Consider the following 124,945-nt stretch of genomic DNA (forward strand, 5'->3'; position numbering starts at 1 on the left):
TTTTTTACTATGGATTTAATTTGTTGATATTCTAAAAATCTTGTCTTGTTGATCCCATATTGTGCAACTAGTCTGTCAAATGGAATAAATTCTGTTCCCTCTAATATATGTTCTAAGTATTTAATTCCTTTACAACTCCATTCTGGGAAATTAATCATATTATTGTTTTGTAATATGTCAGGGTTATTCCAGATAGGTGTACATTTGCATGGGATTAATGAAGACTCCGTTATTTTTAGAAACTCCCACCATGCTGTCAGAGAGAAGCTGATGTTGATACTTTTAAAGCATTCATGTCTTTTGATGTTTGAGCTAATAAATGGTAGGTCTGAAATCTCTAGATCCTTGCATAGTGCCTGTTCAACATCTAGCCAGGGCTCAACTAAGAAGGTATGTTTTAACCATTCTGAGATGAACTGAAGCCTGTTGGCTAAGAAGTATTGGTGAAAATTAGGCAGGTCTAATCCTCCTCTATCCTTGGTTCTTTGTAGCGTTTTTAAGCTGATACGCGGGGGTTTATCTTTCCAAAGGAATTTGGAAATATATGAATCCAGAGATCTGAACCAATCTTGTGATGGTTTGTTAGGGATCATCAAAAATAAGTAATTTATTTTTGGCAAGATCATCATTTTTATAGTGGCGACCCTTCCCATGAGTGATATGGGTAAAGATTTCCATCTAGTCAGATCGCCTTCTACTTTCTTTAGAAGTGGGATGTGGTTTAATTTAGTTAAGTCTGAAAGCTTAGGAGAAACATTAATACCTAAATATTTAATATTTCCGGATTGCAGTGGGGCAGAGGAAGAATTATGGAAGGAGCAGTTAATGGGGAGAACTGTAGATTTTGGCCAGTTAATTGAATAATCTGAAACTCTTGAAAACCAGTTTATTAGAGTAATTACCTCAGAGAGGTTGGTTTGTGTGTTTTGCAGAAAAAGCAACACATCATCCGCATAGAGACTGATTTTATGTTCTATGTTCTTACATTTTATGCCCTTAATTGTTGTCTAAATGCTGCTGCTAGAGGTTCGATAAAAATTGCAAAAAGTGAAGGGGAGAGTGGGCATCCCTGTCTGGTGCCCCTCAGGAGATAGAAGCTGGAGGATGTCTGGTCATTTGTTCTGATACGAGCTGTTGGGGAATTGTATAATATTCTTATCCAGTTTATGAAAGAGTTTCCAAAACCAAATTTGTGTAAAGTTGCGAATAAAAATTTCCAGTTAACTCTGTCAAATGCTTTTTCTGCATCTAGAGATAATATTATGGTTTCGATGTTTTTATCGTATGAGTAGTCTATTAAATTAAGTAATCTACGAGTGTTTGTTGAGGAGTGCCGACCTTTTATGAAACCAGTTTGGTCAGGATGAATTAAGAGGGGGGTCATTTTCTCTAATCTCTTTGAGAGAGCTTTGCAGATTATTTTAAGGTCTACATTTAAAAGAGAAATTGGACGATAGCTTGAGGGAAATAAAGGGTCTTTGCCTGGTTTTAGCAGGAGACTAATGTTGGCAGAATTCATATTTGGTGGTAGTCTGCCATTTTCCTCGATTTCCTGCAAAATGCCGTGGAATACTGGTGCCAAAATTATCCAGAATTCTTTGTAGAATTCTGCAGGGAAGCCGTCTGGACCTGGAGCCTTATTATTGGGCATACTTATCAGGGCTTCCTGGAGTTCACTTGGCGTCAGTGGCGAATCCAGTTCCATTGCTTGACTATCTAGTAATTTTGGAAGAGTTACGTTGTCAAGAAACAGATCAATTTCATTTTTAGATGGGTTTATTTGTGGTGAGTATAAAGTTTCATAGAAATCCCTAAAAATGTTGTTTATTCTTCCAGGGTCATATATTGTGTTCCCCGATAAATCTTTAGCAGCACATATAGTTGTTTTTTCTTTATTTATTTTTAACTGGTTAGCTAGAAATCGACCTGATTTGTTACTGTGTTCAAAATTCTGCAAGTGAAGTCTTTGTACAAGGAATTGTGTTTTTTTTATTAATAGTTTCATTTAATTCTAGTTTTGTTTTGCATATTTTGTTCAATGTTTCCTGATCTTGGTCGCACGCGTAGGCTTCTTCTAGTGATTTGATGTTTTTTTCTAATTCCTGAATATTTTTGTTTTCTTTTTATGTGATGAGAAAGAAATTATTTTACCTCTCATCACAGCTTTCCCTGCCTCCCATAGAACAGAAGCAGATATTCCGGGAGTGTCATTAAAGTCTAAATATGAAGTCCATTCCTTTTTAAAATATTTAATAAAGTCTTCATCTTTAAGCAGTGATGTATTAAATCTCCAGTTTTTTCTTGGCGTAGTATTATTCTTGTGCATTAGTGTTAAAGATACAGGAGCATGATCGCTGACAGCTATAGGATGAATCTCAGTGTCTGAAATGTCACTCAGCAGTGAGCTGCTGACCAAAAAATAATCCAAACGAGAGTAAGAGTGATGAACATGCGAGAAAAAAGTATATTCCTTACTGGTGGGGTGAAGAGAGCGCCATGCATCGCGAAGGCCAAAGTCGCTCATATACTGTTTGATTATATTTTTGGACTGCCAATTACGCTGAGTTCCTGTTGTGTTGAGCCTATCCATGTCTTCATTTAGTCCAAGGTTGAGGTCACCGCCAAGAATGAGTGTGCAATCAAGGTGTTCAGAGAGTGCACTAAAAAATCCGTGGAAGAATGAGGGTTCATCAACATTTGGACCATATATACTTACAATCAGTGTTGGTCAAGTTACTTGAAAAAAGTAATCAGTAATTAATTACTGATTACTCCCCCCAAAAAGTAATCCCGTTACTTTACTGATTACTTATTTTCAAAAGTAATTAATTACTTAGTTACTTAGTTACTTAGTTACTTTTTAAAAACACGATTTACAACCTGAAGAGGTGATAAAGTGATAGATCTTTCAGCCCAATTCTACTTTTTCTACATAATCCATCATACAAAATGTAATCAAATGGAAAAGTCTCTTTTTTTAACTTGTTTTATCAGTTTTAATCTTTTAACTTTATGCATCAAGCAAAACATTTAATTATATGCAACATTCTCTGACTTGAATAAATTAGTTTAACATTTAAACCTATTTTCTACACATTCCAGCACATAAAATAAAATATTTTTTGTGTTTTCACTCACTCTTTCAAACAGATGCAACAGCAGAAAATAAATAAAGTCAAAGACTCAGCGGTCCTTTTGCTCTATTTTCACCTGTAAAGCAGGAGCAGGGTAGGCGGAGGGTTACCCTGGTGTAGGTGTGCTGCGGTCAGTTGAAGAATCCGCGCGAGTGTCTCTGTGAGTTTCCCATCACGTCGTAGCTACTCGGTGCTTGCTCGGAAGTTTAGGGGTTTTTTTCGCTGTAAAAAGAAGTTTTCTTCCCACGCACGATGGACGCTAATGTTTTTGTCACTTTTTATGGAATCAAACTCAAAGTAAGGTCAGTACTTCCACACTTTAAACGCTGCACGCTCATACTCTCTCCCGCACTCGATATATGATCCATTGTTGATCTGCACACAGCTGCTGTCACCAACGTCGCACTTGCTTACGTCACTGTCATGAGACATTCTCGCAAAAAAAAATCACGGTTTTAGTAACGCAGTAACGCAGCGTTCCTACGGGAAAGTAACGGTAATCTAATTACCGATTTTGCAATAGTAATCCCTTACTTTACTCGTTACTTGAAAAAAGTAATCAGATTACAGTAACGCGTTACTTGTAACGCGTTACTGCCCATCTCTGCTTACAATACATAGTTTTTTGTTCAATATTGATAGTTTAGTAATTAGAAATCTACCCTCTGGATCTATAACTGTATCGAGTACTGTAAAATTAACATTTTTATGTATTAAAATTGCTACTCCCCATTGTCTAGAATTATAACAGGCTGCAAACACGTTAGGAAACTCAGGTGTTTTAAGTTCGTTTAAACCTGTGACAGGTCTGTGAGTTTCTTGTAATAAAACAACATCTGCCTGTAGTTTTTTAAGCTGGTTAAATATCTTTAACCTCTTTCCTCTGGTGCCAGCTCCATTTACATTCCATGTGACAAACCTCAGCATGCCCATAATTGTGTGTGTATGTCTAATGAAGTATGCTGGGTGTTTCGTTTAGACAGGTGGAGAGAATGTGGAAACATCCCTTGTTTGTAAATAGAAAGAGAAAAACAAGTGTGGTGAGAGGCTCCATAAGTCTGACTATGTGTGTGAATATTCACTAATATGAACAAGCGTGGCTTGCTTATGTGTCCTGCAAGTCTGTGCGTGCTGTGAGGCTGTTGTGAATGTGCTGCCGTTGAGCGGATGTGTTTGCGTGATCGCGGTGTGAAAATATGGAGAAATAGAGGGTGTTGTTTGTAGGTGAGTGGGGAAGTGGGTGACCACAGCAGTGAAAGACAAGAGAAAGAAAGAAACCACATGAACTGTGAGCGACAACAAAAAAAAAGAAACGAAACGGAAACGTTCCAATTAAAGTAATGACGGAGGGTGACGGTGTTATATCTGCTATGACATCCTACTGATATTACTAGGTTAAACCCATGTTAAAAGAGAAAGTGTGAATGAATAAGAAAAGAGTGTAGCGGGTTCTTATCTGGAGTGCAGTCAGTATAACCACGGTGTGGTGCCGGGGTTGCGGTAGACCTGTCCGTCCACGTAGAGCCAGTCCACAGCGATGACAGCACGGGAGCCTTTCTGGATGAAGCTACGTCGAACTGGGAACAGGACCTTGCGTCGTTCCAGGATCTCTTTGGGGAACTGGTCGTTCACGCTGAAGTCCGTTCCTTTCAGCTCTCTGCCGCGACTCTTCACCTGTTCCTTCTGTTTGAATTGACCGAATTTGGCCACAATAGGCCGTGGTCTCCCGGTCCGCGACCGCACACCCCCCAAGCAATGTACTCTATCGAAGTTGATGTTCTTTACGGTGTCCTCCGGCAGCTTCAGGTGGATTTTAATGAAGTTTTTCACCGTTGCCTCTGCGTCCTCTCCGGCAGATTCTGGAATACCAGAAAACACAAGATTATCTCATGATACGGGCTTGTAGATCGATAACGGACTCTTTTATTTGTTTATTTTCAATGTTTAGCTGGGTCACGTTATCGGTAAGAGATTTGACCGACTCCCGTAGCGTGGCATTTTCAGCGGCAAGCGTTTCCACCTGCTGCTGGCTGAATTCCAGGGATTCTCTCAGAGATTTAAATTCCCGGTGTAAAATCTCCACCAGGGACAGCCTCGCATCGAAACTGGACAATCGCTTGTCGATTGACTCCAGGATGTCTGCGATGTCTTTGCCGGCAGGCGATGTTGTACCGGGGGAGTCTGCCGGGCGACATCTCTTCGATGACGGCGTCTCAATTTTGGCCGGGGAAGATGCACTCTGGGCCTTATTCATTACTAAATCTTGAAAACAGCGGTCGATGTAATCTTGGAGAGCGTCTAAACTCTCCCCGTTGTCCTCCAGGGTGTTAGAGATGATAAAACAGATGTTGTTAGTTATATGACAATTGATTAGTATATTTGGTAATACTGAAGCTTGAAAAACCTTTGTTAAACTCTATGCTACCATTTGCTTTTTTTCCGCCAAAATCTCCGGCGTCTGACGTCACCTACAACATGGGTCGCTTACCTTGTCCGTCACTTCCGTCACTTACCCTTACCTTACCCATACTTGAATAAATTCTTTACAAATCCTACCATGTGGATTCATGGATTTTTTTTTTTCACATTCTGTCTCTCACAGTTGAAGTGTACCTCTGGTGCAAATTACTGACCTCTGTCATCATTTTAAGTGGGGGAACTTGCACAATCGGTGGCTGACTAAATACTTTTTTGCCCCACTGTATCTGCATTGACTATTTACTGAATGTACAAGACTTTTAAAAGTGATTTAATGTTTCTTAGCTTCAAATCTGTTTGCTGTAATTTTCAAGTTGGTTGCCCATCTTTCCTAATTTTCAATTTTTATGGAATTAGTCACTTAGCTGGCTTCATTTTAACAAATACTTTTTTCTGTTATGAAGGTTTGATGATTCATTTTCTTATAAAATCTTTTTTTAGGCTCCAGACAGGTTTTGTAGCAGCAGGGAAAAAGGGGCCCTTTGAACTGAAAAGGATGCTGACCCCTGACTTAAGCCACCAGGTCAACACCAAACAAATACAGAAAAATGGAACGGTTACTTTCAAGGCTACGGGTGAAGGTGACTGGGTGTGTAAAAGCAAATATACATCAGACTGACAAAGAAAAGAGTGTTAAAAGATTTTTAATTTAGAACTTTAACTTTAACACACAGTAGCCACGTTGAACACATGTAACTGTAATGAACCAAATAAAACAGAAAAATGCAGGCAGCACTCATTATACTGTGTATAACACAGTATGGGGTTTTTTCTTTTCAGATGCTCCTGTCACTCCATTTCCCAGGTCATCATAGCACTCCCACACACATGGAGCTCTCCTGCAGTATGCAGTGTAATGCCCCAAACCACCACCTTTCCATGGAAAGCATTAATGCCCTCAAAGTGAACCACTTTCCTCGGAGAACCAGGTTGGAGGGAAATTCATTCAGTGGAAATTCTGTTTGGTTTGCAAGGTCAGTATCAATCCACACGATATCTCCAATGTTGTAGCTGTGAGTAACTGTCCCTGCACAGAGCTCATTTCCTGTGGTGCTGTCTTCTGTTTGGCCTCCAGAGATGGACTGGAGAGTGGCCACAGGCAGGTAGACTCAGGTAGGCCAAGTCCTGCTTCCACAGCAGTGCCAGGATGAGCCATAGCAGATTCTTTGAGGACAGAGATGGCAGGAGGAACAAATGGCACTTCCCTTGTCATCCCTTTGCTGAGGTAGCAGTGCTGTGAAGAGCAGTGTTTGGTAAAATAAACACTTGAGATGTTCCTCATTGTCTTAGCAATTACAGCGGAGATATCGCACTGAGCATCGGTTTGGATTGCAGCAGACCTCAACGAGACAGCTTCAAACATTACACTAAGCAGCTCTGCCCTCCTCCTGTAGATTTTTATGATTTTTCCTATAATGGTGGGCCGGTCTCTAGTCAAAATGCTCAGGCTGATTCTTTGTCCCAGTCCAGCCCTGTATGGAGCTCATCTGCAGTCTGGTGTTACCTACATCTTCCTATTCAGAAGGCAGAATTTCCGAGTTCGGAGTGCAATCAAAGCACCACGACTGCAGTTTTTGTGTTGGATGTAAAAGGCGCACATGACGCTGTGACGTAGGCTAGAATCATGGCGGCGGTCAACGACGGTCCAGGCGTGGGATTTCTCTCGTGGAAATGTGCAAATTATCTTTTCCTTTCTATTGGTAGGTGGCACAGTGCACTGTGGCAGGATAGTGCTAACATGTAAGCAAGCTAGAAGACTGCAAAGTAATGGAAGCAACATATTAACAAGAGAATTCTAAATAAAACCAAAGTTACTTTGCCTAGTAACTAGTTACATTGAAAGTAACGAGTAACTTGAATTAACTGAGTTACTTTTGATAGAAGTAACTAGTAATGTAACTAAGTTACTATTTTAAAGTAACTTACCCAACACTGGCAGAGATGCAATGGGGTCCTTATCTCTTCCAAGTCTTTTCTCTCTTGTTTGGCTTTTTGCAGAGTGGCCAAATTTGGAAGGTGGCTTGGCTCAGGATCCCCATCAAATCTGCTGGCTTCGCTGAGCTCCATGCAGCCGGTCCCATTCTGCCCTCACGCAGCTCTTTAGCGATCTGTTCACGCAGGTTTCCAGACATGAACCGCTTGGAGTGGCCAGTGTGCAGAGAGATCTGTATTTCTCATGAAACACTGGGGCACCATTGGACTATTAATTGCTGTCTGTCTGTCACATGACATTTCTAACTGGCCACGACACTCCTTACAGTCGTCTCCAATGTCCAGAGAATTGACCTTGGACCTTTGCTCTTTGGAACACAAGTGTACATGTATGTTTGATCTTCTTCCATATAAGATCGTTGATGATATGAGTCCAAGTGCCAGGCTTCAAAATTGTGTATTCCCTTTTTTGAGAAGGAGAAAACTTGTCATTGTATTCAACCTTTTCAGGAATAAATTTAACCCAGTCCTCAAAAGGGACGTCTAGTTCAAAAGCTTGACAGTTTTCTTGTCCAGGAGAAATGCAATGTGAATCTAATTCTCCTTCACTATTACTTTCCTGATTACTTTCCTGATCACTGATTTCCAAAGCTGACCAGATGTTGTGTCTATTTAGCTTCACAAAAGTGTACAGGGCCTTTGCTGACATCATGTCTTCTAGCTGCTGACTCAGCTCTTTCCAGACTGGTGCAGCTGGAGGGGCTATTTTGCCATTTTGGACTATGGCCTCTTTTGAATTGCAAAGAATTGAAAAAGTGGAAACCTTGTCTACAGATGGCTTTTGAGGCATCTAAATAAAAGAAAAAAACACTATGATTATGATGGAGCAAAACGTGATTTCTGACCTATATATTCAGCCAGGAGTAACCCCTCCCCCAAGTTCCCCACCAATCTACACTTTCATATTTTGTTGAATTCTTGCTTTTAAGATGGAGCTATTGAATTTATGAGTTTTATTGACTTGAGTGTTTAATCCATTAACATGTACTGTACAGCACTTTAGTCCAGTGTACTGAATGTTTTTAAAGCGCTTTAAAAACATTTTTTTAAGTTTTCTTGGATTTGCAAATTTGTAATTGCTGTATTTTTGAAAATGTTTAACATTGAAAAAAAATCCCTTTGATCCAGACAGTTAGCTGTGTCATGTAACTAAAACCTCAGTATTTTAAATGTAAGCTCACCTTGTTCAGAAATCAGATGAACGCTGTTCTAAGAATCCTTCAGACACAGTAGTGCCAAATAATACTTTTTTCTGCCAAAAAATGTGTATTTGATGCAAAAGACTGCTAGCTTGTTCTTTTCTCAAAGCGTGTTCATGGGAGTGTAAAATGTTCAAATGTAGTTTTCAATAAAGTTTTTTTAATCCACTCTAAAAAAAATAAATCCTCAAGCATGTGCATCGTAGTTTTATGAACGAAAAGTGATCGAAGTAAAGAAACAAACTACACTCATTACAAATTTAGCTGATTACATACAATAAGATTTTTTTTAACAGAACTTTATTGAACAAATGAACACACAAAGTGAAAGGTCATTTGGAAGAAGATATCTACCCCGTGATAACAGGGTTCTTGCTGATCGGCGTTGGCTTAGCCCTGGTTTATCGGAGAAATAAGAGAGTGGAACCGGCTGTTCAAACCCCCCCAAGGCTGCCCGCTGGAATCGAAATGGAACGAGGCGCAACCTCTCACAACGAACGTAATATGGTCAACACCTTGGAGACGCTTGCATCGGCTGTGAAGACTCAAAACAACACCATTGAGCGTATGAGGGGAAACATCAGAGCGAGGCCTGCTCAGAATGAGACCCTTGAGCGACAGTTGGAAAACATCGCGGAACGGATCACTGCAGTTGTGAGGTCTCAGAATCAAAAGACTGACAACACCTTGGAACAGACGTTTGATACCATCATGGGGAGGCTCGCGACTCTCCAACTGGAGATCGAGAGGCCAGTGTCAGACTGTTAAAGACCAGCCTGAAAATTCTCCTGGGCTGCTCGCATGGAAATTAACAAAATCAACATGAACATTGCGGATCCCCATAACGGCGCCAGCTGCAGGCCCAAGGCTGGAGCCGAACAATCACTCCCTGATAACGACTGTGTTATGACTGTCCTTCCCATCCCATGCAAGGCCACCTGGGTTGGCTGGAAGACTGTTTACTTAGCCTGATAGGGCGAAGGACACTGTCTCAGCTGAACTATGGACACGCACGCACATACATATACACTGATGTGCACACACTGATCCCCCCTCCCTTTCCAAAGGCCTTCGATGCTTGTCCCCTCCCAGGGAAGATAGCAGTCAACTGGACCAGCGCAGACATGCTGCAGGACCGGATGCGCTGTTTACACCGGCTCTCTCTCACCCTTTACCCGCCCCTGTTGCTTGTCTTGTGTTTCTATGGTGTATTGATAGTCATGTGCTTTTGTGCTGAGGTGTTTTTTGTTTTATCAAACTGTTCTCCCACTAGGAGCTCAGTCTGAGTGGAGTTTTTTTTCTCCTCCTCTTACCTCATGTTATGTATTTTCGTTGTTTTTTCCTATCAGCCTACCTTTCTGACATGTCTGCCCGATGTGATGTTTGTGTAAAGTTGGTCAGAAGGTTCCTTTGTAAGTGCGCATGCGCCATTAGCGTGCTGCCTGCTGTAACCCTAATTTCCTTCGGGATTAATAAAGTGTTCTGATTCTGATTCTGATTCTGAAAAAGACATTTTTCAGCAGTAACACCATAACAGAATATCTCAGAAACCGTAGCAGCACAAACGCTAATTTTACCTGCACAAACCTGCACAAACGTAGCACTAAAAAAGTCGACCATTTTGGTCTGTTATGGAGCAGTCTGGGAGGATGGTGACCTTTGAACGACCTATATAATAAAGTTTAATATCTCAGAAACCGTAGCAGCACAAATGCTAATTTTACCTGCACAAACCTGCACAAACCTGCACAAATGTAGCACTAACCGCTCCGCCTATTTGCCTTTACTTTTTAAGTGGGTGGGGGGTCAGCTTCACTCTGCTCAGCGAGCTGTCGGCTTTCAGCCCCGACCGTGTTCGTGCCGTCGGTGAGAAAGTCACATCTCGCTGATTCTGATGTTTTGGCGGGTCTGAGCTTTGTGTTTACGTCTTTTGTGTTCCTGCTCTCATTTACTGTTTTAGCTGTTTGGTGGTTGTTGAAATTTTGTGAGGTTTAACCTGAGATTCTGGCATTTCGGGCAAAATAAATGTGTATTTAAAAATTCAGGATTTTAATAATTCGATATCACGTTATCCAAGCTAGAATCGATTTTAATGGATAAATCGATAATCAAGACCCACCCCTGGTGCTAACCACTTTACTGCTGTGCTGCCCAACTATTACTAGCACCAATTTCCCAGTCTCCTTGACTTTAGCAGTACCCTGAATTAACAACAAGTTGTTAAGGAAAATCTTGATTAAAAATGCAACCACCAGGCGAGCGTGTCTTTTGAAGTGAGGTTTATTAAAAAAGAAAAGAAAAACACTGCAGTGGAGAAAATGTTCAGGTTGATGGGTCTGTCTAGCACAGGCCCACCGCTGGAACGAGACAATTTAACTACACAGCAAAAGCATTGAACACCAAGTAGGCAAAGTCCTTTGTGTTACTCATGCATGAGGGAGACCGGACCGGAGCCAGATGTCATTGCGCCCACTTGACCTCCGTCGGACTCTCAGCCAGGTTCCCTGTAGCACTCCTTTTATTGTAGTTACATGAATATGCATGGATTCATTAACATGACGTTTCACATAGGTATACATGCGGACAAAGAATACCTTATCTGTGTGTGTGTGTGTGTGTGTGTGTGTGTGTGTGTGTGTGTGTGTGTGTGTGGGGTCAAGATGTGACCCTGTGAAGACTCCCCAAAGCTGGTGCCAGGAGTCCAGCGGTCCATCTAAGCAAAAGGCTCGTATACTTAACCAGATACAGAGTAGGTGTCCTCCTATACCATGAATCAGTAAGTGGAGATATGACCGCTCTCATGACCTTAAGGTGTGTGTGCATGCCAGAGCACTCTGGAAGGCACACAGAGTCTTTACGGTCTGCTAAGGATCAAACCTCTATCATTATGCAATCTTTTATAAAACTCTAAGCACATATGAGTAGATATTTCTAAGCATAAATGACAATCCATTATACAAACCTGACACAGGTCAAACAGCAAACAATTTCTGAAGAAGGACACCGCCCTGAACCATTTTATACCTCCCAGAACACAAACAAAGAACATTCCACAGCACATCATACATCTCTATACCTTCAGTCCAGCTCATCCTTGCGCCTCTCCCACTCTACTCTAAGAAAGGTTATGACCACCCGTCACCTCCCTAAGAGCAGGATGCTCTGGAGATCTTCAAGTTTACAATGCACCCTCTGTGAGGTGCAATAAAACCTGAGGCCCACTTGTGAGAACATTCCACATGTATGTATACAAAGAGGTGTCAGGAGTGATTTTGCTATACTAAAGTGATATGATTAAAATATGTGATCAATACATAAAATAAAGAAATTTCCAGCACAATGCCCACCCTTTGTGATAACAACCCCATTAAATCACATTAAAACAAACTGTTCCTAACTGCTGTATGTAACATCAACATCACTGCACACTCAAAAGAGATTTTACAATGTGCATCATTCTACAGTGTCAGTCTCAGACAATTCCATATCTTAATTTTCATCCTCACTCTCACTCATCACTGTCCCTATTTTCAGTCTGCAACAGGGGTAACTGACATTTAGGAGACTCATCTTCTCTGGTCAGTGCAGTCATGATCAACCTGTTCACTAGGGTGCGAAGGCATGGTATGAAACAACAGCCACAGCATGTAAGTATGGCAACAAATGTGGCCATGGACATCAACAAAGACACCACTATGGCTTTATATTTACCAAAATGATTAGTGAACCAATCATCCAAGGGATTATTTATGCCATAATCATCTGTATTTGGGTGGACAGCGTTCTCAACCCTTCCAGTGCCCTGGCTACAGAGCCATCCTGAGCCGTGTTATTAGGTATAAAAACACAGAGGATCCGCCATGGCACAAACACCCCCCCCCCCCCCCCCCCCCCTCTCAGCCAAAAGCTCCCCCACAAAAGTAGCAGCGGTCACGGTCGCGGCCATCTCTCCACATCCTCCTCTGCGCCTCCTTCTTTCTCCATTCCCCTGCTGGCCTGCACCCCCACTTGCTACAGTAGTGTTAGTGCTGCATTGTGCAAGTCAGTGCTTTGCTTCTCTTCCTTAGCTGTTTTCTTCACTATCATGCCCATCACCTCGGCTCATCCTCTCCCCCCACATAGGATCACTTGACCTCGGCTTCTATGTCAGGTCTCAGTCCTTTGAAAATGCGTCCGCGGGCTTCATATTTACCGCAACTGCCCTGCGAACCTCCGAGCCCGTAGGTCTGTACTCCTGGCAGAAAATGAGCAACTGCTCTCCAAACTTTGCACCGGAAACAGTCGGGTCTGGCAGGAGAGAGGTGGCCTCTTTCACATCTGAAGCCGTCCATGGTCTGTGTACCAAAATGGGCCCAGCTGGCCCCGACACTTCAACCATTGGCATTTTTGGGGGGGTTCGCTCTTTCTTCTCCCTGGTTCTCAGAAAATAGTTTATTCAAAAAATCTGATGAGTTGGAATATTGATGTTATTATTAGCTAAAGCTTTCAGACCAGTGTATTGGTCCTTTAACTGATTGTTAATCATTACAGTGAGCTGATAAAGAATGTGTCCATGACCCTGCCATAAGAAAGACACTGGGCAACAATGGCCTACATGCTTCAAAGATGGAACCACTGCGGAGCAAAAGGAACATGAAGGCTCGTCTCAGTTTTACCAGAAAACATCTTGATGATCTCCAAGACTTTTGGAAAAACACTCTGGTGTAAAAGCAACACAGCATTTCAGAAGAGGAACATCACACCACAGTAACATATGTTGGTGTTAGTGTGATGGTCTGGGATTGTTTTGCTGAAAACCAAAATATAGACTTTGGAGTGGCCTAGTCAAAGTCCTGACACGACCGATTGAGATGCTGTGGCACGACCTTTAAAGGTGGTTTGTGCTCAAAAACCCTCCAATGTGGCTGGGTTACAACACTTCAAAGTTTAGTGGGTCAAAGTTCCTCCACGGTGCTGTAAAGACTCATTGTCACTGTTATTGCAAATGCTTGATTGCAGTTCTTGCTGCTTAGGGTGACACAGCCAGTTTTAAGGGGCAAAGACTTTTTCTTACCGCTGTATAAAAGACACACTGAAAGTAATCATGGTCACCGTGCTTTGTTCCTGGACTTACTGGACCCAGTTTATTTTCTGTTTCTGTTTTCTTGTGTACTTCACTACCCCTCTGCAGGTCTCCTCCTGAATACACTGACTCATGGACTTTTCTGTCAAGGTGTCTACTGATGATTGGCTGCTACACAATATCACACAGTTTGAAAGCCCTGGGTTCATCACTCCAGTCCTGTCCTCAGCTGTGAGACCCTATTGGCCTAAACTGTAATCATGATGTACATGCACCACTAATAGTGTAGTTCTTATGACTGAAAGGCACAGAGAAAATTAGTATGATGGTGCACTGCAGATCCCAAGACCTCTGTGTGTTAATAAACCAAATGTTATTGATGGGAACTTCTTAAAGTATTGTTTACATATTTAAAGATTCAGTTTGCAGTTTGACGGACATTTGACTAACAGGTATAATGCACAGATGGTAACCACACAATAGATATACACACAGGAGGGAGACTGAACCTAATCAACATGACAAAACAGGGGGAGCGCAAAACTGAACACACTGACATCAGACACCTTCAAAGTAAAACAGGAAATGCACAGACTGGACTCAGAGACACGGTACACAGAGAGAACAGAGGGAGCACAGAACCCAAACCCTAATAACTAAAAATACACTAGAACACAAGATCATAATAATAATAAACACAAAACATTGGGTCAGATGACCCAGGACCATGACACACTGCATGTGCACTGCTGAGAGTAGTAGTGATCTCTGTGCATGCAGCTACAAAACCTGAAACTCAGTTCAGTTCTGGTCCCTAAATGGTCCTCCCTGTTTTCTCTCGCTGTCTCTGAGGAAACCTCTGGCTCTGAGACCCAGGACCATCCCACTCATTCCAAATGAATGAACCCTCCAGCTATATCCCACAACCACAATACCACGTGTTCTTAAGCATTATTTGACCACTAAGCCTCACATTTGCAGTCATTTAAATATTGTCCACCCAAGACTCTGTGCTGTGAAAGGGAAGCTCTTACAAATTCATAAGCAATAAGGCCACTAAAACACCTGATGCGCCCACACCTTTAGTCACAAAGCTGAAGCTGTGCCTCTGCGTTAAATCCCTCATTTAACGCCAACAGAGGGTTTTCTTTTTCTGGTGGGGTCTCTTCTCACTGTTTCAGCTGCCAAGTGCTGGCATCAAGAACAGCTGGTGTCAGACATTCACCACGGTGAAAGGTCACCACTTCCTTGTCTTGAAAATGTCGGAGGAGGAGGACGGTAAGTGACGGAAGTGACGAGTAAGGTAAGCGACCCATGTTGTAGGTGACGTCAGACGCCGGAGAATTGGCGGAAAAAAAGCAAATGGTAGCATAGAGTTTAACAAAGGTTTTTCAAGCTTCAGTATTACCAAATATACTAATCAATTGTCATATAACTAACAACATCTGTTTTATCATCTCTAACACCCTGGAGGACAACGGGGAGAGTTTAGACGCTCTCCAAGATTACATCGACCGCTGTTTTCAAGATTTAGTAATGAAGAAGGCCCAGAGTGCATCCTCCCCGGCCAAAATTGAGACGCCGTCATCGAAGAGATGTCGCCCGGCAGACTCCCCTGGTACAACATCGCCTGCCGGCAAAGACATCGCAGACATCCTGGAGTCAATCAACAAGCGATTGTCCAGTTTCGATGCGAGGCTGTCCCTGGTGGAGATTTTACACCGGGAATTTAAATCTCTGAGAGAATCCCTGGAATTCAGCCAGCAGCAGGTGGAAACGCTTGCCGCTGAAAATGCCACGCTACGGGAGTCGGTCAAATCTCTCACCGATAACGTGACCCAGCTAAACATTGAAAATAAACAAATAAAAGAGTCCGTTATCGATCTACAAGCCCGTATCATGAGATAATCTTGTGTTTTCTGGTATTCCAGAATCTGCCGGAGAGGACGCAGAGGCAACGGTGAAAAACTTCATCAAAATCCACCTGAAGCTGCCGGAGGACACCGTAAAGAACATCGACTTTGATAGAGTACATTGCTTGGGGGGCGCGCGGTCGCGGACCAGGAGACCACGGCCTATTGTGGCCAAATTCAGTCAATTCAAACAGAAGGAACAGGTGAAGAGTCGCGGCAGAGAGCTGAAAGGAACGGACTTCAGCGTGAACGACCAGTTCCCCAAAGAGATCCTGGAACGACGCAAGGTCCTGTTCCCAGTTCGACGTAGCTTCATCCAGAAAGGCTCCCGTGCTGTCATCGCCGTGGACCGGCTCTACGTGGACGGACAGCTGTACCGCGACCCCGGCACCACACCGTGGTTATACTGACTGCACTCCAGATAAGAACCCGCTACACTCTTTTCTTATTCATTCACACTCTCTCCTTTAACATGGGTTTAACCTAGTAATATCAATATGATGTCATAGCAGATATAACACCGTCACCCTCCGTCATTACTTTAATTGGAACGTTTCCGTTTCGTTTCTTTTTTTTTGTTGTCGCTCACAGTTCATGTGGTTTCTTTCTTTCTCTTGTCTTTCACTGCTGTGGTCACCTACTTCCCCACTCACCTACAAACAACACCCTCTATTTCTCCATATTTTCACAACACGATCACGCAAACACATCAGCTCAACGGCAGCACATTCACAACAGCCTCACAGCACGCACAGACTTGCAGGACACATAAGCAAGCCACGCTTGTTCATATTAGTGAATATTCACACACATAGTCAGACTTATGGAGCCTCTCACCACACTTCTTTTTCTCTTTCTATTTACAAACAAGGGATGTTTCCACATTCTCTCCACCCGTCTAAACGAAACACCCAGCGTACATCATTAGACATACACACACAATTATGGGCATGCTGAGGTTTGTAACATGGAATGTAAATGGAGCTGGCACCAGAGGAAAGAGGTTAAAGATATTTAACCAGCTTAAAAAACTACAGGCAGATGTTGTTTTATTACAAGAAACTCACAGACCTGTCACAGGTTTAAACGAACTTAAAACACCTGAGTTTCCTAACGTGTTTGCAGCCTGTTATAATTCTAGACAACGGGGAGTAGCAATTTTAATACATAAAAATGTTAATTTTACAGTACTCGATACAGTTATAGATCCAGAGGGTAGATTTCTAATTATTAAACTATCAATATTGAACAAAAAACTATGTATTGTAAGTATATATGGTCCAAATGTTGATGAACCCTCATTCTTCCACGGTTTTTTTAGTGCACTCTCTGAACACCTTGATTGCACACTCATTCTTGGCGGTGACTTCAACCTTGGAGTAAATGAAGACATGGATAGGCTCAACACAACAGGAACTCAGCGCAATTGGCAATCCACAAATATAATCAAACAGTATATGAGCGACTTTGGTCTTTGCGATGCATGGCGCTCCCTTCACCCCAACAGTAAGGAATATACTTTTTTCTCGCATGTTCATCACTCTTACTCTCGTCTGGATTATTTTTTGGTCAGCAGCTCACTGCTGAGTGACATTTCAGACACTGAGATTCATCCTATAGCTGTCAGCGATCATGCTCCTGTATCTTTAACACTAATGCACAAGAATAATACTACGCCAAGTAAAAACTGGAGATTTAATACATCACTGCTTAAAGATGAAGACTTTATTAAATATTTTAAAAAGGAATGGACTTCATATTTAGACTTTAATGACACTCCCGGAATATCTGCTTCTGTTCTATGGGAGGCAGGGAAAGCTGTGATGAGAGGTAAAATAATTTCTTTCTCATCACATAAAAAGAAAAAAGAAACAAAAATATTCAGGAATTAGAAAAAACCATCAAATCACTAGAAGAAGCCTACGCGTGCGACCAAGATCAGGAAACATTGAACAAAATACGCAAAACAAAACTAGAATTAAATGAAACTATTAATAAAAAAAACACAATTCCTTGTACAAAGACTTCGCTTGCAGAATTTTGAACACAGTAACAAATCAGGTCAATTTCTAGCTAACCAGTTAAAAATAAATAAAGAAAAAACAACTATATGTGCTGCTAAAGATTTATCGGGGAACACAATATATGACCCTGGAAGAATAAACAACATTTTTAGGGATTTCTATGAAACTTTATACTCACCACAAATAAACCCATTTAAAAATGAAATTGATCTGTTTCTTGACAACGTAACTCTTCCAAAATTACTAGATCGTCAAGCAATGGAACTGGATTCGCCACTGACGCCAAGTGAACTCCAGGAAGCTCTGATAAGTATGCCCAATAATAAGGCTCCAGGTCCAGACGGCTTCCCTGCAGAATTCTACAAAGAATTCTGGATAATTTTGGCACCAGTATTCCACGGCATTTTGCAGGAAATCGAGGAAGATGGCAGACTACCACCAAATATGAATTCTGCCAACATTAGTCTCCTGCTAAAACCAGGCAAAGACCCTTTATTTCCCTCAAGCTATCGTCCAATTTCTCTTTTAAATGTAGACCTTAAAATAATCTGCAAAGATCTCTCAAAGAGATTAGAGAAAATAACCCCCCTCTGACCAAACTGGTTTCATAAAAGGTAGGCACTCCTCAACAAACACTCGTAGATTACTTAATTTAATAGACTACTCATACGATAAAAACATCGAAACCATAATATTATCTCTAGATGCAGAAAAAGCATTTGACAGAGTTAACTGGAAATTTTTATTCACAACTTTACACAAATTTGGTTTTGGAAACTCTTTCATAAACTGGATAAGAATATTATACAATTCCCCAACAGCTCGTATCAGAACAAATGACCAGACATCCTCCAGCTTCTGTCTCCTGAGGGGCACCAGACAGGGATGCCCACTCTCCCCTTCACTGTTTGCAATTTTTATCGAACCTCTAGCAGCAGCATTTAGACAGGCTACAACAATTAAGGGCATAAAATGTAAGAACATAGAACATAAAATCAGTCTCTATGCGGATGATGTGTTGCTTTTTCTGCAAAACACACAAACCAACCTCTCTGAGGTAATTACTCTAATAAACTGGTTTTCAAGAGTTTCAGATTATTCAATTAACTGGCCAAAATCTACAGTTCTCCCCATTAACTGCTCCTTCCATAATTCTTCCTCTGCCCCACTGCAATCCGGAAATATTAAATATTTAGGTATTAATGTTTCTCCTAAGCTTTCAGACTTAACTAAATTAAACCACATCCCACTTCTAAAGATAGTAGAAGGCGATCTGACTAGATGGAAATCTTTACCCATATCACTCATGGGAAGGGTCGCCACTATAAAAATGATGATCTTGCCAAAAATAAATTACTTATTTTTGATGATCCCTAACAAACCATCACAAGATTGGTTCAGATCTCTGGATTCATATATTTCCAAATTCCTTTGGAAAGATAAACCCCCGCGTATTAGCTTAAAAACGCTACAAAGAACCAAGGATAGAGGAGGATTAGATCTGCCTAATTTTCACCAATACTTCTTAGCCAACAGGCTTCAGTTCATCTCAGAATGGTCAAAACATACCTTCTTAGTTGAGCCCTGGCTAGATGTTGAACAGGCACTATGCAAGGATCTAGAGATTTCAGACCTACCATTTATTAGCTCAAACATCAAAAGACATGAATGCTTTAAAAGTATCAACATCAGCTTCTCTCTGACAGCATGGTGGGAGTTTCTAAAAATAACGGAGTCTTCATTAATCCCATGCAAACGTACACCTATCTGGAATAACCCTGACATATTACAAAACAATAATATGATTAATTTCCCAGAATGGAGTTGTAAAGGAATTAAATACTTAGAACATATATTAGAGGGAACAGAATTTATTCCATTTGACAGACTAGTTGCACAATATGGGATCAACAAGACAAGGTTTTTAGAATATCAACAAATTAAATCCATAGTAAAAAAGAAATTTAACCTCAGTCAAGTTGAATTACAAACACCACTAAGTGCGGCACATTTCCTTACTCTTAAATCCCCCAAATTATTATCTAAAATATACAGAACACTTTCTAAATTAGATGAATCAATATCCCTTCCTATTGCAAAGTGGGAAGCAGATCTATCAGTCAACCTAGACCAAAACTTCTGGTCTCAGGTATGCTTAAAAACCTTTAAATTAATTAAAAATCCCAGTCTGCAATTAATACAATACAAAATACTACATAGAGTGCACTATACAGGTCATCGGATGTTCAAGATGGGCTTTACATCTTCCAACAACTGCTCACACTGTCAAGGCAATACACCAGACAATTATATCCACGCTCTTTGGTTCTGTCCACTAGTTCAGAAGTTTTGGCGCGAGATATGTGAAGACTTATCAAAGTGTCTGAAATGTAACATTCCAACTTCCCCCTTAGTGTGTTTACTGGGCAGCTTAGATAATGTCACTTCAGAAAAGAATATAGCCCATATGGTTTTCACTGCCCTATGCATAGCCAAGAAAACTGTCCTCATGAACTGGAAAAATAAAAATAATCTTAATTCTAACCAATATAGAAATTATCTATTAGATTACATTAGTCTTGATACAGCCTCTGCCACCACATCAGATCAATTGCTCTGGGCTCCTTTGATCAGCTCCATCACCTAGTGGGGGTGGGGGGTCATAGTTTGGTCCCGCCTTCACTGTTGTGATTGGTGTGGGGGTAGGGACAGGCTTAGGGCGTCGGGGGGTTCCCCGGAGGCGTCTTCCTTGGGGGGCTAAACCCGGGGTAGCGGTCATGTCCGGTTGGGGGCTCTGTTGGCTCTCAAGTGACTGTTTCCTCGTGGCTGCGTGCAGCGGGGCTAGGGGAGGGTCTGTGCTGACGGACGTGGGTTACTGACCTGGTAGCCTGTCTGCCCCTGGGTGGGTCCGGGATGGGCATGAGGTTCTGGGGGCGCTCCGTCTCTGGGCTGGGGCCCTGGCCGGGCCTCGGGGCCTTGGGTCCTGGTTTGTGTGTTGCTGGGGTTGTGGGCGGGTGGGTGCATGGGGGCCCATCCCTGGCGCAGGGTGCCGCCGGTGCGTCGAGCCACCTGGGGGGCTCTTCAACTGGTGGGGGAGATTGTCACACCTAGCAGGAGCTTTCCTCTCCCCAGGAACTCTCTGCAGGAGGGGGAGATACAGGAGAGGTGGAGGAAGATCTCAGCCTGGGCGTCTGTTGTCTCATGTAGTCTGGAAGATGAGTGGATGGTGGGGTGGGTGCAGTTTTCTCTGTGGTGGGGTTGGGTGGACTGTCCCGGGCTCTGTGGGGCCGGGGGGCGCTGCTGTGCTGGGCCCCGGTCTGGATGGGCCTGGGCCCCCTTTCCCTGGCGGGTCGCGGAGTATGGGAGTGCCTACTGGGGTCAGCGGGGGAGCTGGCCCCAGGGAGGGGTCACCTGCCCCTCGCTTCCTTCCCTCCCCATCTCCAGCTGCCTGCTGGAGCGGGGGGGGCTAGGAGGAGTTGGCCGTCCGACTGCGGTCTGGAGTGTGGGGCCTCCCTGCTGCTGCGGAGTCGGGGCGGTCTGCCTCTCCCCACCGCAGGGAAAAGGGTAACACCACCTGGGTCTGGGTGCAGTTCCCCCCTCCAGGGGCAAGGGTACCTAGACCCGGTTTGTAGAGTACGCTTGGGGAGTGTGATCGTGTGTACAGCGTCTCTCTATGTCTGTCTCCACGTTGGTTGAGTGTGGAGTGAGTGCATATGAGAGCATGAGGGTGGGAATGGATGTTTGTGTCTGTGTGTGCCTGTATGTCTGTGTCTATATGTCAGGTTGGGTGTCAGGCGCCACCTCTCTGGGGACATCTCAGGCCCTCCAAGGTTTGGAGGCCTATCTCCACCCACCACCACTTCCCCTGCCAGTGGCGGACTCCCTCAGGTGTCGGTGCGTTGGTGGTTCTTTGTGTCTGGGGGTGGGCGTCTAGGTACACACCGGCTCACTCCTTGGCGGCCGCTTATCGGGGCCTGGAGCCTGGGGCTCGCTCGGGCCACTTCGGAGGTGGGGTGCCCCCGGCCTCTCGGCCTGGGGCTCGGTCACTCAGGCACGGCTGGCTGCCGGCGGAGCTCACGGGCGCGTCACTGCAACTCCCCCTGGCTTCTGCTCCGCGGCTGCTGAGTGAGCCCTCATCTGGGACTCTCCTCAGCTCTTTCTGGGACAGTGGCGCGGCTGCCCCTCTGTTAGTCTTCCTTGGTCTCTTGTGTTCTGAGGGCCTCTGGATGTCTGGAGTTTTGATCTCCTCCATACCTGCTTCATGCCCTGGAGGACGGGGCTGTGGCTCCCCACACTCCCTAGCAGATCGTTACATGGAGAAACCTTTGGAATGCAAGCATGCTGATCCACACAGGTATGCACACAGGTGTACACACGGGTGTTCACAGACACAGACTACAGCTTTCTTGGCTGCTGCCTCAAAGCACATTGTGCGCTGTCTATCTTGCGTGCTGCACAATATCGTTTAATATTTAGTATCTACTGATATCTACTGCTAGCTAGTTTATTGTGATGGTGCCGTTTTTTTTATTATGTTGCTCTTTGTTGTTTGCTTTCTCTTCTGTTTTTTTTCTCCATACGGGTGACCCAGGAGTTTTGTTTTGTTTTTTTTGTTTGTTTTTTTGTTTTTTTTGTTTGTTTTTTTCTCTCTTCCCCCCCTTCTCACCGTCTCTTCTCCCCTTTGGTTTTCTTTCTCTCCCTCTCTTTCTTTCATTCTTTCTCCCTGTCCTATCCCCCAGTCATGTCTGTCCTGTTTGTAGGAACTGAAAATAAAATAAATACATAATTATAATAAAGGTCAATCAAATGGACCAATATGGCAAGGCCCTGATGATCCACTTGGTAAAATAAATCCGCTTGGCATCTTTCTTGGCCTTAAGACAACAATTCTGACGGCTAAAGATCCAAACGGGACACAAAAAAAAAAAAAAAAGAAAATGTCGGTGTTGACGTGCAACGTTCCCTCTAAGCTGCGCGCGTGCACAATTGTGCACTGCTAGCACGGTCTCTCTGATGCAGAACAGCTGATTGTTCTGTAAATAGTTTGAAATGCTGATTTAAAAACGCCTTGGCTGCATTTTTAGGTAAACAGCTGCAAAAAACTTTGTTGTTTGCATAACTCAGTTACTTTTTTGAAGAAGTAAGTATATAATTAACTGCCCAACACTGGTCATTATTTACTGTACTTGCAGACAGAGTTACAGACTCTCTCCCAGACCACAGACTCATAATACAGTCAGAGCTTTATATATATATAAAAGAAAAGAAAGTTGTGTTTTCAAAATTGGAGTTGAAGTTATTTTTCCTTCCAATAGTGTTAACATGCTGCACAGGTCATGAACAAGATTTTTTTAATTTTCATTGTAAGTGGGCAAAAGCAGGTAATTAAGAGTCGTCTAACATAAATGTAAACGCTGTAATTTGATTATTTTAATAAACATGTAATTTGGATGGATTGGATGCTGGCGTGACCACAGTGCGCACGTCTGCTGTTGCTCACAGTGATCCAAGGGACGCTCAGGAGGTTTGTGTGTTCGCTCAGACACATGAAACATTAGAGGGAACATTGTTGGCGTCCCAGCAGTTATCCCACCTGGAGGCCACTTTGGACCTTTCCTGTTTGGAAGATTGGAAGAACACTTACCGGCACTCTTTGAACTGCTTCAGTTCCCACCTGTCCACTCACTACCTCCTCCACCTGCCAGCAGTCTGCCCCCCCCCCCCCCCCCCCACACACACACACACATGAGACGCCTGCAGGCAAGATAGTTTTAAAGTGAACTGACAGATTTTCAGTGTTTAAGATTTTTAGTCAAAACCTAGAAATTGGTCCATAATGAGCACAAGTGCAGTGACACAGCTCTGCAACACCACAAATCATCAGTGAGGTAGTGTCGGTGATCCACAGCGTGGAAGGATCTCTCAAGACAACAGTTAATGAGACTCATGCCTGGATCGTACAGTATATAGTATTGTCTTTAACAAATATCTAGCAATGCAGTACACTAAGACAAAAAACAAATAATGCAGTTACTGTGGAACTTCAATATGCGGATGAGTTAGGATTCAATTCAATTTTATTTATATAGCGCCAAATCACAACAAAAGTCGCCTCAAGGCGCTTCATAGATACAGAGAAAAACCCAACAATCATGCGACAGTGGGAAGGAAAAACTCCATTTTATCAGGAAGAAACCTCCAACAGAACCAGGCTCAGGCAGGGGCGGGGCCATCTGCTGTGATTGGTTGGGGTGAGAGAAGGAAGACAGGATAAAGACATGCTGTGGAAGAGAGACAGAGGTTAATAACAGATATGATTCAATGCAGAGAGGTCTGTTAATACATAGTTAGTGAGAAAGGTGACTGGAAAGGAAAAACTCAATGCATCATGGGAATCCCCCGGCAGCCTACGTCTATTGCAGCATAACTAAGGGAGGATTCAGGGTCACCTGGTCCAGCCCTAACTATATGCTTTAGCAAAAAGGAAAGTTTGAAGCCTAATCTTAAAAGTAGAGATAGTGTCTGTCTCCTGAATCCAAACTGGAAGCTGGTTCCACAGAAGAGGGGCCTGAAAACTGAAGGCTCTGCCTCCCATTCTACTTTTAAATACTCTAGGAACAACAAGTAGGCCTGCAGAGCGAGAGCAAAGTGCTCTAATAGGGTGATATGGTACTACAAGGTCATTAAGATAAGATGGGGCCTGATTATTTAAGACCTTGTATGTGAGGAGCAGGATTTTGAATTCTGGATTTAACAGGAAGCCAAAACAGGAGAAATCTGCTCTCTCTTTCTAGTCCCTGTCAGGACTCTTGCTGCAGCATGTTGGATCAGCTGAAGGCTTTTCAGGGAGTTTTTTAGACTTCCTGATAATAATGAATTACAGTCGTCCAGCCTGGAAGTAATAAATGCATGAACTAGTTTCTCAGCGTCACTCTGAGACAGGATATTTCTAACTTTAGAGATGTTGCACAAATGGAAGAACGCAGTCTTACATATTTGTTTAATATGTGCGTTGAAGGACATGTCCTGGTCAAACATGACTCCAAGGTTCCTCACAGCGTTACTGGAGGCCAAGGTAATGCCATCCAGAGTAAGAATCTGCTTAGATACCATATTTCTAAGATTTTCAGGGCCGAGTACAATAACCTCAGTTTGATCTGAATTAAGAAGCAGAAAGTTAGCGGCCATCCAGGTCTTTATGTCTTTAAGACATTCCTGCAGTTTAACTCATTGGTGTGTGTTATCTGGCTTCATGGACAGATAGAGCTGGGTGTCATCGGCATAGCAGTGTAAATGTATGCTATGTCTTCTAATGATGCTGCCTAAGGGAAGCATGTATAATGTAAACAGAATTGGTCCTAGCACTGATAAATATTGTTTTGTGTTCTTCTTTACAGCACAGACTTCAGGCTTCCGTGGATGAAGAGTTTAACGCGGCACCCCTCTAGATGAATTCTGCCTACACATCCAATTTATTTATTAACTCTGTGAAAGTGGAAGATTTCACCACAGAATAAGAGAGAGAGAGAGAGGGCAACTATCACACAGGAAAGAATGAAAAGAGCTGAAAGCACCACATTAGATCTGATGAGGTTGGTCACAGGAGACTTTATATGCTCTTTAATTCAGTCTGATTGTGTTCCCACTGTGGTCAAATACACATCGTGGTCAAACGTTTCCAACTACTCATCATGGTGATGAATGTCATGTAATCGACTCTGCGTACTTTTCTTTTTTGAGGTGAAATAATTGTCCAGCATACACCTTTAGTGAGTGAAAAACGAGAGTTTGAGTTTAGTTTGGATTTCCTGTAACACTCACTGGGTCACATGTTTATATACAGGCTCAAAAATACAATATTTAGCAAAATGTCTCCGCAGGCTTGGAAAGTGGAAATCTTTGGTTGGTAAAGATGATGTTAAAGATGTAGGTTGTCACCTCAGCGGTGGTCCTGAGAGCCTTTTACTGTAATCATATGGGTCATTAATGGACATGAGCCAAGGCATTATTACAGTCACAGGAGCCAGGGTATGACTGGGGGTTGAAATCCCTGCATTTTAGGCCACTGATAGCTGTTGTCGTGAGCCACCCCCTCTGTTCAGTGAAGCTCTTCCAGTTTCTCTTCTTTTCTTTAAGTGTATACGTCCTGGAGAGCTGGCACTCTCTTTAGGTTGTGCCATGCATCCATGGAGAGGCTCTCCGAGGACCCAGGAGACAAAGGAAAAGTTTCAAAACGCCCACAGGAACACAGAGAAAGAGCTAAACTGGGTCGACTATAACCAGGGACACAAAAAACTGTCACTGGGCTGAGTTATACTACCCTTTGAATCAATAATAACAGCATCAGCAGTTACAGCCCTGCCCCGGCTTGTGCTCCGCAGCCTGTGGCAGACTGCTGGTGTGTCCTCAAGTTGCAGATCCAAGCAAACCTCTTCCCACACTGGTTGCAGCTGAAGGGTTTCTCCCCCGTGTGAACCCTTTGGTGCTTTTTCAGGTTTCCAGCCTCAGAGAAGTGCTTCCCACAAGTGTCACAGCGGAAAGGCTTCTCGCCTGTGTGCACTCTCTTGTGGACCTCTAGATTGGACAGGCCAGAGAAAGCTTTTCCGCAGGCTCCACATACGTAACTCTTCCTGCGGCGCTCTGTGGGCAAAGTGCATGCGGCACGATTTTTATTAAGGTTAGTGAGGAGAGTTGTCCGATGCTGTGGGGCGATGGCCACCTCAGTGCTGGCCAGCGGTGCTACAGCTCCCCGGACTGATAGAGAGGACTGTGGAGCCCCAGCTGTCTTGGTTTTACCTGTTTTACTAACAGCACCTGTGCTGGAGGACGGTGTGATTCGTGAGGGAGGGACGGTGCTTTCCTGTTGAGAGTAAGTGTTGCCATTTTGAAGCTGCTGCACTTGAGCCTGTGCTGGTGTTCTCCTCCAGGAAGGCTGGGAAGATCCTGGATCCTGCATTCTCAAAGACGTGGGTGCAGAGGTCCCTGAGGAACCAGAGAAAACAAGGAATCAGCTGTCACTAAACTCGGAGCCAGGCAGTTATATGTGATGGTTGCTTTTCCAAGATGAGCGCTATTAATTCTCTATAGGCTCGTCTTGTTCGTGTATTTACTCATTTCTCTTAATGGTATTTCTGTGTAATACAAGTAAATATAAATATATATTAAAAATAAAAGCACCAATGGCTGCACCAGTAAAAACATACAAGGAAAAACAACAAATTCATACGGCAGAAACACGCAAATCAACAACGAGAGCAGCTAAAACAAGTGTGCGCACGCACACAAAGGTTGTTGATCCCTCAGTTTGAACTTCATGTTGCGACTAAACGGCTGTCCATCCTCTCCTCCTCCATCACCGTGTGGTACGCTGGAGCCACTATCAGGGACAAACAGAGACTGCAGCGTGTTGTGCGCTCTGCTGAGAAGGTGATTGGCTGCAGACTCCCATCTCTGCAGGACCTGTACACCTCCAGGACACTGGGGCGTGCAGCTCGGATCTCAGCTGACCCTTCTCACCCTGGACACAGTCTGTTTGACCTGCTCCCCTCAGGCAGGAGGCTCCGGTCCATTCGCACCAGAACCTCTCGCCACAAGAACAGTTTCTTCCCCTCTGCCGTCGGACACACGAACAATAACCGTATGACTGTTCCCATCCCTAACACATGACCCTACGCTGTGTCACTGCATCATTCCATGTTTGGCACTGATCACCACCTGCACTCATGTATATATCTATCTACTGTTTATTTAAGCATTATCTGACAGTATGTTTGCACTAAGTACCGCAGCAATTTTCCTAATGTTGTAAACCTGCTCAACATTTGGCAATAAAACCCTTTCTGACTCTGATTTGTTAAACTCAGCGTCCTACTCACTGCACTCACTCTGCTGGTCCACAGACTGTGACATTAGCATCTTCAGACCCTAAAGCATGCAATAGTACAATAGAGACTTTTCATCACCAGTATCTTTTTGTCAGGCTTCAGCAATAACAGCTGCCACAATGACCTCAGTGTGTAAAGGAAAGCTTAACTAACAATAATAATAATACATTTTATTTGAAAGCGCCTTTCAGAACACTCAAGGACACTGCACACAGCAGAATAACAAAAGCAACATAAAAGCCAGCAGTTTACACAATCATAAAAGCATAAGACATAAAACAAATTTAAAATAGCAGAGTGGAGAGGTTATGTGGGATAAGCTGTTTTGAACGAGTTTTGAGTTGGGACCTAAAGAGAGAGAAGGAGGTGATATTTCTTAAATCAGGAGGTCAGGAATTCCAGAGTGGAGCAGCTGAAAGCTCTGCTCCCCATGGTGGCAAAACAGGGGGAGGGGACGGAGAGAGAAAGAGAAGAAGAAGATCTGAGACACCGAGATGGGGCGGTGATCTGAACCAGATGAGGAGAGATGATGAATAGTCTTAAATGTGTACAAGAGTATTTTGAAATTGATGCAATATTTGACCAGGAGCCAGTGAAGCTGCTGCAGGACAGGAGTGATGTGGTGGACAGAAGAGGTCCTGGTGATGATACGGGCAGCAGAGTTCTGGACGCGTTGAAGCTTGTGGACGGATTTCTGAGTAAGACCATAAAGAAGTGAATTACAGTAATCGATCCTGGAAGTAACAAGGCTGTGGACAAGAATGGCAGCGGCATGTGGGGTGAGAAAAGGACGGAGACAAATAATGTTGCGCAATTGAAAATATGCAGACCAAGTGACGTTATTAATGTGTGAATCGAAAAGTACTGTCGAGGATGAGACCCAAGCTTTTCACAGAGGAAGAAACGAAGACCGGCGAGTTATTGATAGTAACAGAGAAACTGTTGGTTCTGGATAATGTAGATTTAGAGCCGACCAAGAGGAGCTCGGATTTGTTACTGTTGAGTTTAAGAAAATAAGAAGAGAACCATGAATTTAGTTCAGCTAAGCAGAGGGTGAGGGAGGATGGGGGAAGAGCAGCATCAGGTTTAGTGGACAGATACAGCTGGGTGTCATCGGCATAACAGTGAAACTGGATATTATATTTATGTCCAAGTGGAAGAAGGTAGATAATGAAAAGAAGGGGCACCAGGACAGATCCCTGGGGCACGCCAGTGGTCAGAGGAAAGGGCTGAGAACTGAAGGATTTGAGTTGAATGAACTGAGTGTGATCAGACAGGTATGATTTAAACCAGGCTAGTGGAGTATGGGAGAGACCGATGGAGGCTAACCTACTGAGAAGTATAGAGTGAGAAATAGTGTCGAAAGCAGTGCTCAGATCGAGGAGAATAAGAATGGAAAGTAAACCAGAGTCAGCTGCCATAAGAAGATCATTGGTTATTTTTATAAGTGCTCTTTCAGTGCTGCGGGACTGGAACTGTTCATACAGATTATTATTAGTTAAATGTGAGTGCAGTTGTATGGCTCAAGAATGAGTCCAGCACACAATCACCCGTCTGCTGTCGACCTGTCTGCTATCACTTTGATGACCACTCCGACGTGGCACCAGTGGAAGCTTTGACAGCACACACTACTGGTTTTAAGTACGTTGATGGAACATCAATAAAGTGATCCAAATATCTGAAGGTGTACACAGGCAGGGCAAAACAACAGCATTAAGAGGCCGTACTGAGGAAAGCAGACAAAGTGTTACCCTGTGATGCAGACAGCCGGCCTGCAGAGGAGAAACTCTGCCCTCCGCTCGGCTTCAACGCCGAGGACGTCGAGGTCTGTGGTGGATCGAGCACTTGCCAAGGCTGTCGACGAGTGTCTATGATAACAACTCTATCCTGGTCACGTTCAGTTGACTTGTTAGGAACAAATGCACATGAAGAGCCACCAGGAGCTGACACAGGGTCACTATCAGGGGCCCAGCGGGTGAAGAAGGTTTCCAGTTCAAAGAGAGAGTAGTCACAGCTCGTGGGGTTGTTGCTGCATCGCTGCTGCTGCTGCTGCTGCTGCTGCTTGGTTGGGTTGGCTGGCATGTTGGTGTCTGGTACCCTCAGCTGGGCCGCCACAATGCTGCTGATATCTTCTGATTCTGCAGGGGTCCTTTGAGGTACTGCAACCTGGAAGGAGAGCAGAAGAAGGACCAAGCTTCATGACACAGGCTTACAGGACTGGGTTGAAAGTTTGAAACTAACAGAAGTTTGCTCATCCTTTTCTTAAGAGAATGTACAGAGAATTATAGTTTCTGTACAAATGTAACAGAAAATGTAACAGAAGCCACAAACTAATCTGTGTACGTGCTCCACTAACAGAAGAGCTGCCACAACAGTCACAGTGTGGTTACTTTAGTAGTCAGAAGGTATAGGCTGAGTCGCGTGTCCTCTAATTAGAGCGAAAGTGCCGTCTGTGTATGATGACGATGCCACAGACAGCACAACACTTTTATTTTTCACTCAGTGTTACACTGGACTGCTTTGGTTAGAGAAAAAAAGATGAGGTCATGAAGATCCCTACAGGAAAATTCATTTCTATATCTATATCATAAACCATAACGCAGTGACAGCGGAGTCCAGCTATCAGCCAGCTCTGTGGTCAATGGTACACTGACCAGAGGATTAAGCTGGAATGTTTCTGATGGGGGAGATGTTGGAGCACCTAGAGCATAGGGAGCCCTGCCCTGGTCCAGGTTGGAACCAAGGACCTGGTAGACGTTTCTTCCTCAGACAAAGGGAGATTCTCAGACATAGACTTCAGGAAAATGTAGCTGCTTCTTCCTTTTAAAAGGAGTCAGGGGGTTTTGCCATTTGATTACAATGAGACCTGGAAACTTTCCATTACAGGTCCTGGTGGGAAATATCTAGAAAATACTGCAATTCAATTTAACTTGTGTTTACGATAACATGGCACTAGTTCAGCACTTTAACAGTGCTAAATTTATTGAAAATTGCTGCACCTATTTCGATTTTCCCAGTTTAGCACAGTTTGTACAAGTCTGATGATGCTGAAGTATTTAGTACAATATTTGGTATGAGCACATTTATGTTCCTCTTTTTCTGTCATTTCTATAAGTAGTCTTTAGGAAAAGTTCTCCAGGCTTCTTGAAGGACATCCACAGCTCTTCTTTGGATGTTTCTGCCTTTTGTTCTGTAAAAGACTATCCCAAACTGCTTCAGTGATGTTGAGGTCTGGGCTATGGGGAGGTCCATCCACGACTGACAGCGTTGTGTTTTTCTATCCAGATATGCTTTTACTTCACATATTTGGGATCACTGCCATGCTGAAAAATGAAGCTACTGTCCATCAGATGCTCTTCAGATGCAACTGCATGGTTGGTCTGAATTTTATGGTACTTTTCTGTCTTTATAATTACACCAATTTGACAAGATCCCAACACCAGTGGTTGAAATGTAGCCATACCACGCCAGAAGCCCTACCGTGTTTTACAGATGGCTGTAGACCCTCACTGTTGTACCTCTGTCCTGACCTGCTCCATAGTGACATCCATTTGATCTTAGAGGTTTAAGTAGCATGTAAAAGTCATCACTTCATCAGACCTGTTTGACTGATTTTCAGTCCAGTTCCTGTTTAATGTTCACACTTGATCCTTTTCTCTGGCTTCTTTACAGCCACTGAAACCTTTTCTGGTGAGGCTTTAGTGACCAGTCATTGGTCAGGTGCAGGTCCAGATGCATCTCTCAGGTCCCATGTCTTACTGACATGGCTTTCAGATACTGTTGATCTGCTGCAGTTTTTTAGGTTTGGAACTTCCTCTCTCGTCATCCACACTTTGCAAAATTACTGGCTAAAAGATCTTTGAGAATTTTCTTGACACAACAAAAATATATTACGCCTGTGAAACTGTCATCTTTGACATTTGTTTGGTTTTAGTGACAGCCTCCCTTTACAATTGGTTGACTACTGTGTGTAGATGTAACCCTGGTTCATGCCTGAATGATTCACAGGTCAGAGTTCAGTCGCATAACAAACACAGATGAAAGCTGTCCTGTACAGGACAGGACCAAAGATGACTGAAAACTGCAAAATCCATTTACTTTTGGAGTTCAGAGTATTGCAGTGTTTTGAGTAAACTAGTATGTTTGCATGCAGTTCTGTTTGTTTGACTGTAGGTCACTGTAAACCATCTGAACCAACTACAGCACACAGAACAGGGGCTGAAGGTTTATGGTGAGGGTGATATTTCTGTCTGTGTCCAAACACAAACAAGTCAAGATATGGTTGATTATAAAAACCACAGTTTTTAGATTTCCTTTACTGGTTTACAGTGTAAATCATTGATACGTGTGGGTGGAGGCACACCGAAGCCTGAACAAGTGAGAAGGGTTGTGTCAGGAAGGTCATCCAGCTTAAAACCTTCACCACATCAAACATGAAGACGGAGATGAAAGTGTGAAGACAGGCAGCAAGTCAGAGGGAACAGCAGGAGTGTGGAGGTGTGAGGTCTATGAGTATAAAGGGAGAGACGGCCTGAACTGTGGTACTGTGTGTGGGAGGAGCTACAGGTGGGCTTGAGCTGGGGGTGGGATTACATCAGGGACCTGCAGCGCTGATGGACAGGCTGATGAGGTCAGGCAGGAGTCTCTGTGGACTGTGATGTTTGCAGATGAGGGAGCGGGTGGAGGAGAGCCTGGAGAGTAGAGGAATGAAAGTCAGCAGAAACGTGTGTGAATGAGACCAGAGGAAAGGTGAACATGTAAGGAGCAGAGACAGTGAAGGAGGATGAGTTTAAATACCTGGGACCATCCAGAGAGAGCTGCAGGCAGGGTGGAGTGGGTGGAGAAGAGTGTCAGAAGGATAGCTGCGAGAGTGAACGGGAAGGTTTTAGAAGATGGCAGTGAGAGCTGCTGTGATGTATGATGTGGAGACGGTGGCACTGACACAAAGACAGGACGCAGAGCTGAAGATGCTCAGGTGTTCACTGCGAGTGAGCGGGATGGACAGGACTAGAGGCTGGGATGGTTCGCACATGTGCAGAGCAGGGAGGGTGGATGTACTGGACATAGGATGATGAAGATGGAGCGGGAAAGAGGAAGACCTCAGAGGAGGTTCATGGATGTAGTGAAGGAGGAGATGCAGGGCGATGCTGGGATAGGGTGAGGCTGATGATGCTGTGAAGACATCAGCGATGTGTTTGCAGAGGGTGGTTACTGGGACTATAATTAACTGGGCAACAGTGCCAATCCCCAAGAACCATTACAGCCTCTGCTCCATGCTTAGAACAGGGGAGATTTTGTGTGTCCACCTTATTTCTGCCTCACAAAGACATGACGGCTTCAATCAAACATCACATTTGGAGTCATCATAATTATCGATTTCAACTTGTCCAGTACGTTGTTCTCTCCATTTCTCACCATCAGTACTGGTTTCCTTGAAGCACTTCCACTATGAAGGCCTGACTCACAGTGTTTTCCCATCAGATGTTACTGGAACACCACCGAGTCCTTGGTTCAGGTATGTGGATGACACCTGGGTGAAAATCAGATCTCAGAATCCCAGGTTCTAGTTCGATGTTTCAGGTAGTGTGTAATGTTTAGCTTACCCCAGTTTAGGTGTTTGTTAGTTTCTCTCTCTTTGCTTTTGTTTGTACTTTTGCTCAGCCAAATAACGGCTTGTGTTTCGTTCACCACCTCACTCTGCCTCCATCATGTTTTTGGGTCTCACTCCACGCCGTCTGCTTCACCTTCAGACGTGACAACCTGGGCCTCACAGAGTTTCTGTCTGATTTTTCAAAGTTTTTATCTGATTTAGTGCTCAGCTCAGATAAAATAATTATTGTGGGTGATTTTAACATCCATGTAGATGCTAAAAATGACAGCCTCAACATGGCATTTAATCTGTTATTAGTAGGGGCGGGTTAAAAAATCGATTTTAGTTTGAATAAAGCGACATCAATTCAATAAATCCTGAACCGATTTTTAAATATAAATGTATTTTTCCAGAAATGCCAGAATCTCAGCTTAAAGCTCACAAAACTATTTGAACAACCGCCGAACAGCTAAAACAGGAAATGAGAGCAGGTACATGGATTTCATTCACCGTGGATCGTTCACCCGGCAGCACGTACACGGACAAGCTGTCAGGGCTGAAAATTTCACAGATTCTGATGCTGCAGGTTGAGTAACTCCGACTAAAACTGACTGAACCCGCAGCAAAAGGAGATCCAAACTACACTTCATGTTTGATAAGCATCGTCATCTCTGACCTTTGCTGTTTTGCTTCCACCACGATAAAATCACACTTCCTGCACAGCTCTCTCTGTACTTCAAGAACAGTTTCCCGCCTCAGATCTGTTTCTGCATTACTCTCTGCTTATTAGGCATCAGCCTACAGTTCTATTCAGTGCTGTTGGCACCTGTTTTTTTCTCAACAATGACATCTGACAACAAAACCTCATTTCTGCAGTTTAAGATTGAAGAAATAGAAACTTTACACTCAGCTGTGTCTGTAATCAAACCTCTATAACTTTGCTCTGCTTCACTTCAGCAGCATCAGGTGATGTTTATACAGAGATGGGCAGTAACGCGTTACTGTAATCCGATTACTTTTTTCAAGTAACGAGTAAAGTAAGGGATTACTATTGCAAAAACGGTAATTAGATTACCGTTACTTTCCCGTAGGAACGCTGCATTACTGCGTTACTAAAACCGTGATTTTTTTGCGAGAATGTCTCATGACAGTGACGTAAGCGAGTGCGCCGTTCGTGACAACAGCTGTGTGCAGATCAACAGTGGATCATATATCGAGTGCGGGAGAGAGTATGAGCGTGCAGCGTTTAAAGTGTGGAAGTACTGACCTTACTTTGAGTTTGATTCCATAAAAAGTGACAAAAACATTAGTGTCCATCGTGCGTGGGAAGAAAACTTCTTTTTACAGTGAAAAACCCCTAAACTTCAAAGCAAGCACCGAGTAGCTACGACGTAATGGGAAACTCACAGAGAAACTCGCGGATTCTTCCACTGACCGCGGCACACCTACACCAGGGTAAACCTCCGCCTACCCCACTCCTGCTTTACAGGTGAAAATAGAGCAACAGGACCGCTGAGTCTTTGACTTTATTTATTTTCTGCTGTGTTTTACTTGCATCTATTTGAAAGACTGAGTGTAAACACACAAAATATTTTATTTTATGTGCTGGAATGTGTAGAAAATAGGTTTAAATGTTAAACTAATTTCTTCCAGTCAGAGAGTGTTGCATATAATTAAATTTTTGCTTGATGCATAAAGTTAAAAGATTAAAACTAATAAAACAAGTTTTAAAAAGAGACATTTCCATTTGATTACATTTTGTATGATGGATTATGCAGAAAAAGTAGAATTGGGCTGAAAGATCTATCGCTTTATCACCTATTCAGGTTGTAAATTGTGTTTTTAAAAAGTAACTAAGTAACTAAGTAATTAATTACTTTTGAAAATAAGTAATCAGTAAAGTAATGGGATAACTTTTTGGGGGAAGTAATCTGTAATTAGTTACTGATTACTTTTTTCAAGTAACTTGACCAACACTGTGTTTATATGTTGATTGATGGTTTTCTTTAGTTTTTGATCTACTGCAGAATATTTTTAAGGTTATCTGCTATAAAAGCCAGGCCAGGAAAATCTCCTTCATGTTTTATCCTCAGTTACTTTGACACAAAGACATCTGCTGTGATGTTCACACCTCTGAAGTCTCACAGCGTCAGCTTTGTTTTTATACATAGATACAAAAATATGAACATGTACTGATAAATGATCAGAATTATAATATTTCTCACTGTCTGAGTGAAAATATTTATTAGACTCAATTGGCTTCTGTCAAACTGTAAAAGAACCCACCCACCACTTTAATCACACTCTAGATCTTGTTTTAACATATGGCATAGAAACTGAACATTTAACAGTGTTTCCTGAAAACCCTCTGCTGTCTGATCATTTCCTGATAACATTTACATTTACAATAATTGATTACACAGCGGTGGAGAGTAGACTTTATCACAGTAGATGTCTTTCTGAAAGCATCTTCAATGCCCTGTACCAACATAGAGCAGAGCAGCTATCTGAACGCTACTCCAACAGAGATTTATAAGAAAGCCCTCCGCAAAGCCAGAACATCTTACTATTCATCACTGATTGAAGAAAATAAGAACAACCCCAGGTTTCTCTTCAGCTCTGTAGCCAGGCTGACAAACAGTCAGAGCTCTGTTGAGCCAACCATCCCTTTAACGTTAACTAGTAATGACTTCATGAACTTCACAAATAAAAGTCTAGGAAGAAGTCCACAAGAACTTCTTCCTAGAGTATTTAAAAGTAGAATGGGAGGCAGAGCCTTCAGTTTTCAGGCCCCTCTTCTGTGGAACCAGCTTCCAGTTTGGATTCAGGAGACAGACACTATCTCTACTTTCAAGATTAGGCTTCAAACTTTCCTTTTTGCTAAAGCATATAGTTAGGGCTGGACCAGGTGACCCTGAATCCTCCCTTAGTTATGCTGCAATAGACGTAGGCCGCCGGGGATTCCCATGATGCATTGAGTTTTTCCTTTCCAGTCACCTTTCTCACTCACTATGTATTAACAGACCTCTCTGCATTGAATCATATCTGTTATTAATCTCTGTCTCTCTTCCACAGCATGTCTTTATCCCGTCTTCCTTCTCTCACCCCAAACGGTGGCAGCAGATGGCCCCGCCCCTCCCTGAGCCTGGTTCTGCCGGAGGTTTCTTCTTCTTCTTCTTGTTGGGTTTTTCTCTGTATGTGTTACTGTAGGGTCTACCTTACAATATGAAGCGCCTTGAGGCGACTGTTGTTGTCATTTGCCACTATATAAATAAAATTGAATTGAATTAAATTTTAATCATTAGAGAAAAAATGACCAATAATCATCCCACAGATGTAATATTATCTAGAGCTACTCTTAGTACCATTGATGTTAAGTTACTCTTTTTCTCCAATTGATCTTTCTGAGTTAACTTCAATAATTACTTCCTCCAAACCTTCAACGTGTCTTTTAGACCCCATTCCTACAAAACTGCTCAAAGAAGTCCTGCCATTAATTAATGCTTCGATCTTAAATATGATCAACCTATCTCTAATGATCGGCTATGTACCACAGGCCTTCAAGCTAGCTGTAGTTAAACCTTTACTCAAAAAGCATCTCTAGACCCAGCAGTCTTAGCTAGTTATAGGCCAATCTCCAACCTTCCTTTCATATCGAACATCCTTGAAAGAGTAGTTGTCAAACAGCTAACAGATCATCTGCAGAGGAATGGCTTATTTGAAGAGTTTCAGTCAGGTTTCAGAGCTCATCACAGCACAGAAACAGCTTTAGTGAAGGTTACAAATGATCTTCTTATGGCCTCTGACAGTGGACTCATCTCTGTGCTTGTCCTGCTAGACCTCAGTGCAGCGTTCGATACTGTTGATCATAATATCCTATTAGAGCGATTAGAACATGCTGTAGGTATTACAGGTACTGCACTGCAGTGGTTTGTATCATATCTATCTAATAGACTCCAGTTTGTGCATGTAAATGGAGAGTCCTCTTCACACACTGAGGTTAATTATGGAGTTCCACAGGGTTCAGTGCTAGGACCAATTCTGTTTACATTATACATGCTTCCCTTAGGCAGCATCATTAGAAGACATAGTATACATTTACACTGCTATGCAGATGACACCCAGCTCTATCTGTCCATGAAGCCAGATAACACACACCAATGAGTTAACCCTTTAAGCGCCATCATAGAACCAAGAGCCAGAGCTTATCTTTATATTTTTACATGCTGTAGTGCCATTTTTAGGAGTATTTCAAGTTGCTATACATCAGTACAAGGCCATTTACACCATGATAAGGGAAAGACCATCTCTGAATTGAGGAGGGGGCCTAATTGGGTACATCTGTCACCATCTTACAATGCTGTGATTGCAGCCATTCCCCAACTCTCTGTGGATGGTACTCATGGTTATTGATCAGTGGTTGTTGATCAATGGTCATGACAATTTGCATATTAATGAAGGAACTGACCTCCCAGCCCATTGTTCCTTCAGTCAGATGTATGTGTGGTGTGTTAACATGAGTGCAGCATTTCACTGTATATGTTATTTGTAGCTGGAGTGTGTGTGTGTGTGTGTGGTGGGGAGCAGAGTTGGGGTGTTCATGTTAAGATGGTTTTGAACCTTTGTATCTGTAAGAGAAATATATTCAGAGCTCTGGAAAACGACTCGAGTCTGTTGTGGTTGTTTTTTTCCATCATCTGGTCCTCTTCATGTTAACCACCAACCGCGACACCTATGAAACTACGTGTAATCTAACATAAATTAATGGGTATGTGCAATGTTATAGCTCAAAGTTGAATGTTTTCTAAGCAGAGAGCAGTAGAAACGGGAGAACTGCCAGGTTATTGCACACCACTGGAAACCAGTAAGGCTGCAGTTTGTGTCCATGTTTGTCCAGACTTTTGTAAAAGTAAAGACTAAATGAATTTACGAGGTTCAATTTTATTTTATTTAAATGGTGTCAAATGACAACAACAGTCACCTCCAAGTGGCAGAAAGATTAAGGTCAACAATTTAATATAAGACCAAATGTGAAATAGGATTATGATGCAGACAAACAGCCAGAAAAGTTCAGTTATTACTTTTAAACATAAGATACACATTTGACAGAATTAGTGTATGAATTTTTGTGCTTGCAAAAATCTGTGTTGTCAGATCACAGTGACCTTGACCTCTGACCACCAGTCCCAGTAAACATGTGTGCCAATCTTCAAGAAATACTCACAAGGGCTTCCTAAGAGTTTGTATTCATGACACCAGAATGGGCTAACAATCTATTACATGGATAAAACACACATACATAAAATAAAGATTTCTGCTTTTATTTTGAAATTGTAAATGTTGAACAGTGGCTCACTTATCACTCCGGTCTAAAGCACACACATTTTCTAATGACCAAAAGGCTTCAGTTAAAAAATGAATCAAAAACTTTCAGTCAAATGTTCTCATGGTGAGCTTTAGAGCTGTGAGAATGAACACTTACTGCTTTCACTTCCTGTCAACAGTATGGAATAGATTTGACTGGAACTGCCCTTGGGCACACACAGCAACACTTAGCATGACTTTACACAACATGAGTTACATAAAAAACTGGATCTGCATCTTTAGAGGCCTAATAACCTGCTAGCATGCTAAAGCTGAAACAAAACAAGTGTTGTGTTTTCAAAAGGTGAAGCTAATATACTCAAGGTAAACGTCTGACTTTGGAGACCACAGGCCAAACCAAGCAAAGCAATGCTAAACCCCAACAAATGCCCTTACTGAGTGTCTCACTTAAATGCAATATATTATTTAGGATGTCTGTAGCTCAGGAGGTAGAGCAGGACACAATCATGTGAAGGCTGCTCCAGTCTACGTGCTTTGGACAGGACTAACCCAACTTGCTCTCTGATGCATCCCTTGGAGTGAATGTTTGACAGAAAGCACTTAAGCATAGAAAAAGTAGAAGTGCTTTGAATAGAGAATCACTACCTAAGAACGAGTCAATTTACACCACTAACAGCCAGGGTACACGCTACATTTCCTGAAGCCTATTTTAACCTCAGGGCACCATCCATCCATCCACTTCCACTTATCCTTTCCAGGGTCGTGGTGTGTGCTGGAGCCTATCCCAGCTGTCATAGGGCGAGAGGCGGGGTACACCCTGGACAGGTCGCCAGTCTGTCGCAGGGCCAACACACAGAGACAGACAACCATTCGCACTCACATTCACGCACAGATTCACACCTATGGGCAATTTAGATTAATCAATTAACCTATCCCCACTAATCACACCAGGACACGATTTTTAAAATAAGGCTACCGTATTTTCTGCACTATAAGGCGCACTTAAAATCCTTTAATTTTCTCAAAACTCGACAGCGCGACTTATAATCTGGTGCGCCTTATGTATGAATTCTGGTTGTGCTTACTGACCTGATCCGACTTTATGTGCTACACGGCGCTGGAAAATCTGTCAAAAGTGTTTTAGTACGACGTTGGTAAGCTACGAAGGCGCACCGCTTGGAGCATTACGGCTACCGTAGTCAGGAGCCTCGCAGAGTAATCTGGGTCCTAAACTCCGTCCACTTCAGGTCCCAAAGTCAAACGAACACTGCGGCATCACTGAGAGTTAAAAACTGTCTAAATTCTTTCATCTGTAATAAAATCATCAGCTTTGTTGCTTTACCAGGTGCAACAATTAAGTTTAACATCCTGGCATCCATGAAAACAGAATTTATTAAAATTTAATGAAGCTAGAAGTTAGCAGGAAGTTAGCTCGCTAGCTTCCACCTAAACATGACATACCATGTTCTGACTGAGAGATTTCTGAAACAAATTCAAACGTACAGCTCTGCTATCACTTCCAACATAAATGAGGACAGAAAACTAAACAGCAGTGATGTTTGTAGGGTTACTGAAGTTGGGCTAGCTGGTATATAATGATGTGCTACGTGATTGCTAGCAACACAGCTATGTTAGCATAGCATAAACAGTGAAGCTGGAGGATGAATGTTAACTTTTTTCCACTCGATAAAAGTTAATGTGAGGGTTCCTGATAGTTAGAGACAAATGCAGTCGCATGGCAGGATGCTGTAAAAGGACCAAACTTCAGCCAGGAGAACAACTGAGATAATCCATCCACAATACGAGGTTAGTCATTCATATACTGCAACAACATGGGAATAGAGCAGCTGTGATTGAATACAGCATTAATGAATCAATGGTACGGACGTCGAAGAAGCAAGAAGAATGAGTATATAATTATTATAATATAATCCAGTGCGCCTAATGGTCTGAAAAATACAGTACTCATTAACAGTGTGTTAGCCCTTTCATCTAAGATGTTCCTGACTGTATGGCCATGTTTTGTGGATGGTGTCTCTTTAGGTGTTTTTTCAGGTTGCTGGGGTCAGAAAACTTTTCGGGGCAGAGCGAGCACTGGTACGGTCGCTCCCCTGTGTGGATGTTCCTGTGGATCTTCAAATTCCACAACTGGGAGAATTTTTTACCACAGATGGTGCAGCCATATGGCTTTTCTCCAGTATGGGTTCTCATATGAGATTCCAAATTTGCTGGAGCAGGAAACCTTTTCCCACAGAAACTACAGACACAATCCCTCTTCGTGGGATTTTTTGGGCCCTGACTTGGACCTGGGTGCAGATACTGTTGAGACCCCTGGACTGACAGGTGTCCTGCTTGCGTCTGACTTGACACCTGACTTTGGCTGGACTCATCTGACAGATCAATAACAGGAAGCTTCTGCTCAAAGGGATAAGTGGGCAACTTTCTAGAATTCTCAGCGGCTGATCCCCTCTCTGTTGCGTTCTCAGCAGCCGATCCCCTCCCAGAGCTGCCAGGCTCTCCTCCAGTGAGTGTGCCAGGCAAGTATGAGAGTGGAGCGAAGTGTGAGGACAGCCCTGGAAGGCTCTCACTGTAACCGCCCCCCCTATTAGTCCACAGCGAAGAATGGCCACAGCTGACCTCTGAGAAGCCCCGCCCAGAGTCCTGCAGGTCGGACAGCCGATTGGTGGACATCTGTGTGGTTTCATCAAAGGACAGCACTCCTCTGCAGTCGTCTGTACTGGACTCCACCAACCCTGGACACAGACAGATTCAGAGTCAAGTTCTCACCCAGCTAGGGTTAAATGGACTCAACATTCTCACAGGGTTTTCTGGAGCGAGAATCCTTGATGTAGGGCAAAACATCAGATGATGCAATATGATGACTGACGACTCAGTTCTATTTTATTTATATAGCACCAAATGACAGCAACAGTAGCCCTCGAGGGGACACGTTTGATGTCATCAGGCTGCTGTAGTCGGAGTCAGAACACTTCCTAAACTGATCTACAGTTCACAGTGAACGGGTCTGCTCACCCTCCTGTATGCTGAGGCACGGCCGGTTCCGAGGTCTCGTCATTGGCTCCACCTCCTCCACCTTCACCAGCACCACATCTGGCTCCTCATCCTTCTGCCCACACAAAGAAAACATAGGAACTGTCTGATGCAATACACAACACGATACCAGTGAAAACTGTGAAAAAAGAATACGAACTCAAGTATAGTGAAGTTTATTTAGACATCAAAGTCACAAAGTACTGTACAATCACTCCAAAACAATTAATAGCAATACAGAACCATGAAAAAAGCCCCGCCCCTCCCTGAGCCTGGTTCTGCTGGAGGTTTCTTCCTGTTAAAAGGGAGTTTTTCCTTCCCACTGTTGCCAAAGTGCTTGCTCATAGGGGGTCATATGATTGTTGGGTTTTTCTCTGTATGTATTATTGTAGGGTCGACCTTACAGTATAAAGCACCTTGAGGCGACTGTTGTTGTGATTTGGCGCTGTGTAAATAAAACTGAATTGAATAACAAACCAAAGGACGTCAGCAGAAAGCCGGATTACACAGAAAAGTTTTGAACTGTGTTTTGAAAGACTCCACAGAGTTGACTGAACAGAGCCGGGAACAGACTCAAGCGCTCTGTGCCGCCCAGTCTTCAGTCTTATACGAGCAAAAACTATTAGGTTTTGAGCTTGTGAGCAAAGACCGCAGACAGCAAGTATTTTGGAGCTTGTCTGTATGTAAGTGTGAGAATTTGAAAATCTAAAATCAACTGAAAGCCCCTGAAAATTAATAAAAGGGTAATGTGAACTTGCTAGGTGCAGCATGTTGTATGACTGGGAGGCATGAATGAGACGATACACATATCCTGGTAAAAAGCATTACAGTGGTCTAGGCACGCTGACGCATGAACGGTTTCCTCTGGTTCAGAGCACAACACTACAGCTCACAGTTTAGAGTAGAAAAGAAACAGGAGCGTGACATCGACCCTATACATGTGAGCCAACGTTCAGAATTAAACATGACATCAAGATTAGGAAAACGGGTCTTCACAGAGGAGCTGATTCTTGAATACATATCAGCAGGAGCTATAATGTAGCCTCAGTCTTGTTGGAACTAAAGATAATATACATATTTATTATTGGAGAGGCGGTCACAATTCTGGGATAAACAGTGAACTAGTGTGGACAGCCTATCCAGCTGCTGAGGCTCAAACATTTGTCTGCGCCACAGAAACAAGAAACACTAGAAAAGGACGTTAAAGGAAAACAACAATGGCCCCACACTGAACCTTTTGAGCCCCACAGCTTAGAGATGCAGTATAAAAGGAGAACTTGCTCACCCAAATACAATGTCCTTCCAGATAAATAAGAAGAAAACCAGTCTAGTGCTGAGCTGGAGATACCAGCCAAAACACTGAGCCTATTAAATATTATGGTAACAGAATCAAACGCAGCGCGGAGGTCAAGAAATATGAGTAAACAACAATTTACTGGTTTCCACCTTGGTCAAAACCGGACTAGCTCGTTATCCTCTTCAGGTTATTTAAGGGAGTTTGTCCAATCAGTCTGCAGGTGTTCGGTGGGAGAGACATTCAGTCACGTCCCTCAGGGGATCCTGTGGGCGGGGCTTCAGGAGTATGTGGTCTGGTCCATTTAGTCCCTCAGAACTGCAGTGACAGCTTGGTCCATACTGCCTGCCTGAGCCGTCCCTGTTGGAAGGTATATTTTTTGGTGGTCCCAAGAGGTCATGTGGTGGCTTTAGCTCAGGAAGTAGAGCAGGTCATTCTCCTCCTCTACTGCCGAATTGGGCAGGATACTAACTTGCTCTTCAGCGTAATTGTTAGATACAAAGCACTTAAGTATAGTAAAAATGCTTGAATGAATGGATGCTGTGTAAAAATCTTTGAGTGCTCAGCGTAGAGAAGCACTAGAGTAGAGCTGTGACTTCCTGCAACCTCTCTCAGGTGGCTTGGGAGCACCTCTGGATGGCCAGGGAGCAGGAGATCTGGGTTTTCTGCTTGACTGCCACCCCCACGAGTTGTTAGAAAATGGATGAATGGACAAATGTGATTTCTGTGTTATTATCACTGATTTGAAGTAACCTCTGCAGTAGGGGTGGGTTTTGATTATCGATTTATCAATTAAAATCGATTCTGGCTTGGATAATGTGATATCGATTCATTAAAATCCTGAATCGATTTTTAAATGTAAATTTATTTTGCCCGAAACGCCAGAATCTCAGGTTAAACCTCACAAAATTCCAACAACCACCAAACAGCTCAAACAGTAAATGAGAGCAGGAACACGGATTCTGCACAAAGACGTAAACACAAAGCTCGACCCGCCGACGGATCAGGATCAGTGAGATGTCGCCTTTCTCACCGACGGCACGGACACGGTCGGGGCTGAAAGCCGACAGCTCGCTGAGTCTGATGTGTCGGCGGGTCGAGCTTTGTGTTCACGTCGTTTTTGCGCTGATTCTGAAGCTGTTAGTTTTATCGCTCTCCAAACAATATTGACCGAACCAGCAGCAAAAGAAGATCCAAACTACGCTTCACATAAACATCGTCATGAATTCACTCTGACTTTTGCTGTTTTGCTTCCACCATGATGCACAGCTCTCTCTCTCTCTCTCTCCAACAACAGTTTCCCGTCTAAAAATCTGTTTTCTGCATTATTCGCTTGCTTGTTACGCACAAGTCTACCGTTGTTTACAGCCTGTCGGACGCTGTTTTTTTCCTTTTACTTACTTCCGAAAAGAAAACCTAATTTCTGCCGTTCAATACTGAACAAATTTAAACTTTTTAAAATTATGCAAAACTGCAAAACTCTCAGCTGTGTCTGTAAAACTGCTGTAAGTTTGCTCTGTTTCACTTCAGCAGCATCAGGTAATGTTCATGTGTTGATTCATGGTCTTCTTTCATTTTTGATCTACTGCAGAATATTTTTATAAAATCCAGGGCAGGAAATTCTCCTTCATGTTTTTCTGTGTTTTATCTTCAGCTACTTTGACACAAAGGCCTCTGCTGTGACGCTCACACCTTTGATAAAGTCTCACAAGTGTCAGCTTTCTTTTTATAGATATAAAAATATGGAAATGTACTGATGCATGATCTGACTTATAATATTTCTGACTGTCTGAGGCAAAATTTCCCCGACTCAAATCGAATGGAATCGTGGATCGAATCGATTCTAGAAATCAGTGACGATACCCAGCCTAGTATGCAGTACAACAGCCGAGGACGCCTTCATGCAGGTGTCAAGGGTTACATCTGAAGCTTTATTTATCATTTATCAGCTGTAATGTTTCTGCAGGGTCTGAAAACAAATAACCCACGCATTTGAGGTAAAAGACAACATTTTATTCCTTAATGAAATGATGCATGCAGAAAGTGGAAACCTACCAAAATGAGCAATGCTCTGACGCTAACATGAGCTACAAACAAATGTAGACTCGGTAACTAAAATACTTTGCAATTCAAACAAAGCCATTTCAGATCAATTCCAACCCAACAGCGTGTGACAAACATCACTGTTACTAACTGCTAGGTTAGCAGTGTTCATGCTTAGCACAGTCTCCCTCCCAAAGGTTAAAACAGCCAGTCTGTAAATGTGACTGGACACATTTTAAGGTAACAGCTGATGTAAACGTGCTTTTGTGGGCCACAAACCTTTGACAGCAGGTCACTACGTGCACTGACGGCAGCACGGTTTCAGGTCTCGTCACACATCGTATTCCTCTGTGCCACAGTGAGGGCGAGTCACGTCGTTGCACTGGCTGACGCGCTCGTTCACTACCGAGAGCGCGCTGCAGTTTGTCCCCTGGTACAGTAGTGATACACACATTAATCTGCTGTCTGCACATCTCACTGATCAAACTAATGCAGCTTCATCCACAGCAGCACAGGTAAAGGTAGCACAGTGCTGAGCCTTTGAACAACATGTGCTCTTAACCCGGGTGTAGGGCTGTGCGATATGACCAAAATCCCAAATCACAACCATATATATCACAAAATAGTGAATTTGCTGTAAATTCTGTGAATCTCGGCCGACTCGACCTGCGTGAAGTGTTTTCAGCTGGGCGTCGTGTACCTGCAGTCGAGTGTTTAGACCGATGCATTAAACAGCCTGCAGAGTGTAGAGAGTCTAAGGTTTATTTGGAGCACCTGACGGCTCTTTTTGCTTCTCGTCCGTAAACTCTCTCCGTACTCTGTCAGGGGATTCTTGTGTAGGTGTTACGGCCCTGGCCATAATGTGTCGTGGTGGCTGTTTTTCGTTCTGCCTGTCTGTGTCTTTAAAAGTCTCTGCAGGTCCCTGATTGGAGAAGCTGACGGCTGCTGATTGGTCCCCTGATCATGTGGCTGCTTTGAAAATCTGTCACCAGCAGCTGACAGCAGCCAGTGTTGCCAACTTCGTCGCTATATTTAGCGAGTTTTCAGACCCCTTAGCGACATTTTTTCTAAAAAGCGACTAGCGACAAATCTGGCGACTTTTTCTGGTGTTACTGGAGACTTATTTATGACGACTTTTTGACGTGAAAGCGCGGATCGCTCTTTTTCTCAACAAGCAGCGGTGCTGCCGTGGACACCTCACCCGTGCCAAAGCGCTCACGGGCGGACGATAGTCCTCCCCAGCTGCTATCAGGGCAGGAGACGTTCACACCTGTGCATCCAAACGGCAAATGAATCGCGTATGAGCGAAGCCGCTGCTCTGCACTGACTGTAACGCAGTCACTTCTTCTTTTACTCTTTTACTCTTATGCTGTTTTGTGGATCACAAGGTTTAAAACTACTTATAAACACACACACAAAGTAACTCCACCAGAGCGCCTGTTTCGGGTCACTTTTGCCGGTCCAAGCCCGGGTAAAGGAGCAGGGTTGGAATTGTGACATTAAAAAACAATAACTTGTAAAAGAAATTTAATTCGTAGTTCTAAATAAATTCTAAATGCATTTAGGACGTTTTTTACTCACTTTATGTCTCTTCCACGATGTTATTTCTCTCTCCAACAGCATAGGTTACAATTACATTAGCATGACCAATTATGCAGATTAGGCGATGACGTCATTTGGCGACTTCTAGCGACTTTTAGGACAGCCAATAGCGATTTTCCTTACTGAGGAGTTGGCAACACTGACAGCAGCAGCAGACCCATGCTTGGCCTCCAGACCCTGTGTTACTCGCGTGTGTGCTCCTGAGGATTGCTGAGCTTCTGTATGTAGTGTGTAGTTTAGAGTCACGTGTAAATAGTCACTGAAGCTGAAGGGTGAGCTGCCTTGTTATTTTCTGTATTATTTTCTCCTGTTTATTCAGTTGGGGCATTTGTCTTTGGTTTGTTCTTTTTATCACGTAGGGTTCAGGTAGCATCCCCTTGACTGGTTTTGTTTGTTATTTTGGCCTTTGTTCAGCCCGGAGTCACGCTTCAGTTTAGGCACAATAAACCACTTTCACATCTAAATCGGCTGTGGTGTGGTTTTGGGGACCAGGGCGGGGTCACTCTTCTTTCAGCTTATGCTTCGTTCCTGTACCCCTCGACAGGGGTGTAACAGTAGGTGGTAGAAGAGGTTTGTCATGTTTGAGTCTGAGACCAGTTTGCACCATGATTGTTCTGGTCCGTGTCAGACTCTTCATAACCAAACCACGTCCGTGCTACAGAGGTGGCCCCTCGGTTACCAATAAGGTCCTCGATTTGTTTGGACTGGTCCTTCTGTTTGTCATCATTTCAGTTTATTTTGAAAAATCTCAACAGGATCTTAAGCTTTATTGTGAAAGGTTTATGTGGAAAATAAACAAGAGGACGGCGGAGCCTCATGCTGGGTTTACCGTCGTTGTTGCTAACGACAACATGTAAAAACAGGCGCTTGTCCGTCCGTAGTGTGGTTATATTAAATATAAGAGAAACAGAGAACGTTAAGAAATGAATGTAGCCACTACAGCGACCATCAGGACCATGATATTGCTGTAAACACTTTATTGTGTGACACCATGAAACAAACGACAGCGTAAAATGAAACGACGTTTTTATATCGCCATCAGAGACATAGCGTCCTGTCTTACAGCCCTGCCTGGGTGCTGATTTTGGTTCTACGACTGGAGATGTAACTTCAACCTTTTCTATTCAGCCTCCTGAAAATGTTTCAAGCATCTTTTTGTAAACTACGATTTGTTTTATCATAAAGTTATTATTTTAGACGCCATGAAACAAAATGCTATGTTGACGTGTTTTTTTACAAATCATACATCTATAACACCACAGCGTCTGGCTTACAGACGACGCCTGCACGGGGGCATACACAAACCAGCAGAGCGAGAACCAGGACACTGGACCTGACCAATCAGAGGAGGCCTGGCTGCCTGCTTTTACAGAAACACACACAGATGTGGAAGCAAACAGAGCTTCACTCTGCTTTACAGCTCTGCTGTAACGGCTAGCTGACACACTGCCCTGATTCCAATGTTGAGTATCATGTGGGAGGAGTGTAAATTTCACTCGTGTAAAAACAACGACTGTAGTCGCCACAGATTTACTTTCCATTCTGTCCAGCACAAAGCGGCCTTCCAGTGTCTCTGCACCTTTCACACAAATGCAGCTCATTTACCCTCCCAGGTCTCTGCGTTGTAAACGTCAGCGTGGCTCTTTTGTTGGTGTGTTTTCAGGTTTCTTATCCAGGCAAATCCCCTGCCACACACCCCACAGGTGTACGGTTTCTCCCCAGTGTGGACTCTCTGGTGTTTTCTCAGGTTCCCGGCCTCTGAGAACATCTTCCCGCATGTGGAGCAGCTGAAAGGCTTCTCCCCTGTGTGGACACGCTGGTGTATCTCCACTTTCTTGGGCCGGTTAAAAGCTTTGCCGCAGTAGCTGCAGGCAAACAGTCTTTCCCTGCCAGTGCGCGGGAACGCTTTGCTGCCGTCAGTGAAGGGCCGGGGCAAGGAAAACACGTTGTCATAGCGATTCCAGCCATTAACACCGGAAGAAGTTGACGGCAAATCGACGGCCGCCATCGAGTACGAACACGACGGACTCGTTCCTTCCACGTCAACATTTGAGGGCTCGTCAAAAAACTCCCCGACCAACGAGTGACCGGTTTTATCGATGTCACACAAGACGTCAAACTTTGAGTCGCTGCTGCCATCGTCGACGTACCGGTGTGGGATCGCCACTTCCTGCAGCGAGTCTCTGCCTTCAACAGAAGTAGTGAGTTCACACTTAAGAGGAGAGGAGCCACTGACCTCCACTCCCCTGCTGCCGGTAAGCTTCGTCCTGCACGCCTGGCTCTGCGACTGGGATCGAGTAGACACGGACTGGGCGTCCTGGTCCTCGGGGCCAGGCATCTGACCTTCAGCTCCATGAGGGACACACTCCATCAGCCCTTCAAACACAGAAAGAAAACTCAGTTTACCATTACACTCAATTAGTAGAGCACTATTCTATAATGCTAACTGCTATTTAAGTACTGGCTGTAACACGTGTGGATACGCAGCTCTGCACACTCTCAGGGAAAACAGGGAGACGACTTTCAGAGTCACAGATGTAGAACGAGGCACAACAACGTTTCTCCAAAGTCTCTAACAGATACCGTTGGCTGCTGCCGTCACAGAGTCGCCACGGAAGCTTTCTGTCGGATGGCCTTCCTCACCGGGCCAAAGAAAGAACCAGCAATCATTCCCTTTGTGAGTGACTCCATTAACCACCACACTGTGAAACCTCCTCTGAGGTCTCTAATATGTTAAATAGATTCTTGTATGAAAATATTTTAGCAGATCTGCACAGAGTCTGACTGGCAGCATATTGATTGTTGGGCGGTCACACCGCCCATCGTTACTGAAGCAGCGTGGGCTCAAACCTGACAGAGGAGCCTGGAGAACTGAAGACCACATCGATATCTGAGCTTACAGCCTAAGACCAGAAACTACTGCTGTTTGAGCTCTCTGCAGTTTCACAACACGACACATCAAATCTCAGAAATAAGAGACGACTTTCTTACCACGACGGTCTAAGCAGGATATAAAATATGCAAGGAAATGTCCACCGACTCTCACATGTGAACTTTACCTGCCCCTGCTCATCATCACACTCGGTGTGGGAGGAGTCACAGCTGTTATGAAGCAACATGGCTGTAACAGCGTGTCCTGTTTGGCTTTGCATTGTTTTAATGTTTTTAATATACGAGCTGTTCTACAGTGTTTTAACTCTTTCATGGTCAAACATGTTTCATATCCAAACAAACAGCTTTAGAGGATATGAAACCCTGCTGTGCTCTGTTCTACCTGCAGCACTCATGTCCTGAAATATGTGAACCTCTCTGTTGTAGAAATTATAAAAACTCCTCAATGCATTGTTTTTGCTTGGATGCATTTGATGCAGAGCGCAGCTTGTAAGCACGCTGCTTAGAGCTGCAGTTTACATTTGTGCCTAAAAGCAGACCTGCTGTAGGAGCGTACAACAACACGCAACCGCACAGCAAACCTGAGAGCAGCCACACGCTCGCTCTGTGTGAGGCTAACACACACACTCTGATCTGATGCAGCAGATCTGAGCTTTTTGTTCCTCCTCTTCATGTAAAACTCCTCCAGGAGGACAGAGCACCGTCTTCATGTCCGAGTTTAGGCTGTACGAGTACAGTCAGAGCTACAAATGTGTACGATGTGAGCCTACCTACTCTACAAATGTAAAGCTTTGCCTTCTGAGGACTTGAGTGCTTCAATCCAAACACAAATGGGACCAAGAAACTATTTTACTGACACCTACATCCTAACCTGAATACTGTCTGTGCACACCAGCGTCTAAACCTACAGGTCACACCTGTCACTCACTAACACACTTATTTACTCATTTAGGACGTTTTCTTTAAAAAGTATCATTTTAATGACACATAAAAGGGTTCAGTTGTACAGATGTTGTACAGATGTTGCATCCAGTTAAACGACAGTAGTGATTTGTTCACCATGACAGACCTGTGTGCCGTCTCTTTGGATGGGTTAGTATTGTTATTATCTGATCACGGTCACTCTGAGTGCTCTCCCAGTGGGAATCCCCACACGCTCAGCTGTGTGTCTGTGTTGGGACCACTCATGCTTTATGTCCACGGTCAACTTCAGAATTACCAACTAACCTAACATGCATGTGTGTGGACTGTGGGAGGAGCAAACCCACAGAAAAAAGCCGAGCCTTGTTCCTCTGAGGCGACGCCTCCAACCACGTGCATGTGCGGTTTAAACTACGACCGATTTGATCGAAGGTGTTAAGATTTTTAAACTGCAGCACGGCATGTTGCGTGGAAATGTCCCAGTGTCAGTACTCGTCCACTCAGCAGCCTTAGTGTTTCTGTCTGTACTCACCATCATCTCCTATAAGTGACGTACTCTGCTCCGCTTCATCTCGAGACGTGGCTGCCTGCACCTTCTCCTCTTTCACCAGCACTGCCTCCGGCTCCACCAGCTCCACATCTGGAGACTGCACAGCAACACGGAATCGTCTCTCAGTCAGCCAATAGCAGCTTCACACAGCAGCGTGCACATACGCTAACCTGTGATGATGTGCCTACCTTACTGTGCATGCTTTCAGACAGGATCAGTTCACCGGTTGCGTCTCCGCTGGGCCACAGAAGCACCTCCCTCTGCTGGTCAAACACGTCACCTACACGACAGAAAAGCAGCTGTCTTCAAATGCCGATGTTATTCTCATGTTTGGCTCACATATTACACTATTGGAAGTGAACGCTAACACGGCTCTGTGTCAGTGTAAATAGATCCCGCCCCTCCGTCCCTATAGGGCAGTAATGGCAGAGCCCACCTGTTTATTTTAACCGTGATGTGGGTGTGACGGTGTGTTTGACAGGCACAAGTTACTTATTTTACTGTGTTCAGCTGTATCAGCATTTTACCACAGAAACTTTATTTTATTCAATATTTCAATGTTACAGTTGAAGTATTTTGAGAACATGCATCCATAATATTCATCTTCCTGTTTCCCCATCATCCCTGTTATTAACCTCTGTCTCTCTTCCACAGCATGTCTTTATCCTGTTGCAGCAGATGGCCCCGCCCTCCCTGAGCCTGGTTCTGCTGGAGGTTTCTTCCTGTTAAAAAGGAGTTTTTCCTTCCCACTGTCGCCAAAGTGCTGCTCATAGGGGGTCATATGATTGTTGGGTTTTCTCTGCATCTACTGTACAATATAAAGCACCTTGAGGCGACTGTTGTTGTGATTTGGCGCTGTGTAAATAAAACTGAATTAGAAAACAAACAAAAAAAAGAGTCTTATCATGTAATACTATGTTTTTTTGCTAAACATTTGTTTCAGTTTGATTTTGTCTAAAATGTGATGTGTACATTGCTGGGGATTTTTGTGCACGTGCCATGCATTCACACTCAAACATCAGCTGGCGTTCTGCATAAATCACGTGTTTGATTATTCCTGCCATTTAAACTTTGTACACTTCCTGATCCAAGTGAAAGTGTTGAGCTGTTCCTCTCCATCTCAAACACACTTTCAGATGCTAACCTGCAGCACGGCCAACACTATGTGATTAATAAAGTGTCACATTGTGATATAATGGCATTTACATTCTCTAATGCACAGAACGATGACACAAACGCGTCAGCCTCAGAGGCAGATTTATTTCAAAGGATCTACGTCAACGTTCTCCTGACGGCACTTCGCATGACACGCACAACCGTGGAAACAACAAAGCCCTGTTTAACCACCTGAGGCAAAAAGACAGCGTGGAGTGCAGGCTATGAAGCTGGAGATACTAGCAGCCACTAATGTGCCACCCAAATGTAAATAAAGGACTCCACCGAGCGTCACTCGAGCGACGTGGTTACTCAAGTGTTTTGCCAAGTATTTGATTCAAATGGTGGGAACCAGAGACTTTAAACAGCTGGTTAGAAAGCTTAAAAAGGTTACATCATGGTTGGTTTATGTTGAGCAGTCATTTTATAGAGCAACAAAATCTGACTAACTGATAGCTCATGGAGAAGGGCTGGGATTCAGTTTGCACTTCTTCCACATCGATTTCAAACTGGATCAGGACGGGGGCAGAGATATACATCGTTTACGTGATCAAAACAGCAACCAAGCGAGCAACCCAGGTAGAATCGGAGCGGTCAGCCTCCGTTTCTACCTGAATCACTTTGAAGTCTCTGTGCTGGTTTCCATCTTTGCTCTGTGCTCAGACCTAAACACTAAGACAAAGATCACATGTGTGTCCTCATTAGGACAGAGGTTCGTGTTGGTGTCACTTGGGACCAAAGCTCTGTGTAGCACCAACAGATTACAACACACATCTATGCCAGGCACTGCAGGGGGACACTAGAGTCCTCTGCTGTCATATCCATGTAACGAGGGCTGGCCAAATGACCGTCTGTGTGACCATGTTCTCGTCTCCTCTGCTGTTTGTAGTCTCTTCCCACCTGCACCTCTTTTTCAACTGATTCAGGGCTCTAGAGTGCGACCAAATTTCTCAAACAAAAAATCCTAGGTCACACAGGTGAGACCAGCCAGTCCCCACAACACTGAAAGTCTCCATGCGGTCAACAACAGACACACATTATGCCCATATCATGGTCTAACCAATCAAAGATAGTCTCTGATTGGCCATGGTCCAGATATTCCTGTAGGCCTATGTGTGTGCGTACGTTTGAAAGTGCAGGCGGATACAGGGAGGTGAGCAGCCTCGGCCTGACAGCAGCAGATGTAGCTGTGGGTAATGAGAAAAGATGAAAAGAAGAAAAAGGCCAAATCACAGGAGTTGGCCATCTGAGGGCCATGTGACTGCAATGGAGGACAGTCCATAAGATATCAAGCTGTGCCGACACCGAGATGTTCAGTTTGAAGCCCGTGAGACACTTTGAGGTCCTTTTAGATTTTCTTTTCATTGAATGTCTTGAGATGTTTTGAGGTTAAATTTCAGCTCAGTGAAGCGCTTTAAGCACTTTGTCAGTAACTTGTGTTTCTTGTAGAACTGAGCTCCAAATAAAGAACTTAATCATTTACAAATCAATATTGTCTGTAAGTCAACATGTAAAACTGCGGTGTTAAGTGATGCAGTTGCACCTATCTTCTGTCCTGGTGCAGCTAAGAAAAACCGTTAGGCCTTAGTCAGAGCCCTGTGACGTGTCTGAAATCACAGCGCAGGGTGACAAACATGAACCAAGATCGCGAACGGGAGGCTCATTGTCACAAGGTACAAATAAGCTGAAAACAGCCGATCAGAAAAGAAGATGGGGTTATATGTAAATGCAGATTTGATGTAGGAGGCTTCTACATGTGCTCTGTAATGTACCGGTATAACAGCTGATGGGCGGAGACGTTCATTTCATCGAGTCTCGATGAAGAGGTTTCTGAGTTTGCATGAATGAACCAGAGATGCTCGTGTGTCCACTTTGTGCCCTCTCTGCACACCGGAAAAACGAGCTAGGCACACTGTAGCCCCGGCTCTATCCAGGGCCCAGACTTTTTACAACATAATAAACGTGTGAGTGAAGAAAGCCTGATGTGGTTTCAGACTGGACTCTTCTTACTGCTCGGATTATTCGTGCTGACCGTACCGGCGGGGGTGGAGGGCTCTCGGGGCCTGTCGCTGCCGTTTATCTGCACCCTCGGCCGGCTGCTGTTCAGGGCACTCTCCCGGAGCCTTCTCTCGGCATTTCCCCGGGCCATCTTCAGCTCCAGCAGGTGTAGTTTCCTCTTCAGGGCCTTGTTCTCTCTCTGGCACTGAGACATCTGCAACCTCACCACCGCGTAGTCGTCGTCAACCAGCTTACAGATTTCCGCCACCGCTGCGTTTGCTAGGACCTCCATGATGGAGGCCAGCTGGGTCTGGAAGGCCAGGCGGTTGGACATGGCTGTTAGCCGCTGGCTGCTCGGTCTTTGCTCTTTCACTGCTCGAGTAGGACTAAGAAACTACTGGAGGTCGTTCACAGCATTGCAGCACAGCTAGCAGGTAAACACTAGCACCTCACCGCTAAAGTGCATCTCCTGTTTGACGGCGGCTCACAGCCAGTTTGCCGTAACAGCGCCACCCTCTGTTCCGGAGGATGTAATGCTGCTCGTAGCTCGGTGGCACTAAAGCTCCAACTTGTTCAGATGTGTGTTTGTCACCAGATCACCTGATTTAGCTACGACTCTGAATTTGTCTAATTCTGTAACAGCGGCTAAAATAACAGAGAAACATCAGACTGTGGCTGGATAACAATATCTTTTATAATCTCAGGTATGAGTGTACTGTATGACACAACTTCATTTCATCTGGCTGTGCTGATAGTTTTAAAAACAACTTGTCCAGCCACACATAAAGATACAGCAGCAACCTTCCTGTTAGTAAGTGATCTCTGCCTCCTGAGCTACAGCCACACCTACTGCTAAGCACAACACCTTCTGCTGTCATGTTTTTATCTATTAAATTATAAAAAATAATGATAACTGGGTGTGTATGCAAATGTAATCATTACAATTGTGGAACACTGAGACACGCACAAAGATCTAACTGCTGTCGTCTCGTACATAAAGCAGAATGTCTCCACAGGTAAACGGTGGTTCGGGTCAAGTCAGTGTAGCCACCTCTGAAGTGACAGCTCTGGAACATACAAATGACAAAGTGACAGCACACAGCAGAAATGATGAGCACAGCATGGCGAGGTTCACTGCAAACCTCCTACATATTTAATGACATCAACACTGAAACATGTCATGAAAGAATACTCGAAGGCAAAGTATTTGTTTTAGCTGCTACAGCCGATTACAGTCAGACACCAACACACACTAACACGACTCTGATATATATGTTTCACTTTACATCTTTTTACAGTCCTGTGATGTGTTGAAATGTGGACAATGAATGTCTGACATTAAAAGATTCATCTTCAGGCCTGGACCTGGAAAAAGCTTCTCCAGTCAGGCTCTGCATCCAAAAATAATAATAACAATAATCCAAATGTAATGCCCTCTCTTCACAACAGCTTATTACATTTCCATCAATTCAATATGAATGTGAAGTGCACACACATAAATGTAGTCAGCACAACGAGGAGGTGCGAGCTTGGGCAACAAGATGTGTTTCAACAAAGTGCCAACACGTCAGAGTCACTGCACAGGTCTGAGAAGGCCACTCGTCCACGATACTGTCATGATGACGCTGATACAGAGAGCATGGAATCAAACCGCGACTCCAGTTTTTCCCTTCTAACAAAGGGGAACCTTTAAAGTGCTTCAACGGAAGAGTCTGGAATTTTTTTACAACAACATTACTCAGTTTGTTATAGCTTTTGTAATCGTGCAGCAACATGGACTCCTAGCCGCTGCACAGCTGTGGTATCCTAGCCTTCCTGCAGCAGCCCGCCCCTCGCAGCTCCTCCCATCAAACCAGGACACGCGTCTTCTTCATATCAGCTAAAATAAGATGAAACCCACTGTCCCGCTACAACGTGCCTTCTATGTCCACTTTTCCTTTCGACTGTTCACCTTATCCGGGCCATAAAGACCTCTGATTGGAACTCTGGACTTTGGAAAGCAGAGCCCAGAAAAGGACCGTCAAAGAGATCGAGGCGATTATCCCAAGAGGACTGAGGAAAGCTGCAGCCCATCCACGGGACGAGAGTCAGCGCCGTGAATGCTGCCAGTCCTGACTCTGTGAATCGCACTCGTGGTCAGCGATCAATGTTCATGACAATTTGCATATTAATGTTTATGAAACGGAGCTAGTGGTGCTCGTGTCAGCTGTGCCGTGTGCACGGTGGGAAAGCTGCAGCCTGACCCGGATGGGCCGTGAAACGTTTCTCCCAAACAAAGCGCAGCATCCACACAAACACAGACAACGTTCTGGGATTTCCCTTCTTGGTTCTTGAGACATAACTAAGGTACTGTTACTGTGCCACATGTAGCACACTCTCTGTGTGCAGGATTGACTAATGTTCATTATGTTAATAATACATTCAAACATGAATTTGGCATATTGAGAGTCCCATTAATGACCGATGTTCTGATGTTAGACTAAAGAAAGTGCTCTGTGTTTGCAAACTTTATCAACCAATATTTAATGGATGGAATAAAGTCCACTCTTCTAAATAGAGCGATCACCTTCAACAGATGTGCAGATGCTGTTTGCCATCACTGCTTTATGTACATAGCACCAGGTAACAACAGTTAGGTGGAGAGTCTGCGCAGCAAAAGTCAGACTTTCTGTTGTCATTGCTACTTACAGCTGCTGACAGCATGAAATACAACATGCTGGAATCAGCAGCCGTGTCGCTGCCACTACACTGCACTGTCAGCTTCCAGCTTCATCTAGTCATGAACACCGATGTTTGATAAAAGCATGAGCCAAACTGGTACACAGTCATGCTCCTTGGGCCACAAGATTAAAATAGAGGTTCTGCCCTTTTATTTGCTCTCGACATCGCGGTTTTATTAAGGAGGGGTTTTCGTCACAGCTCACTCGAACGAGTTCTCAGAGTTTATTGTTAGACTCAGAGTTTAGTCTCAGAGTTTAGTCTCAGTTTAGTCTCAGAGTTTAGTCTCAGAGTCTAGTCTCAGAGTTTAGTCTCAGTTTAGTCTCAGAGTCTAGTCTCAGAGTCTAGTCTCAGAGTCTAGTCTCAGAGTTTAGTCTCAGTTTAGTCTCAGAGTTTAGTCTCAGAGTCTAGTCTCAGAGTTTAGTCTCAGTTTAGTCTCAGAGTCTAGTCTCAGAGTCTAGTCTCAGAGTCTAGTCTCAGTTTAGTCTCAGAGTCTAGTCTCAGTTTAGTCTGTTTAGTCTCAGAGTCTAGTCTCAGTTTAGTCTCAGAGTCTAGTCTCAGAGTTTAGTCTCAGTTTAGTCTCAGAGTCTAGTCTCAGAGTCTAGTCTCAGAGTCTAGTCTCAGAGTCTAGTCTCAGAGTCTAGTCTCAGAGTTTAGTCTCAGTTTAGTCTCAGAGTCTAGTCTCAGAGTCTAGTCTCAGAGTCTAGTCTCAGAGTTTAGTCTCAGAGTCTAGTCTCAGTTTAGTCTCAGAGTCTAGTCTCAGAGTTTAGTCTCAGTTTAGTCTCAGAGTCTAGTCTCAGAGTCTAGTCTCAGAGTCTAGTCTCAGTTTAGTCTCAGAGTTTAGTCTCAGAGTCTAGTCTCAGAGTCTAGTCTCAGAGTTTAGTCTCAGAGTCTAGTCTCAGAGTCTAGTCTCAGAGTCTAGTCTCAGAGTCTAGTCTCAGAGTTTAGTCTCAGAGTTTAGTCTCAGAGTCTAGTCTCAGAGTCTAGTCTCAGAGTTTAGTCTCAGAGTCTAGTCTCAGAGTCTAGTCTCAGAGTCTAGTCTCAGAGTTTAGTCTCAGTCTAGTCTCAGAGTTTAGTCTCAGAGTCTAGTCTCAGTTTAGTCTCAGAGTTTAGTCTCAGAGTTTAGTCTCAGTCTAGTCTCAGAGTCTAGTCTCAGAGTTTAGTCTCAGAGTTTAGTCTCAGAGTCTAGTCTCAGTCTAGTCTCAGAGTTTAGTCTCAGAGTTTAGTCTCAGTCTAGTCTCAGAGTTTAGTCTCAGAGTTTAGTCTCAGAGTTTAGTCTCAGTCTAGTCTCAGAGTTTAGTCTCAGTCTAGTCTCAGAGTTTAGTCTCAGAGTTTAGTCTCAGAGTTTAGTCTCAGAGTTTAGTCTCAGTTTAGTCTCAGAGTCTATCACAAACTCACCTGTGTGACCATGTCTCACTGTCAAACCACCAATATGAAGACAGTGTGGGGTAGACCAACCGAAGAACTGATTTAGGACAAACATTTACAAACATTTACTCTGAACGTCATCATGACATCACCTCATCTACGCTCAAGCTACCATCTTTAAATGTTCACCATTCAGAGTCCAGAGTGTATCAGATGTTGCTACAGCATTCATGCTACAGGCCACACTGAGACTGTTGCCGGTGTCTGCGGACGCTACACATCTGGCTGAAGGACTGGCCGCAGCGCGAGCAGCTGTAGGGTTTCTCCTGTGTGTGAACTGTACGGTGCCTCTTCAGATGGCTCGATGAGATGAAACTCTTCCCGCACAGCGTGCATCGATAACGCCTCTCACCGGTGTGGATGAGGAGGTGAACCCGCAGGTTGTTGGGCTGGGCAAAACCCTTCCCACAGTGAGGGCAAGTGTAAGGTCTTTCCCCGGTGTGCACCCGCTGGTGCAACTCCAGGCCGGCCGTGCTGGGGAACACACGTCCGCACACAGCGCACGCCACCGGCTCTTTTGCGGCGGCGGTGCTGCTCCTGTAAGGCCGCCTCTGGCTGCTGGCAGTGCCAGTGGGAGCTGTCGGAGGAGGGGGAGGGGGCGGAGGTGGAGGTGGAGGGGGTGCAGCTACTACGGCGGCGGCAGCAGCAGCCATGTCGAAGGAGGCAGCAAAAGCAGCCATCTCGTGAGCGCCGCCTGTAAAGAGCATAGTCGGGGGGCCGTCGAGACTTTCTCCCCCTCCCTGTGAGGGGAAGGAGGCAGAAGGGTGCCCGCTGTCCGTGTTCCCCAAACCCAGCTGTGCTACTGCATAGGCTGCTCCCAGATGGCTGACACGCTCCTGCATCCAGGCCAGATCCAGGCCCAGGCTGTTGAGGCGGTCGCAGCTCGACTCATCAGAGGCTATAGTGGCCGACAGCTGAGAGGGATGAAGGTCATCTTCTGTGAGCTCATCTGTCTGGACCTCTGGCTTCAGAGCCATATCAGGTAGGCTCCCCGAAGGGTCCCTGCGAGCCGCTTCGGAGGCATGGACCCCCTCAGTGTTGCCTACGGGCTTAGCAGCCTTACGTTTTGCTCGAGGCCTGCAGGTCAGGTCCATCGTGGCATCAGCAGGAGAGGAGGACAGCTGTGATGTGGAGGATGTGAGGCTGCTGACGCTGGTGTCGAGGACAGTGTCAGCAGGGGGGCTTTCCTCGCTGGGCTCCAAAGCTGTAGAAGGACAGACAGTAACACTGAAACCATGTGAGCAGCCAACAAAACACTGATGTAACTGTGTGGGGGCCACACTCACCTGCAGAGAGGCCACACTCCGCCCTTATGTTAACCTCCACCTTCACGTCCAAGTTGCAGTCATCTCTCTCCTCTTTTTCCTGCTTCACCAGTGTCAACATCTTGGCTTCCTCCTGCTGAGAAAAGACAAACGAGTCTCACAGTTTCAGCTACTGCATCAATCATTTCTGTCCCACACAGCAGCCAAGACGCTGCGGACGCTGAAGGAAGACATTCAAGACTTTTTGCATCCAAAATAGAAATAACTGCACGTGTGCACACTGTGAGTGGAACCAGCTTCCAGTTTGGATTCAGGAGACAGACACTATCTCTACTTTCAAGATTAGGCTTCAAACTTTCCTTTTTGCTAAAGCATATAGTTAGGGCTGGACCAGGTGACCCTGAATCCTCCCTTAGTTATGCTGCAATAGACGTAGGCTGCCGGGGATTCCCATGATGCACTGGGTGTTTCTTCTTCACTCACTATGTGTTAACAGACCTCTCTGCACTGAATCCTTAGTTGTTATCCATCTCTGTCTCTCTTCCACAGCATGTCTTTATCCTGTCTTCCTCCACTCACCCCTAACTGGTCTCAGGTGGCGGCTCCACCCTGAGCCTGGTTCTGCTGGAGGTTTCTTCCTGTTAAAAGGGAGTTTTTCCTTCCCACTGTCGCCAAAGTGCTTGCTCATTGTTGTGATTTCTCTGTGTCATTGTAGAGTCGACCTCACAGTATAAAGCACCTTGAGGTGACTGTTGCTGTGATTTGGAGCTGTATAAATAAAGCAGAATTTGAACCCAAACCATGAGCTTTTTCTAATTCAGTTTATGTTGTATTCCTAACTCCAACTGTTCCTTTTTAGGGCCTAAACCAATAGAACCCTTTAAAGATCCTGAACCTAACAAAGTAATGTTTTTAGAGTGAATAACATATGAAACATATGTTAGAGGGTGGACTCAGACACATCTGAGTCTAACCTTAGGATGTGGACCTTTTCTTTGTCACACGGTCACAGATCAACACTGACGAAAATAATGTTGGATTCTTGTATTAACAAAAACAGATTGATCTTGGATTAGAGGTTCACAAAGTGCAGAGAGCTGAGGTTATATAACGTGCTAGCCTAGTGCACGATTCATCTTTACCTTTGAAACTGGATGAAAGGGTTTGCCTTCAGAAAGAGCCAGAGGAGGGGGTGCCAGGGGCTGATGGTCATCAGGTCCTGAAAAATAACACAGGACATTGAACATGTGCTCCCCCACGTGTTTCAGCTGTGTGTCACGCAGCCACATTATCAGACAGACACGCCACGCATCCCCACGTCTGATGTCTGTGATCTGCCGTCATATTTGACGCACGGCGAGCTGTACCGTGTGGCAGCAGAAACTCGGCACACCTGGCAGTGTTTCCACTCTTCTCCAGTTTTGCTGCGCCTGTGTGAGCAGTGGCTTCCTGTTCTTCTGCTGCTGTAGCACATCTGTTCGATGTGCTGTGCACTCAGCCCCGCTCTTCTGCATACCTCGGTTGTAACGAGCTCTGATTTGCTCTAACATCAACTACACCTTTTCACCCGGAGAACTCACTGGATATTCTGCCTTTTGCTGAACTCCACAGGTGGCTGTGCAGGAAGAGCCCAGCAGATCAGCAGGTGCATGTTACACCAATCAGCATTTGAGGACACCTGAATCAGGTTTGCTGGGACAAAACATGCGAGCCATCTTTTACCATGCTCTTCATGGGAGACAGGACGAATTTCTCCGACTAGCACACGGGGCTGGATGCAGCAGTATAATCATTACTGAGCTCACAGCTGGATGGGTGGATGTGCAGGGTGTCCCGCTCCCCTACCTTTGGGCGGCCTAAAATGAGCCGTGTGATGCTCCTCGCGCTGACTCCGTCTCCTCATCCTCCTCTCACAGCTCCGCATCTTCACGTCCATGTCTCGCAGCCTCTGCCGCAGGGCTCGGTTCTCCTTCTCGCTCTTCTCCCGCTCCTGCTCCATCTGAGAGCGCAGCGCCGCGTAACCGTCGTCCACCAGTTTGCAAATTTCGGCTACCGCCGAGTTGGCCAGCATCTCTATGATGGAGGCGATCTGCGCTTGGAAGCCGACGCAGTCCGCCATCGTGGCCCGCGCTGTCGGAGTGCACGGACAGATGCGCGCGGCAGACGCTGCGGTGCACGGGCGTCAGGAGATCCGCGCACTGATGTGTGGCCGAAGACATGCACAGGCTCCCCGTCGGCCTCCTGGGCGCTGTCAGGTGGGAGTCGCCTGCTGATGACGTCAGTTTGTTGTTTAGTATCATGTCGCAGGCTGCCGCCCCACATGTGACAGCATCAGGTCACAAAAATAACCACCTGTGTGTGTGTGTGTGTGTGTGTGTGTGTGTGTTAAAGACACAGACCTTAATCATCAGGCGTTCTGAGGTCTAAATCCTGACAGGAAGTGTTACCATGGCACTCCTGTGCAAGATGCAGGTGCGTGTGTGCTGTGGAGGGGCTGTGATGGCTCATCACACACACGCGGGTCACCTCTGCAGCGTCTCATGCTGCTACACAAGTCTGCCATCTGTAATCCAGTTTGAGATCCTTCCCAGACGCCTTAACGCCCACTCACCTCATGGGCCATCTAACCTCAGGAAATCACATGATAGGGCGGTGCCAGGTTTCACAGTGGGTTCACCTGAAACCTTGGCTGTATCCCAATTCAGGGTCTGCAGCCTTAAAGCTGCATTTTAAGGCCGATTATATGGGCTCAAAATGTGGTCATAACAAGGGCGTAGATTGTCATGGGCGGAAGGGACACGTCCCCACCAATAATTTGATCTCTTCGAGTAAAGAAAAACAAACCCGATTTAAAAAAAAAACGATCTGTCAGCGTCTCATTCACCCAGCGGTGCAGAAAGAGTTAAATCACCTCTACTGGAGTCCTACGTCATGTGACAAATATGGCCAATGTGATTGGCTGAGCCTTTCAGGGAGCTCTGTTCAGTTTCAGCAGCGGCAAACCTGCGCTGCGAGGAGGAGGAGAGGAGGACGGCAGCAAAGAGGAAGAACCTGGATATAAGAAAGTGTTTTTCAAAGAAACCTGTGAGTCACTTAAAGCCAAGTTCACTCATAAAATGTGTCACAATAACGTTACAGGCTATGCCAGGCTTTGGCCCACATCAGTCTAAAACTGTACGTAACCATGAATAACGTGTTGCCATGTCCACCAGGAGAGACCGGACAGTATAGATGTAAAACCAATATGCCAGCAGTTTATCTCAGTTAGTGAGAGGAGCAGGCCTGTGTTTGGCTGCTTCACATAGTGGACATTGAGTTGTTGTGTGGGGCATGTAGTCCATGTCTGTTGCTGTAACAGTAGCTCATGTTTAGAATAAAAGATCGCAGCTCACTGAGTTAATCGGGGCAATAGTGCCTCAAACGTTGCATCATTTTGCTGAGAGATCTGTTACTTTGTGGTCATCTTAGACGAGTAGTTTTATGGACAAAAACCAGCAGGTCACTCAGTGTTCCCTTAGTGCTAATGTATCAGAGATGTTGGTGTACTATAACTGAAGTAATGTTGTTAAGTCCTTAAAGTCATATTCTTTTATTGTCATGACTGTATTTGAAGCTATTTTTATTTTTGTATGATACCTGATTTATATGGAATATGGCTGAAGTAAACTAAAGCCTGAAATACTCAGTCATTTGTTTAATAGTACTTTAACATTATATAATTCACATATAAAACTATGAATTGTAATTTTAAATGGTTTAAAAGCACGTAGAATAGCATATGTAGGCAAGTATATTTCTCCTTTTTTGTTAATCAAGAAGGAAAAACAAAAAACAAAAACAGGGCAGGGTTCGGTGGTTGAATCATCCGTCCCCACCAATGCCCAAACCAAATCTACGCTCTTGGGTCATAAATATTTTGTACATGTAAATCAGGATTTGTATGTGTAAAAAGAATCTGTGTGTGGACTTAGCCAAAAAACCCTGCAAGTTACAAGTACGAATTTTAACCCTATTTTTCTTCCTTTCATCTGATTGGTCAATGTCATGTCAATCACAAATGTAACAATCCAATCAGAGAACAGATGGGTTTGGCTGTCGAGGGGCGCTTTTTTTGAACTGCAGGTCTTTGAAAGGAATAAATGCCCCTTTACATGCCAACCCAGCGTTTTCCTTCATCACCACCAATGACTGTAATAAAGATGGATGACGTGACAGCGTCCCAAAAATGAAGCCAAAACGTCTCTATCGCCCCCTGGTGTCTGTCTGCAGTATAGGTCATAAACCCCGCCTCCTCTATGTTAGCGGATGGGACTGTGGTCAGACTAAAATAAATTAATTCTCCTAAGAAAAATTTTTTCCAAAGATTCTTTCTTTTGTTATCAATAGTTCTCATCACGCTGATTGATGTCCAATGAGTCTCCTCTCCCATAAGTTTGATTCTAATTCCTACCGCGGTGATGTTAAATTGGGGTGAAACGTTATCATAGCAGCTTTGACTGGCAGCTGCAGAAGTGGAGGTGGAGCGGCCGAAGAGTAAACTGTTAAAAGTAAGTACTGAATATTATGTCACTTATTTATGTGCAAATGTTTAATAATGAGGAACATTAAAACATTCCTGTTGGCCACATGTCGGCAAAGTTATGTGACATTAGCAATGTTTGTACTTTCAGCGTTAACTTGGTTTTAAAGCCTTTAAAATATAATACAATAGTCGACCTTAATCTTACAGAGAATGTGATGATTTTGTGGATAATTAAAGTCAGTCATATATCCACAAACACAACCAGCTGAAAGTCAGTGATGCTGCTCGGTTTGCAGTCCTGAACATCACGGCACAAGCAGGATTCACTGCACTGTTAATGTGAGCTGTGTTATATTGCTGCCTCTGTTCGGTGGTGTCGAGCCAAACGCACTTTAACGTGTGTTTGAACGAGCTGACGGTTCACTCGTTAAGCTGAAAGAAAGATGCTTTAATCACAGCAGTCACACATGTGTCCACTGCACCATCTGGAACTCTTCTTGTTTACACTCGTAATAACACAAACACTAAATCCTCCTGTTTGTAGCAGTGTGTACACCTGAGACTGTCACCTGTCTGTCTGTCCTGCTCTCTCTCTCTGTTTCTTTCTCTCTGATTGTGGAATAAAAGTATGAACATGTGTTTATAAATTCAAATTCAAATTTTATTTGTCACGTACACAGTCATACACAGTACGATATGTAGTGAAATGCTTGGACAACTGCTCGTGACCTAAAGAGAACAAAAAAGGAAAAGGCTATGAATAAGATAGGAAATAAATATGAAAAATTAAAAAGGGTAAATTTAACTGGGAAGGAATAAAATATAAATTAAGGTTAAAAATGAAATAACTGTACAACACAAATTAGAATGAAGGGTAAATTTAACTGGGAAGAATAAGATAAAATATATAAATTAAAGTTGAAAATAAAATAACTGTACAACAAAATACACAATATAGAACTATATAAGAATGTATGAAGAAATATAAATATAAATAAATATATACACAATAACAGCAGCTGTACAAGTATTAACCGGAAATGAAGAATATAGTGACCAGTGTTGTGCAAAACCAAAGTCCAGAAAGTCCAGTGTGTGTGTAAGAACCATATGTGTGGGTCAGGACTGTGTGGTGGTGTGATTGAGAGACCGTATCCCCTGCAGGAAGAAGCTCCTCCTCAGTCTCTCTGTGTTGGTCTTCAGGGAGCGGAATCGCTTTCCTGACCTCAACAGAGAGAACAGTCTGTTGTTGGGATGGCTGAGGTCCTTCACCATCTTCCTGGCCTTGGTCCAGCACCGCCTGCTGTAGATTGAGTGCAGGTCAGGGAGCTCGGAGCGGATGGTGCGCTCAGCTGACCGCACAACCCTCTGTAGAGCTCGTCTGTCCTGCATGGTGCTGTTCCCGAACCAGGTTAAGATGTTTCCCGTCAGGATGCTCTCGATGGTGCAGGAGTAAAAGTTCCTGAGCACCTTGGAGGGCAGTTGGAAGTCTCTCAAGCGTCTGAGGTGGTAGAGACGCTGTCGGGCCTTTTTCACCACGGTGTTGATGTGACAGGACCATGACAGGTCCTGCGTGATGTGAACTCCGAGGTATTTGAAGCTGTCCACTCTCTCCACTGGGCACTCGTTGATGACGGGGGTCTGGTAGTTCCTCTCCTGCTTAGTGCTGAAGTCCACTATCAGCTCCTTTGTCTTACTGACGTTTAGAAGGAGGTTGTTCCTCTGGCACCAGTTCTCCAGATTCCTAATCTCCTTCAGGTAGGCAATGATGAAGAACAATGATGGACTCCTTGAAGCAAGTTACACTTGTGTTTGAATCCTGCAGCTTATCACACATTTGATTTCCATGTGTGACGACTGCAAGTGTCCAGAGTGAGGACAGACTGAGGGACCCACTGCTGCACATCATCTGTGAGGCTTTGCAGCCCTGATGATCCACCAGGACAAACTCAGCAGTGTGTGAGGAAGAGGAGGAGGAAGAGCCAGCAGCAGCTGACAGATGGAGAGAATAGACAGACTGTTCCCTGTTTGTGAAGGACTGCTAGTATAGAGCGTTATTACATTTATTGCTAATGCAGTCATATGGCACACTGACTTTTGAGGAAAGTTTAGATGCACTCATCATCAGAAAGGTTGCCGACCCCTGCTCTGGGGTGAACTGCAGCTCCATGACCTGGAAGACTTGCTGTAATCGATGAAACCATGAATTCTGCTCTCTACCAGAAAGTCCTGAGGTAGAAAGTCTGACCATCATTCACAGAGTCACCTTTGAACGTGTCAGGAAAACTAAATGAAGGCTGTTTTCTGTCACAGTGGCCGGGTCACCCCGGAGTGTATTAGGAACACCTGGTGATGACGATCTGAAGGCTACACCCTGTCAGTAAATAGCCCATTGGTGTTGAGTCACATACTGGTTCACACACAGTCCACACACTACATCGGTGAAAGACTGGTGCAAAGACAGCTGCACTGCAAAAGAAGCATTATCGCTCCGAACACACCAAGCGAGAGCCAGACCCCTGCTCCTGACTGCTGCTCGGACTCGATAAGTTGTCCATCTGCTGCATCTGCGACCACGATGGCCATGTTAGCTGGACCTGGGAGTCCACTGTTTCTATGGCAACAGGAGAGGCGTTGAACCCCACACCTCCGGCTGATGATGTCAGCACTCAGCTCTGCTGAGAGGCGCTCCCTCGTCTCCACCTCCTACCCACGACCCACCACGTCTGTCAGCCCCACGTGGCAGCAAGCCGACTGCACCGCCGTCAAGCTTCGCAGCAGAGCTCCACTCTGAGCCATCTTGGAACCTGGTGGAAAACCAGAGGCTGGCTTTGAACTGATTTGGTTGACTGATGCAATTTTGAGTTTAGAACAGGATGCTGCTCCGTAAGGCAAGGCAAGTTTATTTGTATAGCACAATTCAACAACAAGGTGATTCAAAGTGCTTTACAGAGACATTAGAAACAAGAACAAATAAAAAGCATGATTTAAAATTGATTAAAACAAGCAAACAAACTAACTAACTAATTAACAAACAAACAAACAAACAACAGTATATAAAATCAAAACAGATAAAATCAGAACAGTAGATAAAATCAGTAGTTAAATGTAAGTTTTGAAATTTAAGCTTAAAGTGTGGATTTGGTGCTTTATTCAAATGCAGCTGAGAACAGGTGAGTCTTCAACCTGGATTTAAATAAACTGAGTGTTTCAGCTGATCTGAGGCTTTCTGGGAGTTTGTTCCAGATATAAGGAGCATAAAAGCTGAATGCAGCTTCTCCGTGTCTGGTTCTGACTCTGGGAACTGATAAAAGACCGGATCCAGATGACCTGAGGGATCTGGAAGGTTCATACTGGGTCAGGAGGTCACTGATGTATTTTGGTCCTAAACCATTCAGAGCTTTATAGGCCAGCATCAGAACTTTAAAGTCTATCCTCTGACGGACAGGCAGCCAGTGTAAGGACCTCAGAGCTGGACTGATGTGGTCCACTTTTTTGGTCTTAGTGAGGACTCGAGCAGCAGAGTTCTGAATGAGCTGTAGTTGTCTGACTGATTTTTTAGGTAGACCTGTAAAGATGCTGTTACAGTAATCAAGCCTACTAAAGATGAATGCATGGACTAGTTTTTCCAGGTCCTGTTGAGACATCAGATCTTTTATCCTTGATATATTCTTGAGGTGATAGTAAGCTGACTTTGTTATTGTCTTAATGTGTTTTTCTAAGTTTAGGTCTGCATCAATCACTACACCCAAATTTCTCGCCTGGTTTGTGGTTTTTAGATGTATAGATTGAAGTTCTCTGGTGACCTGTAATCGTTTTTCTTTGGTGCCAAAGACTATTACCTCAGTTTTGTTTTTGTTTAGCTGGAGAAAATTGTGGCACAACCAGTCATTAATTTCCTCAATGCATTTACCAAGAGCCTGTACAGGGCCTCGGTCTCCTGGTGACATTGTGTCCTGATGTCCTCCTGCCAATCCAGCTGCCCCTGGGAGGGACTGTTTCCCTGGAGTGGAGCCTGAGGAGCCCACAGCAAAGAAACAGGATTAGAAACGGCATTTTTCAGGTTAATACCTGACAAGTTTCTCCTTTTCACCTTCAGTGAGACGCCAAAGTGTTAATGCACCGCTCCGGTGCCGACAGCGAGCGTGAGCTCGGCCGAGGACCACTGAGTCCAGAGCGTACGACACAGGAAACGACAAAATACAAGTGTTTGAAAATACAATTTATTAGCGAATTTACATGTCACTATATTCACGAGTACAAAGCAGTGACAATGTTTCTCTCTTCTTTGTTGAACTCATAGCTCAGATTTCATGAATTCATTTCAAAGGTGAAGCGAAGTTTGTACGTTAACAGGGAAATGTTCGTGATGATGTCATGACTTTGGCTCATATCCCAAATGAAAGAAATGAAGGAAACCAAACGAAGGCTTCTTTGCAGCCATCAACTCACACAGCCCGTTACACACAGGGGGCGTGTCAGGAGCTCCCGTTAACCTGGTGTGGACTAATAATCTGATATTAAAGTCAACGCTGCAGATTAATGGGGACAAAGCTCACCAGGACAGCCATGAGGTGTGATGATAGATTTAAAGGTGGGGGAGGTTTATATATGAAGTCTCGACAAGTTCACAGAAACTTTCATCAGTCAAAAGAAGAAAGCAGCTGGGTTAGCAAGTTAGCCTCTGCTGCTAAAGACAGCAGCTGTGCCTTTGTACACTTAATGTGTCTGGATTCAGTCAGTCTGATGTCCATACAGGTGCTCAGCTCAGCAGCAGCTATGATGGTTCTTGGTTGATTGCTGGATCTGAAACTGACCTGCTTATCAGACGTGGCCGTGTTTTTATGAGCACAGAAACCTTTTTAGTTCTTTCATCAGTGTAGAGGCACCAGGATGATGAGCGCAGCCACTGCCAGCATCCTGTGTCTGAGTGTCAGCATGATGCAGACAGCCAACACCACAGGCAGCATGTTAACGCTAAGCTAAGAGCCCAGAGTGATGCTACAGCAGAGTGTGTGCTGACCCCAGACCAGCAGCCAGAGCCTTCATCAGGTAACAACGTGACGAGCAGTCAGCCTCCGTTTCTACCTGAGACGATCAAGTGCTCAGACCTAAACACTAAGACAAACATCACATGTGTCGTCACTGGGCTTTGTGTTGGTGTGTGGGACACTGAAACACCTCCAGCATGACAAACATTTGACCAGACAGCGTGCAATGAATCTGCATGATGTGACGTCTCTGATGTGCTGCTCAGAGACGGTGCAGCCTCTCACAGCAGAGCAGCGAGAACATACAGGAGGTCTCAGTGATGGAGTTAATCACTCAGTCTGTGCCCGTCCCCAGCTGACGCTCATGTTGCTTTGGTGCTTTTTGCAGAACATTTGTGTTAAACTGATTAGACTTCATGTAAATACACACACACAGGAAGCAGGTTACAAAAGACAGAGGTGCAGCAAACTAACGGCAACAAGTGCACCACACACCAACAGTTGTGACATCATTTCTGATGTACGGGCCGTCTGCAAGGAGCTCATAAAGGACTAGAGGTGATGATGATGATGATGATGATGATGATGATGATGATGTGTCTGCCATGTGCCAGCTGATTCATGCTGCTCACAGTTCAGGAGTTACAAGCTCATTCACAGTGTTCATGGTCTGATTGGATACTTCCATGGAAACGCCTGTGTGTGTGTGTGTGTGTGTGTCTCTCTGTCTGTCTGTGTGTGTGTGTGTCTGTGTGTGTCTGTCTGTGTGTGTGTGTCTGTCTGTGTGTCTGTCTGTGTGTGTGTGTGTCTGTGTGTCTGTGTGTGTGTGTGTCTGTCTGTGTGTGTCTGTGTGTGTGTGTGTCTGTCTGTGTGTGTCTGTGTTTGTGTGTCTGTCTGTCTGTCTGTCTGTGTTTGTGTGTCTGTCTGTCTGTCTGTGTGTGTGTGTGTGTGTGTGTGTCTGTCTGTGTGTCTGTGTGTGTGTGTCTGTCTGTGTGTGTCTGTCTGTGTGTGTGTGTGTGTGTGTCTGTCTGTGTGTGCGCTGCTGTTCCATACTCATCCTTACACACTCACATACTGCATCCTGTCCCTCATCAACAACAGTGTGTGTCCTTTGTGTGCTGCAGAGGACTGTGTGGGTGACGTGACAGCAGCTCATGTGATAATATTCATCCAGTCCTGTTTCATGAAGTTAAGGCTGAGGAAGGTTAGTAGTGTATAAGCCTGCCTCTGGAGGAGAAGCTGTGGTGCAGCGGGCTGTGGAGAGTTCGTCTTTGGGTTCAGTGCTGGATCTTCTGATGCCTCTTGAGGTTGCTGGGGTGGGAGAAGCGCCGGTTGCAGACGGAGCAGCTGAAAGGTCTCTCCCCGGTGTGCACGTTGTGGTGGATATCCAGCTGGCTCTGGCATACGAAGCTTTTGCCACACAGCAGGCAGGTGTAGGGTTTCTCCCTGGTGTGCCTGGCCATGTGCTTCTGCAGGTCCGACTCCATGAAGAAGCGTTTGGTGCAGATGGTGCAGCCGTACGGACGCTCCATTGTGACGGCCTGGTAGAAGGACAGAGGGAGGGCTTTGTGTTGGACCGCAGGGTGGTGTAAAGTCAGGAGGTGCGTGTCACTGGAGGAGTTGATGCTGGAGGTTCCTGGAGGGTCATTGTGAGGAAGCACAGACCCATCTCCGGCTGAGCACAGACCCGAGGACCGAGTCGCGTCCTTGTGTCCGTCTCGTCCTCTGGTTGTCTGGACTGCATCTGACGAGTCACCCCCCTCCCCTGCGGTCTCCTTGTCCGATGCCCCTCCCCTATCAATGACGATCACTTCTGGCAGCGGGCACTTGGAGGGCTCCAACGCCGCCTGGTTATCTTTGCTGTTGTCCTCACAGGAAGCTGTACCCAGCCCGGTGTCAGCACCTTTACTCGAAGGCCGACGGTCCCCTGCTCCGGTCTGCTGCGGCTGGGAACTGTGAAAAGTGTCGCCGCCCTCAATCTCAGCCGTCCCACCGTCAACAAAGCCGACGACGCTGGATCCACTGACCTCTTTTCCTCTTGGGTGTCTGGATGTCTGGCCGTCGCTGACGCCGAGTGACGTAGCAGTGGTGGAGGCAGCATCTCGTCTCGGCAGCTTGTGGTCAACAGACCCAGCGTCCACTGCTCCCTCCACCTTGACGATCAGCAGCTCGCCCTCCCCCTCAGGCTCTGCTGACTGAGAGGACACACCCACTTTGAGAACAACACTGTTCTTCACATCATCAAACTATTTCAAATGTAATCATTACAACACACGTCCAAATAAATAGTTACATAGTAACGTGTTACATAACTGTTTCCATGCAGAGCAAAGCTGCAGCCTGTCTGCATGAATCCAGCTGATACTTCCACGTACCCACCGTGATGTTTTGGTTTCTGGTTTTAAAGGCCCATTTTCACAGGCAGACAGGTAACTAGACTGTGCACATTTTAAATATTAGGACTGTTTGTATTAGTTTGCAGTGAATGACGACAGTCTGAAGCCCACAGGCATCAACAAATACTGCGTTTCCTCCCTGAGACGTTGTGCTGCTTCTCTACTGTGCCGTCATCCTCCAGATAATTATGGACCCAACATTAGATTTCTTATTCACGCTCAACAACGACAAGAACACTTTTCACTTTAAATGAGGGACGCACCACATGACAGCAGCAGCTAGCTGGAGGGCTATCGTATCACGGAGGACGCTAACAGCAAAGCTGTGGACAGCAACTGAGGGTAGCTGCAAACACAAACCCTCACATATTTTGCCAGTGAAGAAATTTGGCTTGGAAAACAGAGACAAGTGAGCATTTACAGGCTTTTGCTAAATGCAGACACATTAGCTCCTGTTGCTGTAGGTGTTCTTGCTACCACCTCTGAATGAAAACGCACCGGAAGAAAGACAAAGCCAATAATGTTTGTCACTGTTGTCTGTGGACATTACGACGTCAGACATGCTAAGAAACATCACATCGTGAGGGGAAAGTGTTCACAGGCAGTGGGACAGAAGTGTGAGTACACTCTGTTAGAGAGTGCATTGAAGCACACACACCATGAAAGAACTAAAGCACATGTGACTGTGGTCACAGACACTCACACTCTATTATAGAAATGTCTACATCTGTTCTATTGTGTTCCCTGCAAGCCCAGGGAGTCCTCATAGCTCCTCCCACGACTGGAAAAACAGAGAGCGATGGAAGGAGGAGGGTGGGGGGAAGTTAGTGAATCAGGAAGTGTAGAGGAATAATAAGCAGGAAGTGAGGTCAGCTACAAGAGGATGAAGAGTGGAAATACACTTGGTCCAGATGACCTTTGCAGGTATGAAGGTGTCTGTGAGAGGCTGTTGAAGCATGGAGAAGAACTGTACTGGTACAGATCTGCCAGAACGAGGCTGATGTTCAGAGCTGCAGTAACTACAGAGGGACGATGAGCCACAGCAGGCAGACGTGGGACAGAGCTGTTGAAGCAAGGTTACAGAGATCAGTGAGCAGAAGATGTTTGCTTTGAGGGTGATGATGGAGAAGAACAGAGAAGGTCAGCTTCACTGTGTCTTTGAGGATGAGAGAAAGCAGATGACAGGCTGCTGAGAGAGGAACTGTGGTGCTGCATGGAGGTCAGCAGTGTCAGAGCAGTGTGTGAGGTGGTGCAGGACACGTACGAGGAGACGGTGGTGAGGTGTGTGGGTTACATCAGGCATCTGCTCTGAGCCTGTCCGTGTTACACCTTCATGGATCGTATGTTTTAAACGGGGGTAGAGTAACAAAGGGAGGTCTGCCGGGGCCACTGTGGTCACTCGCAGTCACAGATCCAGCCATGACCATTTAAAAACAACTTAAAACTATAAAAACTTTGTGTGACAGTCTGTAAGTGTGAACAGTTTGGACTGGTGTGTAAACGGACGTGTGTGGGTGAGGATTTACCTCGGCTTTGGTGGTGGTCACAACCTCCTGATCAGCATCCTGGTCCAGACTGACGAGCTGGATCTTCTGCACAGACTGATGAGCTCCTGGCCCTCGGTTCAGAAACCTGGTCCTGCCCTGCAGAGAGGGGCCTGATGGGATACCAGAAGAATGATTAGAGGCTCGTGAGTCTGATCATTCAAAATAAAGACTCATATAAACAATCAGGTGTTTAATGTCGTGCCAAACACATGTGCACGTTATGTATTAAAAAGCTGCATGTCCACAGAGTCAGAGGCTCGCCGCTCCGAGTCAGCCCTCCTTACACCGACGGCTGACGCAGTAGATCATCGTAACAGCTAAGCTGGATTTGAGTGTTTGGACAAACAGACTTCATCACAGGTGAACAGGTACAAATCACCACCTACTGACCAATCAGATCTCCAGAAAACAGCCACTAGTGATGGGACGTTCTGTATCGAGGCTTCGGAGCTTGTGTCGAGTAATGGAGGGGGCGTTTCCGCGAAGCGCGTATCGAGGCTTGCTTCATTTATGGGAGGAGCTGAAAATGATGACGTCCGAAGCCTCGCTGCCCGGCTGTACCACGTGACTGGTTCATGAAGTGGTTCGAACTTTGCCGCGAGATATGACAGCGATATAAACCCCTCAGACTACATTCAAAATGTGGGTGTTTGATGGAGAGTTGCGGTTAGAGAGAGTTTGGAGACAGTTTGGAGGTTTATGAGAGTGAGGAGAGAAAGTCAGGAGAGAATGGAGCCAGCTAAGAAGAGGAGGATGTCCTCCCCTGTGTGGGAACATTTTGATCTTATTCCTCCCAACAAGGTATGTAAATTTCTACAGAAGATGTATTTCCATGATACTGATGGTGCAATACAATTTATGTTGAGCTGTCTGTACTTTTGTACAAGGTGAAGTGTTTGCTCTGTGCCAGGGAGCTGGGATATAACAACAACACCTCATCCATGCTTAGGCACTACAGAGCTTTGCATGAGAATAAGGGGAACACCGATTGTAGAGCAAGACCAGGTGAGCCATCAAATGCAATGATAATATAGCATGCTGTAATGTTACTAAATGATATAACAATATTATACAACTGTTATAAGTTACGTGTGTGATATTTATATTTGTGCTTTGTCTTTATTGTCTTTCCTCAGGAGAACAATCTCAAATAGATGAAGACCTGGTTACCATGGTGATTGAGGACTCCCAGCCATTTAGCATTGTGGAGGACAAAGGATTTAAAAGATTTGTTAAATCATTAAATCCTAGCTATGTTCTCCCCACTAAAGGTTATAAAAGCAGTGAACATTTAGTTTTTACAGAATAAAATGTGAACAGGCAGGACTGAGGCTCAAAGCCTCAGTGTGTAGCTGTCCATACCTCAACGTTACAAAAGCACAACCACTGTCCACACCCCAACCACACCTCACCTCACAGTAAATGATCATTTCCATTTCAAGCATTTCCAAATGATCATTTTCCATACTGCCACTATAAATATACAGAGTATACTGCATCACTACAATATACATGTTTTACACACTCCTTTTGTTGTTGACATTTACAGGCTGTGTGCAAAATGCCACACTCTTCAAATTCATGCCAGCTATTATTTTTACGTCCAGTAGGTGTCCTGCTAGAGCAAATGAAGCTTCATGAAGCTTCTCGTTGGGGTGAACCAATTGGATGAAAAGCTTCAGTGCTTCATGGGGCTTCATCTGCCCATCACTAACAGCCACTCCTGGGAGATCCCTGAGACGTGTGTGCCGACAGTCTAACGCAGGGGTCCCCAATCCCAGTCCCTGAGGGCCGGTGTCCTGCAGGTTTTTAGATGTGTCCTTGATCCATCACAGCTGATTTAAATGTATAAATGACCTGCTCAACATGTCTTGACTTTCTTCAGAGGCCTGGTAATGAGCCAATCATGTGATTCAGGTGTGTTGACCCAGGGTGAGATGTAAAACCTGCAGGACACCGGCCCTCGAGGCCTGGGATTGGGGACCCTGCTCTAACGTCTGATATCAATTCTTAAAGGAAACTTTGTTTTCTCTTGGCTGCAAACTATTTTACAGCACGTAGTTGTAACCTGTGTGTTGTGTTTATCACTGACAGTCAAACCATCAACCAGCACTGAGGCTACAGTAGCTCCGCCCCACTCTACTGAGTGCTTTAACTGGACCAACCAATCAGCTGCTAGTACAATAACCAGTGTGACTGGTCACATGTTGTCCACACCGTGGATGAGGGAAGCCAGGGTCGTGGGTTTGTTGGGCCCTGCTTTGTTACTGCGCAGCCGCCAGTACGTTCTCCTCCAGTGGCAACCAACGAATCAGAGACAGGAGTGAAATCGCTGACTCAGGCACCGAGGTCAGAGGTCAGAGGTGTGTTTACTATGGACTACACGATAATCAGCCCACAGAAACAGTGGAACTGCAAACATATCCCTCGGGTGTGAGTACGCCTGGATATAATAAGCCCGTGGCGTTGACACTCGAGTCCACCAAGCTACAGAGGAGGACGCTCCAAACACAGGACAGGCCCGCGGCCGTGGTCAAACACGAAAATCACCGAGTGCCCAGTGGACTGTGTCACGCTGAGTCACGGCACACTGCCCTCCCACCGCGTCCTGATCGTGTCTGCCAGCCTGTCCTATGACGGTAATGCTTCACCACCCGGTGCCGGTGCTACATACCCGCCTGCGAGTCCCTGCTCTGCCGGCTGAAGAGGCGAACCCCGGGAAAGCGGCTGCTGATGGAGCCCTCTGCCCCCCTCACCCTCTCCGCTCGGTACCGGGCGATCTGCAGCTCCAGCAGCTTGATTTTCCTCCTCAGGAACTCGTTCTCCTTCTGGCTCCGGGACATCTCCAGGTGAACCACCGCGTATCCATCGTCCACAACTTTACAGATTTCCGCCACGGCCGCGTTAGCCAGCACCTCCATGATGGAGGCGATCTGAGAGTGGAAGTCCACGGCGGCAGACATCTTCAGACCTTCGGCCCTCTCACAGAAGGCGGAGCCTGTGCGTTGTTACTGCTGCTATCTGACATGCATAACCCGGGACCACCACCTGCACCTCGGCTCACAGGACGGACGCTCTTCGGAAGCTTTAACGTCGACGGAGCTTTTCCAGAAGGAACCCCGGCGATCAGCACACAGCGCCCCCTGCGGTCAGGGGCGGTACTGCCTGTGAGCGCTCACCACAGCCAGAGCTGAGAGGACTCCCCGCGCTGCTGCACGAGAGCACACAGCCAGCCCACGCTGCAGTCACGGGCTGCTTTCATGATTTGTGTGTAACAGTGAACAGCTGTAAAGGGACAGAATGAAAAGATGAAATCCTTGGTTATGACATCAAACTACAGAAACCTGTGAAAATGAGGAGAAGCACAGAGCTGTGGGTGGACAGTCGCCCAGACAGCAGCACTGCCGTGGGGTGTATCTTCCATTACTGCTTCTTTTCTACACCGGCACACAGTCACACAGACATGGACCAGTGGTACAGTTCTGTCCACATCTGTACTGCCTCACACACAGCGTTTATTGTCCCAGTTTCATGTCAGATTAGGGAAAAGGATCAGCAATGGGCTCTTTGAGCTCTGCAGCCGGACGACGATACAAGACCACGGGTCAGTTTGCAGCTCAGACATCAGAGCGCAAACTCTAACGAAAGGAGCAAGAAAGGAAAGGACAATGGTTTCAGAAAATCCAGCAAACACAGAGAAATGAGACGCAGGGGAGGGAGCAGCACAGTTTTCATTCAGGGCCCTGTGACCACTGTGCGAAGGACAGGCGTCACTGAAGTGACCCAAAACCACAAGAAGACAAAGAGGCAGCCAGATCCAGAGATGGGCAGTAACGCGTTACTGTAATCTCATTACTTTTTTCAAGTAACTTGGCCAACACTGGCCAGATCTCAGTGAGCTGCTGCAAACGGAGCTCTGCAGCCATGGACGCTTGTCAGCAGCTGAGATTTAGTGTTGCTGGTTTTGAACATGCTGGATCATCCCCATACCAGCTGATGGCGCTAATGCGCCGTTTTGCTGTTTACCAACCTCCAATGAAACTTTAAAAACCCAAGAAGTGCAGCCCCCCCACCCTCCCCGCCAGGAGACACTACGGGAGTTTAAAGTAACGCCTAAATCTCGCGATGTTTGCCTCCAGTTGCTCTTTGGGGGGGATTACAGGCGAGTTGCACAAGGTCAGTCGAGCCGGTGTAGAGGCGAGCAGGTCGGCGTGTCCAGGCTTTGCGTTGTCCGCTAAATCATCTCCAATGGCCAGAGGAAGCCGCAGCCGTCCCTCGGCTCCAGCCAGGTGAGACTGTCACAGTACCTGTGTGTTAATATCTCAGCGCTGCTGCTGCATTCGTGCAAACGCAGCGCTGATCCCGCCGTACACGTGACTTTCACGGTGACGTGCGCCTGAAACACTGCTGACATTTTTCTGCGTCACAAAAGGTGAGTGAAGCAGCTTCAGCTAACAGCTCTGAGCTTGGACAATTATACAAATATTAAAAACATAATTTGATCATCTCTGAACTAAAATGTGTTTAATGCTAGCCTGAATTCAGCTGTTGAAATAAGAACAGCACAGTTTTCACCTGTCATATCTGATGTAATATTCAGTTCAACATGTACTGACACCTCTCCAAATGAAATAAAATGATCCAGTTATGAAGCTGAACTTTAGTCAGGAGCAAAGAAACCAAACACTAACATGACTTCTGGACTGAATGCATTCTGGGATGTTTGGCTGCACTGAGTCCACGCAGGCAACCGCCATCAATGCATCCTGGATAGGACGGGAGGAGCCGGAGCACATCTGGGAATTTGAATTGCAACAGAACTTGATCTGCGACGGATGACGTATCACAAATCCACACAGCATGCTAACCAACTCCACACCTGCTAACTCTGATGTGAAGCCTACCCTCAGAAACTAACAGCAGCACAGAGAGCGTTCAGCAGCTGGAAGCTCTTGTCCTGCTAGCAGCAGTGTTGCATGACTGTTTTTCTCCTGTCTGTAGCCCAGCTCCATCCCACGTTCCAGCTCCTGTTCATGCACCTCCGGCCTCGCTGGCCCCAGCTCCTGCTCAGTCCCAGGGTCCAGGACTCATGGCCCAGATGGCTACCACAGCTGCAGGAGTAGCTGTTGGCTCAGCTGTGGGCCACGTGGTTGGCAGCGCCCTCACGGGAGCATTCGGTGGGGGCAGCAGCAGCAGTCCAGAACCAGCCAAAGCTACATACCAGGTAAGAGGTGGTTGGAAATGCCGCCCAGACAACGCCCAGCATGCCTCAGCTCTAATGTTGCAGCTGCTGTGGTTTGAAATGCCACGAGTGTGACATTTCTTTATGCTCTCATTCAGGAGCCCCCCCGGTCTGCTCCAGCCCAGCCAGGCCCCTGTCACTTTGAAGTCAAACAGTTTCTGGATTGTGCCACCAACCATACAGACCTCACTCTCTGTGAGGGCTTCAACGAGGCGCTCAAACAGTGCAAGTTCTCCCATGGTAAGTCTGGTAAAGGAGGCGTGGAGCCTCATACTGCAGCTCTACTCGGAGCACGCCACGAAAACCTGCAACAACAGCCCACCGGCTTCATGTGATTGCCCTGAGTGTGCAGTCACGTGATCAGTGGGGGTGGGTAGTCAGTGGAAAACAAACATTCAGGACCTCTAATCGATCCTGGTTATTTTGGTTCCCTCATTAGGAGCAGTTCCCTTTAAAACAAAGTGCGCTGATGGTGTCAGGAGACGACTGATGTCTGCAGGGCGCTCACTCGTGTTTGTTTGTGATTGTGCAGGTGTGACATCGCTGGTGTGATGAACGGACCCCCACAATCATGGTGAAGATCACGTGACACCAACGGGAGCGCTGTCCTTCAGAGAGAGTGTGTGTGTGTGTGTGTGTGTGTGTGTGTGCTGTACAACAGTGATGAACTCTTTAATAAATAGCTGCTGTTGACGTCACGTGTTGGTCTGTCCTACTTTGGGATGCTGCAGCGAAACAAATGTTCACTTCCTGCTTTGATTATTTTCAGTGTGGGAAACTGATGATGATGATGGTGGGTAAACACTGTGAACATTAAAGGTTTGTTTGCTGGATTGGTGCTGTAAGTCTGCTAGCAGCTGGATACTCACAGGTGTGTGTGCCACACACTGCACTAATGTAAACAGCACACAGATCTGAACATTACAGAAATGTTTTCACATGAAAGCTGCATTTTAAATTTCACCAGGTGTTTTTTAATAGTCCCGTTAAATTTGCAAAAAACCCACAAAATGAATCGAGCCTTTGTGAGATCTGCAAACAACAGCTGAGCGTCCCTGTATAGATGTTTGTTTGAAAGAAGCAGCCAGTAAGGTTGCACAGAGGTCTGTGTGTGTTAGCTCCCAGCATGAGCCACACAACACTGCTTTCAAAATAAGACTGACTGTAACTCCAGAAACACTGAATCTAACAGATCGTTATCGTTGCAGCTCTGCCCGACACACGTGCTGTGTGTCTGAATGATGTCCTGTGTGGCAGCAGAGCTGAGTCTCTTTGCTGCACTGCCTGTTCAGAGGTTGGTGCAGATCATCTATGATGGATACCAGTTTGTTCAGGGCCCTGCTCCCCACCACAGCTTCCAGTTTGCAGCACAGAGGCAGCCTTCATTCAGTTTGTTGGTGTGAGCCGATCTCCCCGCAGTGACTGAAAAGCAAACACCTCATCACCTTCTTGTTGCAGCCTCTGTGTTGCTCGTCCCTCCTGTCGATGTGGTCGTCCCAGGATACATATAGGTCATGTCATCCCCCCTGAAGCCCTCTTACTCTCATGCAGGAGTCTGTTCCTCCCAGCCACTGCAAACTCTTTGTTACCAAATTCCATCATCATTCAACTGCTGGAGCAAAAATGATAGCAAATAAGGATTTATGAAATCTTTCTGATAGCGCTAGTCCTCCGTTTAATTTATATAGCTCCAAGTTACAACAACAGTTGTCTCAAGGCGCTTTATATCGTAAGGTAAAGAAAACCCCCAAAATCATGTGACCCCTACGAGCAGCACTTTGGTGACAGCGGGAAGGAAAAACTCTCTTTTAACAGGAAGAAACCTCCAGCAGCACCAGGCTCAGGGAGGGGCGGGGCATCTGCTGCGACCGGTTGGGGGTTAATATATTTAAAATGCAAACACTCCCTAATGACTGTGTGAAGGTCTGATCTGGAACATCCCTGAAAGCGATTTTTGTGATTCAGTCCACTTTTCTCTTTACAGCACAAACAGGAAACGAGCTCCTACGGAGCCCCGCAAGGTCCACTAGAGAAAGGAACTGAAGCTGTGTGAGATCCTGCAAGAGTGTTTTAAGTCCACGTGCCTCCAGGTCAGCACTGAGACCTCGGAAACAACCACCGCGATGGAAGACACGGCCGCTTGGCCTGAACTCTGAGCACATTAAACCAGCCGTCCGGGACAAAGTCTTCCCTGTCAGTCTTGGTTAAGTTCACTAACATTATGCACTCCACACTGTATATAAATGCCACTTGTTTTGCACATATTCAACTCTGTATATTTTATATATTTTATTATTATTATTATTATTATTTTATTTTTTTACTATTTAATTTGTAAAAATGTGTGTATACACACACACACACACACACACACACACACGTAGGAAAATATTTAGTATACACATCCAGAAATGCATACACTATTATATATTGTACATATATTTATTAGTTTCAGGTTGGCCATTCTTGTATTTTGCTCGTTTGTGTTGTTGTGTTTGCACATCTCTGTTGCTTGTGGGGCTCGCACACAAGAATTTCACTCACATGTGCTGTGCCAGTGTGCCTGCACATGTGATGTGACAATAAAAGTGATTTGATTTGATTTAACAGTGCTCTGGACAGTCCCGTGCGAGGCTCCGTAGGGCTTCATAAGAACCTGATGTTTAACAGTCCACGCTGAAGTTACCTGGTCTCCGTGAGTGCTCGCGCTTGTTTCGTTTTGACTTGAAGCGTGGGAGCACACACACACACTGCAGCCGTGGACGGTCTCGTTTATGTTTAAACACATTTGTCCAGGTTTGTAGAAGTGAGAGCGGCTCTGTCCAAAGTGCTCACATCACTTTCTGGACCCCAACCAGCGAGCCGACGATCCAACATGCGGGCAGTCATGTGACTGCTGGTGGTGGGGAGGGGCGCAGTCATGTGACTGGGGGGGCTGTGATTGATGACACCTGACGTCATCAATCACAGTTGTAGTTTCCCAGCCCAGGTAAAGAGTTAAGGTTTTACATGTTTACTTCCGGGTTCGCCAGCTCTTACGACACATCCGTCTCAGCCTCCCACGGCCACGTCCGTGCGAGCTCCAGCAACATGCCTTTCATCGAGCTACAGAGCAACCTGCCCGCCGGCCAGTTCTCGGAGGCCTTTCTGAAGAGGCTGTGCTCCAGCACCGCGGCGGCTCTGGGGAAACCCGAGGACGTGAGTACGGCACACACACGAACCCAGCCCGACCTCCAGGCTGACAGGCCCGCGAGCGAGCGCCGCACGCCGAGGATATGTGTCCGCTGATCAGCTCTCTCATCACCCTCTCAGCCCTGATCCACGTACGACAGGTGACCAATCACAAGCACCGATCGGGAAGAGTTGGATATGACGCGTGAATCGGTGAAAGTCACGCGCAGTGAAAGAGCGTCAAAAGTGTTTTTACACGCGTCGAAGAGCCGCTTTGTCAACAAAGTTGATTCAGTATCACAGCTCCATCAGCAGGACACAGCACAGGCTGATAGCGCTGGATTATAGTCACGTGTCTGAAACGAGGGTGTAGTTTCTATTCTTGCAGCTGCAGCCTCTGGATCACGCGTGGGGACCTGCAGGTTTTAGATCTCACCTGAATCGCACGATGAGTTTGTTACCCGGTGTTGTGCCAAAAACGGATTTCCAATGTGTCTGTGTATTTTTTATGAGTAAAATCTTTACATGTGTTGGTAATAGACTTCGGTGAACAGGGTTTACAAAAGGATTATAAATTAAAAAATTATCAGTTTTTCAAGTATCTGTATAACTCTGTGTTACTGTAGTTACTTTATAACAAATTCGGTCCTTTAGCCCCACTTAAAATATGTTTACAGAACTATTGTAATTTTTGCTGCCATTTCTGCTGTCCTCTTGGCCAACTTACTCTTACAAGAGACTTTTAATGTTAATGAGAATTGCATAAATAAAGGTCATATAAAAGTCACTGCCAAAAACTGATTGCGGCTTCTACCTTGTTACACAAATGTTGTTTGTGGCCCAAGATGGCTTTATGTTATCCATGAGGGATCCATTTGACATATGTTTCACATATTATAGCCCAACAAGTTATTTATAGCAGTTTAAATTAGAGATGGACCGATCCGATATTACGTATCGGTATCGGTCCGATACTGACCTAAATTACTGGATCGGATATCGGAGAAAAATAAAAAATGTAATCCGATCCATTAAATATCACGAAAGCACCTCACAAAACTTGCAGAACGGAGCAGTATGCATCACGTGATAGAGCGGCTGTGGCATGCGGGACCTGTCGGTGGTCTGGATAGCATTTGGAGCTTCGCTAGCAACCCTGCATTTCATCTCCGACAAAGTTATCCCGAGAGAAGTAAAGCAAGTGTGTAAGTCCATCTCTGAATGTAAAGCATTCCTGCGTTAAGCTTAACAACCTATATATGGAGCGACTGCCTCTTCTTGCTGCTACTTCAATCATGAAACTGCTTAACGATCAGCTGATCGGCTTTTCTGTCGCGAGTCCGTGTCTCTAGTTTGCTTTTGGCCCACTTTGCACCAGAAAGAGGAAACCAGCGGCTGAACAACAGCAGCACGTTTAAGCTTGATCAGCTGTTGTTAGAATGTATTTATTATTACTTTCTACTCGAGGATCTTTTTCTACGTAGCTGACGCTGGTAACTGTGCAGGGGCGGATCTAGCAAAGTTTAGCCAGGGGGGCCGATAGGGCATTAACAGGTTAAAGGGGGCACAAAGACATACTTTTCTTTCTTATTCTCATTTAAAATGTCGAGCTTTTAATAAATAATTATCCGAATCTTACACCCAAAGTTTTAATTTGATGTAAAATGAATAGAAGTCCATTACTGTATATAGTGACTATTAAGTCTAATATATATACCCTAGTAAGCTATAGTACTTTTTCCTTTGGGAAGGTACCATCTGTGCAGTCTGCAATTTTGTTGAAGAAAGATGTTGAATCTATTTAATATTTCTTGAGAAATAATTGATTTCTGTGCATTTTTTTTCACACTGCATCAAATTAAGGTTGATTACGTCGATTAAGCATCATGAGGTGGAGCGTGAGGGGTGGTTCCCTATTTTTTATTTATTTATTTTTGTTGTTCCTGGGAGTTGGAACCCTATTAGTTAGGTTGCTTAATATTTATGCTAAGTACTCTTTAAAATACCAGAATAGGGAGGATGGTGTAGGTTTAAGTTTATTAGATTGATCAGTATTGCTGAACTATGAAATATTTTTTTTGCATACAGGTATAACAGAATAGCTTTAGTGTAGTTGTTGTTTTAAACTTGAGTATGAACTTATACAAAATGCAGCAAGATATTTAAAAAACGGTTTTGTTGATTAAAAAACACTATATCGGATTCATATCGGTATCGGCAGATATCCAAATTTATGATATCGGTATCGGTATCGGACATAAAAAAGTGGTATCGTGCCATCTCTAGTTTAAATACGACCAATCAGTTTTTGGCAAATACCGGAAATCAATTTTTGGCAGACAATCACTATTTGGCACAACACCGGCCTCTGGAGAACCTCAAGACATGCTGAGGAGGTCATTTAGCCATGCAGATCAAGGACACGTCTAAAACCTGCAGGACACCGGCGCTCGAGGCCTGGCGTTCCCCACACCTGCTCTGATGTAAAGAATAAAGTAAATGCCCTATTCCAGCTGTAGCCAGCAGCTACAAACGCACTCCGTGTAGGACCACTCAGGCTTGGAGAGCTATAAAAGCTTTAAAGCCAACAAGCAGTGAAGCTGCTAATAAGAATCCACATTTAATACTGATGCTCATCAGAGAAACACAAAGACTTTGGACAAACCTGGATGTCGAGGTGATGTTCTGGAGATCTGCTGTCAGTGTTTTTGTCTGCATTTGTAACAGAACTGTGACTGACCGAGTGAAGAAGAGCACGCTGCTAAAACACATGAACAGCATTTTAATCAGCATGTCGTGTGTATCGGGATCCAATGATAATATTAACATGTATGTGCATTTGCTTGAACTCTTGTTTTTTACCAAACCTAATGACATGCTGGCAGAGACCGCTCACATCTGGAGCCGGGACAGAGGACGATGTCTCACCAGTTTACAGGAGAGCAGTTAAACTGGGATACTGTGTTAGGTCAGGGCTTGTCAGCATGCAGTTCAATGTGCCACAAGTAGCTTTCAAATACCTATGAAAATATACATTTCATCCAGCAGATCAGGTTACTGTGCTAGCAGCGAGGAACGTGGCTAATTTCACACAGCTTTGTCTCAACTCAAAAAGAAGGAAAAGCTAATGATAAAAATTTAAACCTTCTCAGATAAGAAAGACTTGCCAACAAACAACGCAGAAGTATGGAGAGCAGAATGTTCGTACAGGGCGTCGCTTCACCTTCGGTCAGGGTCATAGCCACTGTAGGAGGTCAGAGGTCAGAGTTACTGTGTCCACCTCCACAACTTTTAAACACTAATATTTTACCCCTCAGAGATGTACATGAAAGAATGTGACTCTGCTTAGAGAAACACGAACTGTACCTTTGCACAAAGTCTGATAACACCAAACTATTGAACACTGTATTATTCAGTGGATTAACTGCACTGATGCTCGTGACCGTGTTTAAGGCTACGTCATGTTTTGCGTGTGCAGCGAGGACACAGAGGAGTAACTGGTGCACCTGTGCTGCCCTCTGTGGAAGTAAGCACACTTAGTTTGTTTGATGAAGCCTCGCCCGTGCAGCCTTCTTTCTCAGTCGGGCTTCAATGCGAGTGTCTGTGTCTTTGGTCCAGCGGATGAACGTGGTGGTGACGCCGGGGCTGCCGATGCTGATGGCAGGTTCCACCTCTCCGTGTGTGATCCTGTCAGTGTCTGCTATCGGTGTGACTGACACCGCCGAGAAGAACAAGGAGCACAGCGCCAAGATCTTTGAGTTTCTGACCAAGGAGCTCGATCTGAGCCAAGACAGGTGAGCCTGCTGTGCACACTCGCTGTAGTTACCTGTTTACTGAGGCTGTCTCCTTAACAGCTTGACAGTGATCACATGTAAAGGCTGTGAATGTTAATGATTCACTAACTGAATAAACTAACGGACATGAGCCGCTGAGCCTTTTCTGAATGTAGACAGCTGTTGTATAAATATACTTTGGAAAGAAGAGCGTGTACGTTTACTACTCTGCAGAATGCTATAAAGTCAAACTGGGCCCGATCCCAGCAGAGCCCAGCACTAATCAATGCCACTGCAGCACTCAGTCAGTCAATCAATCAATCAATCAAGCCTTTTATTTGTCACATGCAAAGTTTACACCTGCAGTGAAATAGGACCCCCCTCCCATCCATACATACATAGCACAGACATCACATGGGGATACAGGTCAGAGATCGGTAGCGTTACAGAAAAACACTGAAATATACACTACAATGGGAAAGTACAAGAGGAAAAAAAGAGACCTCTACTCATGCTGGGCTCCTGGGAGGACAGCATGAGAACAGGAAACAACAAAACTCCTCTGCACAAAGAAGCACATAAATGTCCACAGCACAACATTATGGAGCACGTGACCAGCCACAGGGTCGGGTGGGGGGTGAGGAGTAATCCGAAGCAAACACAGCAGCCATCCTGCCCAGCGCTACCATCCAGCGCGGGCTCAGACCCGCCGTGTTCCCAGGAGGCAACAAGCATCGAAGGCGTTTGGAAAGGGAGGGAGGATGAGTGTGTGCATATCAGTGTATATGTATGTGTGGGCGTGTCCAGAGTTCAGCTGAGACAGTGTCCTTCGCCCTGCCAGGCTCAGTAAACAGTCTTCCAGCCAACCCAGGTGGCCTTGCATGGAATGGGAAGAACAGACTAAACACAGTCGTTATCAGGGTGTTGTTGTTCAGCTCCAGCCTTGCGACTGCAGCTGGCGCCGAGAGGGTATCCGCATGAAGTGATGGTGCTTTTTACTTTAGTGCGAACAGCTCATATGAATTTCAAAGCAGTTCTACAGTCCAACACTGGTCTCTCAATCTCCCGTTGGAGAGCCGCGAGCTTCGCCATACTTACGTTCTGTGATGTTGTCATTCTTGTGCTCAAAGAGCCGATTCTGAGAACTCACAACAGTGGGCCTCCTCGAGATGTCATCCAATTTGGGCTCAGAGATCTTATTCTGAGTATTCACAGCAGCCGTAAGCTTCTCCAAGATCTTATCCATGCTGCGTTCAATGAGCCCATTTTGAGAAACTCACGCCTCTTCCATCGTTCCAATCCCAGCGGGCAGCCTTGTGGGGGTTTGAACAGCCGGTTCTGCTTTCTTAATTCTTCGATAAGTCAGGGCCAAGCCAGCTCCGATCAGCAAGAACCCTGTTACCATGGTTCTGAATAGGTAGATGTCTTCAGCACTCAGGCTCACCCGAGCCCAGACTTCTCGTTGAGAAAGGGGTGTCAATTGCATTCAGGGACCAGTTGATCCAACCCATAATTCTCTTTTAGGTTTTAGAGAACAGACTGTGAGAGTGTTCCACGGAAAAGTAATAAAAAGTAATACAAAAAAACACGAGACTAGACAAGGACACAAGAGGCTAAGCAGGGAAGCTAAGGGAGAGGAGAAAAGTGCAACCGCCTTCGTCAAGAGCAAGAGCACTCGCAACAATCAGAAAACAAGCCCAAATCCTCACCTCTGCACCACCGTGCTCCACAACACTGGTGCAGAGGTGTTCGATGTGCTGTGTTTGTGCTTCTTCCTCCTGTTGTTGCAGATCATCTGGACACATGTGGAGCATTTCCCATTAGGATGATGTAGAGAACTGATTTGGTAGAAAGATTGCTTCCAGGGCCAGTCTTCTGTCTGGGATGATGGTTTAAACACAGTAAGCATTAGTGCTGCTGTCAGCGATGAGTGTGCTGCTCTCATGTGGATGTGCAGACTGACTGCTGTGTTTGATTGGCAGGATTGTGATTGTGTTCAACGCGCTGGAGCCTCACCAAGTGGGGAAAAAGGGAACCGTCATGAGCTTCCTGTGAAGGCTCGCCTCCCTGAACGACCGGCTGTACCACATCAGCACCCGCCCCCTCTGCACAGTCGTTTAAAGGTCACTTGCTTCATTTTCACACCATGATCATTTCTGCTGTCTGAACCAAACCCAAGCTCTGCGACTGTTACATTCGCTTGGTTTCTATACTTGTTACGAAGAAGCGCACAGAGAAAGAGCTCTAAAGTTTGAGTTTTGATGTAGCAGAGGGCTCCTCTGGAAACAATGTTACTGTGATGTGGATGAAATAAACACAGTTCACTTATGTGTGTGTGTGTTTGCCTTCTTTCACATGTTAGCAGACACGTGTGAGCCATCACTGCACGTTATACATCTGCTGCCAGATTCTCAAAGCTCAGCTTCACCTGAAAATGTTCATTGTTTCGTGTGTTCAGCAGGTTCGATGTGCATCTTTGCACATTGGTGATTTCAGTCGTTAAAGAAGTGCGACGTACAGCTCGTAGCTCCTGGCTCACACACATCAGTGAGAAAGGTGCCACTTTTTACATGTGTATCCTAAATGTGTTAATATTCCTTATCTAAAGAAGACATGGCTAAATGCCTCGTCCTTACTGAGCAACACGTCTTTATGTGTGAGAGCAGAGGAAAGCTCCTGTGTTGGCTGAGGTAGAGGACCGTCTCCATTTGCAGTAATACTCAATCCTACAGTTGGAAATGTACTGGAAAAGGTGAGTTTAATCTAAGTGATGAACATCAGTGTGAAGGGTTTAGTCTCTAGAATCTGGGTTAGAGAATAACTGGATGTTCCAAACAAGCTGCTTTGGCCTGACTAACACAATGATGAGCTGTAAGACTTCACCAGCTGAGTGAACACGGGTACATTTATGAAGGCAGTCCATGCTAGCAAGTGTTTGTCATAGGAGGTTACTGACCCTCATCTGTCCCTGAAAGAGCAACAACAGGAGCATAGCTCTGAGTTATGTAAATGCTCAGATGACCTTTCACCCAGTGCTCTGCAGCTCAGAGAGCAGAGAGATGGAGCACGAGGACTCCCCGTTGGACTGAACTCCCTGAATCATCTGGCTCACAGCAGCTGTGAGACGAACCTGCAGAGAGCCCCTGATATTAAACGTCACAGTGTATGAGCAGGAAACACTGACTTTTAATGCAGCCAGAACAGGACAAAAACGTAATCACGCAGGTCACCAGTTATCAGTGGAGACGTGACTGATCTTTGGTTAGGGCCATAATAAAAGTTAACGAGGAACAAAGTTAGGATCTCGGGTGATTTTTCAGACGTTCAGCTGGTCGGTTTAGGAGCCTCTGTCTCAGCCTCTCCCAGCATCCCCCTGTGTGACACCAACACCCCTACATCCATGAACCTCCTCTGAGGTCTTCCTCTTTCCCCCGGCCTGGCTGCTCCATCTTCATCATCCTGTGTCCAGTACATCCACCCTCCCTGCTCTGCACATGTGCAAATCATCCCAGCCTCTCTGACTCTGAGCTGTTCCTCTGATGGACTCATTTCTAGTCCTGTCCATCCTGCTCACTCCCAGTGAACACCTGGACATCTGAATATCTTCATGCTGTGGCTCATCAGCCCTCTGTAGTTACTGCAGCTCTGTACATCACCCTGGTGCTTGCAGATCTGTACCAGTACAGTTCTCCTCCTGTGAAAATCCTGGTTAGTCCACTGTCCTCCTAAACAACCGACTCCACAGGATCGTCCTCTAGAGTAGCCTCTTCATAGCTGCCCTCACCTCCTCCTTACTAATCCTCTGCTCTTCCTAGCTGTCCTCCACTTTCTTCATTCATCAGCTGATTAAAGCACTTCTTCCAGCTTTTCAACACTCATCGCTCTTCAGTACATTCACATCTCAATCCTGAAATGCCTTCACTTCAGGCAGATGCTCTGACCATCAGCCAGCGGTGGGGCTGCTCTTTAAAGACTCCAGCTCCATTTGTGCTTGGTTCTGCTGTGTGAACACAGACAGAAGCTCCTCCTAGATGTTACCACTCGCGCCTCTCATCACTCCTCAACTATTCTGAGCTAGAGAAGAAATTCAGATGATTCCTGAAGAATGGGACTCAGAATTTTACAGTGAAAATGACAAAATAATTCCAGGTCGCCTGTATGCTACTTAGGTGATAAAAGGTTAATGAGATCACCACAAAACCACAGTCAAAAGGATTTCTCTCAGTTCACATTCAAACATCTGCCAGGATCCACAGGTAGATTATTTATCCATGAATCAGTCGAGGTGGGAGATTCCAGCGTTCTTTAGCCAGACTTCCTCATCAGTCTCAGTTTGTCTGACGCTCCACATAAGAGCCAGATGTCTGTTGAACTTGACTCTCAGGTTTGATGCCGAAACACTGCCCATGTTGGCTTCCTACCAAAACAATCAGACGACTCTCTAGGAATGAATCAGAGGGAAGGAGGTGCAAGCTAATGCAAGCAAGGCACTACCAGCAGTGCAGCAATGATGACAGACGGGTGGCTCAGCTGGAGGTCAGCGTGCCCACATCCATGTGTCTTCCTTCTCTCCATCATACCAACCACCTCTCTGCCTTCATCAGACTGAGGAATATTCTGGGACCTGCTGTATATTGTGAAATATTTGTCCTGCCTGGTCCTTAAACGTGTCTCAAGCTGTAATAAACTCATTCATAGAACCATGGTTACCTCTGCAACTAAAAAGACCAAATAAAAGTGATGAAAACAACAAAACACATCAAAATATGACTGAAAATATATATTAACAAAATCAACATGAACATTGCGGATCCCCATCACGGCGCCAGCTGCAGGCCCAAGGCTGGAGCCGAACAATCACTCCCTGATAACGACTGTGTTACGGCTATTCTTCCCGTCCCATGCAAGGACACCTGGATTGGCTGGAGGACTGTTTACTTAGCCTGATAGGCCGAAGGACACTGTCTCAGCTGAACTATGGACACGCCCACACATACACTTACACTGATAAGCACTCACTCATCCCCCTCCCTTTCCAACGCCTTCGATGCTTGTGCCCTACCGGGGATGATAGCAGTCAACTGGACCAGCGCAGATGCTGCAGGACCGGATGCGCTGTGTACACCGGCTCTCTCTCACCCTTTACCTGTTGCTGGTCTTGTGTTTCTATGGTGTATTGATAGTCATGTGCTTTTGTGCTGAGGTGTTTTTTCTGTTATCAAACTGTTCTCCCACTAGGAGCTCAGTCTGAGTGGAGTTTTTTTTCTCCTCCTCTTACCTCATGTTATGTATTTTCGTTGTTTTTTCCTATCAGCCTACCTTCTGACATGTCTGCCCAATGTGATGTTTGTGTAAAGTTGGTCAGAAGGTTCCTTTGTAAGTGCGCATGCGCCATTAGCGTGCTGCCTGCTGTAACCCTAATTTCCTTCGGGATGAATAAAGTGTTCTGATTCTGATTCTGATATGTTGTGTGATGAAACTGCTGTTATACCAGTTCCTCTTATGCTGGCAGTGTGGTCATATCTTAGACACGCCCACCGAAGAAAACATTCTGGCACGTTGGTCCGGGCTCTCCTGCCCCCTGGTGGTCATTAGGGAATGATGCAGGCTTGTCATTGGCTTCATGTATGTGAGTGAAGTTGCCCCCCCACCTTCTTCAAATCCAACAAAAGTGGTATCAAACGTTTGTGCTGGTTTGTGCTGCTATCATTTTAAAGATATTAATAAAAATTTCTAGAGGTCATCAGAGGTCAACCAGCCCCCCCACATTAATGGAATCAAACAAAATTGGTGTCAATCAGTTGAGCTATGTTTGTGCTGGTTTGTGCTGCTAAAATTGTCATTTGTGCTGCTTCTGTTTTAAAGATATTAATGAAAATGTAAAGGTCAAAAGGTCAACCAGCCCCCCCACATTACCCAAATCAAACACGATGTTAAACGTTTCTGCTACGTTTGTGCTGGTTTGTGCTTCAAAAATGTTCGTGTGTGCTGCGATCATTTTAGAAATATTAATAAAATAACGTCTTGATGCGTGCTTAATCATCCAGGTAAGTAAATCCCAAAAGGTTGATTCTGTTCATCTGGACATTTTCAGTGGGAGAAAGAACGACCTCCAACGCTTCTATGACTGGGATGCAAGTGAAGACAGATGTAACATCTCTCTCTCACTGTACATGTACTGTGTATAAAATTAGAGAAACACAACCTGCACAAACAAAATAATTTGCAGGACAAATGTTTGACATCAATTTTGTTTGATTAGAAGAAGGTTGGAGGGCAACTTCACTCACATGTGTTTGTAAGGTTGGGGAAACCTGCAGTCAGCTGAGACTGAAGAAGTCACTTGGATGCAGAGGTGGGTCGAGTATCCAAAAATTGTACTCAAGTAAGAGTATCATTACTTTAAAATATTATTACTCAAGTAAAAGTGAAAAGTAGTCGTCAAAAAAGTTACTCGAGTAAGAGTAAAAAAGTACTTGGTGAAAAGGCTACTCAAGTACTGAGTAAGTAGCGAGTAACTGTTTGAAATGTCTGATTTATTTTATAAATCAATGCTATCAGACAAACAAAAATACATAAATATACAAATTTTAGTATTTTCAAATATATGTAAAAAGATCCACAAAATAAGGCACAACAATTCTAATTTAAGATTTCAGTTTTTCACAACGTAAAGCTTCTTCAAGCAAAACCCACAGTAAATATATTCACATTTACAGCAGCCTCAGAGAAAACATTAGAACGAGGCAACTTCAACATAACAGACTACAGCTGATGACACTATGTTTGCACCTCTGAAGCCCAACTGATCCCCCATGACTGCATTTAATGTCAATCATTTATATGAGATAAGCAAAGTCTGTGTATCAAAACGTTTCTGACAATATTGCTGGACACAATTGAGCTATCGATGTAAAGGTGCCTGGTTGTGTTGCACTGACCCGACGTTACTAAATATAGGCTGTCATATATTAACTGTTCCTCTACGTTCCTCAGTGAATGCAGCCCCTGAAAACAGGAAGGAAAGAATCACAAGTGATTTTGTGTTGTTATCTCACAGAGTAGTTTAATGCAATGAGGAGAATGTGCGAAAGCCCCCTAGTGGAGATTGGAGACACTACCAATCGATCCCAGAAACTAGCCGATTAGTATTGTACAGATCGCAGTTCTGGTGAATAAAATGACAACCACTGATGCAACATGAAAAATAATAACTTTTAAAATATTTCCATATCTTATTTACATTGTCTTTATGCTTATGTCAACTAAGATGAATGTGCATTAACTGTATTACTTTTTACTTTCAGTTGTGAACCCTTTTTATACATAAGAATAAGAATACCACATGACTGTGGCCTTGTGTTATACCCTCTCTGCTGCAGACAAACACAAACATCGTGATTAGACATTCGGGAAGAGCCTCTTAAAGATGAAGGGTCTGTGTCTCTTGACCTAAACACATAATCCAGTTAAATCTGATTTATGTTCATTAATGCCCCTCACACTGTAACTTAAAGTAATAAATCGGTCACTGATTAATTACAGAAGTACGTCTGTGAGCATAAAGATGTAAGCCTTGGACCATCAGGATGAAATGTGGTTGGGAAACTTAACAAGCTTTGATAAAACTTCATCAGTAGCTCAAGCAAGACCTCAAAACCTTCGATCACCACGGGTGGTTAGCAGACTGTGGTTGTACCATGCAGCCTAACAACATGCAGTAAATTGCAGGTTAAAGCAGTCTGCTTACACATTGTTAAACGAGGGAAGGGAACTAATGTGGCTGTCACATTACCCTTTTGTCCCATTTCATCCCAGGACTCGATTGAATTGCTGCTCACTTTCTACAATACTTAAAACTGATCAGTAGGACCTGAAACTGCAAACATTCAAACATTCAGGCCAAGAATCAGCTGGTGAACATATTAATCTACTACAATTAGCAGAAATGAATAAATAAACAGAAGAAAGTTAGAGTGATATCAGAGTCATGCAAGTTTTTGACCAGGAGGTTAAACTCATGCAAATGAGCTTCACCCAGGCTCATGAAAACACCGTCCTGCTTATAAACAGCAGATCATTTGTGTCAGTGTGTCAGGATGGTTTATATTTGAGCTTTTAGTACACACAGAACAATTTTTATTAATTGTTTTTAGCGATTACCAAAGTCTGTGAATCCCCAAATTGTGCAGTTGTTCTATTTGCTCCCCCTGAGGTCACTTTCACCATGTGACAAAAACAACACCCCACTCCACACACTCGGGCCACCAGCAACTTTCTAAATCCTCAATAAAAAGCTGACAGGTTGTGATGATGTTCCAAATAACTTATTAAGAAAACAACTAAATACACAGAAAATGTTATGAAAATTGGTTTATTTTATATCTCATAGTTTTAAATGATGCAATAAAAATGTGTATAAAACATCACAAACTGTAATATTTTACAAATGCTTATGTCCTGCTGATGCAATGGAGACATCTTCCAGTGACAGTCTTCATCAGTGTGAGTGTGAGGAGGATCCTAAACCCACCGACACAGAAGTGCATGTTCACAACTCCCTCTGTGCAGGCGGGGTCAGGACCCTCCTCACCCAGGGTGAGGAGGGGTGGTGCTGTGGCCAGTCAGGTATGAAGTGCTGAGAGTGGATCTTTGGTCCTCTGTGCAGCTCTGTCCACTCTCAGCTGCCCTGCAAAGCAATAACACAAGAAAGCTGTCATTTTAACACAAAACAGCATTTCCATTGTTGGCAGCTGCAGTATGTTGTTAAAAAGCAATTTTAAACCCAACGTATACACATGAAAAATATAAATAAAGCTAAACCTACAGTGCTGCTGACAGAGGATGATGATTTATACCAACTATTGGAAGAATTTCGCCTTCAATACAGTTTGTTGTCAATGTGAGGTGATAACTTACATAGTTGGACCACAGCACCACTCTCCCGTTTTTCACTTGGTCATCCATCCTTCTCATCGGGTTGGTCGGGGTAAGGCTGTCTTCTGGGTGGGGTGTTTGCTCCATCTTGGACGTTGAGCGTCTGAAGTGTTGAATTCTTAGCCACAGGCTATACCTTATGTAAAAACAAGAGACTACAGTCAGTTCACTGCATCATATTTAAACCTTTTCTACTTATTTGTGTTGACATTAAGTACAGACGTACCTTTGTCCTGCATGGTGAATTAGGGCTTGGGAAAAACATATATTATTCAAGAAAAAAACAATACATTTCACATGTGTGAGTCAGATGTTCTTATATCTGTAAAAACAAAAACACAAAGGCAAAGTTTAAAAACACGTTCTAACATAAACTAATCAGAGTCACTGTCATCAAGGGAAAGGCTAAAAAGCCTCTCCCAGAAACGTCTGACTCCAAAACAACCTGAGGATGTTGAAGGGGCATCAAACTGGTCACTTACCTTGCACCTCTTTGCACTTACCTCTTCGGTGCAGATGTCTTCTCTGCTTCTCTTTTCTGAGGAAGGAGCAGCAGAGAGAGCAGCAGAGAGAGCAGCTGAAGAAGCAGATGAGAGAGCAGATGAGGAAGAAGCAGCAGAGGAAGCAGATGAGGAAGAAGCAGCAGAGGGAGCAGCTGAGGGAGGAACAGCAGAGGGAGCAGCTGAGGGAGGAACAGCAGAGGGAGCAGCTGAGGGAGGAGCAGCTGGCGGGTCACCAACTGGGGCAACAACTTGAGGGAAGAGTGGGGCGTTGGCCTGGCCAAAAGGCGGCATGGCGATGGGGGCAGCACCTGGAGCAATAGGATGTTGCCAATCGTGCCAAAACAGCCCTGGAGGGTGCTCCCGGATGAGAGGGGAATCATCTCTCTCATCCATGGTGTCATACCCCGAGTCATCGCTAAGCCAATCCCCCCACTCTTCTGAGTCGTTCCAGTCAGATGAATTGTCAGTCTGTTCACTCACCTCTTCATCATCTACAGGTAGGTAGGGGGGGTACTCACCATACTCACCTTGCTGTTCACCGTCATCAGCATCTGGTGCTTCATCAGAAGAGGGTGAGGGTGAGAGAGGGGAAAAATACTCACCATACTCACCTTCGCTGATACGCTGGGTATCAGTGTCCTGAGCTTCACCAGAAGAGGTGGTGCTCTGGAGACTGTCATCCAGGATCCTGATGACTTCAGGAAGGCCTTCTTCTGCAGGGCGTTCAACCACATAGTCAAGACGCCCTGTGAGGAAACAATTTTTAAAATAAGATTAGGAATGTAATAGACACCCAGTGTTAAAGCAACAGACCTACATCTGTTAGTTTGAGCAGAGCATGAGAGAAAAGCATTTTATGTCAGACTGAATGACACTTCTGCTTGTTCAATCTTTAAGTCAAGTTTTTTAATAGAAGACCACCAAACCTCCACCAAGGCAGCTCACTCTGTGTACTTTTAAGGTGACACTATATTGACACTGTATTTAGTGTACATTCAATTTGTTTTATTTGTTCTTTGTAAGCCTTTATGCAAACACTATGTTGGAATAGGTAATGGATAATAAGTATTGATTTGTAAATAGCCGAACATGAGTAACTTATTATATAAATATACTACAGTACATTTAGAACTAACCATGCAGCTCATTCTCCTGTTTTATTTACAATTCACGATGTCACACATTTTGAAAAAAGCTCAGAGGTTAAATATGTGGATGCAAACCATCCATCCATCCATCTTCATCCGCTTTGTCCGGGGCCGGGTCGCGGGGGCAGCAGCCTAAGCAATGTTACATTATGCAAACCATAATGTAACATTTAGACCACATGTACCAATCGCATTTTTTTTTAAATAAAAACACAACCTCCTTGGCAAGAGTAAAAATTGCACACACAAAGCTCTGCAGGTATGTCTGAAAATGATGGTCAAGTGAAAAACAAACAAACAAACAAACTCTTAACTCAGAATCCACATTTTTAGAAATGTGCACAAGGACTGTATCTGCCATAAGGACAGACACATCTAATCTGTGGTAAACATGCTACCCCTGTGGAAATATCCCTGTGGAAATATCCCCGCGTACAATATCTCTCTCTGCTATCCAATAAGGTTAAAAGCATTACCGTAACAGAAGATGGGTCTTAATGCCATTATTTCTACTGTTTTCATATTCTTTTGATATTATTTTATTTGTATTTTTTTATCTTTGTGTTTTGCAGCAGAGAAAAAATATCGTTTGTCATTAAAGCCTTTGATCCGGAGAAGAAAAGGATGTCAGGAGGGGACCTGGATCTGTGTGTTTACGCCTGCGTGTTCTGAGGCCATGACAGCTTGAAGATGCCGTTACCACAGAAACGGATTTTTGGGCATTTTACAAATTTTAGTCCATTAAGCTATTTTTAACCATTTCATTTTAAAGAAAAGTGTCAAATTTGAAGCCTTCACATCAAAGTAACACCTTTTTTTCGTATTCATACATCAGTCGTTAATAATTTCTACACCTCTCCCGGAAAATTTAAAGCATACAAACAATTTACGGGAAACAATCTTGAATACACATATTTGATCACGTTAAAACTTGATGTTCACACTGGAACTTGTTAAATTATTACAGTCATTTAAAGTTAAAGAAATTTTCAAACGTACCTGCAGCGAAGTCCAGGTGACAGTCGAGGAGTCCGGGTCCACGGCGAGCCATCTTCAAACTTGAAAAACAGAAACAAGTACAAACAGATGAAGTACTTGTTGTGCTCTCAAGTTATATCCGCTTTCAGTCAAATGTTTTGCAAAACTTAGCTTTCCACAGGCTGAGGTTGGAGCAGGTCGAAACAAGTCCACGAGCAAGTGTAAACGGACGATTGGAGCCTCGTGCAGCGTTTAAATACCCTCGGCTGCCATGGTTACGGTTGTCAACGTGTGTACACGTGCACTGATAGAACTATATGAATGGAGCTGACCGCGGTGTAATTTACAGTTCATTTATGGTCATTTACTGTCAGGGGTGGAAGTAATGAATTACAAATACTCACGTTACTGTAATTAAGTAGATTTTTTTGGGTACTTGTACTATGAGTAATTTTTCAAGTGTGTAATTTTACTCATACTTGAGTACAACTTACACCATGTAATCTACTTCGCTACTTATAAAATCAAAAGTCGCTACTGAGTACGCCCACAATTTGAATTAATATTCAAACCTTTCGTCTGCATTTTTGCAATCGCAACCGCGCCAATTTAAGACGTAAGCAAAGAATAAACTCCGCTGCAGCAGCAGGCACAGTCTGGAGGTGCTGAATGGTGGAGTACAAACTACTTTATAGACCGAAGATTTGGAGACAAAGAAGCCAAAACGGAGACAGAGGACAACACTGTCAACCATGAGAACGAGCAGAAAAGACGGAGGACGCGTGCCCGTGGCCATACCCGCGTGCCCGTGGCCGTACCTGGAGGGATTGTTCATGTGCAGAGGGAGAAACGGAGACAGCGTCCAGATGCAGTGCCAACTTTGACCTCTACAGTCATTTCAGCTTACAAGACTTCAGCGTCTAATCTTAAAAACACACATTGAGGTAAGAGCTTTTACAACTATACGTGTATGATATTGCTTTCTTATTTTCCATGTGTGTTAAGGTTATTTTGGCTAAGATATTGTCACCGCCATTGGTTAGCCTGATATTAAAATAAGACGGAGCTAGCTAATGTGCGTGTGTGTGCATGTTTTAGCTTATTATTTGGATAACCACCGTCATTACAATAAATTAAACTTGTAGTCATTTAAAACTCACAGGCCTACAATCAGCTGGCCTATTTAAAAAAACAAAAACTTGAACACAGTGCTGAGCTGCATCTCAAATGAATCTTCCAGCTCTCAGCTGACATGTACCAGAGCGCGATTGATGGATCAGTTGATCAGTATCATTGGCCTGATACAGGTCTATCATAGTGACATGGCTCTTAATCAGTAGGGTTATATGTTTCCCAATATGATATCTTTTTTAAAGAACATAATGTGGATTGGTTTTATTTGTTAGCTGTATGGGCAGCATTTTTGTGTATGTGATCCCTTTTCTTAAATTAGATTTGCTAGATACACATATTTTGCTCTCAGTATTTTTAGAACCTGACTAATACTGAAAACTTTAGGGTGATACTGATAAAAAGGAGTTAAAAATTTAGATACTGATACATTGGTCGATACTCTTTTTACAGATAGTATACAGATTACAGGACTTAGAATGTATACAGAAATTCATGTTTTTTGCAATGATCGTTCAAAATTGGTTTACATTTGTAAATAAATACAGCAATATATCTGCAAAATTTGACCAATTCACCACTCTTTTATACTATGCTCAACAATCAAAGATTAGCTCAAGTCTAGTTGAATAATGTTTTAAAAATGTGTTTTCTTTTAGTGTTAATCACAGTGAGGTTATGAAGTAATGTATGAACCTGACGTATGATAATATTTATCTCTACAGAGGAAACATCCATCAAAGATTGAGCAGTACAATATCACTGTGGCATCAACATCTCGACAGCGAAAGGCCACAGCCACACCAAACAAGCTCTCAGCAAATACACAAGTTACCAGACCTGATGTTGAGAGCTGCAAACAAACATGTTCCACAAGCAACTGTTGACAGCTTGTCATCAATTTCATATGTGAGGGTCTACAGCCATTTGCAGTGGTAGAACAGCCATCTTTCAAAGAATTGGTTACCACATTACAACCTCAAGTCATCTCCAGACCCGCTGTCCGTGCCAGAATCTGTGAAGCTGCTGATCACATGAAGATGACTTTGGTTGCAGCATTGGATAAAGTCAAATTTGTTGCTACTGATTGTTGGTCAGCTCATCAGAAAAGTTACCTTGGAGTCACATGCCATTGGATAGAGGAAGAGTCTGCAGCACTAGCGTGCAAAAGATTGAGAGGGTCTCACACATTTGACATGCTTGCTGGTGCGCTTGATGATATCCATTGCCAATACAAGATTAGAGGCAAAGTTGTAAGAACACAACTGATAATGGATCCAACTCTGTCAAGGCCTTCCACATGTTTGGGGCACAAAATGATGCAGCTGAAGATGAAGCAGACCCAGAAACTCTTGACCTGACTGACCATATTGACTACCATGAGGCAGGTGCAATTCTTGATGAAGACTCTGGTTTGGAGTATCAACTCCCGCCTCATCAGCGATGTGCATGTCACCTGCTAAACCTTGTGGCAACATCTGATGCTGCCCTAGCAGAGAGCATGAGTGACACCTACAAGAGGCTCTCCCGTGCAAGCTTTGCAAAATGCCAGGCCATTTGGAACAAAACTGGCCGGTCTCATTTGGCTAATGAAGTGGTAGAGGACAAGTGTGAGCTACAGATCATCTGTCCCAATGCAACACGGTGGAATTCAACCTACCTTGCCATTGAAAGGATAATACGCATCATTGATGAGAAGGAGGAAGATGCCATCAGGAGCATTTGTGAGGAGTTCAAGGTGAAAATGTGAGTAAAATTGGACACCTCACCTCCACTACTGGAACTTCAACATTATGCACTCCATACTGTACAGTAACGCCACTGTTTTGCACATGTCTCACTCTGTATATTTTATATATTTTATTTATTGACTCTATTTAATTTGTAAAATATGTACACACACACACACACACACACACACACACACACACACACGTAGAAAAATATTTAGTATACACATCCAGAAATGCATACACTATTATATATTGTACATATATTTATTAGTTTCAGATGTAGCCATTCTTGTATTTTGCTTGTTTACATTCTTGTATTTTGCTTGTTTACATTATTGTATTTTGCACAACTCTGTTGCTTGTGAAGCTCGCACACAAGAATTTCACTCACATGTGCTGTACCAATGTACCTGCACATGTGATGTGACAATAAAAGTGATTTGATTTGATTTGATTTGATTGGACACCTACCAATATGGTTGCAAATTTTGTGAATTTTCCTTAATGGATGGTTAAAAACGTGAGCAGACTCTTAATATTAAATCAGAAGATCCCTGTTATAGTCATGGTGGGTTTTGTTGTTGTGTCTTACAGGTTGAGTCCTGCAGAAGTTGCATTCCTTAGGGAGTACTGTACCACCATGAAGCCACTGGTGAAAGCTGCAAACATCCTTCAGTCTGAGTCCACTTCCTTTATGGGATGGCTCCTGCCAGTAATCCAACAACTACTGTCCAAACTTAGCAGGCTGGAGACATCAAGCACGACATGCGTGCCACTCATCAGAGCCCTGCAAAATGGCCTTCAAAAGCGTTTTGGACGATGATGGAGGATCCAGAGTTGGCTGCAGCTGCAGTCCTCTTACCCAAGTTCAAGACTTCCTGGACTGACAGAGCAGATGTAACAGAGGCTGGTAAGGATTCATGTGATCCCACTTTTGTGTAATCTTACATTTGAACACATGCTTAAGTGAGTATTTCACCTAATACATTGTAAGTTATTGATGGTCTGTCCTGAATACTAAACAATCCTTTTTGAGAATTTGCCGATTTTAAATTTGTGTTCAGGAATAATCACTGAAATTTAAATAACAAAATTGTGTTATCTACTTGCAATTACAGCCTTGACATACATCAAACAACATCTTGAAACGACAGAGCATGAGAGTGAGGATCAGCAAAGAGTCATCTGATGAAGATGAATTCTTCTCCAGACCAAAGTGCAGCTGAGCTTGATGGTTATCTTGCTTGTGCCACAGACACCATGGAGCTGCTGCACTCCTCAGCCATCAAAAGCCTCTCTCTTAAACTGAACACAGCTCTGCCTGCTTCTGCTGCGTGTGAACGACTTTTTAGCTGTGCTGGTTTACTCTTCACAGCCAAACGAAGTCGGATTGCCTCTGTTAATTTAGAAAACCAGCTCGTGCTGAAACTGAACAAAAGGTTCAGAAAGTAAAGTGTGACAGAAACGCTAAGAGTTTAAGACACTTACCTGCCTGTTGTTCAGTGTATGGGGAAAAGTTTAAACGGTTCTACACATGTTCAGAAACATTTTTGTCATTGTTTTAACAAACAAAATTCCTTCTTTTATATCTACATTTATTTACAAAACAAGTTACCTTTCTATACCTTGTTCATCTGAGAAATGTGCTTTGAACATAAATATTTATACTGGTGAATCGAGTCGAATGCCTGCTGTTGACGACAGAATAAAACATCAGTCTGTTAAAAAGTAATTAATACTCCGAGTAGTTTTTGAGAACAGTACTTTGTACTTTTACTCTAGTATTTTTTTAACACCAGTACTTTTACTTGTAATTGAGTACAACTTAACCAGTGTAACAGTACTTGTACTTGAGTACAAGTTTTGAGTACAGCAGGTGGATGAGGGAAAGGGGAGGAAGGAGGAGGAGAGACCCGTGGTGGCCGCCGGACCGGCCGCGTTTCGTATTGGGCTGAAAAGGAAGGTGATTGGTCCAGACTTCAGCTTGAATGAAAAAAGACACAAAGCTGGAGTTATTCTGTGTTTACGCTGCAGCTGCCTCTTCTTCTCCCATTCTCCCCCCTCCCTCTCCTGTTGCTACTTAAATGATGAAACTGATCAGTGATCAGCTGATCGCTTTTCTCTCTTGTTTGTTTATATTTCGAGCCAGAAAGAGGAAACCAGCAGATGTCGCGCTAAACAACAGCAGCACGTTTGATCAGCTGTTGTTAGAATTGATTTAATATTAATTTCTAGTATCAGCTGATGTTTGCTGGAGCCACAGCTGTAAAGCTGCTGGTCATGATATGGTTTGGTTATCTGGTGAGAGGGAAACATGAAGATGAAACCAGGAGACGTCCTTACTGAATCATCAGAGCTGTGATGGAGAAACAGGCATATTTTTGTCATGGTCTGCGTGGCAGACCGTGGGTGTGTGGGGAAGGAGGACCCAAAATGCGGATTAATGCAGTGCGTTTATTTACAGTGAAGTAAACAATATACAATAATAGGTCTAGGTCCCTCAGACCCAGATCCCTGACAATTTTAGGCTGGGACTGAGCTACAGATGCATTTTGAAAAGCCTGGCACTGAAAGGAACCATTATTATGGAGAGACATTTAAACAGGATATTGAGAGCCCAGTTGCTTTGCAGACGTAAGTACAATCCGGACGTTGGGGTAGATTTTATTGTCAACCAACTGGGCCTGGGAAGGATCACGGTTATCGGTCAAGTGTTTCGTGCCCACAAATAAGTATTTCGTGCGCACGTTATACCCATTTCGTGGCCACGAAGTAGTATTTTGTGGCCACAATTTATTTATTTTTGGACCGTGTCATCAGAGGGGCTCCGTACATGCTAATATCACATCTTCACATTTTTTTTAGAGGTAAAAATAACTTTGCACTCTGGCTACTCACCATGCTCTAAAACAGGTATATGTTAGCAATGACAACATTTAACAAATGTTTTTAAAATTCTAGCCGTGCTAATTAGCCTTAGGATTGGTTGAGGTCTGTGCAAGCCTTTGGAACAAAATCAGTCTTGTAAAGCTCACTATTTTCCGGGTGAGCCTATAGCACATTTGTTAAAGTCAGTCCGGATTGTGTTGTGGAGTGGGGTCATGTTAACAATCCATTCAAACTTGTGGTCTTCAAGGTCAACTTGATGATTTATTGGTTGAAAATTGACAAAAAGCTTTAGAACTTAGAAACTATCATTCCTACAACTGTGCTGTGTATATGTCACAACATATAGCAGGAACCTATAAAGGTAGCTGACCTTTGACCTCTCCTTTAAGAAGGTACATGTAATGTCTACAGTGATTAGACATACTTAATAAAACAGTGTGGGGCCCAGAGTACTGTTGTGCATCAGTGTGGAACATGTCAGTAACACTGAGGGTTACACACACTTTGCCAGGTACACCTGTTCGTTGCAAAGTTGATGGTGTGTGTGTGTCTGTGTGTGTGAAAGACAGAGCGAGGGAGAGCTTTTGTATGATAAGCTTCATGTTATGGACGCACAGTGTGAGCACTCAGGTCGCATCAGAGCATCAGGCTGTATAGTGTGAGACCTGCATCGTGACCTATGAACTTCTAACCCCTGAGATTCAATTGTACAGTTTGAGCAGCAGCTGAATAACGGGACTGAAAAAATCGCAGTGTTTGCCCAGCTTAATGCAGACTGTTTAAACTAAACAAGCTGCTGCTCCACATAATAAACCCTGCCAGCCGCAGTGTTGCCTCTGTTTAACAGTTAAAGCAGTGGAGACGAGCTGTTTGCATGCGTGTGGAACCAACCTTTTGGGATTTACTTACCTGGAAGATTAAGCACGCATCAAGATGTTATGTTATTAATATTTTTAAAATGATAGCAGCACAAACAAAGATGTTTGCAGCACAAACGTTTGATACCACTTTTGTTGGATTTGAAGAAGGTGGGGGGCCAACTTCACTCACATGCTTAATGCACTTCACCTTTGATAGAAACAGATTGGACCTCAAGCACAGCTTTGAGATACTAAGTGCGTCTCATGTAAGGCTGTTGGTAAAAGTTACTGGTGTAGATTCAAAGCGCAGTTTATTTTTTCATTTGTTTCCAGGAGAGTGAACCCAGCCAGTGCTCTGCAGCTGCTGGTTTCACTGGACACGCCTTGTGTTTGAAAACACTTTAAAACGTGTGTTTAAACACATTTTGTGTGCTTTTTAAACACGCTTATGTTTTTACCGTCGCCATTAACTCCACTATCAGGGTGAGGCACACGACAGCAGGGGGCGGGGCGCCAACTATCTTAGAGGGCTTTAAACTCTTTGGTGTCCGCACCCTGCTCAGAAGGAGCCGACACAGGACCGTCAGCTATGGCGCTGGAGCTCTACCTGGACCTGTTCTCGCAGCCCTGCCGCTCCGTGTACATTTTCGCCAAGAAGAACAACATCAGCTTCGACTTCAAGAAGCTTTCTCTGCTGGACGGTGAGTTCACGCACGCAGACACGAAGAACGTCGCCAGTGTGACCGTTCACAGCAGCAGTAAGGAGGTTTGGACGAGCACAGGTCTGAGTTGTGAGTCTGTGAGGGTGTAGATCAGGGTTTCTTTGAACTTGGGTTCCGTTGCTTGCAGAGCAGCTGCTCCGTCGGTCCGCACTGACTGCCTGACGCTGTCTGCTTATGTCCACGACATAAAATAACCAGGCCTAGCAGAATTACACCACATTGTGCCACCTTACTTGACAATATTTTCACTAACAATATGGAAAACAACATTGTGAGCGGAATATTAATTAATGACATCAGTGATCACCTACCAGTTTTTGCAGTTTATGACACTAATTATAAGAAAAATCAGCATGAAGAACAACTGAGATACAGACGTGTAAGGACAGAAGAAACTATGACTGCATTTAAGAACGATCTATTAAATCAGGACTGGGACAAGGTGTACAAAGAAGCTGATATTGATATTGCATATGGCATATTTTTAAGAATATTCATGGAGTTGTACGATAAAAACTGTCCAACAATAAAATACAACAGAAAGCACAAATATTCAGATAGACCATGGCTCACTAAGGGTTTACAAAATGCATGTAAAAAGAAAAATACACTCTATAGGGAATACCTAAAACAAAGAACAAAAGAAGCTGAAAATAAATATAAAAAATACAAAAATAAGTTGACCAATATTATACGTGTATGTAGAAAGGAGTATTATAGTAAAATATTGAACAACAATAAACATAATATGAAAGGAATATGGGATGTTTTAAACGGTATCATTAAAAATAATTCTGGACAACAAAGTTATCCACAATACTTTATCGATAATGGCAATATTATGGAAAACACTGCTGATAAGGTCAACAGCTTTAATCATTATTTTGTAAATATTGGACCAAAACTGGCAGAACAAATTCCTGAGTCACTGCCATCAGTAGAATGTAGTGAAAACCTGATTGATAGGAACCCTAACTCAATGTTCCTCACATCAGTGGAGGAAAAAGAAATAATTGACATTGTACACATGTGTAAATATAAAACATCCACTGATTGTAATGATATTGACATGAAAATCGTCAAGAAGGTCATTGAAGGAATTGTAGGACCTCTAACATATATTTGCAACTTATCATTTCAGACGGGAAAAGTGCCAAACAAAATGAAAATAGCTAAAGTTGTGCCGCTGTATAAAACCGGGGATAGACGCCACTTCACAAATTACAGGCCTGTTTCTTTACTACCACAATTCTCCAAAATCTTTATTTTTCAACATGTTCAAAATAAAGATTCAATCAATCAATCAATCAATCAATGATCATGTGATTCTTCCAAATATCTGCTATTAAAATGTGTGCGTGTGCATGCGCGTGTGTTGGTCCCAGGCCAGCAGTATGGGGAGGACTTTGGGAAGATCAGCCTGATCAGGAAGGTCCCAGCTCTCAGAGATGGAGACTTCTGCCTGGCTGAAAGGTGATTATGTCAAAAAGTCGTGAGCTGAGGAAGCGCTGGTCTGCCGTGACGGTCACAGTGATGTCTTCTCTGCAGCATTGCTATCATGTTGTACCTGGCTGAGAAGTTTAAGACTCCCGACTTCTGGTACCCAGCTGACCTCCAGCAGCGTGCTCGTGTCAATGAGTACCTGTCGTGGCAGCACACGGCCATCCGGATGCACGGCTCCGAGATCTTCTGCCTCCGGGTACGTTCCCCTTCACTGATCTTTGTAGGTGCTGTTAGATTAGTAATATCCCAGATAGCAAGGAAACATTGAAACAATGTTGAGTCAATATCAGGCTGTGTCATTGAATCAACGTTGAAGTGTGACGTTGACCTAACGTCACTCTTGCACCCTTTTTTAACGTTGAAACAACGTCAGGTTTTGATGTTGATTCAATGTTGAAACCTGACGTTGATTCAACGTTATATTTTCTAATACTGTTGACATTGAAACAATGTCAGATTCTGATATTGAAACACTGTTGAGCTATGGTGTTGATTTTCCACCTCTTTCGCACAGTTGCTTTTTATTAAAACAACAGTTAAATCATGACTGGAAATCTACCTTTCTTTATAGGTATTTTAACCAATACTAAACTACTGCATGTTTCCATCAATACTTCAACCACCTAAACACATAATTGTACTTATTCCTCAAATTGGACACCCTTTATAAAAAAACCCAAATGTCTCACAATGTATCATGTCAATATTAATATCCTAAAATAAGAAAGCATTGCATGTGATGTAACAGAGAAAAAAATAAACCAAAAAAGGTCAATAGGCATGTTTCGTTTGCTAAATACTTTATTAAAAGACAGTTTCCTATTTACGTTTATATGATTCACAGAAGTTTGTAATTTTTACTCCGGGATGGGGATGGATGATGTGCGTCCTGCACCACCTAAACGATCTGGGGCGTATCGGAGCCAATTCTGCACTGCTTGTGCAAAGACTAACTCGGACATAGAGTTTGCTCCCAACTGCTGCGTCAGGCCATCTAGGACAAAAATACACACACACACACACACACACACACACACACACACACACACACACACACACAAAAAGTGAATTAGAGCACATGAATAAGCTCTTGTTAACTGTCTTCAGCTGGGAGAAAGTATGTAAACTCCTAGGCTGATAAACATGAAAGTCACCAGGCGTAAATCTGCAAACTGCCGCATTTGATTCCCAAAGAGCTATGAGCGGAAAAAGTGATAAGTCTTAGCATGGTGTACCGTGTATCCTTTAAAACAAAATAAACATGGGGTCCTCGGGCTGTACAAACTACAACCCGAGGACTAAACAAGCCAAAGACCAAAGACTCCATCTCCAGATTAACTGGACATGAAAGTCTTGTTATTAAGAAAGAAAAAGTAATATAGCAATAAAACGGTAAAACTTACAGCGCTCTGCAAATGCATATTTGGTATCTTTAAATGCCCTTTTTTGCTTTGTCTGGTCCTTGGTTTTTTCCCCTGCCCAGTTTAGTACCGAGGCCAGCTCGTTTGTAATGGCATAAGCCATTACACGGCGGACTCGCACCTCCAGTGTGGTCCCTCCAATCAAGGCAAAGCGTCTCACCTATAGACACATTTTAAGAGATGGAATTAGCGTGTCTCATGTCTTTAATGTGTATGCAAGTGCTTGTGTGTGTAATCAACAGGCCGTTGTTATGTATTTAAATCACATCTGACAGCTATTACACTTTATAGTTACAAAGTGTACATAACCTTTATATACTTACCTTTGCCTTATTTGCCTCTTGTGATTGAAGAGCTGGCTCTGCATTGTTTAGCTCCTCAATGTTGTGCAAGGGCAAATCCAGAGGCAGTACCCCAGCATCTACAGATTCATTGCAGCAGGGATGGCGGATGGCTCTGACCTCCTCACGGAGTTCGTTAACAGCTCTCGTCAGGTCAGACAGCATAGTTAACATCTTTTGTGAGGTCGCATCTGTTTAAAAAAAACAATTCTAGAAATATTAATGGCTTAAGCAGTGAGAGGCGAAAAACTAATAAATAAATAATAAAACGCAGTTTACGTGTGGACAAAAGGTGCAAACGCAAGGTAGGTGAGCGTGCAGCGTAAAGTTTGAATTGAGTGCGAATCGAAGCGGGTGCTCTCCAATCATTAAAAGTAACAAAGTCATTGAACACATTTATACAGTTACCTTTATGTTTATCAATCATATATCACAGATTTACAATTTTTTGTAGTACTATGCTAAAAAGCAACTACAGAGCGAAAGTCTGGGTCAAGCGCCGAGGCGACGGCAAGAACAAAGGAACCCTCGAAGCGTTAAAGCTAGCTTTGTATAACGGAAAAGTATGAAACGAAAATGTTTTCTTTGTTGATAGACTTTGTTTGCAGTGCAATTTATTTGTTGCCAGATTGTAAGAAGAAAGTAGACACAATTTCGGGCTCCCACATTTTATCCGAAACTTTACATTAACAAGTTTGTTTTGTTTTTTTTACTGTTATTCAAATGCGACCGTGGAAATAACGAATAGAACAAAAGTCATTCATTCTTACCTTATACTAATCGTGGCGCAGGCCAGTGCAGTGCATGAACTGATGCCTTCTCCGGTCAATTCCGCTGAGAGTAAATCTAATGTCCCGCTCTACTGTACAAGACAATGGTTACCTGGCGGGATGTACCACTGTGAGAGGGGGTGCTATGGAATAGTCCAAGTGGTAGCAGCTTTAATTTCCCGCTCAACCATAAATCGATGGTTTTTCAACGTGATTGTTGTCACCTTGTCAACTATAAATAGATCAACAATCAACGATGACAGAACAACAGTGAATCAATGTTATTTCAATGTCAGTGTCAGGTTTGTTGTTTCAACATTGGTTTTGTGTTGACATTTCAATCCTGACGATTCTGATGGTTCAGATGGAAAATCAACATTTGTTCAATGTCTCCTTGCTATCTGGGATCTTATCACCATCATGTTCTAGCTTTGTTGAAATACCCTTTCGTCTGGTTATGAAGTAAAATCACTGTGCAGAGTGATGTCACTGAGCATGTCTGGGCCAGCTGGTGAGGGCCAACTGAAAATGATCAGCAATAAATGCCACTGCTGGAAAACAGAGAGTTCAGCAGTTCTTACTGTGCACCTCTGTGGTAAAGTTTCATCACTGCCATTTCATTGGTCTGCTCGCTCAGAGAGAGAGAGAGAGAGAGCTGCTCTGAGCCAGTAAGCTAAAGTCATGCGATGTCATAGCCGTTGACTTAAAATCCACATCATTCAGACATCGTCTCCTCCCCGGCGTGTTCGAGCTTTTACTTCCTTCCACCTCTTTGGGACAGATGCTACTTTTCTAGTTTGTTGGAATTTGCTCAAAGAAAAACCCAGAGTCACCGTGTCATCATTCATCTCCTGAATCAGATTGTGTTCAGCATTAAGCTCATTGTTTCACTCACACTGAATCCATTGTGCCTGTAGCTTATGATTCCCAAGGTCATGGGCGTGGAAATCCCAGAGGACAAAATGAACGCGGCCTTGGACGATCTGAACTCCTCCCTGAAACTCGTTGAAGAAAAGTTCCTCCAGGACAGGCCCTTTATCGCTGGAGATCAGATTTCACTGGCTGATCTGGTCGCCATTGTGGAGATCATGCAGGTGAGCGGCCCAAATGTACCCGCAGTAACAGGAATCAGAATCAGTGTTCCCACTATGAGAGGAGCAAACACGAGATCTTAAACTCATTCAGGTCTCCGTCACACCATCATTAAGTGCACATCTGTCATTTCTTTGTAAGTTGGTGCATTTTTGGCATATTGTCCCTTTAATCACATTTTAAATGTATTTTCCAGTCTGGGGGCGGGGGGGGCAGAGCCATTGCAGGGGGGGCGGTATGAAGGAAAAAACAAAACAAAAACAAAGAACGTTTGGACACTGCTAGCATCGTGGACAGGTTTTTGACGGGGCGCCCACACAAACACAAAGCAGGAGATGAAGCGTCGCTGAATATGTTTCCAAACCAACTTCATTCTTAGCCAAAGACTAGAAAATATGGTGAAGCACATCTGCCCTTTGGCTTCACCTGCACAGGTGCTGAGGTAGGTCTCCCTGCAGGTTCCCCTTCTTCAGGAGCAGCGCTGGGCTGTTTAAATCACAGACAAACAGGATCCCACATTCTTGATCTTTAGTTCACAAACACTTGTAAGTATGTTGTGAATATTCTATAACTATAAGTATGTACAGGCTGTAGTGAGTACAAGCTATGTACAGGATATGAACAGGATATAAATATGAAAAACTATACAGAATATGAAATAAATAACTTTACAGAAATCTGAGATATACAGCTATACAGAAATGGGAACTATGCAAGTTGTAAACAGTTGTAGGATTAAAGATTATCGTATGTACAGAATGATTATTTACACAGAGCTATACAGTAGTGCAGTTAAGATAAGTGAGGGTGTAGATAGTTTCTACAGAGGCTATATAAAGTGCTAGTGGTTGTGAGTGGTGGTTCAGTCCATGTTATTATTGTGTTTGAGGGTACAGTTGTCCATTGTGGGTGTGTGTGTTCAGTCCATGAGTTTAACGTGGGTCAGATGTCAGGAGGCAGAGTTCAGGAGTCTGACAGCTGTGGGGAAGAAGCTGTTCCGGTACCTGGTGGTCTTAGTCCGGAGGCTCCTGTAGCGCCTCCCAGAGGGCAGGAGGGTGAAGAGTCCATGTGATGGGTGACTGGGGTCTTTGATGATTTTCCCAGCCCTTTTCAGACACCGCTTCCTGTAGATGTCTTTTATGGCAGGAAGTGGTGCTCCGGCGATGCGCTGGGCAGTTTTCACGACCCTCTGCAACGCCTTCCGGTCCGAGGCAGAGCAGTTCCCGTACCAGACTGTTATACAGTTGGTCAGGATGCTCTCGATGGTGCAGAGATAGAAGTTCACCAGGATGTCTGAGGACAGGTGGTTCTTCCTCAGAGTCCTCAAGAAGAAGAGGCGCTGGTGAGCCTTCTTGACCAGCTTGGAGCAGTTGGTCGTCCAGGTGAGATCCTCGGAGATGTGGACTCCCAGGAACTTGAAGCTGCTCACACGCTCCACAGCCGTCCCCTTAATGTGGATGGGTGGATGTGGGTCAGCATTCCTCCTGTAGTCCACGATGAGCTCCTTGGTCTTCTCGGTGTTAAGCAGCAGGTTGTTTCTGTCGCACCACTCAGCCAGACGATCCACCTCCTCCCTGTAGGCGGCCTCATCGTTGTCACTGATGAGGCCAATCACCGTGGTGTCATCTGCAAACTTAATGATGGTGTTGGAACCATCAGCAGGTCTGCAGTCGTGGGTGAAGAGGGAGTAGAGGAAAGGGCTCATCACACAGCCTTGTGGTACACCGGTGTTCATTGTGATGGTAGATGAGCAGTGGTTATCCAGCCGGACATGTTGGGGCCGGTTGGTCAGGAAGTCCAGTAACCATTTGCAGATGAGGGAACTGATGCCCAGGTCTGTCAGTTTCCTGATGAGTTGTAAGGGGTGAATTGTATTGAATGCTGAACTGAAGTTGTTGTTGTTGTCCAGGTGTGAGAGGACAGAGTGCAGTGCGATGGAGACTGCATCCTCTGTGCTCCTGTTCTGGCGGTATGCGAATTGGTGGGGGTCCAGGGTGGGGGGGAGACAGGATTTGAAGTGTGCTAGGACCAGTCGCTCTAAGCACTTAGTGATGATGGGGGTGAGTGCTACTGGGCGGTAGTCATTGAGGCAAGATGGGTTGGAGTTTTTGGGTATCGGGACGATGGAGGTGGATTTGAAGCAGGCCGGTACCACAGCGTGGGCCAAGGACAGGTTGAATATGTCTGTGAGCACTCCTGCAAGCTCCCCAGAACACGCTCTGAGAACACGCCCGGGGATGCCATCAGGGCCTGCAGCCTTGTGGACATTGATCCTGCTCAGCACCACTCCTACCTCGGTGGGGGAGAGAGTCAGAGGTTGGTGGTCTGGCGTCAAGTCTGCTTTGGTTGTGGTTGTGGGGTTCCCTCGCTCAAAACGAGCATAAAAGTTGTTGAGCTCGTTGAGGAAGGAGACATCAGAGGATGCGGGGGAGGGTTTGGTGGTCCTGTAGTCTGTAATGGTCTGGAGTCCTTGCCACATGCGTCGGGGGTTGGAGTTGGAGAAGTGTTCTTCTACCTTCTTTTTGTAATGGTGTTTGGCTTTTTTGATGCCCTTCTTTAGATTAGCCCTGGCTGTGCTGTAGGCGTGTGCATCTCCTGACCTAAAGGCGGTGTTGCGGGCCTTCAGGAGGAGACTAACATCCCGGTTCATCCAAGGCTTCTGGTTGGGGTACATGGTGATCCGTTTCTGGGTGGTGACACTGTCTGTGGTTTCGGAGATGTAATCCAGTACAGATGAGGCGTACTGGTCCAGGTCTGTGTGGGTGAACATATTCCAGTCTGTGTTTTTAAATCTGTCCTGGAGCACTGCCTCTGTCCCCTCTGGCCACACTTTAATTGTCCTCACAGCAGGTTTCACACGTTGGATGAGTGGTGAATACCGAGGTGTGAGGAACAGGGAGAGATGGTCCGATTGTCCAATGTGGGGGAGGGGTGTTGCTTTGTAGGCTCCAGCCAGGTTGGAATAAACATGGTCTAAAGTCTTGTCTCCTCTGGTGTGGCAGGAGACATGTTGGTGGAATCTGGGGAGGACTGTCTTTAAGTTGGTGTGGTTGAAGTCGCCAGCAACAATAAAAGCAGCCTCGGGGTGTTTATTCTGGTGTTTGTTAATGGCTGCAGAAAGTTCTTTCATGGCCAACCTAGCATTAGCGTCGGGGGGGATATACACGGCAGTGAGTATGATCGAAGTGAATTCTCTGGGGAGATAATAAGGTCTGCATTTGACCATTAGAAACTCCGCATTAGGTGAGCAGTGACTATCAGTACACAGGAAAAAACTACACGTAAAATAATCACACTGTGACGCCTCTGCCTTTGTAAATAGAGGGACAGTAACTGCGTGTTTATATGTAAGCGTGTAAACCTGCAGATAGAGAGAAAATACTGTTGATCTGACTATCTGCCATTCTGCAGTTCATCTCATGTAAACAATAACGTGGCCACAGCGTGATGTGAAAAAAGTTACATACCTTTGACGCTGCGTGACGAACTCTGTATTCCTCGTCCACACGTAAACGCAAAAAAGGAGTTTAAAAATCTCAGTTTTCAGTGATTTGAAACGCCGTTTACGTGGACGAAACAGCTGCGTGTTCAAAATCACCCGTGTAGGTGCGGACGCAGCGTGACAGAGTTAGTAGTTTATGTTATTAATTCCTGCAGATTACTTGTATTTGCTTAATTGTTCACTAAATGTTTGAGGTGTGAAATAAACAGCAATGGAGCAAAATATGGGCGTGTGGTTGGAGGAAGGTTTTTTTGTTTTGTGGGGGGGGGCATTTTTCTTGTGAAACAAAGGGGGGCCCAGCAAAAAAAGTTTGGGAACCACGACATTTTTTTTTCTTTTTGTGTCCTGTTTGGATCTTTAGCCGTCAGAATTGTTGTCTTAAGGCCAAGAAAGATGCCAAGCAGATTTATTTTACCAAGTGGATCATCATGGCCTTGCCATATTGGTCCATTTGATTGACCTTTATTATAATTATGTATTTATTTTATTTTACTTTCGGTTGCTACAAACGAGACAGACATGACTGGGGGATAGGACAGGGAGAAAGAATGAAAGAAAGAGAGGGAGAGAAAGGGGGGAAGAAAGAAAGGAAAACAAAACACCTGGATTACCTGTATGGAGAAGAAAAAAAACAGAAGAGAAAGCAAACAAAAAAAGAGCAACATAAAAACAGCACCATCACAATAAACTAGCTAGCAGTAGATATCAGTAGATACTAAATAATAAACGATATTGTGCAGCACGCAAGATAGACGGCGCACAATGTGCTTTGAGGCAGCAGCCAAGAAAGCTGTAGTCCGCGTCTGTGAACACCCGTGTGTACACCTGTGTGGATCAGCATGCTTGTATTCCAAAGGTTTCTCCATTTAACGATCTGCTAGGGAGTGTGGGGAGCCACAGCCCCGTCTCCCAGGGCATGAAGCAGGTATGGAGGAGATCCAGGCCCCAGACATCCAGAGGACCCGAGGAGGACCACCAAAAAGGGGGGGAACCGTGCCACCCTCCTGGGAAGAGCTGAGTAGAGCCCCAAATGAGAGGTCACCCCGCAGCTACGGAGCAGAGGCCAGAGGGGGTTGCAGTGGCGTGCCCGCGGGCTCTGCCGGCAGCCAGCTGTGCCAGAGAGGACCGAGCTTCAGGCCCAGAGGCCTGAGGGCACCCCACCCCCCGGAAGGGGCTCAGCCGGGCCACAGGCGCCCGGCCCCGCCAATCGGCCACCAGGAGTGAGCCGGTACATACATGAGCGCCCAGCCCCAGACGACAAGAACCACCAACACACCAACGTCTGAGGGCATCAGCCACCGGCAGGGAGTGTGGTGAGGGGAGATAGGCCTCCGTACTTTGGAAGGCCTGAGATGTACCCAGAGAGGTTGAGTCTAAGACCCAACCTCCCTACGCCCGCTCATATGTAGTGTTGCTGTGTGCTGTTCTAAAGTGCATTTAAAACTCAGGAGAGCATGGTTCCTGCTTCCTATCAGAGAGCAGCACAGGTCCTCCCGAAAACCCTCAGTGTCTATATGCATTTAAAATTGAGGGTAGGGCACCAGCGCCAGAGGTGGGTTGGAGTACACCGACCATCCTCTGGATGCTGTAAAACGTGCCCACCCCCAAGGCCCTATATGTATGTGTTATGTGAGAGTGTGAGTAATGTGGATGTCTAGGTTGCAGAATAAAATTGAGGCACAGGCGGCCAGAAGGGGACAGAGGGGGCGTGCCTCCCCTGCACCCTGGTGACATACCTGCACCCCAAGCCCTGCGTGTGTGGGTGGGTGTGGTAGAGCGGGAATAGGGAGGCAGCTGAGGATGGGGAGGGAAGAAAGGGAGGGGCAAGCGGCCCCTCCCTGGGGCCAGCTCCCCCACTGAACCCAGTATGCACCCCCACACTCTCGAACCCACCAGGGCAAGGGGGCCCAGGCCCATTCAGACCAGGGCCCGCAGCAGCAGCACCGACCAGCCCCACAGAGTCCGGGGCAGCCCACCCGACTCCACCCCAGAGAAAACTGCACCCACCCCATCATCCAATCATCTCCCAAACTACAGGGAGTGCAGAATTATTAGGCAAGTTGTATTTTTGAGGAATAATTTTATTATTGAACAACAACCATGTTCTCAACGAACCCAAAAAACTCATTAATATCAAAGCTGAATGTTTTTGGAAGTAGTTTTTAGTTTTAGCTATTTTAGGGGGATATCTGTGTGTGCAGGTGACTATTACTGTGCATAATTATTAGGCAACTTAACAAAAAACAAATATATACCCATTTCAATTATTTATTTTTACCAGTGACACCAATATAACATCTCCACATTCACAAATATACATTTCTGACATTCAAAAACAAAACAAAAACAAATCAGCGACCAATATAGCCACCTTTCTTTGCAAGGACACTCAAAAGCCTGCCATCCATGGATTCTGTCAGTGTTTTGATCTGTTCACCATTGACTCCATCCTCAACCCGAAAAGGTCTCACAAGCTCATCTTTGATGATACCAGCCCAAACCAGTACTCCACCTCCACCTTGCTGGCGTCTGAGTGGGACTGGAGCTCTCTGCCCTTTACCAATCCAGCCACGGGCCCATCCATCTGGCCCATCAAGACTCACTCTCATTTCATCAGTCCATAAAACCTTAGAAAAACCAGTCTTGAGATATTTCTTGGCCCACTCTTGACGTTTCAGCTTGTGTGTCTTGTTCAGTGGTGGTCGTCTTTTTTTTTTTTTTTTTTTCTTTTCATATTTTTATTGAGAGACAAGTGTACAGTGGTTTACAATGACAATACAATCTGTTCCCCTCACATATTTTTTAGTTTTTCTTACATGAACAGATACGATAACACACACACACAGGCTTAAATAAACAAACAAAATAAAACCTAATAAGAAACCCAAAACAAACACAAACAACAAACCCCAAAACACACAAAAAAAAAAAAAAAGAAGGGGGGAAGAGATATATTAATCAGCTGGTAGAGCGTGTAATGACTTGCAATAGTCTACAAAGGGGCCCCAGATACGATAAAATTCTCTGTATTTGCCCTTCGCCACAAGGCCCATCTTTTGCAATTTAAGAAATGACATCACATCTCTAAACCAAAAAGAAACTGAAGGTGGCTATGAAGATTTCCAAAGGAGTAAGATGCAACGTCTAGCCAAAAGTGATGTAAAGGCTAAAATTTTGAAGTGTGTAGGGTCGGTTAGACCAGTGTTGACTGGAAGCCCAAAAACAGCTAGAAAAGGGTCCATGCAGATTTGGGTCCCAAGAGCCTTGGAAAGAATAACTGAATACTGACTCCAGAAGCCATGGAGTCTTGGGCACAGAAAGAACATATGGCCTAGGTCACATGGGGTGGTATGACATCTCTCACACTGATCCATCACTTGTGGGTAAATCTCAGACAGACGAGACTTTGAATAGTAAACCAGTGGTGGTCGTCTTTCAGCCTTTCTTACCTTGGCCATGTCTCAGAGTATTGCACACCTTGTGCTTTTGGGCACTCCAGTGATGTTGCAGCTCTGAAATATGGCCAAACTGGTGGCAAGTGGCATCTTGGCAGCTGCACGCTTGACTTTTCTCAGTTCATGGGCAGTTATTTTGCACCTTGGTTTTTCCACACGCTTCTTGCGACCCTGTTGACTATTTTGAATGAAACGCTTGATTGTTCGATGATCACGCTTCAGAAGCTTTGCAATTTTGAGACTGCTGCATCCCTCTGCAAGATATCTCACTATTTTTGACTTTTCTGAGCCTGTCAAGTCCTTCTTTTGACCCATTTTGCCAAAGGAAAGGACGTTGCCTAATAATTATGCACACCTGATATAGGGTGTTGATGTCATTAGACCACACCCCTTCTCATTACAGAGATGCACATCACCTAATATGCTTAATTGGTAGTAGCCTATACAGCTTGGAGTAAGACAACATGCATGGAGAGGATGATGTGGACAAAATACTCATTTGCCTAATCCCTGTACACAAGTAAGTAAGTAAGTAAACTTTATTTATTAAGCGCTTTTCGCAGACAGGCAATCACAAAGCGCTGTACACAAATATTAAAATATTAAAATAAACAATAAAATCAATAGACATTATATACAATGTAAAAGATCAAATGTAAATAATGTAAAAAATAAAATAAAATAAAATATGTAGATCAACAAAAGGCTTGTTTGAACAGAAGAGTTTTTAACTGTTTTTTTTAAAAGAATCCACAGAGTCAAGCAAACGTAATTGTAGTGGTAAACTGTTCCACAGCCTTGGTGCAACAGACTGAAAGGCTCTAGACAATAGACACCCAGGTTGAGTTCATTCTCCACCTCTCCTATATCTCTCCCCCACCTGCAGAGTGAGCTCCTGTAGTGAGGAGACCACCTGCAAAGATACAACAACCTCCCCACCAGTTAGAGAGCCCCCTAGTTGGGCCGATGCACCAGAGGTCCCCTGCACTGGGGCTGAGCCCCCCTGCACCCACCCGCCCACAGCTCCGGCGACACAACAGCCAGGACCCAAGGCCCAGCCAGGACCCAAGGCCCAGCCAGCACCCCAGACCGGGGGCGGAGCACCCCCAGACCCCCAAGCCTCCACGCCCATCCCGAACCCACCCAGGGGCAGCCAGGCTACCAGGCCAGTAACCAACGTCTGCCAGCACAGACCCTCCCCCATCTCTGCTGTATGCAGCCACAAGGAAAACACCATCTAAGAGCCCCCAGAGCCCCTAACAGGGCATGGCCACATCCCCTGGCTTAGGACCTCCAGGGAAAACATCCCTAGGGACTCCCCAGACACCCTAAGGCCATCCCTACCCCCACATCAACCACAATAGCGAAGGCAGGACCAAACCATGACCCCCCACCCCCACTAGGTGATGAAGCCGATCAAAGGAGCCCAAAGGGATTGATCAAATGTGATGGCAGAGGCTGTATCAAGACTAATGTGATCGATTAGATGGTTTTTATATTGGTTAGAATTAAGATTATTTTTATTTTTCCAGTTAATGAGGACCATTTTCTTGGCAATGCATAGGGCCGTAAAAACAACGTGAGCTGTGTTTATTTCTGCAGTGACCTCATCCAAGTTGCCCAGCATGCACACTAAAGGCTGGAATGTTACATTTCAGACACTTTGATAAGTCTTCACATATCTCGCACCAAAACTTCTGAACTGGTGGACAGAACCAAAGAACATGGATGTAATTGTCCGGTGTATTTGCTGTGCAGTGTGAGCAGTTGTTGGAAGGCGTATAGCCCATCTTGAACATCCTATGATGTATAGTGCACTCTATGTAATATTTTGTATTGGATTAATGTGGGGGTTTATGTTTATGTTTCCAAAGGAATTTAGACATATACGAGTCTAGAGATCTGAACCAATCTTGTGATGGCTTATTTGGGATCATTGACAATAAATAGTTTATTTTTGGTAAGACAATCATTTTTATAGTGGCGACCCTTCCCATGAGTGATATGGGTAGAGATTTCCATCTAGTCAGATCGCCTTCTACTGTCTTTAAAAGTGGGATGTGGTTTAATTTAGTTAATTCCGAAAGCTTAGGAGAAACATTAATAGCTAAATATTTTATATTTCCCGATTGCAGTGGTGTAGAAGAAGAATTATGGAAGGAGCAATTAATCGGAAGGACTGTAGATTTTGACCAGTTAATTGAATAATCTGAGACACTTGAGAAAGAATTTATCAATGCAATCACCCCAGAGAGATTGGTTTGTGAATTTTGGCGAAAAAGTAACACATCATCTGCATAAAGGCTGATTTTATGTTCTATATTCTTACATTTTATGCCCTTAATTACTGAATTCTGTCTAATTGCTGCTGCTAGTGGCTCAATAAAAATTGCAAACAGTGAAGGGGAGAGTGGGCATCCCTGCCTGGTGCCCTCAGGAGACAGAAGCTGGAGGATGTTTGGTCATTTGTTCTGACACAAGCTGTTGGGGAATTATATAAAACTGTTAATCTGACTATCTGCCATTCTGCAGTTCATCTCATGTAAACAATAACGTGGCCACAGCGTGACGTGGAAAAAGTTACATACCTTTGACGCTGCGTGATGAACTCTGTATTCCTCGTCCACACGTAAACGCAAAAAAGGAGTTTTAAAAAATCTCAGTTTTCAGTGAATTGAAACGCCGTTTACGTGGGCGAAACAGCTGCGTGTTCAAAATCACCCGTGTAGGTGCGGACGCAGCGTGACAGAGTTAGTAGTTTATGTTATTACTTCCTGCAGATTACTTGTATTTGCTTAATTGTTCACTAAATGTTTGAGGTGTGAAATAAACAGCAGTGGAGCAAAATATGGGCGTGTGGTTGGAGGAAGGTTTTTTTGTTTTGTGGGGGGGGGCATTTTTCTTGTGAAACAAAGGGGGGCCCAGCAAAAAACGTTTGGGAACCACTGGTTTTAGCAATGGTATTTCCTTTTTCCAGTTCATCCAGATCAATGGTGTTTCTCACCAACAATACTTAAATTAAAATATAAACAGGTCCAACAACTAGTTCGCCTGGTACCGACTAGTAACCGTAGCAACACTTTGTTGACTAGTCGCACACATCCCCGGTGTTTTCAGAGCTCCTCCTGAGCTGAAACAGCTGCTGGGAACGAGGTCGATGAACAAACCGGTTCTGATCTCTGTGGGGACTAAACCTGAATCCTCTTCTTGTGCTTGTCTCAATGCAGCCTGTGGGCGCCGGCGTGGACGTGTTTGAGGGGAGACCCAAGCTGAGTGCGTGGCGGGACAGAGTCCAGGAAGCTATTGGAAAGGAGCTCTTCGATGAGGCACACCAGTATATCCTGGGAGCACAGGAGAGTGTGAAAAGCATGGACTCCAGCAAGATGCAGGTCTTCAAGCCCAAGATCCTCAGGCTCTTCATGTGAACAGGACGGCACCGATTCTGTGCAAACGACTTGGATTCATCTCATATGTGTCGATACAACAAATACACACAACGTCTTACATGTATGTCTGTACTAACAGGATAATGTAGTATGCATTCCAGATGTTTCAAGTAAACTCAGTACACTCTTGTTGCATAGTGCAGGGCTTCTCCATGGAGACAGGCAGACATGGCTCTGCAGACCTGATTATGTAACAGAGGAATGTGGAACATGAGCTTTCAGAATAAATGCACAGTTATAAAAGCTCTGTCTTCATATATAATGAAGCTGCTGTTAATCTTCTTTCAAGCCTAATAAAGTGTCTGCAGCACTCTGTCAGCCTGGCTTCCTCCCTTTGTGTTTACTGTGTTGGTGCAGATCTGTGTGGATGTTTGCAAATGACGGTGCACTGCTGCCACCTAGTGTTTCATATTTACATGCACAGTAATCAGTGCAAGTGTAATACACAGACATACTGTAGAACAAACAAGACTTGTACTCACAAGCAGAGACGGCCCTTTCACGTAGAAATTGACTGTTCTTCAAAGATGGCCGCCCACCACAACATGCTACTTTACCAGAGGTCTACACTACAAAGCCAGTTCAGTGTACCCAGGATGTCTTCATTGTCTGGATTCACTTACTCTAACATTAGTGGTCAGGATAATCTCTCACACAGGGCTGGTTATCAACCAGCTCGGTTCACCCAGGGTTGAAGAGGTGGGGTTGGCACCATCTGACCAGTCTAAAAGGGACATTTTGCTTTATCCACAGAAAAGGATCCTATGAGTCCAACCTACTCCAGAGATGTTAAAAAACCGATTAAAGTCTATAAAGAACTTAACAAATACAGCATTAAGAAAGAAAGGAGATTGAGGCAGCAGCAGCAAATCCTTATTATGGTGAACATCCACAGCAGAGGGCTGGAAAGCAGTACCCACAGCACCACCTCAGTGGAAATGACAAATACATTTATTTGAATGTAATTTCCCCGAACAAATACAAACAGCTGCTCCAAGGCAGTCATTGTCATTAAAGTACATTTATGGACGGTGAACTGAAGTACTCAAAGAAAGGATGTTATTGAAAATGTTCTTTTCATACATGGACATGTGTGTTGTTCTAAAATAAATAATAAAGGTGAGAGAAAGTCAAAGTCAGGATGCAGGTCGGTGCTGCAGGTTTTAGGTCTCACCCTGGGTCAACACACCTGAATCACCCCACTTTGCAGTTATTTATTTGTAAAAACTGTTTGGAATCATGTCTGATTTTCGTTCCACTTCTCACGTGTGCACCACTTTGTGTTGGTCTTTCACGTGGAAGTCCAATAAAATTGATTCATGTTTGTGGCTGTAATGTGACAAAATGTGGGAAAGTTCAAGGGGGACGAATACTTTTGCATTCACTGTATGTTACAGGCCCAATAATAGAGCTGAAAGCCAGGCAACCTCATTCCTCCTGTAATCTTGGGTCTTTGGAGAAATGTCTTTTTTATTCTGGCGATCGTGGCTCAAGAGTTGGCAGTTTGTCTTGTAATCGGAAGGTTGCCGGTTCGAGCCCCGGCTCGGACAGTCTCGGTCGTTGTGTCCTTGGGCAAGACACTTCACCTGCTGGTGATGGTCAGAGGGGCCGATGGTGCGATATGGCAGCCTCGCTTCTGTCAGTCTGCCCCAGGGCAGCTGTGGCTACACCTGTAGCTTGCCTCCACCAGTGTGTGAGAGTGACTGAATAGTGGCTTTGTAAAGTGCTTTGAGGGGTCCTGAAAAGTGCTATATAAATGCAATCCATTATTATTACATTGAAACAAAAATAAAAATTTGGGTGAAGTGCTCATCCTAATGATATTTACTCGGCCAGCAAGCGAGATGGGCAGTTTGGACAGTCTTTCCAAGCTCTGCTCAGTTTGATGGTATAAATTAATAAAATTATGTTTGAAAAGGCCAGAGAATTCACGGGTTACATTTATTATACAATTATTATTTATTCCAAGATATTTTAAAGTATTTGAGATGGTAAAAGGAAACGAAGTCAATGTAGCACTGTCTAATTTTTCTAAAGAACTAATAGGAAACAATATGCTTTTTGTTAGGTTAATTTTGTATCCAGAATTTTTCCCAAATTCAGTTAAATCTGTCATAATTTTTGGCAATGATTTAGTAGGGTCAGTGATATATAGCAACAAATCATCTGCATAGAGGGACACCTTATGTTCTACACCAAATCTCCTTATTCCTTTATAATCCTTTGCAGAGCGTAATTGAATGGCGAGAGGTTCTATGACAAGTGAAAATAGCAATGGGGACAAAGGGCACCCTGGTCTTCAAGAGCGGTGGAGGAGGAAAGGACTAGAAGTTATATTATTTGTGTTAACCGAGGCCTTAGGTTTTGTGTAAAGCAGCTTAACATGCCTATGCCAAACTTTGACAGGGTTGAGAAGAGGAAATCCCACTCGACCCTGTCAAACGCCTTCTCCGCATCTAGTGAGAGTAGTACTTCAGATTGATCACAAATGTTATGTGTATATCCAGTGGGGCAAAAAAGTATTTAGTCAGCCACCGATTGTGCAAGTTCCCCCACCTAAAATGATGACAGAGGTCAGTAATTTGCACCAGAGGTACACTTCAACTGTGAGAGACAGAATGTGAAAAAAAATCCATGAATCCACATGGTAGGATTTGTAAAGAATTTATTGGTAAATCAGGGTGGAAAATAAGTATTTGGTCACCTCAAACAAGGAAAATCTCTGGCTCTCACAGACCTGTAACGTCTTCTGTAAGAAGCTTTTCTGTCCCCCACTCGTTACCTGTATGAATTGAAGCAACTTTGGGTCTGTGTAAGAAATCTGTGATCTATTAAGAAAACGTCTATTCTAGAATAAGTATGATGAACAGAGGAGAAAAATGAAAATTGCTTAGAGTTGGGGAAATAGCTCTAAATGGATCTATCAGTTTATATGTCTTCATGAACTCCTGGATAGTTTTCACAGATTTTGATTTAGATGCTGATCTTTGTGATGGTCTGTCAAGACTGGGATCCAAAACAAAATTAAAATCGCCGCCAATTATCAGTTTATGGGTATCCATATTAGGTAAAGAGGATATAAATGATTTAATACAGCCTGCATCATCAACATTAGGGGCGTAAATATTTGCTAGTGTAACCTGACTGTTATAAAGTTTCCCTGTAACATAACGTCCACGAGGGTCTGATACTGCTTTTGACGCTATGAAGGGGATCCCTTTTTTGATAATAACAGCTGCACCTCTGAGCTGTGAAGTTAGAGTGAAACACCTGCCCGATCCATCTGCTTTACAAATGCTTTCTTGTAGTTATACATTTGTTTCCTGTTTAAGGGTTTTGTTAGAAATCAAACAAAGAAGCTCTGGAGGAATGTTTAAAGTTGTCATTCTTACAGTAAAAAATAGAGTACAAGCTCTGAACTTAAACAAGTGACTGGAACTCTGTAGAACAGCTGTTTCCTGTATAGGAAGTGACAGCCATCTTGGAAAATGGCGACCATTTGAAAATTCAAGTGTCTTATAAGCAGGGGTTCTTAACCTGTTTTACCTCGGGGCCCAACTTTTCCACTACAAAGGGGCCGGGCCCCATTCAGATATTAACACCGTACTCAATACATTGATGTTGTTTTTGGTTTGATTCATATTTAATAACTAAATCAAATCTACTTCATTCTGACAGCTAAAACCTCGTCAAATAATGATGATGACATGATACAATGCAATAATCACACAGACATTCATTTATTATGTGTATGTGAACCTGCACATAAAACAATTCATGGAGCAAGTCAGACTGCAAGAAGAAACTGAAAGGCTGACGTCAGCCTTAATAACACAGAAATAACTGATCATTTAATTTTACCACAGCAAAAGAGACGAGGAAAAAAGAGGAAATAGAAACTGGATAAATAATGTGGTGATAAAATAAATACATTCAAAATTATTTTCTAATTAATTGAATAAATAAATAAGCTGTTATAAAATGTAAATGAAGTGCAAATGAAAATGTAGCCTTATAGTCTGTGAGTGAATCTGAAAGTTACTTCAGCAGTAAACCTTTTTTCATTGGCAGAACCAGAAGTTACTCCTTATGTTTGAGACAAATGGACAAAGAGTCACAGCAGGTAACTCCCCTTTACCTGAGACACCATCAGATCCAGTCTGGGTGGAGTGGAGGAAAGGATCACTCTCAGAGTAGCTTCCACTGTTGCTCTGAATCTGTTTCGGGCTTTGGTCTTGGTGGTATGTAGTTGTGAATGGGAGAAGGAGTTTCACAGCTCTCAGTGCCAGACGGGTACTCCTTTGAGACAGCAATCCAGAAGGAGCCCAGATCCGGTTTGCCCCACTCCAACGTTAAAGTGCTGTCGGTGGAAACTTCCAGAAGCTGGGATTCCAGATGTGAGAGCAAAGCAACATCATTTTCAGTGGGATCAACAGAAAATGGGTCCAAAATCCACATGTGTGCTTCTCTGGGATCCTCAGGGAAATATTCATCGACAGAGTCACTGACCTTCACCTGAGGGGAGTTTTCCAAGATGTGAGACAAAAGTGGAAACATGTCCATCGTCTTCTCTTGGACCCTCTTAGTCCACAAAGCAAGTTTCCTCTTGAAAGCTTCAACTTTGTCTGCAATAAAAAACATGTTGCTGTTCAGCTGGTTCAGCAGTGAACAATGTCACAGAGGTAGGCACGCTCAGCGGTGGACTAATAATGTACAAGAGGAGATTTTTTTTCTCTGTAAGAAAAGACCTCATTCCTCAGTTCCAACAAAAGCTTGATGACCAGTCGTGTTCAATGTCACCTCACTGTGGCAGAGCAGATGGACGTGATCTGCTTCCATGTCCTCACAAAGCTCAGCAAAACAACTGGAGTTTACAGCATTCTTTTTAATGAAGTTGATGGTTTTCACACTTACATCCATCACATCGTGGAACTCTGGTAACATATCTTTTGCTGCAAGGCTTTCACAGTGGAGAACACAGTGGGTCCATTTAGCTACTGGTGCACGATCGAGAATCTGCCTAATGACGCCGTGATGCCTGCCAGTTATTGAAGCTGCACCATCACTGCACACCCCAACACAGTTCTACCAGCTGCCAACTACTGTCCCAGCGATAACAAACAAAAACCAGCAGCAATGCACCATTTGTGACATCAGTGGACTCGTCTAGTTCCAAAGAGAAAAAAACGGACTACTTGTTATTCTTTCCAGAAGCTGATGCTGTATGTCTAAGGCCATGTCTGTGATACGGTGGCTCACAGGGTCGTTTGAAAGTGGGGTGGTCAGTAGCTTCTTTGGAGCAGCCTCTCCGATCACCTCACAGCACATATCTACAGAAATGCCTAAACATGGCC

At 44.4% G+C, this 124,945-nt stretch overlaps 8 protein-coding genes across 10 annotated transcripts; 3 read left to right on the top strand and 5 right to left on the bottom strand.

The window, feature by feature from the left end:
• Positions 1 to 24,907: 24,907 nt before the first annotated feature.
• On the bottom strand, positions 24,908 to 54,607 carry LOC147326944 (uncharacterized). 2 transcript variants are annotated; one of them, XM_086294538.1, is made up of 8 exons: positions 54,147 to 54,607; positions 51,143 to 51,234; positions 50,937 to 51,051; positions 48,828 to 48,967; positions 41,635 to 41,725; positions 41,239 to 41,354; positions 29,438 to 29,852; positions 24,908 to 26,784 (listed from the first exon to the last, which is right to left on the bottom strand). In XM_086294538.1, exons 1-8 carry the CDS (start codon positions 54,439 to 54,441, stop codon positions 26,153 to 26,155), a joined length of 1,896 nt encoding a protein of 631 aa, XP_086150664.1. In that variant the 5' UTR covers positions 54,442 to 54,607; the 3' UTR covers positions 24,908 to 26,152. The 2 variants fall into 2 exon arrangements, with proteins under 2 accessions (XP_086150664.1, XP_086150663.1); XM_086294537.1 differs by having other exon boundaries at positions 24,909 to 26,784; positions 41,635 to 41,728; positions 54,147 to 54,606.
• Positions 54,608 to 58,080: 3,473 nt separating this feature from the next.
• On the bottom strand, positions 58,081 to 61,898 carry LOC147326945 (uncharacterized). 2 transcript variants are annotated; one of them, XM_086294541.1, is made up of 4 exons: positions 61,364 to 61,898; positions 60,661 to 60,737; positions 59,540 to 59,651; positions 58,081 to 59,457 (listed from the first exon to the last, which is right to left on the bottom strand). In XM_086294541.1, the coding sequence occupies exons 1-4, from the start codon at positions 61,635 to 61,637 to the stop codon at positions 58,427 to 58,429; spliced, it is 1,494 nt and encodes a 497-aa protein (XP_086150667.1). In that variant the 5' UTR covers positions 61,638 to 61,898; the 3' UTR covers positions 58,081 to 58,426. The 2 variants fall into 2 exon arrangements, with proteins under 2 accessions (XP_086150667.1, XP_086150665.1); XM_086294539.1 differs by having other exon boundaries at positions 59,540 to 59,654.
• A 6,345-nt stretch (positions 61,899 to 68,243) lies between these two features.
• LOC147326946 (uncharacterized) lies at positions 68,244 to 77,349 on the bottom strand. Its single transcript, XM_086294542.1, has 3 exons — positions 75,649 to 77,349; positions 72,954 to 73,084; positions 68,244 to 71,226 (listed from the first exon to the last, which is right to left on the bottom strand). Exons 1-3 carry the CDS (start codon positions 75,935 to 75,937, stop codon positions 70,309 to 70,311), a joined length of 1,338 nt encoding a protein of 445 aa, XP_086150668.1. The 5' UTR covers positions 75,938 to 77,349; the 3' UTR covers positions 68,244 to 70,308.
• On the top strand, positions 77,085 to 78,914 carry chchd10 (coiled-coil-helix-coiled-coil-helix domain containing 10). The gene is made up of 4 exons (XM_086294543.1): positions 77,085 to 77,263; positions 77,976 to 78,198; positions 78,315 to 78,456; positions 78,749 to 78,914. Exons 1-4 carry the CDS (start codon positions 77,100 to 77,102, stop codon positions 78,766 to 78,768), a joined length of 549 nt encoding a protein of 182 aa, XP_086150669.1. The 5' UTR covers positions 77,085 to 77,099; the 3' UTR covers positions 78,769 to 78,914.
• A 2,296-nt stretch (positions 78,915 to 81,210) lies between these two features.
• On the top strand, positions 81,211 to 87,488 carry ddt (D-dopachrome tautomerase). The gene is made up of 3 exons (XM_086294544.1): positions 81,211 to 81,414; positions 85,006 to 85,181; positions 87,143 to 87,488. The coding sequence occupies exons 1-3, from the start codon at positions 81,226 to 81,228 to the stop codon at positions 87,213 to 87,215; spliced, it is 438 nt and encodes a 145-aa protein (XP_086150670.1). The 5' UTR covers positions 81,211 to 81,225; the 3' UTR covers positions 87,216 to 87,488.
• A 6,615-nt stretch (positions 87,489 to 94,103) lies between these two features.
• Positions 94,104 to 96,802, bottom strand: LOC147326949 (uncharacterized). The gene is made up of 3 exons (XM_086297449.1): positions 96,748 to 96,802; positions 94,324 to 95,346; positions 94,104 to 94,233 (listed from the first exon to the last, which is right to left on the bottom strand). Exons 1-2 carry the CDS (start codon positions 96,797 to 96,799, stop codon positions 94,472 to 94,474), a joined length of 927 nt encoding a protein of 308 aa, XP_086153575.1. The 5' UTR covers positions 96,800 to 96,802; the 3' UTR covers positions 94,104 to 94,233; positions 94,324 to 94,471.
• Positions 96,803 to 103,591: 6,789 nt separating this feature from the next.
• On the top strand, positions 103,592 to 119,909 carry gstt1b (glutathione S-transferase theta 1b). Its single transcript, XM_086294545.1, has 5 exons — positions 103,592 to 104,040; positions 105,447 to 105,534; positions 105,610 to 105,760; positions 109,014 to 109,190; positions 119,373 to 119,909. The coding sequence occupies exons 1-5, from the start codon at positions 103,929 to 103,931 to the stop codon at positions 119,568 to 119,570; spliced, it is 726 nt and encodes a 241-aa protein (XP_086150671.1). The 5' UTR covers positions 103,592 to 103,928; the 3' UTR covers positions 119,571 to 119,909.
• On the bottom strand, positions 106,422 to 107,563 carry LOC147326951 (uncharacterized). The gene is made up of 3 exons (XM_086294546.1): positions 107,309 to 107,563; positions 106,986 to 107,145; positions 106,422 to 106,582 (listed from the first exon to the last, which is right to left on the bottom strand). The coding sequence occupies exons 1-3, from the start codon at positions 107,498 to 107,500 to the stop codon at positions 106,422 to 106,424; spliced, it is 513 nt and encodes a 170-aa protein (XP_086150672.1). The 5' UTR covers positions 107,501 to 107,563.
• Positions 119,910 to 124,945: the final 5,036 nt, after the last annotated feature.

Source organism: Aulonocara sp. 'chitande type north' Nkhata Bay, linkage group LG6, assembly GCF_057382095.1.
Source record: "Aulonocara sp. 'chitande type north' Nkhata Bay isolate Kocher_YH1m ecotype deep benthic linkage group LG6, A_spYH_male_GT1.1, whole genome shotgun sequence".
Classification (NCBI taxonomy): domain Eukaryota; kingdom Metazoa; phylum Chordata; class Actinopteri; order Cichliformes; family Cichlidae; genus Aulonocara; species Aulonocara sp. 'chitande type north' Nkhata Bay.

What these genes read in the sequence shown, in the direction of transcription:
- LOC147326946 (XM_086294542.1), bottom strand. Translation starts at nt 75,937, where the DNA reads ATGTCTGCCGCCGTGGACTTCCACTCTCAGATCGCCTCCATCATGGAG. An exon ending in GAGCAGGGACTCGCAGGCGG is followed by an intron (nt 73,085 to 75,648) that starts GTATGTAGCACC and finishes GTATCCCATCAG; the next exon opens with GCCCCTCTCTGCAGGGCAGG. An exon ending in TGACCACCACCAAAGCCGAG is followed by an intron (nt 71,227 to 72,953) that starts GTAAATCCTCAC and finishes GTGTCCTCTCAG; the next exon opens with TCAGCAGAGCCTGAGGGGGA.
- LOC147326949 (XM_086297449.1), bottom strand. Translation starts at nt 96,799, where the DNA reads ATGGCTCGCCGTGGACCCGGACTCCTCGACTGTCACCTGGACTTCGCT. An exon ending in TCACCTGGACTTCGCTGCAG is followed by an intron (nt 95,347 to 96,747) that starts GTACGTTTGAAA and finishes GTTTCCTCACAG; the next exon opens with GGCGTCTTGACTATGTGGTT.
- LOC147326945 (XM_086294539.1), bottom strand. Translation starts at nt 61,637, where the DNA reads ATGGCGGACTGCGTCGGCTTCCAAGCGCAGATCGCCTCCATCATAGAG. An exon ending in TCATTTTAGGCCGCCCAAAG is followed by an intron (nt 60,738 to 61,363) that starts GTAGGGGAGCGG and finishes GTTATTTTTCAG; the next exon opens with GACCTGATGACCATCAGCCC. An exon ending in GGAGTGTGGCCTCTCTGCAG is followed by an intron (nt 59,458 to 59,539) that starts GTGAGTGTGGCC and finishes GTCCTTCTACAG; the next exon opens with CTTTGGAGCCCAGCGAGGAA.
- LOC147326951 (XM_086294546.1), bottom strand. Translation starts at nt 107,500, where the DNA reads ATGTTAACTATGCTGTCTGACCTGACGAGAGCTGTTAACGAACTCCGT. An exon ending in AAGAGGCAAATAAGGCAAAG is followed by an intron (nt 107,146 to 107,308) that starts GTAAGTATATAA and finishes ATGTGTCTATAG; the next exon opens with GTGAGACGCTTTGCCTTGAT. An exon ending in GGCATTTAAAGATACCAAAT is followed by an intron (nt 106,583 to 106,985) that starts ATGCATTTGCAG and finishes TGTGTGTGTGTG; the next exon opens with TGTGTGTGTGTATTTTTGTC.
- LOC147326944 (XM_086294537.1), bottom strand. Translation starts at nt 54,441, where the DNA reads ATGTCCAACCGCCTGGCCTTCCAGACCCAGCTGGCCTCCATCATGGAG. An exon ending in GTGCCTCAGCATACAGGAGG is followed by an intron (nt 41,355 to 41,634) that starts GTGAGCAGACCC and finishes GTCTGTGTCCAG; the next exon opens with GGTTGGTGGAGTCCAGTACA. An exon ending in CTGGGCGGGGCTTCTCAGAG is followed by an intron (nt 29,853 to 41,238) that starts GTCAGCTGTGGC and finishes CTCTCCTTCCAG; the next exon opens with GTTGCAGTACCTCAAAGGAC.
- ddt (XM_086294544.1), top strand. Translation starts at nt 81,226, where the DNA reads ATGTTTACTTCCGGGTTCGCCAGCTCTTACGACACATCCGTCTCAGCC. An exon ending in CTCTGGGGAAACCCGAGGAC is followed by an intron (nt 81,415 to 85,005) that starts GTGAGTACGGCA and finishes TCTTTGGTCCAG; the next exon opens with CGGATGAACGTGGTGGTGAC. An exon ending in CTCGATCTGAGCCAAGACAG is followed by an intron (nt 85,182 to 87,142) that starts GTGAGCCTGCTG and finishes TTTGATTGGCAG; the next exon opens with GATTGTGATTGTGTTCAACG.
- gstt1b (XM_086294545.1), top strand. Translation starts at nt 103,929, where the DNA reads ATGGCGCTGGAGCTCTACCTGGACCTGTTCTCGCAGCCCTGCCGCTCC. An exon ending in GACTTCTGCCTGGCTGAAAG is followed by an intron (nt 105,535 to 105,609) that starts GTGATTATGTCA and finishes TCTTCTCTGCAG; the next exon opens with CATTGCTATCATGTTGTACC. An exon ending in CCATTGTGGAGATCATGCAG is followed by an intron (nt 109,191 to 119,372) that starts GTGAGCGGCCCA and finishes GTCTCAATGCAG; the next exon opens with CCTGTGGGCGCCGGCGTGGA.
- chchd10 (XM_086294543.1), top strand. Translation starts at nt 77,100, where the DNA reads ATGTTTGCCTCCAGTTGCTCTTTGGGGGGGATTACAGGCGAGTTGCAC. An exon ending in CGTCCCTCGGCTCCAGCCAG is followed by an intron (nt 77,264 to 77,975) that starts GTGAGACTGTCA and finishes TCCTGTCTGTAG; the next exon opens with CCCAGCTCCATCCCACGTTC. An exon ending in ACAGTGCAAGTTCTCCCATG is followed by an intron (nt 78,457 to 78,748) that starts GTAAGTCTGGTA and finishes GTGATTGTGCAG; the next exon opens with GTGTGACATCGCTGGTGTGA.